Source organism: Etheostoma spectabile, chromosome 18, assembly GCF_008692095.1.
Source record: "Etheostoma spectabile isolate EspeVRDwgs_2016 chromosome 18, UIUC_Espe_1.0, whole genome shotgun sequence".
In the NCBI taxonomy this organism is placed as follows: domain Eukaryota; kingdom Metazoa; phylum Chordata; class Actinopteri; order Perciformes; family Percidae; genus Etheostoma; species Etheostoma spectabile.
This window is the reverse complement of record NC_045750.1, coordinates 6,257,486-6,399,377: the sequence shown is the minus strand read 5'-3', so window position 1 is coordinate 6,399,377 and position 141,892 is coordinate 6,257,486. Positions and strand designations below refer to the sequence as shown.

Here is a 141,892-nt window from a genome sequence, read left to right as displayed (position 1 = left end):
CCTACACTGTGGTATTGCTACTTTTCCTCAGTAAAAGTAAAAAGAACTGAGAACTTCTTCCCCCATTGTTAATGGGAAAACTAATTTTAATAGTCCAGTAAAATCAATTAAGTGCATGATCTGTAGACAAAACAAGTAAGGTAAAAGTTTACTTTGTTATTGTTGAAAGGAGGGATTGGCAAAAAGCGGAGGACATGGAAGAAGTCCAAAATGTCAGTCTTATGGGTCACCACAAGCCAGGAACAAGAGGACAAAAGGCTGTGGGAACGAGTGCTCAAAGTAAATATACGGGGGAGCGGATGAGGGAATTTGGAGCAGGTGTGCAGCTGAGTGACTCCTGCAGGACAGAAGAGGAACGACAGCTTCTAAAATGACAGGATAAAAAAAAAAAAAACTTGTCAAGAGACACTGCAAAAGGGCAAAGGGTCGGCCCAATCAGGCACATTAAAAGTGTTGGCGGTGACACTGGGAGAGGCAGAGTGGTCTGGCAGAACAAATTAGGGCAGAGTTCCCCTGCAGGGAGCAGGGCCAGCCCTGTCACTGACATTTAATTTCACATTTATGTGGGGAAATGACGAGATGCCCTGCCAAACACCCACAGCTCCCATTATTCATGTCTTCAATATGTGTTGTGTTGTGACCCCAAAGTCAGCCGGCCCATTCCTCATTTCTAGTATTTTTCTGCTGTAAAAGGAGGATATTATTCTTCCTTTTAACATTTGCGTTTCCCAAGATGCACTGGAGCAAGTCAGAAATGAGTTAATAGATTCATCCTAAAGTTGTAGACTCCAAAAAAGGTTAGAAGAATGAGTTATTGCCCAGATGGTCCAGCTGCCCCCTGTTGTACTTATCACCTGTTTCAAAGCATGCTGGGAAAACAGGCTGAATAAAGTGCACTCTTGTACTGCTACTATGAATGCTACTAATATTACTGCTTTTATTCTCACTTGTATTGCTGTTCCGTTTTTCTCACTACTTTTACCATTTATAATCATAACAGCTGCTGCAATGATATTATTATTCCTATTCGGACATCTGATAGTAGATAAATGATGAAAAACTTCAGTATTAGTCTCTAAAATCTCACAGTGGTACCAGCCAGAGGTCACTGTCTGGTCTACCATAATGGCCGCTCTCCAATGGAAAACCTTTGATCCAGGATGCCAGAAATAGTGTATTAGTGAGGACTTTCCCTCAACAAGCGAGAAAGAACGGTTTCGGACGGTGGTGCAGGGCGTCGGCTTGACTATGGTGGAAATATAGTCCTCTTTCTTTGACCTTGTTTGATTGCTTATTTTATTTAATTGATATTTATTTTGAGCAATTTTCCTTTTGAATGCTTGCTAATATCATGTACTATTTTTTTGCTGTGGAAATGAAATGTTATTTTAACTTTGTGTTTGGTGGTTTTATCGATGACAGTAATACTAGTAGCCCCAGCACTATCATTGATGTGTGCATGGGTGTGAGTGTGTGTGTGTGTGTGTGTGTGTGTGTGTGTGTGTGTGTGTGGTGTGTGTAGGAAATATGTTGTCAACCTCTCCGTAGTCCATCCTCCACCTACAGCAAATGAGAGGGCTCGTAGGATAGGGAACCATTTAAAAAAAATTACCCGTGGTGCCAAGTGGTCTGCACGCAGTTTTTGTGTGTGTGTGTGTGTGTGTGGTGTGTGTGTGTGTGTGTGTGTGTGTGTGTGTGTGTGTGTGTGTGTGTGTGTGTGTGTGGTGTGTGTGTGTGTCTGTTTGTGTGTGTGTGTTTAGGGAAGAGTTAGTGAGGTCTGAGGTGGTCTCAGTTAGCCATGTTGTTTAATCTGCTAGGTTTCCAGTCACAATAACCTTTACCACCCTTGTAGCGTCACACACACACACACACACACCACACACACACACACATGAAAACATGGAAATAACGTCCACCACCCCCGTGGTGGTCACCCTAACATCTGCTGCTGGTTGAAAAATGCTAGAAGAGGACCACACACACACACCTACACACACCATGCCATCGACGTGTGTTGACAGGCAAGTGTAGTAAACCATGTCGCTGTTTCTCATTGTGTTAACACATAAAATGGTTAACACACAAATGGTACACTTTGTCTGTGTGTGTGTGTGTGTGTGTGTGGTGTGTGTGTTCTTGCATACAGACATGCTTCACCGTGTGTGCAAACCACTCACCCACGAGGGGTCCAAAAGGTCAACCCTCGTTGGTTCCACAGGACAACATGTTGTGTCTGTGTGCAGCTGGTGAAGATTTCACCAGTTTTCCAAACGTCGTCGTCAACGCCAAGATGGATTAAAGCTCTGTTGCCAGGCAACAATAACAATTACTGTAATTTCTTGTAATCAGCCCTGCAAATATGAGTTTTCCAATTTTTCCATGTCCATGTTTGTTTACGGAGGGGGGGGGGCGCAGTGTTTCAGACAGAGGGTGAATACACATATATTAAGACAATTTGAGAAGCATTATGTGTTTTTAAACATTAAAGCATGTAAACATGTTCTAGTATAAACCCAAAATACAAGTATACACCTGAAAATTAGCACAATATGGCATGGAATGTATGGAATATTATCGGTACTATCTCCTCCAGCACCTTGGTATTGAGTTAAGGGAGCATCTAATAGATTACTCAAACTGTTAAAAGAAAATTAAACCATCCACCATGTTTCTATTAAAACAGCATAGACCATCCACTTCAAAATGACAGTTTTGGGCGCCCGGGTAGCTCAGTTGGTAGCGCGTGTCCCACATAAAGAGGTCTATTCCTAGACGCAGAGGTGGGTTTGAATCCAACCTGTAGCAGGTTTCCTGCATGTCTTTCCCCTCTCTTTCCCCTTTCATGCTGTCCTGGTGATTAAAGGCAGAAATGCCCCCCCAAAAAATAGTTATTTAAAATGTGTTAAAAAAAATGTGTTGCTGTTTCATTGACTGCGGTAGCTATACCGGTTCAGTGGCATCCGCCACACTTAGTCCCAATTACCTGCAGCTTCTACCTACCAGGGGATGTTGTGCCTGTGAGATCATTTTTAATTTTTAGCATGTGTGCTCCTGCTGTGCAAGCTTGTTCGTGCATAAGTTTTGCATGACATTTTTATGATTTTGTGGTTATGTACAGTAAAATGTAAAAGTGCTGGACATAAAAGATCACTGACCCCCCATTTACTCCACTCATTGTCATATTAAATCCAATGCATTGACAGGGAAGTTTGGGGTCCCCTACTGGAGCTGCTGCCCCCGCGACCCGATACCGGATAAGCGGATGAAGATGGATGGATGACATTATGGAAGTATGGAAAGAAATGAGACCATGGGTGACATAAAAAACATTTCCCAAACGTTTCCTCTTGCAAACTGGATTTGGCTGCAGTACTTGAAAGTAGCTCAACATCTATTTTATTGGAAAAAGATATATTGTTTTATTTTTTTATCGGATGGATTGGTGTTCCAGAATAGGAAATCAACAGATCCACCTCAAACAAAGTTTGAATCTCAAAAAATATTGCCTCCTTCTGCTTCCATTTCCATTGTGTACCTCTGATATGACAGGTGTGACACTTGAGCACTCATTCACTACATCTTCTCGACAGCGTAATAAAGCCTCTGTGGGTCAGCCAGGGGCCAAAAAATGTTTTATTTAATCCTCTCGGAGCATCAGTTTGAGGAGAGGAAGTGTCAGCAGTTCTACTCGTGACTTTTCAGCAGGCTCCAGGGTAACCGTGCGCTCTCTCGATGATTCACAGATTCAAATATCTGAACGGTTTCCAAATGTTAACAAGAGCCAGGTCTGCTGAGGTCTGGAAGGGGGGAGGAATGTTGGGACAGCGAGAAGAAGCTGCTTGAATATAAAGAGGGAAGATGGGATTTGTGATGCAATGTAAAAATAATTACCAGCAGGAAATGCTCAGTTTGGGACACCATTGGTCTTTCTGTACAGTGTTTTTTCTTCTTCTGGACATGAATACTTTGAGCTCTTAAAAACTTAGAAGATTTAGGCATAAATACTCAATACTTTAAATCTTGTTTTTCATTTTTCTGTTTACATGATTGAACGACTGAAGAATGTGTTGTGTAGGTGGGTTAGTGGTTGCGTGTGCGTACATGTTTACATGTGTTTCAGGCAGCGACATTATAAACATCCCATAATTATCTCTGATTGCCCCAGGGACCCCTGACTCCCACAAACCCACAGTCGTACAACTGCTATCAGAACATTTAAGGCCCGGTCACATTAACAGATCCGCCCTAATCTGCTCTCCATGGAAATAAATATCTGTGTTGAAGTGATTTGTCAACATAAAACAAATCCTATTAGTCACATTTCATTGTTTAAATGTTCCCCTACTACATTTTAACTGTGCAGCACATATACACCAACACATAGTAAGCATATCTGGTTCCAACATACATTATTAACATATATAAGCAAATATATATATATACATATATATATATATATATATATATATATATATATATATATATATATATATGTATACACACAGACACACACACACGCACACAAATTGAAGAAACCTCAGAAAAACAATGGGAATATATGCATATATAAATTTAAAGAAATGTATATAATAAATTCACAAATAAATCTAAGCAATTGAAATTGCCTGTAGTCTTATTTTGTATTTTATTTTTATATATTTTCTGTATTTTTGGTATTTTTTTTGTATTTACTTCCACAATTATTTCTTGATATATAAGAGATTTATTGTTTTTTTTTGGGATTCCTATGATCCTATGACTCCATACAAACAGGCAATGAACTTCAAACTCTTATGTATGGTTTTACATTTTTTACCTCTGGTTCTTTCCTCCAAAACCGTCCGTAATGAATCACAAGTCAAACTGCTGGTCAGGAACTAAAACTCTCAGATGGATTCTTTGCAAAGACGGGATATGTCGTAAATCTGTCACCAAGAGTCATTACATCTGTTAAGCATATTTGACAAAGGGGTAACAAAGTCATGTTGACGTGCTTACGTGATGACGAGTGATAACGTGTGTCTGCGTGCTATTGAGAGCATGTGCGAAAAATAACCGGTCAGTTCACGGACCAGAAAGACGATGGCGGTTTGTCATTTTTCTTTCCCCTCCATATAGATGCTAGGAGTGCTAACTAACCACTTTGGTGACTGTTTTATCGTGAGACTGCTGCAAGAATGTCTAGCGCTACAGGTTATGGGCCCAGTCATGCAGGCCAAAGGTGTTCAGACTCTTATTCGACGGAGATGAGAAAAATTACGAACTCTGGGAAACGAGGGTTTCCCCGCGCACATGGAGTTGCGTGGCCTCAGAGAGGTTATCCTCGAGGACCCGCAGATAGATGAGGAAGACGAAGTGGCTCTTGCGGAAGACGAGGCAAGAACGGAGAGGCATATGCAGAGTTAGTGCAATGTCTGGACAACAAGAGTTTGTCATTAAATAATGAGAGATCCCAAACGCAATGGAAGAAGAGCACTGGAGATTCTCCGGGAGCACTAGGGGGGGAAAAAAGACAAACCCCGTTTTTGTGAGTTGTATTGTGAACTTCCTCTCCATAAGGCTAGCAATGAAACGGTAACTGACTATATTATTCGAGCGAGACTAATTCACGTCATTGAGAAGAGCAGATGAACGTATTAGTGATGGACTTCAAATAGCCATGGTAGTAAAGGGGCTACCAGTTTATACAAGCGTTCGTCGTGCATGTCACCCAGACAAATGACATTGTAACATTCAGCGAGTTTAAAACAAAACTGCGAATTTATGAAAGTACTGAAAAATATGGGCGGAGTGACGTGAATGAGAAGAAGCCATGTGATGAAAACTAGCGGGGCAACGAGGTCGGTGGAAGAGGAAGAGTAAAGAAAATGGACCTGGCTGAGGTCGAATGTTCACGGCGGTAAAAAGGGACACATGGCCAGGACATGCCCCTGATGAATCCAGGCGAGAAAAGAGGAGCGGAAATGGGCCGCTTACAACGTGGAAGAGGGCGCGGTCAGGACGAGGCCGTGACCAGGTGAAGAAAGCCGACGGAGAGACGGGGGCAGACCCTACTTTTTCTTTTTCTTCAGATGAGTGATGTTCCACAAAGAGGGAATAAGAAGGGTCTCATGGTCGACGGGCGGCGCTACAACACACATGATCAATGACGCCACAAAGTTAAAAAACAGTCGACGACATTTTAAAAAACCCCGAGGACCACGTCATGAGTGGCAGAGGGAACAAAAGGTGAGGGGATGGCAAAAAGGGGGAGACGCCGAACTCGGCATGTTGGACAGTGAGGGGCGACGAGTGAAAACGAGGCTCAAGCAAGCACTCTACATCCCATCGTTCCACAAAACATCTTTTCAGTGAAAGCAGCAACCCCAACGGAGTAGAGGTCCACTTCAAGGACGGTGATAACTGGCTGTTCCACAAAGATGGTCCCAAATTTCAAAATGGATGGTATGGTAGGCTGATTACCTTAGCACAGTAGAAAATGAAATGTTGATGAAGTGTATGTTGTCATGACATTCAAACCTGGCATAGGATATTTGGTCATTGAAATTTTGATGATGTTGCAAAATTAGAAAAGGTTGTTAAAGGAATGTCGTAAAAGGGAAACAGACAGGTCCAACAACAATGTGAAATATGCACCAAGGGAAAATTCACACAAACAGAAACAGACAGGCAGATGCTAAAGCTACAGCTGTACTAGAGCTAGTACACACAGACCTATGCGGCCCTATAGAGCCAGCAGATAAAGTGGATACAGGTAGCAATGCATTTACTGATGATTACAGGGGATGATTTTTCATACTTTATCAAAGTAAAGAGTGGACACAAAAAAAGCTACGAAAAATTATAGCAGACGTAGCCCCATATGGAAAGATAAAGTGCATACGGTTGATAAGGCACAGAGTATACGGGCAGGAGTTCCAGTCTTTACCAGGAGTAACGGGATAAGGCACGAGACAAGTGCACCCTACTACCTCATCAAAACGGAACTGGCCGAGAGAGGTTGGAGAACTCTATTCGGATGTCACGATGCATGCTATTGGAGAGTAACCTCTCAAAGCAATTATGGACATATGCGGGTACAGACAGCACCCAAATCCGCAACGGGTGCTACAGTAAGCGACTAGAGCAGCCCACCTTACCGTGTTTTCACAGGTAAAACCCCAAATCTTTCTCACTGAAGAATTGGCTCTGAATGTAAGTGTTTAAACAGGATAAGAAGAAGCTGGACTCAGGTGTGAAAAGGGGATCTTTGTCGGCTATGATAAATTAGTCCGGCATATAACGTTTTACTACCCTGAGACAGGAAAGTCCTTAAAACATAGGCGGGGAAAATTTCATCACCAAAGGAAACCCACAGATAGCCAGACTCAAACAGATTGTAACGTGAGGGATGAGCTTGAGAATTTGAACATACCCACAAAGATAGTCACCCGGATCAGGGACAGCCTAAACAGGGGAAAGGTGAGTGTTGGGAGACTGCTGAGGCAGGTCTGACCCAGACAGACAGTACTCAAAGAGAACATGGAGAAAGGAGGTACCCTACGAGACAAAAAAAGGTCCAGAATACTTAAAAGACTACCGTGTAGGGTGAGTACAATAATGTTGAAGTGAAAATGTAGATTATTTTTACAAAGTGGCTTATGGTGTACCCCAAAAAATTTAGAGAGGCTATGGGCTCTAAGAAGTCAAAAATGTGGATTGACGCAATGAAAGAGGAGTGAACTCTTTGACAGGAATGAGGGCTATCCCCTCTGACACCCTGCCCAAAAGGCAACAAGCAGTTGGGGGGTCGATGGGTAATGCAGTGAAAAGAGAGCCAGAAGGATCTGGGGACTTGTAAAGCAAGATATGTCGCAAAAAGGGTATGTTCAAGTAGAAGGGATTTATTATAAAGAGACTTTTCACCCAAAAGCAACATGACCTCTGCCGAGCATTGATGAGGTAGCTGTACAGGAGGACCTTACCCCACATCAAATGGATGTGAAGACTGCTTACCTCCATGCTCAAGGACTGTGAGGTATAATGGAACAACCAGAAAGGGTTTTTAGATCAAGTCAAAGACAGGAGAAATTAGTGTGCAACTCAATAAGTCATTGTATGGTTTAAAACAGTCTGGGCGTAACTGGAACCTGTTACTGCATGGACCACCTTACAAAGAATGGGTTTTTTACAAAAAAATGCTGATCATTGTGTCTACAGCAGAGAATCTGACCATGAGAAAGTGATTTTGTTGGTATGGGTAGATGACTTGGGTCATAGCTGCGAGTAACAACAACTTACTCGTGATGTAAAAGACATGCGAAGAGAAGGTTTAAGATGAAAGATTGGGTCCACTTAAACATTCCTGGGCATTTACTTGAACAGCATGAAGGAGAGATCAAAAGACCCAAAAGAGACACATAGAAAGGAATTAGCAAAATTTGGAATGTCTGAATGCAAACCGAGAGCCACCCATTTGAGCAAAAGTTAAATTTGACAGTGAGGGTGAAGTCATTCTCAACAGGATACAGAGAGATGGTGGTAGCTTGATCTACATTATGAAGTACCAGACCTGACCTGAGCTGGGTTTTTAGTAAACTATCACAACACCTAGCAGAACCAAAACAACAGCATTGGGCTGCAGCAAAAACCTACTGAGGTACTTAAAGGGTACTGAGATCAAGAGTTACATACCAGAAATGTGAGGAAAAGCCTACAACTTTAGGGATACAGTGATGCTGATTGGGGGCATCGATATAAGTGAGAGGAGAGTACAATGGATACTGTTTCCAGCTTAACTGAAGATGGTCCAGTTATATCATGGAAGAGTAGGAAACAGCCTCGGTTGCTATCCCCTGTGAAGCTGAGTATAATGGCCTAGCACCACTATCAGAGAGTAGGGACCTTATACAGCTGCTTAAAGGAATAGATAGTAGTAACCAACCATGTCCAGTCAAGATATACGAAGACAACCAGGGGCGATAGCTTTTATCCAAGAACCCAGTATGCAGACAGAGAAGCAAACACCCTAGTATAAAGTATCACTTGTACGGTGCACATACAGAAGGGAAGATATCTATAGAATATTGCCCCACTGAAGACATGGTAGCTGATGTCTTACCAAGCCAGTGAAAAAGTGTAAGTTTGAGAAGTTCAAGGGATATTGTTGGAGAGTAATGTCAACTGTCAAATTGAAGTTTTTAAGTTTGTAGACCACTTCCAGATGTTGAAGTTTTATTATGGAGTAACCATATATGTGTAGTTTGTTTGGTTTACCACTATTGAAAGTGTAAACATGTCTTTGAGTGGGAGTGTTAAGCATATTGACAAAGGGGTAACAAAGTCATGTTTACGTGCTTACGTGATGACGAGTGATAACGTGTGTCTGCGTGCTATTGAGAGCATGTGCGAAAAATAAACCGGTCAGTTCACGGACCAGAAAGACGATGGCGGTTTGTCATTTTTCTCCCGTCCATATAGATGCTAGGAGTGCTAACTAACCACTTTGGTGACTGTTTTATCGTGAGACTGCTGCAAGAATGTCTAGCGCTACAACATCACATTGTTATGAGTGATGTTATTAATCACAAATCGATTTGTTTTCCCGCCTTTTTTGGTCCCCTACATCTGCAAATGAAACCCAGAAAACCAACTTATTTCATGCACATCATCTTTGCTGATGTTTATGTTCAATGTGTGTAGTGAGGGCAGAAACACAGGTTGGAAGAACCCAGATGTGTGGCAGGGTATGGAGCCTAGTTACATAACACAGGGAAGAGGTTATTTCATTTTGTAATGGCCAACATCCCTCCTCTGACAGAGCCGCTGTGATGAATGAACGAGGCACTGCTTCACTTGAAATAAAACAGAGAGAAGGGGAGAGCGGAGTGAAGTGATTTGAGCAGCTGCACTTCTGTTATTCTAAAAACATGGAGGGAAATGAGCAGAGGACTTTAAACTGCAGCGCCTCCCAAAAACCCTGGATGAGGGTTAACCGAGGGTCTGACTGTGTGTCTGTACAGGGTCATGTGTTGGGGTGCAGTTTGTAAAGAAACACACCATGTTTCAATCATTATGAACCTTAAAAAAATAGAAAACAAAACCAAAAATGTTGTGGGCCTCAAAGGGATAGTTTGGATCTATTGAAGTGTGGTTGTACGCGTTATTACCCATTGTAGATGGGGGTCAGCACGCCCTAGTTTGAAGAAGAAGGCGGGAGTACTGTAGCCCTGCTCAATTTTCATTTTTCTCCAGTACTACGCTTGGGTTTTTGGCATATTCGCGGCTAATCTCCGGTCAAATTTTTACCGGCCCAAACAGAGGGGGTGGCTGAGAACGAGGATGTTGAGGTTGTGCTCTAGTTTGTGTTGTAGTTTCCTGCCAAATAGCCAGAAGATAAAGGCCGAACAAGAACAATCTTTGCTAAGTTTTGTTGGCGGCCATGATGTTGTGGCCCTCCTCCCCACGGGGTGAGGGAAAAGTTGGATTTTCCAGCTCGCTCCATTAGTGGTGAAGGAGTTGGTTAGGGTGGTTGGTTAGAGTTGGTTAACGCTAGCGATGCTAAGCCGACGTCACGACCAAACGTTAGCGATTGGTTGTGGCCGTTCCAGAGTGGCTCTGGACAGATCCAATAGTTTTAAACTTCAACAGAAGACCCTGCTTCAAAGAAGTAAACAGCAGCTAAACATTTTTTAGCCAACTAAAAAAGAGGCCCACCTAAAACAATCAATTTCGGTGTGTATCAAGTGTATCAATAGCAAGTGTAGGCTATATTTAGAATATTTTTAACAGCTTTAACTTTCAAGTAAACAGCTCTTTAGGACGGGGAACTGAAGCTGTTTATCTATTGCATTCACCAGACAGCAACTCCCACGTTCTGTGAGGTAAAATTACTGTTTTTGTCAAAGGAGTCTGGTGGCTTTGAATAGAGCATAAGTGGATATGAGCCTTAGTTCCCCATCGGACAGGACTGCCCTGCTGCATCAGCTGGGTAAAGAGATCTCTTGTGTTTGCCATAACAGCCTTGTTGAACTGACTATCTGTGGTGACGCAAAGATAATTGACCAGCAGGGACATTTTTATTACTGAAATGTGGAGTGAGTTAGGTGACATACAATTGTGTTTTTTCTACAATCCCAGATGTGTGGTTAAACTATTGTTAAAAAGTGCTTTTGACCGTTCATCAATGAAACTGTTAGAAGTATTTTGTGACTGAGACGTTGAAGCTTTTAGGAGAATTGCAAAGTTGAAGAGAAATATGTTTTTATTTCAACAACCAAATTATTGTTTTTTAATGTTGAGAAACTGTTGCGTCTCATCCTCTCGGTTACCACAGCTGTCTGCCATATGGGCGCTGACTCGTACACACTGTTTTCCGAAACAGGAAAAAGCAATGAGAGAAAAACCCACCATCACGTTTCTGCTATATTGCAATGACAATAACCAGGACCTGGCGCTTTTAGCTTTTACATTCAAATTGATTGTTTGGCAAAGCCGGAGAACAAAGATGGCAAATGTAGTTCATTGACAAAACATCTCAGATTGGAAAAGAAGAGTTCAGATGACCAATTTCCACCTTAATGACTAAATCAACGTTTTTATTTAGATAGATGTTGTATTGTGTAATGTTATGATTTATGCTTCCTAGGCGATAATCATTACGATTTCTCGCAAGGCTTCATCTGGGACGCAGCATTTTATTGGAATCAGCCTCAATAAAATAAGCATTTAAAAACTGAACCAGTTCACACAACAGTTCCTGGACCCAATATGGGACACGTTGGATCAACGTTCCAAAAATAAAAATGAAGGAACACAAATCAGCCAGTGTTCTCCAGCTGGTGACTGCAGTCTAATCTTCCTCATTGGGCTGCAGCTTCACTCCAAACACATGGTTATAATAATACAAGACCTCATTTTTCCCCTGCTGCCATGCAAAGCAAACAAACATGTAATACTTTAATTTAGTCTCTGTATGAAATGTTGAGTTACTTATTGAAATAACTTCAGAGTGTCTGGAGGAAGCTGTTTTGCAGCCAAGTCATTTTTCCTCTAGTGAAGGAAGACAGCCTCGGTGAGTGCATTACGAGCTGGGCCGATTCTCAAGGTAAACAGGTGCGTGATGTGAAAATTGCAAGTCTGTATTTTCACGCCTTTTATGTATGAGGTTATTTTGTGAATTCATGGTTTTTTTTCATCATATTATATTGACATTATCTTTCCACTCGGATGCATACATATACAGTGTATTCCACATGTACAGAGGAGTCAGTAAAACAGCCGTTATTATGGAACCCACGCAACTTCTAGACAAGGCCCGCCCTTCAATAGCATTCAGACACTACTATTGGCCAGGCATCCATGCTTCCGTAAAGTAACGTAACCCGATTTGTTCAAGTCCTACCCCCTGACCAATCAGCTATCCTAACCTTAACCACTCAAGGTCAATGCCTAACCCCGACCAATTGAGCTGCTTTATAGGGCGGGACTTGCCTAGAAGTTACGTGCGATCCATAATAAAGCCTAAAACAGACATTTAGCCAGTGAAATGTCAACAAAAGTACCTTTATAAAGGTATCCAAAAATAGCATGAGAAAATGCTTCTTAGCTTTCTTTCAAAGACTTAGCTCAGGAAAAATGATACCACTCTCATGTCTTCAACTTAAGCATCGAACTCGGAGGGAATTAGCCTAGCTTAGCATTAGATAAGACTGGAAGTTAATTAAGACTGGAAGCAGGGCAAACAAAGCTGTCTCTCTCTGACGTAACTGAAATACTGTCTCAAGCTGTGTCCCAAGGGGTTGAAAAGGCCTGTCCGGGCGCTTTTTTAAGTCAATATCTGGAAACTACAATGAGGGACTAGTGACGCCAGTGTGCAGCCAACCTGTAGATTACAGCAACCCAGAGTAAGTTCATGGACTTTTGAAAAGGTTTTCCCCCCTTCTCTACGTAATTTATTTTATTTGCCCAAACTAAATGATAAATTACCCTATTGTGTCTCTTGGACTTGAGCTGGAACTTGACCCTGAGCCCCACCATTCACAAGTTGTGCATTTCAATCATAGGCCCAAAGACATGATTTATTTTCAGTCACTTGCTGAGTCACTACAAAAATTGAAGCAGGTGTGATCCCCACTTACCCCCCCCCCCCCCCACACACACACACACACAGAATAATGGTTACCTGAGCCAGAGTGAAAGGCCAAGTGTGTTTTTACAGCTGTCTACGTAATGAGCTCTTTGGGGGCCTGTCAAGTCAACGGTTAGCTAACGTCTCAAATTGTGTGTTTATGTGCATATATGTAAGTGGGTGTGTGCTGGTCCAGGTTAGGTAATGTCTCTCTGTGCCACCATCCACACCTGACAGATTTAATGTCATCATGACTAAAATTACACAATGTGACCTGGGAATCAAAAGTGACAGAAAGCTGAGAGAAGGCCAGCAATTTAAAAAGGAAATATCAAGATAAATCAATAAAGCCTATTCTGCATGGAGAGCTGTACATTTTCATCAAAACTAAAAGATAAGAGGAGAAAATCTAAAAAAAGGTATTGATCTGCATGACTAAGTTAACGTATTTTAACGAGTGTCCGAACGTTGCAGAAGTAAAGGGTTTAGTTGCCAGTGCTGTTGTTCCTAATTAAAAAAACGTAAGCCGAGCAGTCGATGACTGTTAAAATAAACACGCCCACAAAAGGAATAAGAAAGGTCAAGATGTATCAATTGAGACGCTGTGAAAAGGAAAAGTGTTACACACGTTTGCGTTTGGCATGGAACAACACATCAATTTGGAAAACTGCGAAGTGTTCCTTTAATAAGAGTTTTAAGAGTGACAACACTGTGTTAAAGCTCAGCATGGAAGTTCAATTTAAAGTAAAAAAAAGTTCATTTATTATTTTTTTTCTGGAGCTTTTCATTTGCACAACAGTGGAATGAATTTGCTCAGAGATAGCTCAGATGTCATCATGAGGCCAAAGTTTGAAAGTTGATAGTAAATGGGCTGTATTTATATAGCGCTTTTGTAGTCTTAACAACTACTTAAAGCGCTTTTACATAGTACAGGAACCATTCACCATTCACACACATTCATACACTGTGGCCGAGGCTGCCGTACAAGGTGCCACCTGCTCATCAGATACACACTCACACACATTTACACTCCAATGGCGCAGCATCGCGGGGAAACTTGGGGTTCAGTGACTGGCCCAAGGACACTTCAACACGGGACTGCAGGGCCAGGGATTGAACCACAAACCTTCCAATTGGCAGGCTACCGCTCTACCACTGAGCAACAACGCAAAGTATGTACATTGCTGGAATATAGCCTGACATCCGTGGCGTCTCTCACACGCCGGATGCCCCTCCCCATTCTGCTATCACCACTATCTAGTAATATTCATCCTCTGTGGCCCATGAATGTCTAAACCAAATTTCCTGACTATCCATCAAATAGTTCCGATACTTTATTTGGACCACAGTGGTGAACCGAAAGACTGAACAAAGAGCCACATAAGCTGATAATAGTGGTCCAGTTCAAAATTCAGTATCCATTGATTCCCATTTCTATTATTCAGACCGTATGGGTAAATGGGGCAATAAAACCATTCAGGCATTTTTGTGACAAACACCATCTAAACATGAATGAAATTTATGTGAAATGAAATGCTCACTCATCGTCTCATGTCAGCCATGTGCAGGCATGGCTTCACATCACTAAGTCAGCAGAAAGCGCTGGTCCTGTGTGGTGCAAACCATTACTCCGACATCACAGCTACTCAATCCACTTCACAGCCAATCAGCATCGAAGTGTTCATGTGGAAAAAAGGGAGAGAGGTGTTACATCCCGGTCATTAATGGCACCGAAAAATAAATCATGATGTTAGAGCTTTCAGCCTGTTGCTAAGCCTCTGGGGTGGGAAAATTACACATACATGAAGCAGTGAAGTATGTTCCACCTGGGAAAGTCAGAGCTGGTAGAGGTTCCAGAAAGCACATCTGGCCTTTGGGTTGATGCTGGCTCGGCCTGGTGTTTTTCACCACAGCATTATCACACCATGCCCACACTCCTCACTCATTTTTACTTCACTACCTTTCACTCTCTTTCTCTCTGTCCATGTTGGAGAATTTAATGTTTCAACTTCATTTGCTGCTGTAGTTTCAAAAGTAATCATGCTACCTTCAGGTTAATTAAGCCCTTTTTAAAACCCACGATAAATACACATTGCTGCTTTTCTGAGTCACCCAAAAGATGACACTTTTTTTTTTTAGAACATTAGAGATGCTGAGCCACTATAGTAAGTAGAGAAACAATAATTAAGCTCCTTTCAAAAATCCACCTCCAGTGACCACTGGCAATTTTAAGTTTCTCAAATATACCTTTTAAGTAAGCATGTGGTGTACACAGCAAACCAAAATTAGCAAGCGATTCCTGCCAATTTAAACAGGCCTTGGTTCCCAGCCCCCTTTTCCCATATTATTCAAGTGAACCTCAGTTTGATGACTGCTAACAATCTGAAAGCTGAATCACTGCATGTTGCTGTAACCAATATGATCTGCATGGTGCTGAGGCTGGAAAAGGCACTGAAAAGATAGGAATGGAATATTAAGACAAGGTGTAGCATAAAATCAGGATTACCACCTCAATATTGGGATTTGGAAAATGTGTTTTTTTGTGTTTGTAGTTCCTTTACTCCTCTATGACAGCATGCTGAATATAGTTGTGACAAAATTGATGAACCAAGAAAATAATTGGTAAATGCCGTTAGTAATCAGTAATTCAAGTTTGTCAGAGTTAAGGGGAAAAAAGGGCCGTAAAATACATGGTTAGTTAAAACTGTTAACTTCACACACTAAAACATACACGTAAAAACATGTACTAAAACCATGCAATAAAAAACAGATACAAACACAGATACCAACACAAAAGTACACTACCCAATATTTCTGCTGTATGCCACAATAATAATAAGTTCATCCAGTAAACACTGAGCAACAATTGCACTCAGTTGGAGTCTTGTTTCCACATCTTAAATACACATTTAAAGCTTTAGTTTTGAGCAACAACAAAGATGGCAGAACATCCAAAGTCATTATGTTGGGTTCTGCTGTGGAAACACTTTATTCATAAGATAAAGTGTTGAAATTACACACTGAAGTAGCATGGGCAGATGTAGATCTCGTGACATGAAAGGTTGTTCACACTAACAAAATTCCATTTCTATTAATTTTACATTAATATTTAGCTAGAGAGGTAACCTACATGCACAGTGTGGGTAGAAGAATCATATTTGAAGAAAATATTTGATATGTTGTCAATCACTAGTCATTGGTCTTTGGGGCTTTAGTGACTATAAAATCCTTTCCTTTTTTCACGTTTTCTATAAAGTCCTACTCTTTGTCTCTTTGCTTTCTCTCTTGTGGCTGCATGTGGTGACATCTGTTATACTGTGCCCTGTCCAACAGTTTAGCAACGGTCCTGGTGATTTATGGCTCCACATGTGGGAATATTTTTCCTGCAGGAGGTCTCCCTCACCACAAGCAGAGAAACGGTCTGACGTGCAAATAAAGCATTCAAATATTCAGACCTTTAGGCTACAAGTTTCACCCTGGATTTTATATCAGCCGTATTTTCCTGCTTCATTGATCTGAAAGAGAAGCAATTTTAGGCCTTTGCTTAAGTTTTCTAAGGTAAAAAAAGCCAAGGATTCAGTTCCATGCTCATATGCAGTGGAAGGGACCGCAGGAATACGGGATTAGGGTGGCTTATTGAAGGAAGTTTTTGTTGGAGATCAGGTTCCTAACATCCCACATGGCCTGTCATGTTCCAGCACCGAGAATGAAAAGGAAATGTGAAAATATTAGTCAGCAGGAGATCGGGGCAGCCTGCTGCAGGGAGGTTATCAGCTGTTTTTCAACATCAACACGCCCACATACGACTGATTGAAAATGAAAATATTCCGAAAAGTATTTTTGAGAGGATAAATGCCTTGCGTAAGCATTCAAAATGTACTAAATTTGACTATGACTTCAGACTGTTAATTGTAGAGCACATTTTTGTCGAGGCGGCCTACCTACGTTAATGTACAGCAACAGTGTAAATCTAGACAATCGAACATTGTGGAAGTCAGTGGAAACAAACCTTAAAAATCTATTGGGAGGGGTTTGACATGTGTTTTAAATTAATGGCTACTCATTTTCCCCTTACAGGGCAACAATAGCATTCTGCTCTGGAAGTACAGTAGGACACTTACAAAAACGAGTGTTAAAAAAGCTTTATTGAAGTTTGATGCAAGCCAGTCGCATCTCATTACAACACACAGGTTTACAAAAATAGTACGTTCCCCTTTTTATAAGATGTTTTTGATGTAATATAAATGATTATGTATGTATCATAAAACCTAAAACCTCCTACTGTATAAGTCATTATTCTGCTATCAGAAGTGTTAATAGTCTGGTGTTTGATAGTTTAAAACTTCAAACAAAACATTGTTATTCATTTATGTGGTAAATGAGTTTCATAACCTTCCTAGCCTACTAAAAGGAATAGCTCAAAATTTTGTGAAATATGCTTATTTAGTTTCTTTCTATGAGTTAGATAAGAAGATTAATACCACATTTTTAAGGTAGAGTGGTATCCATCTTCTCAAGGAACTGAAAGGGCCCGAGTGTCTTTCCTAAAATTATTTCACAATTGCTTCAACGGGAATCAACAAGAGAGTTACTTTCTTCACTGTTACAGCAACAATAGAAGCAAACGTTACAAACAATGTAAACCAAATTTCATCAGAGCACAAATTCAGAGGCCATTCATTTAAACCCTTATCATAAACGGACAGCTTTGTCCAGAAGATGAAAGAAATGTCTTCAGAGTACCTGCTCTGAAATGCCTGCAAAGGTTTTCACACTTTAAGAATCAATAAAGTGCCAGCCATTAGAAAAGGATGTGGAAACGTGTACATAATGTAAAAACAAAGATATATTTTCTGTGCCCATATAGTAGTGCATGGGAATGTAAACCTTTAAGTAGTCTGGATGTGAAAACTCCAATACTTTAGTCCAAATATGTGGTTCACAGCCCTCCTAGTTATTATGCCCCAAGAGAATTTGGTGGCTTGACAACAACCTCAAATATTTTCATCGCTTCCAGTACAATCAACTAACACATGTGTTATTTTATTTCTTTTAATCTCATCATCTAAGTTTCAGTTCTGGTAAACACTCATACTATGTCATCACATATGGACGAAGCTTGTTGTCTTTTGGTATTCTTTGGCTTTTATTTACAAGGAAACACTCATCAAAAGTAGTAATGAGACACGTGTTGTGGCCGTTTTCTCCACCATGTTCATGTCCGTCCACAGTCCATTTCTGGCCTTCTTCGTTCTCACTTTTCAACAACAGTTCAATTCTGTTTTCTATTTTCTCAACCTTCCTCTTGGTTCCTTTCATGTGACCGTGTCATAATATAAGGGCAATGCCTCCTTCAAAGCGCCATCTTGAATTTGATTTGTCGCACTTGTTCATAAGTTCTCAATTGTCTTGCATAATCCCACAGAAATAGATGATTGCGTCTCCAGTCACAATGGATGATTTCCTTCATCTATCTGTCAATAATTCTTTGTTGTACCGGACAAATCACCTCTGAGTCCACGTCTTTGTCCATCTTTCTACTGTCTCTTAAGCAGCAGGAGTCACGGTCCACTGCTGGGTTCGGACATGGGGGTAAGGCAAACCTGGAGGTCCAGGGGTTCCAGGTGGTCCAGCTGGCCCTACTGGCCCTGGTTTCCCCCTTGCTCCTGGAAGCCCAACGATGCCTGGTAATCCTGCCTGACCCTGGATCCCTGGAGCACCTGTGGCTCCTGGGGGGCCTTCCACACCTGAGGGGCCAAGGTCACCTTTCTGGCCTTTCTCACCAGCTGGTCCTGGCGGGCCAAGAGACCCTTTAGCTCCTTTGATTCCTACTGCCCCTCTATTGCCACTGGGGCCTGATTCACCTGGTGCTCCTTTGGGCCCAGGAGAACCCTTCTCTCCGGCCGTCCCACGGACTCCTATAGGGCCTTGGTCCCCTTTACTCCCAGTCAGTCCCATGGGTCCTTTTGAGCCAGTCTCACCACGGTTCCCTTTGGGCCCTGGTACTCCAGGAGCACCTATTAAGGAGGATGGTGAGGTTAAATTAAAAAATAAAGTGCACATTGCATATATGGCAACGTCTACAACGTCTACTGTACCTTTTAGTATAGTGAAGTTCTTTATGAGCTGGATATGGTGAACATCCACAAGTTTCATCTCCTCCATCACCATGGACAGGTTCCTGACGTCCATGTCCAGTCGGACATTTAACAGCATGTTTTGCTGTCTCAGTGTGTCAGACAAGTGGAGGAGTAGCAACACCGTGTTGTTCAAGTTCTGCACATATGAGGAGGAGGATGTGAGGATAAAGATAAGAAGCAAAATGGGAAAATCCGTAGGAACACAAAGAACCGGCAGAATAGATGAATGACAAAGGGAAGGAGAAATCTGCTAAAACTAAGTAAAAATTTAATCGGCAGACTGGGCTAAGTGTCCAAAATTACAAATCATCTCAGCTAACATTTAAGCTAAGTGATATGTTATCGCTGTCAATAATACCAAGAAAAGGTGCATGAGCATTTTTAACAAACAAATAGCTATAACTACCTTTTGATTATTTTGTTCTGAAGTATCAGAGCTCCAGCTGCACATTTAAGGAGCACACACACATTAGAGGTTTATCCATGGTAAGGTCCCCTGGCTCCTACAGAGGTGGTTTAAAAACCCAAATACTTCTCAAGTATGGTAATATATGGTTTACTATAAAATATTTAAGTATATAATCTCTCACTGTGCAGGACTAAAGCTCTCACCTGCATTCTTGGTGTGTATTTGTCAATGGGCACATCAGCAAGAAGAAAGAAATATTTTGTGTTTACTACCTGTAGATCTTCAGCGTGTCTGCCCATGCGACTCTGGCAGGACGAGCTCTCGATGTTGATGTACTTGTACATGCTCTGGACGTGGCTCACGGTGGCGTTGATGCTGGAGGAGATTGTGTCGATCTCCATCGAGATGGAGTTTAGACGACCATCCGATGCAGAGAAACGCTCACCTGTCCGGTTCTCATAGTACCTAGAGACGGACGGTTGAGGATGGTAACACTGTCTGTTTTTACTTTTCCTGAATGATAATACTCCGTCTTTCTATGCCTCCATGTCAAGTGTGTGGTGTGTGTGTGTGTGTGTGTGTCTTTATTAACACATTATATATTCATCATGTTGTGGGGACATCTGTTCACAATGTCACACGTGGGGACTCCCATCCGAGACAACAATTCTGGTCCCCACAAGGTTAATCATTACTTAAGAGTTGACTTTAGGGTTAAAATCATAATTTGACTTAAGATAAGGTGATTGTAATGGTAGGGATCAGGCATGAAAGGTCATGGTTCACCAACAAAATGTCCTCTTGAGTGTAGTATTAGTAGTACGTGTGTTACCTGGAATGGTAGTGAAGGTCATGCATGTTCTCCTCGTGTTCATCCATGAAAGACGTCACATTGTCAAGCTGCATCTGCAGGTTCATCACCTGGAGGAAATACAGACATATGTTAAATATTTTTGTACTTGCGAGGACCCTCACTGACAGACCATGAATTCTCATATAAAGGTCGGTCATTAACAGTGTTCGGGGTACAGCGTTACAAAGATTATATTTGTCTGTAACGCAGTAATGTATCACATTACTGTCACTGTTAGTGAAGCACCTTGGGCGGTCAGGTTAGGGGTTTGGTGCCTTGCTCAAGGGCACTTCAGCAGTGCCCAATAAGTGAACTGGCACCTCTCCAGTTACCAGTCCACAGTTTGTTCTTGGTCCGTACAGAGACTTGAACCAGCAACCCTCCGGTTTCCAAGCCAAGTCGTACGGATTGAGCTACCACTGCCTCAAAATTATGGTGCATCTCGGGTGATGTTATGGAGTAATCCAAAAGTAATGTAACTAGTAGTGCAACTAATTACTTTCAGCAGTAAGTAATTTAGTAAAGTAAGGCATTACTTTAACTAGTAAGCAACTAGTAATGTGTTATCCAATAATGTTTTTTGAGTAACTACCCCAACACTGGTCATTAATAACGGCCAAGTAACAAAATCTTTGAGGGGAGTAAACTTACCTGAAGCCTACAACAACGACACACTACAACAGTCATGTCATACTAACCACTGTGCTGCTCTGAGTTTATATTTTTATTAGAAATACCACTTTCATAAACCTTTCAATTGGTCACCATTTATACGCGATTTCTTCGTTGTTGTTTTTTTTTTCACATTAAAAGCCTACCAATTATAGCTGTTCCGGTTCCTAAAGTAACGCACACACGCGTACGTGCACGCACACGCACGCACACACGCGCACGCACACACACACACACACACAACAACACACACACACACACACACAACATATACACACACACACACACACACACCACACACACACACACACACACCTGTTGGGTGAGGTCGTAGTACACCTCAGTGGACATGGCGATTCTCTGGTGATCTGCTACAATGTTGTTTTGGAGGAAACGCATGGTTTGCGTGGTGCTGCTGGTGTTGGATTTGATAGTGCTCAGAACTCGGCTGTAGTCCTGCCAGTCAGTGGTCAACTTCTGGAGGACCAGAGTCTCCTCTTCTGCTTTCCTCTGCAGGGCATCGATCCACATTGTACTGGAGAACAGAGGAGAACAAAGAATACATTATTTAGTTTTTTACTTACTATGGAAGCAGCCAAAACTAAATGATGAGTAGATATTTAAATAAACCACTACTAAATGCATCAACCTTAATGAAGGAAAGACACATTTTCCTAGTTAATAAATTATGTTCGCGTTGCAAGACATATCACCCCATTAGTATGTATAGTAGTATATCAAAACATCTCCAAAAGTAATGGATGATAAAATCCATTGATTGTACAGTAGGTTTAAGCATTGGAATTATGTGACCCAGCCGCGCTTTTTTGTAATCCAGTTGTTATTCTTAATGTACTTGGCCTTCATAAATAAGGATTTGCTCCTCATAAAATTGGCTCTGGCTTCTTGCCTGCTGTCAGTCTCTGATTTTAAGTTTTCACTTGGCTAGTTCACTAAAAGGTCATCACAACACGTGAACATGTAGCTACACGACGTGATAATAATCTACTGTACCATTGGGTTCATAAAATCATATGAATACTAGTAGTAGTAGTGTTGTAGAAACAAACAAGCAGAATAATTGATGTGTCACTTATCGATATCTCTCTCTTCTCTACATCTCTTCATTCACCTGAGTGCCACCGTCGTGTTGACTTGCTGCGCTGTGGCTTTGATATCGTACTGATCCTCTGCCAGCGTCTTCATTTTCTCTTCAGTTTCCTCGATTACGTCCTTCCAGCCTTCCACCCGATCCAGGTATCTTTCCAGCGACTGGTTGAGAAGTTTGATCGACATGAGGTGGTTTTGCATGTCGCGTGTCAGCCGGTTGCTGGTGGTCTTTAGTGTGGTCTGGGTCTGGGTGGCCTGGTCGAGGATCTGGAGGGGGACAGGGATCAAAGAGGCAGACTTAGTGGTCAAAAATTTATGTAAACATAGGCTGTACCTAGGTTTAAAAAGCAAAAAATTTGAGGATTTGGTTTTCTTTGTTTTATAACTTAAAGTGCTCCTAAAGTGCTCCAATCTATTGTAGTCCAGCCTTTACATCCGTGACAAATGTGCATCACTTTGTAACACACGCTATAATGCTCACTCTGTAGCTAAAACAGAGAGCTCAACACACAGGGTGAAACGAGGAGCTGCAGCAATGGGCAGTACAACAAAAATATGGTGTTTTTTTGAAAATTAAACCACGTAAACCTATTCTGATATAACCTTTAAATACAATTATGAACTGAAAATGAGCATAATATGGGCACTTTAACAAATTAAATGTCTTTGGGTTTTAAGCTTTTGGTTGAACACAACAAGCAACTGTCACCATAAAGTACCTGCTCCTGTCCCAGTATCATTTTCTGGATGTCTTCAAACTCCCTCTTCAGCCTGCTGATCTCCTCGCTGTACAGAGTCACATCCAGACAGCCGGAACAGTTAGAGGTGGAGCTCAGACCTGAGAGATAGTCAGAGAGTCAGAGAAAGAAATGGAGAGTAGATGAGAGACAGTGAGACAGATGAATGAAAGTTCTAGATGTAAAGTGTGTATATAATATACAAGCTTCTGGTAACCATATGTGTGAGAGAGAAAAAGATCCCCTCCCCTGACATCACACTGAATCCTCTGTAGTATTTCACACTTCATGAATGACCTTATGCCGGGTCTATGTAGTTGAAAAAACAATCAGATCACAAGGTCTATTCAGTGGCTTTTCAGGTTCATATGATTTTCCTCAGCAGATGGGTAGTTACTAAATATCACTAAATGTAATTTTAACTTTAACAAACAGCTACTAAATGAACATTGTTGTGAGATCTGTGGTGGAATTTTTAGAAACACCATGTTGTGGTATGATGAGACTAAGGGAAAGCTTAGACAACATCAGGTCATTTATAGGTCACAGGTCAGGGGACGGGAATTTTCAGCCAGTCTCTAATAACCAAACCTGTACATGTCTAATTATGTTTGTGTCTCTATAGACTCAAGGAGTGTAGACAGCTGCATGATAAGGGATTGTTTTCTCTCCTTTGGAAGTTGGTGGGCCAGCCACACTTTACCATACTTCCCAGAGAGAGAGAGAAACAGGCTGAACTAAGCTTTAGCTTCTGCGTTTGGGCGCCTGCAATATCTATGTTGACCTTAAAGGTTCAGCTAAAAGCAATGCCTCCAGTAGGAGTTTAAATCCACCTTCAGGAAGACAGCTACTTCCGAGAGTTGGGACAGCACTGCATGTTAAAGCATCGAGGTTAAACTGTACTGCCTGCTTAAACGTCTCCTCGGTTCAGTGGTCACTAAATCCTCCTGTGTAAGTCATCAAAGTCTCCCAAAATTCTTCCTGTGTGTGAACTGAGTTGTCCTGCTCCTTAGCAAGATTGTTTACTGTATGTGAAATCTCAATTTCTAAGCCAACATGAACAAAAAGGTCTTAAGGTGCTCGGAAAAAAACTGATGAAGAGGGCTAGTTCTGTACTGGTCTGCCCTCTGGATATTATAGAAGAGGGGAGGGGGGGTGTTAGACAAGCTGGCATCAATCATAGGCAACACCTCTCACCGCCGGCACGAGACTGCGCGCTCCCCGAGCAGCTCCTTCAGCAGCAGACTGCTGCACCCTAAGTGCAAGAGGGAGCGCTACCACAGGGCCTTCATACCAGCAGCAGTCAGACTCTTTAATACAACATTATAATGTAGCACTGCTAGCTGTTTCTGCAACATGAGCCATCATTTCAATATTCTGGACTATGCATTTTAATTTTTTCATTACTCTGTGTCACCTCCCACTGTGCAATATGCCATTTCTATTCATCCGCACCTTATCTCATCTGTATATATATTTTACTAGTCTGTATATGATAAAGGTGTTTATAGTCCTACATATTACTACTACTATTACTCTTATTCTATTTTTTCTATTTCTTTTAATAATATTTGTATATTTTTCCTACGTCTATTGAATGTGTATTTATCTATTTTGATGTGCATTTTTAAAAATTTTGATCTGGTGTAACAAGGGAATTCAATAAAGTCTATTTTATCTTAAAATGGAAACTTAAATATCTATGTTTCAATGACAATTGAAAGAGTAATGTACATTATAGTAGTAGTAGTAGTAGTAGTAGTAGTAGTAGTAAAAAGATCCAGATTAGCTACTAAAAGGAACCTGAGGTGTGAGGGTTTTGTCGAGGTCATGAATAAACCTCTCAAGAATGGACAATTTCATATATCTGCAAAAATAATAAATTTTTATACTGCCAAAAAACAGTAATTTTAGGCCCTTTTAGTGCTGTAAATCAATAGGTTTTGGAAACTTCTGAACTACTTTTTCAACGAGTCTTTCCTTTGCTCTTATTTACCCATAACGTAGGTCTATGAGGTCTCCCTGACTCAATATAAAAAATGACCATTTGTATAAGTAGCTACTTCACCTTCTATTCTTTGCTGAACCCGGGTTATCGTGTTGTGGTAGACCGACTCCTCCTCAGACAGGGTGTCAACCTTCCTGAACACTGGAGACACAGCAACGTTGATTAAGTTAAGACGTTAAAAAAAGGTTTAAGGGTTACAAAATGTCATACTATCATTCCTGAGTTCAGGAATTGCATTTCAGTGAAGAAACATGATCTTGTGAAAGTGCCATGCACATAACCATGGAGGGTGGTTCTGAACGCTGTGGAGTGGATACAGAAATGATTAACATGGGCAGTACATTGGTGTTAACAGGACATAGGAAGTATTTTAGGGAGTAAAAAAAGGAAGTTGTAATTTAAGCCCTGACAACAAAACACGTGACATTTTCATTAGCTAACAAATGTAACCAAAACACTGGTGAATGATGGTTTAGCCAGCTGACCACGTCATGCTCCCCCAACATATTTCCCATGAGAGCAACAATTTAGGGAGTGTGAGGTTCTGTGTGTGCAGTGTACATTAGAGAGAGTGCAAGTTTGTATAAAGTGTATTTTTTTCTTCCACACATCCTAAGCCCTGACCCAGGGGATTAATGCAGGTCTGTTTCATAGTGTTTGCATTCATAAATGGTTCCACATGCATGCACATACCACCTGCTCTACTGTATTAGCTGCTGTGACAGTGATGCTGAACGGCGCTGGGCTTTTGGTAAAGTCTGTGCAACAATGCTCAAGCAGTATTCCTATGGCTTGTGTGTAAATCAGATTTCTACACATGCATTACTAGCAGTATTTGTTTTTTTTAATGCTTTGGATCTCATGACTTGGCAAAATGCATTTTTACTCCAAAAGGACCAAAAAGTGTGTTTGTTTGTTACCTAACAGATATTTGCTGAAGCATGTGTGTGTGTGTTTTTTTTTTTTATAAAACAGATGTTCAGCAGAGAACATAAAATCAAAGGTTATTTGTCTTTGTTTTTCCTTGTGCTCATGCACAGTTGGGAGTTGTAGCCAAGCGAAATATCTTTTCTGTTTATACTTAAGTTTCCAGGGCTTTGGTGTTGTACAGCTGCGCTGGAAGTTGACACAAAAATAATGTGAGTTCTGTTTCTGTTTGTAAAGCAGCGGTTCTGTATAGGTGGTGTGCATGTATTATGTGTGTTAGCATTAGTATTGTGAAAATGTTGATTCAATTGTTGTTGCTGATGCTCAACATACTATATAAAAATGTTGACATTTACAAATTGATAATTATGTTTCCCCAAGATATATAGATCTTGTCCACAGGATGCGGAAATTCTCCATTGAAATTCAGGATGACACTCCATCTTTGTGCAGACATTTCACTTGGCAGCGAAACATGTCATATCATTATGATGTTCAACGTTTACCTGTTAGCATCGAACAGCTGGGATTACTTAAACTCTTCTACCCTCATTATGGATGTACTCAATATCAAGCCTACAAATCATCCATGGGATCAATCAGGGTTTGCTCATGGGGAGATGGAGCCGTGCGTCCCGCCTCCTGTACACCATGGATGTCTGAGGCTCCGCAACCACAGACTCGCAGACACTATTGCATTTTCCCGTGCCGATCTTTTTGTTGCACAGTAAGATATTTCATCCATAGGAAATACAGAGGATGAATGAAAATATTTCCTAAATAGATTTTTCATTCATTTCCATGTTTAACAGAGGTTAAGTAGCTAACAAATTGAATTATTAGTGTGTGAAAGATGTGTAACATTATCCACATAAATGATCAAACTTTTATGGCATATCAGCGGATATAATTATGTTTTTTCATAGACAACGTCACAGACATATGCCAGTGAGTAAAGTGGAAATGTTATTTTGTAATGTTTGGTGATTTTCTGCACTTTTCAGTTAGAATTTGCCACGTTACAGAGCCAGAAAAGATTTTGCGGACGGCCTGCACATTCTCACGTCAAGTTAATTTTTTATACATCACAAAGTGTCTGTGAAAACCAGCGTAAGCAAGCTTTTCATCTGTACGCAACATTTATACATGAGGGCCCTGTTCTTTTTTATTTTTTATTTAAGTTGTGGGATCTTACATCACTCTCACCAAGCCTCACTCTCTCCCTACTCTTGAGATCCCTGAACGGTAGTAAAAGATAAAGATTTACGGCTTTCAAACCCAATAAAATGTGATGTTAATGTGAAAAGCGTCTGTTGGTGCTGAGCAGCTGTCAGGTAAAACATGGCACACGGGGGCCCAGAGCCACATTCATTTGATCTATGGGAGTTACCTTAAATGGGCTGTGTTTTAATAAGACCCACACATTCATAAAAAAGTATGATCTTCTCCCATGAATAGCCTACCTCTCAAGGAAAAGTGTCAGCATTAATTGGTGGAATAATCTAATTGAACACACGGCTGTTGACTGCATCCAACCTCAGTGTATCTGTTGGGGAGTCAGGGAGACAATATCCAGGGCATTTTTGGCTTAGAGAGATTTACTTCACAGGATTCATTGATTTTAACCTTATTGTTAAAGGTCCACTGGCATGAAAATATTACTTCATGAGTTTTTTTTACATTAATATGTGTTCCCCCAGTCTTCCCATGGTCCCCCAGTGGCTAGAAATGTTGATAGGTGTGAACCGAGCCCTGGGTATCCTGCTCTGCCTTTGAGAAAATGAAAGCTCAGATTGGCTGATCTGGAATCTTGCTCCTTATGACAACATAAAGGGCAAAGTTACCTTTTCTTTTTCTGCTTTGCCTGCCCAGAGAATTTGGCCCACCCATGAGACAGATACATCATGGCTTTCCAACGAGCAAAGTGGCCACAACCACAGTCTCCACCTTGCACCCCCCTTCTCTCCTCCTCAAAAGCTACAGACTCAGAAATGGCACATACTGAGGAAAGCTCATTGTGGGACTGGCTCTAGTGGCTGTAATTCCACACCAAGGCAGAATTTTGGGTATTAGGAGACCACTAAGGTCTCTATAAAAGAGACTTCAGAAACAGTATTAGGAGACCATTAAGGTCTCTATAGAAGCGTCCAAAGAGCACCATGTCATGGGACCTTTAAAAGTTAAAAAAAAATTAAACCTCACCAAGGGAAGCTAGTACTGCTACAGTAATGATGAGTAATGCAACAAATCCATAAAGGACTTTGACGGCCAGCTGGAGAGAGTGGCTCTGCTGGCACCTCATACAGCCGCCTCTGCTACGACCTGGAAAAACAAGAATTAATATACACAAAAATTTAAACCATCAGAATCTGATAAATATGTGCGACTATATTCAACTTTGTTAATATTTGAGTAATAATAATTTTTTGCTGACGATACAATATAAATGTATTACAACGTAATAATACATGTGCTTAAGTATCAGAGATAAAAGTATTTTGATTTACAGCTCAAAACTAAAAGTTATTTACTTTTTATTATTTTACTATAATAGAATACTGACAAAATGCATTTGTCCCTTAAAACCTTATTAATCTATTATTAAAATGGTTGGTCATTGTTATATTAGGATGTATATATCTGATCATTATTACCGATGGCTGAAGTGGAGCTAATTTTAACAGCTCTAGAAGTAATAATCTCTAACGATGCAACATATTTTATTGAATCTTAGAAGTTGTAACTATAGCTATTGAGTCAATAAATGTAGTTGAGTCATTATTTCCTTCTAAAATGTATTGGAGTGTTGTCATCGCAGTCACACTCAGGCATTTACACAAATAATGCACACACATGGCTTATGTGTACACAGTATGTCATTGGTGGGAAAAACATAACACAGATTACATATTTACATTTGTTTATGTGTGTGTGTGTGTGTGTGTGGTGTATATCCTTTACCTCTAAATGAAGGCATTTCCTCCTCTCCAGTGAAATCCTCCTCTGAAAAACAAGGAAAAAAATTCATGCATAATTTCAAAACACAATGTTCTACTACTGACCAAATATTCATGCAGGACTATGAAAGCTTTAGTATTTTTAGTAAATACCTAAAAGGGAGTTGCATTACTTTCTCAGCAGCACAATTCTTGTTAAGAATTCAAAAAATGTCCCAAAATTATTATTTTAACATATAATGGAAAAGGCATGCCTCATTTACATCAACCTCATTTACTTTTCTCTGAAACTTATCAGGATAAATTTGCCAGATCAAATAAGGGAGGCAAACACTAACAAAAGATTTGGAAAATTCAAAAATGAAACTTCCCAATTGACTGTACCACATGTATCATGTGGCTGATGATTACGCATGACGAACTGGTTGACATTTATGTTTCTTAGATAATGGAACTGTGATCATTACCTTTGAAAAGCTGGTTCTCGTACCCACCATAGTTATCTGCCAAATAAGAAAGAAACATACAAAAAATAAAGTCATTTAACTGACTGAAACCTATTCAGCTGGAGCCACTAACTAAAGTTGTATTACTCCCGTCATTAATCACACAAACCTCACAATCCCCCACGGCCTCCCCCTTAAGTCTCTGCATTTTACTGAGCATATTCAGCATGAAGTTGCAATCTCAGCACACTAAAAAAGGAAGGTTTTTGTTCTGCTCAAATGTTTTCTCTGCTCACTCAGGAGGAATCAGCCCCACAGTGGTGGAAAATATGAGAAGAGTTGTTGGTTTTGTGTGCCAATTCTGGTGGGAGTATTGTGTGTCTGAGGAGGTTGTCATCACACACTCTTTGCTCGAAAGGACTGAAATAAGAAGCATGATGTCCACAGGATGTAACCAGAGCGCCTAATAAACCACACAACGCCTAGAAAGATACATTCAACATCATTTTTTCATAACTGTATGTAACAGTAATAAACTTTATGCAACATGTTTCCAATGGTACCCAACCCCACACTTTAAAAACTTTTAAGCAAATGCACCTGCACCCATCTGTGTGCCCATGGGCGTGCTGGTCCTACAGGGAGGTGTGTTCAGGTGAATTCTTGGCGTATTGCGATCTTGAGGCAGCAGAAAATGGTTGCGACATTGACCACCAAAAACCTGGTCTAAAGTCAATAATACAGCATTTTATTGTTATTAAATTTTTATTGCATTTTTTATTGTTACAGATCAGTTTCTTCTCCTGAAAATCTCTTCTTCCTGCTTAGCAAATCCGCCATCCTAACAGCAATGCGCCAAGGTGCAAACGCACTTAGTGTTTAAAAGGAATGGAAGATGACATACTAATTGGTTTATTGCATGTTATGCCAAAAATACACTTATGATTAATTAAGACACTAATAACAACCCTTTTGACCCATGCACCTGGCACACAGACTCTTTTTTACACCGTTAAACTAGGAAAAGTGGATTTGTACACGCCCTAAACACACCTGCGCCAGCCGCTTCACGTCGTGTGCTTAGATTGTTAAAGTAGGGCCCTTTACCTTCGGGATGAATAAAGTATCTATCTATCTTTATGTTAAGGATGCAAAAACACTTGGAGCTGCAAGGGAGACTGTTCCTGAAGGAAAAGAGCTGGGTAACACATTCATATATACTCATAGACAGGAAAAAGAGGTTTGGCAAGTTGCTGACAAGCTGAAGAGAGACAGTTGGACACACTGCAATGGTGCTGTGTTGACACTGCCAAAGGAGCTGGCCTTAAAGCAAACAGTGTTAGAATGCGGAAACATCGCTGTCTAACGTCAATGATAGTTGCACATGTTACTGCTGACATGTTTCTGAAAATGAACAAAGCTAAATTACTTTGCAATGGCATTTCTGATCGTTAAAATGTGGAAAATGTGTTGACTGAGTCTAGACAGATAAGATGTAATCTAAAAGGAATATTCCACCAAAATCATCAAATGCTCACCAACTGAAAGCTTTAAGATGGCTCTGAAAGGTTTCAAGATTTCTCCTTGTTGTATATTAATGAGCTTCACGTTGGCTCAGGTACAGAACTGACGCCATGCTTGGTATTAGCTGCTCATTCACCAGCTCACTGATAACATCCAATAATGTTTACACTGTTAATTCAGCAGCCTTTATAATATCCTACTTATTTTGGTGAAATTATGGCAAAATATTGGAACAGTAAGCATATGATGGTTTGAAAGGAACTGGGTTGCTGGGTTGGAATCCATTGTAGTTGTTCTGAATCCAAGCTGAATACCCCAGAGGCAGTGCTCAAAACACAGATTTTTGAAGAAGAGACAGCATCAGAAGGTGCCATACTCAACGTAAGGGATACAGGGCCCTATCTTTCCCCTGGCGCAGCGCGGCGCAAAGCTTGACGTAAAGCTTGACGCAAAGCCCGACGCAAAGCCCGACGCAAGTGTCTTTGTTATTTTAAGACTGACGCAGTTTTTAATTTCCTGTCCAGCCCCCACGTTGTTTAAATAGCAAATGCCCCTGCGCCCATCTTTGCGCCCATGGGCGTGCTGGTCCTACAGGGAGGTGTGCTCAGGCGAATTCTTGGTGTATTGCTCTCTTGTGGCAGCAGAAAATGATCGCGATTAGTTTATTGCATGTTACGCCCAAAACACACTTGTGAATTAATGAAGACACTAAGTACAACCCTTTTGAACCATGTGCCTGGCGAATGGACCCTTCTTTCCGCCGTCAAATTTGCAAAAGTAGATTCGGACACGCCCTACACGCTTTACACCGTGCGCATTGATCGTTAAAATAGGGCCCACAAAGTGCTAATGAGGAGATGCATAAAGTGTGACCTTTACTTCCCTTTAGGGTGTTTTTATGTAAGCAAAAAGTTAGTGTAACTGTAAGAGTGGATTTACTTGTTTACAGTTCCTTTTCAGTTGTAAAAAGATATTTTATTTTTCAATTTTATTTAATTTCTAAGGTGTTTTCTGTGGACTAATATCTGTAGTTATCCACACAATCAGTTCTAAATGAAAAGAAGTTTGGCCTCTCATTGGTAGAGAACAAGAGAAAAAATGGATGGGAAGTGAATAAAACCAGAAACAGTTGCACACAATGTCCGATGATCTAGAGTGTCAAAGACATCATTTGTCATAAACTGAGATTTTTCAAAACATTTTATTCATCATGTAGTCCACACTTCTACACGGCTGTTTTAGTGCAAAGGTTTTACCTTAAGCTGCATTTTGGTAATCAAAGTTTACCTTCATGCACTGTCTGTTAGAAGCAAATTACAGTCTGCACGCACTGTAGCATTATGAGGTAGGTGGTGACACAAACAGAGATGTTATTTGAGAAATACGCATCAACCAAAGAAAAGGAAATAACAAAACCTATTATGTAATCTTCTTTTTTAGTAAAGTTTAGATAAGTATACAAACACCACAAGGACGTGAATGTTTATGTCATTCAGAGGTGGAACAGCTGAAGGGTCTTAGTCACTAAACACTGACGCTGACATTATGATGGAGGGAGGAGAGAGCAAAGGAAAACAGGAGGAGAGGTGAAGGCAGCCATCTTCAAGAATTGCATGTCCACGCAGAATTTTTAAAGTGAAAAATTCAGAAAACTCAGTCTCTGCTTTGGTGTTGCCAAAACATCTCATGATGTCTCACACGGACAAGGGGAGGGCTTTGACTTTACACTTTTGGTACACAGCAGCTGTTTCGGCAGATACAAAAGTTGATAAACCCACTATACACTACCTGCTCAACAACAAACAGCAGACATTTAGCAGCTAAAGAAACAGGTTTTTGGTAAGTGAACACCAACACGGAGCATGAATATTGGACTTTCATTGGCCAGCTTGCCAGAAGCATGACAAAATGAATGCTAATGTTTATCCATGTCTCCTGGATGTGTAAATATGTTGGTATCAACTTTATAGGAGGATTGTAAATGTGTTTACAGCTTGTTCTGCTCAACCCAAGTGGCCAAAAAAAGTTAACTTCTTTAAATTATGAAGCACATATATCATTATTCTGGGTTCCAGTGGAGAGTTTTCATATCCCATTTGGTATAAATCCTGTTTCAGAGACTTTCCCACCCTGATTTAAATACAATTCTGGGGGGAAACTGAATTCCTGTCATTTTTGGACTTCTGTGGCATAAAAATGGTTGGATTCAAAGGTTTGAATCCGAGGTTTGAATGACTCGCTATTGCAAACTGAAATTCCAAAATATTCCCATCAGTATCCACCCTCAAATATCTGCCTGCTCCTCGTTTATGTTTCTCTTCCTTCACCTCCCTATTTCTCCCTTTCTCTCTCCTCATGTTTCCCCTGCTCTCTGTGGGCTAAACCCTCATGTCTGTCTCGTTAGTGAGGAAGTGGACCTGTCCAACACTCACCGAGCAGGAATGATCTGCTCTGAGAGCAGCAGAACAACAACCCTTACCAGGTCACACCTACACAGTCAGGCAATGGCAGCACGGAACTAATAAAAACTGTTTGGTTCCGTCTTAATCAGTGGACGTGCTCTTTCTTTGGCAAATTGACTCCTCAATTTGATTATGTTTCAAAGTTTTAAGTGAGTTGTACTTCATCAACAACTTCATTGGTCAGGAATTTAGTGCAACAAAGCACAAACACGGAGCATCTGCCCTTCATGACGTGTTTAACAGATAACACACTTTACTTTCCTGAGTGGGATCAGATCCTTCAAAACCACCATCAACAAGGTCCAACGGGTTTGGATTGGTGTGTTCTTTTTTGCTAAACAATCTGCATGAAGGGACAGTTTTTTTCTTTTAATCTTAATCTTTTAATTACTAGATAAGTTTACCTCTTTGGGGCTCTAAAAAGTATTGAAATATAAATGAATTCCAAATGAATTAAGTATGTCAATGCCCTCTGGAAAGATATAGATAGATAGTGTTTTCTGATCTGATGCACTTCTTTTGTCAGAATTTTATTTGTTTGTGCTGGTGATTTGAGAAAACTATGGTTAAGGTTGGGTAAGGTTTGGGTTAAAAAATGTTTTACTTTATTAATGTTAGGGGACCTTTGTAGTGGTAGTAGTAGTAGGAACTACTGTCATGCACTACTTACAAACAACAACAGCAATTCAGAATATCTTTTGGGACCAAATTCTGCAATATAAAGAAGCTTGAAAAGAATGTAATAGACAATAAAACCTATTCTAACATTTGACCAGTAGAATGCACGTCTGTGACAATGGAAAAGCTTTGAGAAATAGATTCTACAATACAAACCTGTAATGCAACTTACATTATAAAATGAAATGTTTGGATTATTTGCAGCAGTTTTCTGCAGAAAACACCAAACTAGACATGTTTTGGCTGTGTATCCAGACGGTGAGGCAGACTGAGGATGGAAATGTTTGCAGCTTGAATACACTGCAGCAAGTGTGCACTGTGACAAGAAGTAAATATTCAGTACGGATGTGTGGAGTGGCTTGAAAAATGTGGTTTCAAGAGTTCTTTTCTCCAAAAGGATGTAGTACTGAACTGTGGATATTTCAATAACAGTACACATTTCCCAATTCTAACAAGAATACTAATAATATCACAAAGCTATTAAATGCTGTTTTGACATCTGGTCCCTTGGTTTTGTAATTAACCTTAAAAGCAGCTCACCTCTCTGCACTGGTCGAGATTCCTGAACTGAAAATAACACTGCTGCTGGCTACAGAAGTACTACAATAACATTATATGTAGTATATGGTGAAATAAGAACTACATTCCAAAAACCTGGATGTGGACACCCTAACATTACACCCATATGTGATCGTTCTCCTTTACCAAACTGTTGGAAATAATCTTCACACTGTTCTGATAGCGCCTAGCTTTTTAAAGTTAATAGAGACACTTTTTGATCTAACTGGGATGGAACTGGAATGTATGTGCTGTTAAGAGAGTTTGACCAAACCTCAGAAAAAAAAGAAATAGGAATACATAATCTCAAAAAAAAAAATCCTCTCAAAATGCTTTCAAAGCAACATTATATTCCTAACCATTCAGGTAGGAGCTTGTTGTTGTTTCAGGCAGTATACTGTACTGCATATTGCTGGTATAGATGGTGTACAGTGGACCAGCCACCACAGCTATGAAAATATCAAGGCGAGCAGCATAATACAGCACATGCAGGATGTGAGACGGACATGTTACAGGTAATTACAAAGCTTTTCTAATCAGTTCCATATGGATACATGTACAGGTGAATGTGGGTATTACTTACAGAATTATCCACAGGGTTAGGAGCATGCAAAGGCAAGGCTAGAAACTTCATAAAGTACAACAACAAAAAAAGGTCAAGTATCAGGATGTTGTTCTTCAAATATATGGAGTCACTCAGCCCTTTTCCCTCAATTGTCTTTCGTCGTAGGACCTTTGTGTTTGTGAGCGCAGCGCCAGGCCTGTAGTTGAGTCAGCTAACCATCAGCGCCACTTCATGTCTGTGGTTCTTCTGTGGTGGTTCTCTCAGGGGGGTTTTGGACTTTCCAAACCGCTTCCCCAGCCTATCCCTCCCTTTATTCCCCTTCTGGACTTTACTTTTGCTAGGGGATTGTGCAAAATGTTATCCTTGGTAAGTAGCATGGCCTGAATGCCCTTTACTTCACCACATCACTCCCAAGATGTGATTTAAAGTGCAAAATAGAGATGCTCAAACAAACATGTCATGCATGTTCCGGTCATTAATTAATTTAAGTTCTTTTTCTGTTTTTAAAGATAATTTTTGGGCATTTTTAGGCCTTTATTTTCACAGGACAGAGGTTGACATGGAAGGGGAGAGAGAGGGGGAATGACATGCAGCAGGTCGAAATCAAACCCGCTGGCCACCGCGTCAAGGAAGTTAACCTCTAAATATGTGCACCTGCTCTACCAACTGAGCTAACCCACCCACTCATGTAAGTTCTTTTCACCAGAAAATTCCTCTCAAGAACCTCAACAAAGTCCCAGCTTTCAATGAAACCAGGAGTCACAAGATGGGCCCTGCTCCAGATCAGAATGGAGGTCTGGACCACAACTCACAAAGCCAAATGAGTCCTTTTCCAAAACCTCTGTTGACATCCAAGCCATTAAGGTGCCCTCTGAATGGAATGTGTGGTCTCTTCACAAAACTATAAACGTCTGGTATGTGTTGCTGCAGATTGAAAAGCTAAAGTTCTGGACGAGCTATTGCAAGAAATTGTTCTTTTTCTCTGGTTCGGCAGTGAAACGGGAGATTTTCAGAGTCACGATCCCATAAACGCATCATGTTTTCTCAGGCCCAAAACCATTTTGGACCGCCAGTCTGAGGCACAGAGACAAGCCTCGTTAGGTTTCCAGGGCTTCGAGGCCAAAGGGCGTGTACAAAATTCTCTAATGATTTATTTGCAGGCTCTAAATATTTTGTACTTGCCTGGTCAGACTAATCAATAGCGAAGTAATCCCAACTAACTGCGTGAAGCTAGTCATTGAACACTTCCTATGATCGATTATAAAACGCAAACTCAGTACATTACAATCTCAGCTCAAAGTCTCGTTATGATTCATTAAATTTTCATGAAGCAACCTGATCCAGTTAATCACTACTTTGAAACTAGCTACTACCAGGAAGAACTTTGAAAGGACTTTACACCCAGTTGGATTTATGAGTAACTTCCAATGCGTGTGGGCATTGTTGTGTTGAAACAGGAGCACAAAGTTAAAAGCAGAGGCTTTTCTGAAAACCAAAAGTACATAGAAGTATATGTGGAAAGGAGTTTCCACTTACCTTTTGCCTTATCAGCATAAATGTTACATGTACTACATGTAAAACTAGTAAAAATAAAAAGCTGCTATCAATGACCAAGCTAATATCACCACTACCTTCGTAATTAAGTATTAAATTGCTGCCCACTCAACATTGTTATATGTATGTTGCTGGAGTTGGTGTAACAAGGAAAAAGTCCAACAAGTCAACATGACATTCTCATTTTTCTCCTTCCAATTTGATTGTAAGTTTATAACGCTGCCACAGCAAAAGTGGAATTGAAAACAAGGAAATCCATGTCTTTATGTACTGTACCTCCCTTTCTCTTCTCACTCTTTCCTTTTCCTTTGCCAGACGTACACCTGCCTCACCTCCTCTCACTCTCCCCCCTCCTTTCCAGCCCTGTTAGGAATGTATGAGGCAGCATGTTTAGTTCTGGTTGGGCAGGGCTGGACCCGCTCTCAGCAAGACTGGAAACCACATCAAGAGACCTCCTGTACTGTTCGGCTGAGGAGAGTACTGTATATGTTCTTAATTTGCCATAGCCTCGGCTCGTAGTTCAAGGCAGCTTCTCTCCTCAAGACAGGAGCCACAACTGAAGAGAAACAATGTGTCAATTTGAATTTTAGTTTGATTTGATTTTGATAATAAGCCTTCCGTGATTTCCTGTAAATTGTCGTGTGAAGTAAATAAAATCGTACACACCCTTCAAAGTCTGAAAAACTGTACTAAAACCCCAAGAACCCACATCATACAAACAAATTTAAAATAAATTAAATAATTAAAAACATATTGAGCAACTGAATTATTAAATGCAGTATTAACCTGCACCTAAATACATGTTTTTGAAACTTTTTATCACACAGAAATAAAAACCCTTACAACTAAATTATTTTGTAAAAGCTAAGTAAAAGAAGAAACTATGTCAGAAATAAGTCCTTAATTTCCAACAGAGGAAGTAATTTCAACCATCAAGTGTTGTTAGCAGACTTTATAGGCTGTAGCTAGCCAGTTAAGTAAGCTAGTTTATAGAGTTGGTCAAACAAATCTACATCCACAACGTTCCATTACCAGTCAATTGCTCCGGTGCTGCAGGAAATTCCACCGGATGCATGTTTTTTTTGCCAATGTCTGTTTCTTTATGCTTTCTTAGTGTTGGAATTTTAAAGTGTGGGCGATTTATCAGGGCTATGGTTAACTGCTCCTCAGATCTCTGCAGGGTAAATTGTGACAGCTAGCTGGACTATCTGTCCGGGTTTTGTCTCGCACGACTAAAACAACTTTTGAATTACACCTTCCACCTAAACAAGTTCCTTCCCGAGGCTATTTTGCAGAGGCTCTGTGCGGAGCTTAGCACCGCCCATGACAATTGTGACTAGTTTAGAGAAATGCCAATCAACCAGAGCACGTTTTTCTCCCATCAAGGAATGCTGTGTTGACTAGCCAGACCATCCTCTGCAGCGTGTGGAAGAAGGTCTGGCCAAGCGAGACTAGTCAAACACAGTTCACAGCTGGCTTTTAAATTTTCCTAGCTGACTTGCATATTTACCACTGGATGGTCTAAGAATCAGAATCAATCACAGTATCACAGAAGTGACCCTATGCTGAAGAAAGAAACAGCATTGTTCTTGTAATGCTGTGTAGAGGGAATTTGTTTTAGTATAAGGAAAAATGTAAGATCAGATTGTCAATTCGTTCTCACATTTAATGTTACAAGAGAGATTGGCTCTCAGGATGATGACTAAATGATCATGAGTCACGCTGTCTCGGGTAACTATGGCTGGGGTTGCTGGTGTAGTTACAGTAACTATGTGATTGGATAATTGTGGTATGGGTTTAGTGTAGGGTCAATGGCACTCAACTGGAACACCATAACAAAAAGATCCAAGGAACGAGACACCTAGTTTAAAAAGGAAAAATATTAATTAGATTCAGTTAAATACTAAATACAGGAGTGGATCCATGCCAGTGACTGTTGGTAATGAACATGGCAACACTTCTCGACTTCTTTTCAAGCTGCAACACCACATCTGGGATTCATTCCTGCTCCCTCTCTGTTTTCCCGTCTTTCCCACTGTATCCCCCCATCTTGGCCAACCTTTCACTTTTCATACTGTACGTCTGGGAACCACTCAAAGCCGGTGGCAGCTCTCCTTTCATGCCATGTTGTGAAAAAGCTCAAATTCAGATGTTATGCTTTCACTCACGCTCTTTAAAAGGGGGATATTAAGTCAATCTGCGGCACATTGGCAGAGCTAGTGAACAATATGTTTTATGAAACAGGACTGTGGTGTGTGTGTGTACATAGAGATTTAAAGCTGACTGATCAAAGTCTCACATCCAAGAACAACAAACCGACACTTTCTCAGGATCCATACTGCAAAGATTTACAGCAGATGAGAAGCATATGTGGTTGCTGCTGCTCTGCGCAGGTGCCTGCCTGCATGCCACAATTACAGATGCTGTTCCAGTCTACATTTTCTTTGTATTTTTGGCAAATGCACCCAGGCATTGGTAAGAAATGTTTTTTTGCACGACTAGAGAGTAGGAAAATGGGATTAGTAGGTGCTCAGAATAAACACAATACATCAGTAACAAGTAATGTGTAAAAATACTCCACCTTTCATGATTCCTTGCTCAAGAGTCCTTTACAAACAACTTGTGGTCTAGTTTGCTGATGCTGAACTTGATAGTGGTGATACTGTAGTCCTCTGTACTTTTCTTTCACAAAGCAATGGTCCAGGAACAACAACAAAAGGTAGTCTGCAATGTTGCCAGCAAACTCATTCCTGAAGCATTTTCTAGTTTTCCAAAAAAGGCCCAAAATTCCAAAAATGTCTTACTTTCACATATTTGAAAATTGGTGAACAACAAGCAAAGACTCCAGGATAAAGCCACATTAAATATTATTCCATATGGGCAAAAAATGCCTACGAAACATAAAAAACAATCTGATGTCTAGATTATTTTAAATATTCTTGCTCGTCTATCACTGCTATAATCAAAGCTCCAAAGTTTTAAACGTGTGTTTGCCTGCAGATTTCTGGCATCATACCTCTCCCATCCAGAGCCCAAGGAAACTAAACCTCCTCAGACAGAAACCATGTGCAACTTTAGAGAGGGAGGGAGAAAACAGAGCAAGAGGGGATGGAGAGAAAGAAGAAGGTTGGTAAGAAAGTGAGAGAGAGATGGGAGGGGAACAAAGAAACTGGAAAATGAGGGAGGGACTGGAAAAGGGACAGGTGAAAAAAAAGAAAAGGGAAGGAGAGGGAGGGATTTGTGTAAAGTCAGTTTTGTGGCCGAGGCTAATTGCTAACAAATGTTTGAACATTGTGGAGTGAGCACCTTGAATATCTGTGGCCTTGGCCTGCGAGATAGGAAAATAGTTTCTGTGAGCACACAAGCACGCACACACACCTGCAGTCTTCTCAGCTTGTTCCCATTAACCTCGACTACCACTGTATAAGACTTAACAGCAGGTGTAATATTCCCATTATCACACACATCCAGCTGATGAGGTCTGGCATTAGTTTCACACTATGACACTTGAATATAAAGTGTATATACTGTATGTATTCATACTAATCCACAAAATGTATATATCTCTGCTGCTGTGTTTTTTCAGACTTATGGCCGATTCACATTGTACACGGAATGCGCTGCGCTTTCTACATTTACGTCATACATGCGCCAATATTTTAATGCGTCCGGTGTTTACATCAGACTTGTAGTACATGTGACATTGTGTAGATACACAGCAATTCCAGTAGTGATTTGGTGGCGAAGATGTTTCTGTCTTAGAACCAAAAGAAAGCTTTTGCACTTGACCTGGTTGAGGGAAATACAGAGGAGGGCAGCAGCAAGAAGGGTGTGGGTGCATGAGACCCTTAGGTCCAGAGAGCAGTTGGGGTAATTCCGGCTAGTGAAGGAGCTCTGCTTTCACTGGGATCGGTTCCAGGGGTAATTTTGGCTCAACAAGGGAGCAATTTGACAGTCTGCTGACGAGAGTTGGACCTACGATTTCCCGGATGGGTTTTCATTTCTAAATAAAATGATGCATTTCAACACTATGTGTCATTGCATGTTTACATACATAAGTAAGAGGTCTTCAGTTCTTGCAGTTGGGTATAATAAAGCTAAGCTATGAGCCTAAATTCATTCATTCATCATTATTCATTCATACTCTGGAAAACACTTTGTTTAATGCATGTGTGCAATTAATTCTTCCAAAACTAGAGCGTCCACACTTGGAAATGGTTATTTATTCAGTGGAGCTGTATAATCAACTTGGTATTTGGTTTTCGCAGCTCACAACAGTACAGTTCTTCTCAGTTGCTTTGGCGCATTTCTCAGATCAGAGATAACAATAATGTGTAACACAGGGAATAGTGCTCCCTGTCATGTGCATTGTTCATTACACTATACTTGTGAACTGTTTAATATAGACAACAACACAAAGCAGTTTTACTATCTTGGTATCAACAATGGCGTAAGGACTTGTTATTCTTTGGGTCATTGGTATAAATATTTGCTTTGGACACAAACAAAATATTTCAAGCATGATACGCGCTTTTTGAGGTCAGTCACAATGCGGTGCAGTTTACACCAATTGTTTTTAAGAAATGCACTCAATATTGTGAAAATGCAAATTATGATTTGACAAATGCACCAAACTAACTGAGAAAAAATTTAACATAGTTATGAATGTATTTCAGTGGAGCATGTCAATTCTACATGGCTAAAACAAACCTAAATTATTGAAATTAAAAGAGAATTCCGGTCGATTCCAACACGTAGCTCTGTTTGTAAATTTGGAGTGCTGTCAGTAGAGAGAAAAATCGATGCTGCCTACATCGTGTTATCCCCCTGCTAGCGTTATAACCTAACAGGCTTAAACAGGGCAAGTTTAAACTGTTTTTAGCCTCTAAACATGTTCAAAATTTCATTAAAAGTGCCTACCTATGTGATTCCTACCGAGGGAACACAGTGAATCTGACTGCTGGAGATATGAAGGAAATTCATGAAAGTTGTACTAATTCAGCTCTGTTTAGTTACTTTGTTGATACTGTTTTGGGACTTGGGCGGCTGTGGCTCAGTGGTAGTGCGGTCGCCTGCAAGACAATGAACCCCGAGTTGCCCCCGATGCTGCGTATCGGAGTGTGAATGTGTGTGAGTGTTTATCTGATGCGCAGGTGGCACCTTGTACGGCAGCCTCGGCCACAGTGTATGAATGTGTGTGAATGGTGAATGTTTCCTGTATGATGTAAAAAGTGCTTTGAGTAGTCGTTAAGACTAGAAAAGCGCTATATAAATACAGCACATTTACATTTACTGTCTACAAACTACAACACAGACAAACACAAATGTCACAGCGCACTGGGGCAGCTCTTGCGCGTGCCGCGGTCAAAGTTGAAACATGTTGAACTTCAACCGCGGCACGCGCAAGAGCAGCTAAGCAGCATAATGCCACTTGCTCAGCGCAGCGGCAGGCCAGTTCTTGCGCGTGCAAGCCATTGACAATTATGGGTTTCATAGCACAGAGCTGTCTCTTGCGTGCACAATGTGAATAGGCCCTTTAGCAGTGGTGGAAGAAGTACTCAATTTAGAATACTTAAGTAAAAGTAGCAAAACCACTGTGTAGAAAGACTCTACAAGTAAAAGTAAAAATATATTAGCATCAAATTGTACTTAAAGTACCAAAAGTAAAAGGAGTCATTATGCAGAATGGCCCATTTTAAATAACATATATAATTGACTTGTCATCATCAATAGATTAATGTCCGTATCACTTTAATGTTGCAACTGGTAAAGGTGGAGCTAATGCTACTTTATATACTGCCACTACCAGCCCTAACAGCTCTTCATCAGGCGAATAGCCGACATGACAAAGGACAAGGTACACAGTCAACAAATGGTAAACCAATCAAGAAAAACTATTTACACAAACACATTCCAGCCCCAATGGAACATTCCTTTCAAGGAATGTACTTTTTATTCTCTTACCACGACAGTTCAGTGCTGCCAATTGTTTTGCATTACATCGCCATCTTAACCGTAAACCGAGGGAATAATGCCCCTTTGATGACTTTGATGACTACTACATCCCTGAATGGCTTTGAAGCCCCATCCCGTCTTTCCCTTTATACGTTATTTGGACTTTGGATACCTACAGTTTGTAAAAATTAGGATCCCATGAGGTCATTCAATGATCAAAATCAATCAGCCGGACTTTGATTACAATGCCACCATCCTTTGATCAGAACGTGAAGTTTCGTGTGTGTGTGTGTGTGTGTGTGTGTGTGCGCACATGCATGCGTGCATGCGTGTGTGCGTGTGTGCGTGCGTATCATGTGCCAAGCTCCAGGGTTAAATTGGCCAACTAGTGGATTGAAACCATGTAGCTCTGCAGCTAATCCTCAACCAGTGGCATGGATTTCAACAATCAACACACACACGCAAAGAGAAAAAGAGAGCTCTGAGTGAGCTGCTCTACTGGCTTCTAACACAAAACATAATTATCACCAGGCCTAATTGGTCCCATTGGTGATACTTAACGACCTGTGGCTGACAGGCCGCAGATGAACTTCAAACATTTGGATGATTCTGGTATCAATTTAGGGGAAATCATGTGGATGCATGAGTATAAGTGTGTTGGAATGTGCATGACACACACACACACACACACACACACACACACACACACACACACCACACACACACAGATAAATTGGAGCAAAACACAGGTTTGCAAAGGGTCACGTAACAGATAATTAGCTTAGTCACACTGGATCCGTGCCTGGTAAACTGCCAACACTGATCAACACAAACCTGGAGGCCAGCTAATTTGAGCTCCCCATGTGCACTGTTGGCCTGTGTGATGTTAAAATCTAGCTTACAGAAATTGCTGATAAATAACTACAGAAACAAAGGAAGTAGTAGCCGATGGTTTGTTACCTTCTTATCACATCAGTGGTAGTGCTGCAGCCAGAGCTGTAAACTTGCAGAGACTTAAGACTTTGACTCTAATATACTGTGGGTTTTTGGCACCTTTTGTGTGAAGTTTGAGGAATTAAATGTTGGTTGGGTCTGAAAACAAGTTTAAAAATAATAGAAATGTGGAGGTGTGGTGTTAGAAATAAGTCTTTAGTTCGACCCAGTTAAATACCAGAAGAGTAAAAGACAGAGTAAAGACAATATTAAGTCACTTAATGTGTCTGTTAAAAAGCTATAGCTAGTTATTTTCATATAGTTCTGCATGTATGGGATGACGAGCATCTTTCAGGAATGTCCACACTGTAAGTGTGTGTGTGAGTTGAGGGTGGCAGTAAATCAGGGTGAAAGGATAAACATTTCAAGATGGTCCAAGAATCCCATCTTCTGCACTGCTGTCTAACAGCAATTTGCTCTTATGTGACAACATCTATCTTGGTTTGTTGAAGCTCCACTCAGAGTGTGTTGTAAAGCAAATAAGTGTCTAGAAATAAAGACAGCAAGGGAGAAAAAAAAGAGGAAAAAGCCTCCTCACTACATGATCACTGTAATTTAAATACTGTCACATCTCCATGCCATGTTTTAAAAGGATAGAAACTCTGTTTGATAAACTGAATCAACTAAAGCTGCTGTTGTGCCAACAGCCGAGCCGCTGGTAAATGAGGGATCGTGCTGTGTCACGGCTGGTTAGAATTTCACACATAGGGGCCATATTGGACAAAATATAGAGGGCTTTTTACAGTGTCTCACTCACATTTATAAGTCTAGTATTTTCTCAATCCTCATTATCTCTACACATTAGTTCTAGTCACCATTGTTGATTTATTTGGATCCAGTGAGATGCTTTTAACAGCCTCAAACTGACATTGTGGTGCATGAACAACACTGAAATGTTAACAGCAGTAAAATATTTACATTATTTTTGGACTTAATAATCTCCAGAAAATGTTTACAAGTACTGGGTAACAAAATAAATATCAGTAAACAATTAAAAATACACAGTAAAATTCGGTAGCCAATACAGTGGTGGGATCTCTATGGAGGAGATTTTACTGTGTAAGAATGGAGCTCCTGCCACCTAGTGTCACATTTGGCTTTTGCACTGAGGAACAAGACAGCCAGATCGATCCCTCCAAAAACATGCTCTAAAAGACTCAGAAGATAACAATTAACCTTAGTTTTTAATAAAGGTCCCATATCATGCTCATTTTCAGGTTCATACTTGTATTTGGGTTTTCTACTATAATGCTTGCTTTATTGTAAAAAAAAAAAAAAGAGCAAAAAAAAACAGTTTTTCTCATACTGTCTGTCTGAATATACCTGTATTCGCCCTGTCTGAAACGCAACGTTTTAGCGCCTGTCTCTTAGAGTAAACTTTGTGAGGCAACAATGACTATACAACCTGGTCTCACGCCAGTTTGTGAAATGGTCACGTTATTTTCATTTATTAATTTGTGTGAGTGTGTGAGTGTGTGAGTGTGTGTGTGTGTGTGTGTGTGTGTGGTGTGTGTGTGTGTGTGTGTGTGTGTGTGTGTCTCTGTCTGTCCGTCTTTATGACACAGTCCTCGTTTGTAAGTTACACAGGAAAAGCACAGGTGTGATTAATTAATAACATCAAAGATGGTTGCACTGCATTTGTGTTAGTAGAACCTTTGTTGATGATATTAATTATACCTGTGCTTTTGCTGATACAACATTCCAGCTGTGAAAAAACCTTGATTTACCTGCTATCACTAACTAATTAAAATTATAAACAATGAAAGTTAAGTTATTAAATGTTAGGTCACGGTCCAGCTGTTGGTCTCTCTGCTCTGCAGCTCCAGCGCTGCTGCCAATACATTACAAAACTTCTGGAAAAGTCCTCAGGCTCACCACGGTCAAGTCAGGCAGAGTTGCACTATACGACAGGAAAACCAAAAATAAAAGCCCCTATATATAAATTATATATGTAATATCATGTAGCATCAGTGATACATCTACGGCCAAGACATAACAGTAACGTTACCTGTAATATAATGTATTAGGACAATGCACATTAATCAACATTTCTGTAAATGCGCCAGTGTTAGCCGTTTGGCTAAATTTCAATTGTAGTCCTACCTAGCATGCACGTCTTTATGGTGGGAAGAAACCGGAGCCACCGAACCCACGCAAACACGGGGAGGCTCCCACAGAAAGGCCCGGAAAGACCTGGATTCAAATCCAGAACCATTCTTGCTGTGAGGCAGAAGGCTAACCACTTAGCCATGCTGCCTTCTCTAAGCCTGTACATTAGCTTTTTAGATTGAAAAAATGGTGGGTTTAACAGCTACTTTGGACAGATGCAAAACGAGACTATTACACAGATTTCCAAACTGCTTACCACAGGTAAATGTTAGGTAATCCTCTCAGAAAAGTGCTTGAGATCCTGAGAATCTTTTCTTCTAAATAATAACACCCAAATCAAGTAAAAAAAAAAAAAAAACCCTTCCCCTGACAAGCTAGCAGTGAGTTAGCCATTTTGTTCCTGGAGAACCACTACACGTTAAATGTGATTATTTGTTACCAACGGTTTGGTTTATAACAATATCCAGTGCACTTCATGTTTAGTTGAAAGTTTTTCTATAAAGAGCAGACTTTAAAATGTGTGCAATAAAAGATAATCCCCATTTTCTTTAAAAGAACGTCTGCCTACTACGATCCGACAACAGTACTTGGCAAACAGCCAATCAAATTGCAGTGAGGCAACAGCCAATCAGCTTCATTAATGTCTTTGCGTTATTGTCACTAGTCTCAGGATACTTGACAATAATTTTAAAAATATTTTAAAGCTACACTCCCATTAAAAGTTACAATATACTTTTTTTTTTTTAAATAACAGCAGTAACTGTGATTGTTTTCTTTTCCGAAATGCATTAATTAAAAAAACAAAACTACATACATACACAGTACACATACACATACATATACATACACGCACACCTGGACTTAAATTCACACCTAGTCACTTTATCACTTTATCACTTCAATACTGGACTCAACACTGACACTTTAATAATAATTTATGGTCTTTTGTTGTTTATTTGACAAATGTTCTTACTGTTGTTATTATCATTATTATTGTTATTTTGTTGTCTTTATACTGTCTTTTTTTTAATCTTTTTTAATTTCTTTTTTCTTGCTAAAACTGCTGCTGGAATTTTCAATTTCCTTACGGGAGTCATCCCAAAAGGATCAATAAAGAGAAGTCTAAGTCTAAGTCTAATTTCAAAGTTACTCAGTAACCGTATTTTTTTGCTGCGAACACTAGCTATGATAAAATAAGATAAGATACTTTAAGATAACCTACTATCTATCTACTATCTACCTGTATGGCAATTGCTCTCCAAACCTTGGAAGAGACGTTCCTAATAGCAATTTATTTTGAAGGGTAAGACAGGAAGTTGTCTTTTGTTGCTGTGGCTTGACTGCGGCGGCGGGCAGCATGAACCACATGTCTGCACCGTCCCAGTTATCCGCAGGTATAAATACGAGCAGCAGACAGACTGGACCAGCTTCAGACGGTCTGGAGTCTCAGGAAACAAGCAAAGGTGAGTCACAGGAGCTTTCATTTTTTTTTAAGAGTCTGCAGCTTGGTGATGCAGAGGAAAATAGTCTCTTCAAAGGAAAGGTGTGATGATGTTATTTTGATAATTCAGAATAGAATAGAATGCAATGCATTTTCTAGGTTAATCTCATGAAATGTCGAGATTTTTAACATCGATTCGGCTATATGTTTTTATTCTATTTTTTTTTTTTTAAATCTGGTCCCTTCAGTTGTTTTCTTTATGCTGCCGACAGGGTGACTGCTGTTTGTTTCGCTTACTCATGGGTGTGACCTTCATCTTTGGATCAAAACAACTGGATTAGGGCAGATGACATCACATTGTGGCTGGTTCACTTTAATTCACTTTAGGCTATAGGCACACCCAGCACCAATATTAACTGTTATATAAACATGGCATTTGAATGTGAACTGTTGGCAATTGAGTGAAGGAATTTTAACAGGGTTTTAAAAGAACATTTTGGCAGTGAAACAGCATACACATGTACTATTCTAATCCAAATATAGGCTACTGTAGTATAGCCATTTGCAAATTTGACAGTTCTAAAAATGTGTTTGTACGTTTTCCAGTTTAAACTGACCCTACTTTCTCCATAAGCACATGACAAATAAGTCCTTTGGTGCAGAAATCCCCAAACACTTAAAATTAGGCCAAAACTAGGCCACACGTGCCATTGTCCCATTTTTTTTTGCCAATGGTGCTCAGATGATCTAGATTAGATTAATTTTTTTCTTCCTTATTCTAGCATTAGGAAAGTCAGAGCTTCTAAAAGAGAGAGAATGAGATAATATAAGATAAGATAGGATAAAACTGTACTGAATTAATATGCCACAGCACCACAAATATGAAGTGAGAGGTACAAAAACAGATAAACAACCATTTAAATGAAAGGAATGGAACTATAACAACAAATTGCATTTAACTAGCTATATAAAGTACAATACATATACAGTACTTCAGACCACATCAGTGAATTGCACAAATACTGAAAATGTTTGTACAACTCTGGCAGCCATGATGCATAAACAATAGCCTAATAAAAGTATGAATAATAACATGCATAATAATATATCAGAGTACAGTTGCAACAAATGATTTTTTTCCACTAGCAACCAATTAATTGTTTGATTTATAAAATGTCAGTTATTAAACCAGCGTTTCCCTGAGGCCAAGGGCACGGCCTGATGTTTTGTTCGACCAACTGTCCCAAACTTCAGAAAGAAAAGAATTATCGTGAAACAATCAAGAAAACAAAGTGTTGACATCTGGAACCAGAACAGAAGCTTGAGCCAGTGAAGTTTTGAGATTTTTGCTTAAAGATGATACATTTATTATCAAAATCCTTCCCAATAAATTTCAAGCAATTAATCCACAAAACATTTCAGCTTTGTCTTAAACTGTATATAATATGTACCGAGGAAATCCAGAGTTCTCGCGTGAGAGCACCATTTGAATTTGCTCAGCGAGTTCCTCTGGCATCGAGTAATGCTGCTCATTAACTATGCCCTTGTAGCCGAGCTGCACCAATCACATCGGTGTATCTGATGTAGGCGGGGCCAGAGGCGAGCTGGACAGATGACAAAATAATCTACCAGTTAGCTCCGCTGGTAGCTAAGCGTATGGGGCTCTGGATACGTCAACTCGTGTGTTGTTGTGATTGGTTGTAGTGTTATCCAATTACGTGCAATGAGATTTTGAAATGAACGCCGCCCCTTGGGATGAGCTACTTTCATTACTCAATGCCAGATCCTTAATCTTTGGATTTGGGTCTGGATAATCCAGGTTAATAATTGCATTATGTGTAATATACACACATATACAACGCTATGAAATGTATACTAAATAGAAATGGAAGATAATAATATAGCATAACATATAATATAGAAATACAATGTTAATAACAGTCAGAACAGTGACATGGTTTTAGATTTGGACAGCATCTGATGCAGATTTTTTACTGGATTTGACTTTAAGAAGCTGAAACTGAACTTTCTAGAAAGGGACTGCAGGCAACATCTGGATGGGAGGTTGATTTGCATTCTTCAGTTGTGTAACAGGATCCTCGCAGCTGCTGTACAGCAAATAATGTAGCTTTCTCTCTATTTGTTCAACTTTCTCTCTGTCAACCCTTTCTCTGACTGTTTGACTGGCTCTGTCTTTGTTTATGTCTGTTTTTGTTTTTTTTTACTGTATTGCTCATTCTTTTTTCCCTCTGCACCTCAAGTCTTACTCATTCTGTTTTTTTTTCCTCATAAAACGTTCTTACTGGTCAGAGTCCGCCCCCAGGTTTGCAAACCTTCCAGTAACAGCTATGATGTAATTACAGCCAGAGGCTTATTGTCACATGAATAACGATCTCCTTGTGCAAGCAGATGCAGTTTTCCGCACAGTACGTGTTAAACACAGGAGCACATGAGCTTTTAAAGAGGAGAAAGTGGGACGTTTATTTTTAGACCCCAGATGGGCATCTAGTCCTTTTTGTTTGTCAGATTAACAGGACAGAGATTACGACAGGTTATACCCGTCATTAAATTGAATTTATTTCCCTTATACTACTTATATCAGTTGCTACTAGATTTATCTGGAAGCTGAGAAAATCAATTGTACGAACCCACAATTTTAAGGGATTTCGAGGCATCAAAACGTTTCCAAAGATGCCGAATGTGTTAGGCTTAAATTATAATAATTTATCATTAAATGATGCATTGATGCAAAAAACATCCATACTATTTTGAGTATATTTGATGGTGCAGCTATACAAACTTGGAGTATTTATGTTGGAAACATCGTAGAGCTTCAATGTAAAGTTTGATGAGGACGAAACTGAATATAGTTATGTGTGATACTGTCAGACAGTGTGGAATAAGACGAAACAAAGTCGGGAACTTGTATGTTAATACATCAAGTAACAAATACATGTTAAAGTTACGCATCTTTTGTGTTGAATGGACATGTTGTGCGTACTGTACTTTACTTGTTTCCATAGGAACAGGAGACGATGGGTGAGCACAAACATCACTGAGCAGGGAATGACTGTGAAAAACAAATATATTATGTCTTCAGGACATTTTTTATATTTAAAATTTCATAAACATACAGATCGGACATTAAACCAATAACCTTTCATTATATGGGTCAACAGCCCTCTCAACTTGAACAATATAATGAGCTACGCCTAACTTAATGGTCAAACATATGTATGTGGATGTTTTCTAAGTTTACTGTTTTGGTTCAGTCTCAAAGCTCTAACAGAAGCTCGATAACATAAAGAAACAAATGTACTATCTAACTGCTCAACAATATTAAAAGAAGGCCGTATGGATTGGTGCAGGATGACATCGCCGTGCTGCGTTTTTAGAGGAAAAGGGACGCCGAGACGGAGACGTAGGCCCGTACTGCCTGGGAAAAGCTGCAGAAAGAGGAAAGAAGACCTGTCCATCTGTCTGATGACTTTCTCTCTCTGTCTATTTCTTGTGTGTGTGTGTGTGTGTGAACGGGAATAAAAAAAATAAATAAAAAAAATAGCTACAGTCGGGCTCTGTTGAATATATGGGCAGGTGACCAAGCACACGCCAGTAGAGCAAAAAGGGTAAACAGAGAAAGGGCCTGCTGTTCTCTTTATATAATGCACAGTTGGTCAAAGTCACAGGAAACACTGGTCTGAGGTCAGTTTGGTGATATGTCCTTGCTGATGGTTTTTTTAGTGAATGAAACAAGAGACGATGAAAATGATCATACAGCAGACATCACTTTGAATTATTCACAAGTGATGATCAGAGCTGTTAGTTTTATGTTTTGCTGTGTAAGGGTGGAAAACCGCTGGGCAATGCTGGTTATTTTCTACTGCGTAGGTCTCTGGTTTCTTTACAGCTTGTGTCGCCCTCTAGAGGAGATGGAGGGGCATAACAACATCACAACAGGAGTGTAAACTGAATCTGTTCCTTCACGTTGGATGTTTTTCAGTTGTTTTTTTTCCATCATTGCCTGCTGGCCCTGTGAGAGTCAGAGAGGATGTTGATGATGATGATGATGATGAAGAAGAAGGGGTCCAAGTTTCTGGCTGTGGTGGCTCTTCTTCTGGCCTCAGCCAACTGTATCAGTCTTCCATCAAAAGAAGATCTTAACCGTGAGTGTCTCCGCACCTGCATCAGAAAACTTAAGTTCAACCAAATTTACAATCAACCTTTTGTGGGGTTTGAGTATTTATCTTTTTTTTTATTATTTTTGTTTTATTTCTCAGTAAAAGGTGAAGGCTGTGGATTATCCAGAGTCTTTAAATAACAAGTAGCAGTTTTTTCTCAGGTAAAAATATCTAAAAGCCTGAATAACTACAAACTAAAGTTACAGTAGGCTACTTAATGACTAGATGTCATAAGTAAACAAATATTGAATAAAGAAAACAATATATTTGAAATTTTAGTGGACTGGTCCTTTCATAGGACATATGAAGACCTGAAAGGGGAAATTTCATGCAGCAAAAGTCCGCATTTCATTTTAAAGATAATTTTTGGGCATTTTTAGGCCTTTATTTCCATAGGACAGAGGAAGAAAGACATGCAGCGGGTCGGAATTGGACCCGCGGCCTCTGCATAAAGGAGTAATCCTCTGTATGTGCGCCTGCTCTACCAACTGAGCTAACCTGACCACAGCTTTTACCAAATGAAAGATGAATACCTTTAAGTGCACCAAACATTGTTATTCCTGTAATGTGTATAAAAATGTCTACAAGGGAAATCAGGGGATGTGGCCTATCAGAGGGTGTAGAAAGAAGTAAAAGGGCATTTTCTTACAAATAATATTACATATGAATCAAGTTAAACCAGGAAAAAAAACACTAAACAAAAATATCTTACCCACATATTTGTTCAATTTACTTACATTATCATTTTGGTCAAAGAGGACAGAAATGCAAGAGTCTGTTACAGGAATATCTGCAGTAAATGAATATTTAGTGATGTTATTTTTTATTTTTTTTGGCAGAGATCTCACTCCAGGGAGAAAAGTATCTGGATAAACAGATCGAAAACGCCGTTAATGGAGTGAAGGAGATGAAGAGCGTGATGCAGAAGTCTTCAGAGGAGCACCAGAAGTTTCTGGACGCCCTGGAGAAAACAAAGGAGCAGAAAGAGGTAGAAACGTATATCAGCACTGATGCCAGATAGCAATTGCCATACATAGATACAGTAAGTGTTAAAATAGGATAAACAGGAAAAGAAATAGGCTTATTTTGTCCTGATAGAGCTGATAGTAGAAGAATGAACATGCTTTTTTGACAAAGCAGAGTGAAACTAAAGTCAAAGCAAAGTGCTACATCCAGTCATATATACTGTACCTTTATAGATAGATAGATAGATAGATAGATAGATAGATAGATAGATAGATAGATAGATAGATAGATAGATATTGATCCCAAAATGGGAAATTCCGGTAAAGACTCTGGAAGAAATGTCATGTCTTTTATTTTTTGAGTACAGTACCCACTTTCTTGACAACATAGAACAAGACAGACAGAAGTTTATTTCACTCAAACAAATAAAAGCTAAACATACCTAATTATCTTACAGTCATTTTATTCTAACCTACAGAATCTCAAACTTACTGAAATTTATCTGTGGTGTCACTGTGGGAGTAAGTTGTCTTTCGGAGCTTTATTACAGTATTAGGTCGAACATTTGCAGATGGACCACTGAGCTCGCTCGGCTGAGAGATGCTGAAGTTCAGCTGGCACTTATACAACAAACATCCCTTATGCTCACCTATCGCAGGTGTTTTTTAATAAACACTTGCCTCTGTCTGCTGGGAATCAAGGCTGAATCCAAGGCTTTGCTTCCGATAACATTTGACGGGAAGCAACAGTTACACACTTTCCCACGGCAAACAAAAAAAGACAAGCTCCTTAGGCTGTATAACTATATCTGAGGTGAATAAGGGTTCAGACTGCCAATACACATCCCTAGAAAACTTAATGCAAGGATAATAACTGGAAATAACCACTAAGTCTTAAGAACCTCGCCAAAATAAAAGCTTGCCTCTTGAAGTATTTGTTTCTGTTTCTGGACAGGAAGCGTTGCGCGTGGCTAAGGAGAAGGAGGCCAAGCTGGAGCAGGAAGAGGGGGTTTGTAACGAGACCATGACGGCTCTGTGGGAGGAGTGTAAGCCCTGCCTGAAGACCACCTGCGTTAAATACTACTCCCGAACCTGCAGCAGTGGATCTGGACTGGTGGGACGCCAGGTCAGACCATCGCATGTGCACATATATATGTACTCATACTAGATTATATATACCAGGCTTTGATTATAATCCAGATATTAGCTGATCAATGCCATCTATTACAATGGATACAATGCCGTTTCAGATTCAGAAAACCTATTAATCCCCAAGGGGCAATTCATTTGTACAGTCTATCCCATCCATGTAATAAATAAGAACAAGAGTAACGACAACCATCAGCATCCACGTCAACATGCCAGTAAAAACAAGAGCATAAATCAGATTAACAGTTTGTGTTTAGTGGCCTAATGGCTGAAGGAATGAAGGAATTTGCAAACCAATTAGTTTTCCGTGCCGGAACATAATGATACCGGCCTAAAGGAATAACTAAAATGTAACTGATCACATTTGGCTTTGAGAATCAATCAATACAGCTGGGTATTTACAGGAACCCCTTAAACTAAAGAGACTCTAAGGCAAGTTTTCTTTGAGTAAGTAAGTGTGCACCGATATGTAAATTGTGATTATTATAAATTATTAGTATCTTTAGACACTACTATGTAAGGCAAAATGTAAGGATATTGCATGGAACAAATCCAAATACTACAAATCAAATGTGTAGCAGTATTAAAAACACAAAAACAATAAGCAGAGTCTGTCCTACTACAACACTCGTACTCATTCCGTCTCTCTCTTTTTTTCCATCTACTGACAAGTCAGCTAGAAAGTAGAAATATTTGAGATTCAAAATCAAAAGTTTTCCTTTCACCTGCAGCTGGAGGAGGTGCTCAACAGATCGTCTCCCTTTTCCATCTGGATCAACGGGGAGAAAATCGACGTCATGCAGCAGGAGGGGCAGCGGCAGAGCAAAGAGTTCAGGAACCTGGAGGAAAAGTACTCGGAGATGGCCGACGGTGTGGACAACATATTTACAGACAGCATGAAGGTAGGGTTGACCCGTTACCATAGAGGTAAACACTGGACACAGAAATACTTATTTGCTTGTGTGCGTATATTAGCGATAAACTAAACTAATTTTTAAGATTAGGGTACTACAGTACACTGAGAAAACAGGCATTACAATCTAATTTTTGGGGTTTATAAAATCAAAACATCCCATTGAGGGTCTCTTTTACACTAAATAGAGAAAACCTAACAAGAGTTAAAGAAATGCAAATTCAGACAGAATTAACAAGTCATAAAAAAACCATCTGATAACAAAAGCTTTAGAATCTCTGTAAAGACAACATAATCTACCTTCAGTGCGTTTTGCAGGTTATTAGAAATAGTGGTGGAAAGATTACTCAGATATTTACCCATCAAAATCTCACCCAGACCCCCCCCCGCCCCTTCCTCCTCCTGTTCCTGTACATTAAACATTGATTCTCTGCCGTGTTTACAGTGCCACTGGCACGTTTATGTTTATATTTCCATGTACTATGCCATCGGCACAAGTACATTTCGAAAATGTGCACGTTTATAATATAATTTGCAATAATTCTGAGTCTGTAAATAATGTTGATAATGTTAATGTGTTATTTTTCATCTACTGTGTATGTGATGTTGAAATGCCATGACCTCTATTTTGTCTCAGGTGGCTGATCACGTGCTCTACAACCCTCCAGTCTTCTTTTTTCCTAACTTCCTGGGGCCGTACCCTCGCCGGAGCCGAAGCGTTCACTCTCTCTTCCACAATCCGTTCCACGGCTTCCAGGATTTGTTCTCCCCCATGAGGGACATTAGCAGGAACATCTTCAGCTCTATGGGCTCCATGATGAACATCGACTCAGACGCACCACCCAATGAAGGTACATCTTCTGACATATTCCACTTAAATCACAATTACAACAGTACTTTGAAAGGTGTCGTGCGGTTTGCAGGTAGTTTATTTGTCTTTTGACTGTTTATCATATAAAAATGCACATTTCAGTCTAAAAAATCGTCTTTAAGTAAAGTTTTACATTTTCTTGTACATGAAGTAGACTTAAACAAAAAAAAAAGACTAGAGCTATTTAGATACAGAAAACTAAAAATCACCTGCAAACACTGCTGCTATAAAGATGAGGTCATGTTAGGGTAACGTCTGTTAATAGCATTTGCTGTATCATCTCTAAAATATGTCTTACATTTAGCGCTGTAGTAGGTGAGTTTTCAAATAAATATGACAGAGTTTAAAAGAGTCAGAAACTAGCCGTTTTCCAAAACTGTAGATAAATTGGTAAAATATTACTTCGTTTGACCATCTGCAAAAATCTGTCCCATTTATTCACCGGTATCCCATCTAAGCTTACAAACAGACTCCAACTCGTTCAGAACTCCTCCCAGTAGCAGATCCTCCAAACACATCACACCCCTCCATATCATTCTACACTGGCTCCCTGTGCACTGCCATATTGAATTTAAGCTCCTCCTCATCACCCACAAGGCACTCCATAATCTCACACCCAGCTACACTTCTGAGCACCTACCAGGATATGTCCCTTCTCGCTCCCCTCCGCTCTTCCTCGACTGGCCTCTTTGTCACCCCCCACATTCTGCCTCTCCACCATGGGTCTGGAATGCCCTCCCCTCCCACATTTGCCGGGCAGACAGTCAATTAATTAAAAACATTTTTTTAAAGACCTACCTTTTTAAGAAAGCTTTTAATCTCTAAATCTTCAGAGTACTGCTTAGGAACCCTGACATTTCTTAACACAAAATTCAGTCAGATTTTCAGTCTATTTTGTTAAATGGATATCTATGAAGCTAAAAGTATTCTATTTTCTTCATGTATGCCCTTTCAAACATGTAAGATGTCCTTGTGTATCCAGAAAGATGTCCGCCAAATAAAATGTACTATTATTATTTTTAAAGTCAGTGTTCCTGCAGAGTTTTTCAGAGAATTTAAAACTATACATGTAAAGTTAGAATGCACACTTTGTTGTGAATTAAAAAGAAAAATGAAAAAAAAGAAACATTTCCCAAACTGTGTGTTTGTGTGTGTGGTCACAGACGGCAGCGTGAACGAGGACGTGGTCATCACCAAACCGTTTGGCGACGGCAGGATGACCTGCAGAGAGATTCGCCGCAACTCAGCCGGCTGCCTCAAGTTCCGCGAAGAGTGTCAGAAATGCAAAGAGATCCAGCATATTGGTAAGATAACGCTCTGTTGAAAGGTTTTATTCTTTTTTTTTTTAAATGTTGTGACCAATATTATCAGTCCAAGATAGGTATGAAAATAGAGACGAGGATGATACAGACTGTGAAAGATGTGTAAGGCTGCAAGAAGAAACCAGTGACAAGTAATACTGAGGGGGAATCAAATATTAATAACATCCTTGTTAATTAAATGTACTATGTAAGATGTCATAAAACAACTAATCGTAACTGTTCAAAAGGTTAAGTGGGTGAAATTATTCCCAGCTGTGTGCATCCATGCAGGAAACCGGGGGTGGAGATCCAGAGATTTTTTTTTTTTTAATTCTATTTTTCATTAAAGCAACACTACTAGGATTCGTGATAATGTTGGAAACAGGAAGGGCTTGAATGAGTGTGATTTAATTATGTGATCTATTCCTTTGTGTTAAGGATATTATTGTTCCTCTGAGAGCAAAAACATATCTTCTACATTTGAGATATTGGGTCATTTGGGAAATATAATGAGGTTTATACTGATTTCACATTCAGAGGGATGCTTCATAAGGCTGGTATAAACACTGTAGCCTGAAATCTCTGTGTCCCCTCAACGAAAAAACTAACAATATCAATCAGGAGGGTATCAGTCTCTACCCCCCCCCCAAACTTGTAAAACCTCCAAAGGTTTTGTTTTTCCCTGACATATTAAAGTGATTTTTTCCAACCTCACTCGAGCTCCGTGATAATGTTGCCTTCACAGACTGCTCCGGGAAGAGACCTCTGGATGGGCCGCTGAAGCAGGAGCTGGAGGAGGCGCTGGCCATGGCCGAGCGCTTCACTCAACAGTACAACAGCCTCCTGAAGACGTTCGAGGAGACGATGTTGAACACCTCCTCCATCCTGGACCTGCTCAACAGAGAGTTCGGCTGGGTGTCGTCTCTGGCCAACACCACCAAGGACTACAACTTCCAGGTTCAGATGGTACGTAGACCTGGAGGAAGAGGGGGGGGGGGGTCATTATCGTTATCACTTGGGACATCTTTTTTACCTAATGTTAGTTTTGTAGTCATTGAGGGACTTTTTCTAAATCATGAATTTCGATGGAGGAAGACTAGGGCCATACATTAAAAAAAAATATTTGGATTTTTGAGGTTTTTTGGAAGTTTAAAAAATAATTCTGACTTTAAATAAATGTTTTTACATGCGGTCCTAATCATCTTCCATACATTTCTAACAAGCTGCTACAGAAAATGATTTTTTGTGTCCCAGTAAGCACATGTACGTCGCCACGATGTCCGGGCTGTGAAATCAAAATGCGGCGGGAATACTGAGATTTTGCCCATTGGACCTATGTCGCTGTATGGAAAGCCATTTGAACTATGTTTCCTGCAAACTAACTCAGGGGCCTAAGTGATTATTTCAGATGATTGCAAGTCTAAATGTCTATTTGCAAAATGCCTGTTTTCTTTGCAGCAATGCCTTTTAATTCATGACAATTTCCCCTTTAAGAGACAATAAAAACTTCCTTTTACCTTGGCGACCACCATCGCCAGTTGGATTCTATCAATTACTTTTTATGTACCATTTAAAGCATTAACTGAACTAAAGTGAAAAGATCCAAATGACCAAAATTGAAGCAGTAAAAGCCAGTTTATCAGCATATGCACAGTATACCAGTATAGGAAATGCAGATATGTTTTGGCTGTTAAGACGTGCAGTGTCCCTGTACTGCAGGTGAACAGCAGGGGGGATGAAGAGAAGCCCAGTGAGGGGGAGAAGAAGCAGCCTGGAGAAACAAACGTGTCTGTGCAGCTCTTCGATAATCCACCCATCAACTTTAGCGTGCCGGGCGACATCCCCTGGACCGACCCCAAGTTCTCTGAGGTGGTGGCCCAGAAGGCTTTGGACCACTACAAGGAAACCAGCGTGTGAGTGTCAAGCACATGTAAACACATTTAAAAAAGAAAAGGAAAAAAATAACAGTATTAGCATGCAAGTTTATTGTACGTCTGCACGTCTGTAATTTACCCCACACCCATGTTAATAATCAAATAAACTTTTTATCTTTTAGAAAAAGTTCAAACTATTTCTTGGAAGCTTTAGTGCGTAGCTTTTTTATAATAATCAACGTTTGTTACATTCAAGCCATTGCCAAACGAGTTGCTACAAAGCTAATTAAGACTATCAGCTCCACACAACTCTCTCTGGATTTCTCAGAAGATTGTGACAGAAACTGTAAAAAAGTGAAGATAATTACCCCTTCTGAAGAGTTCATCATGTTTTTTTAATCTTCTGTGTACCTCCTTGGCTACTAGCAACTGTGTAAAGGGGGTGGAGGGGGCTGTGCGTGGCTTGTATCATGTGGACGCGCCAAGAGTTTTAGTTGTCATTACTTAGATTTCCTCATGGGGGAAACAGAAACTGCGCACTATAACTTTAAGCATTTGTATGTTTTCTTGTTTTCTTTTCTTTCTTGGATTTAAATGACTTTAGATTGTGGGGAAGCACCAAATGGATCGTATGGAATGATAAATAACTTTCTTAGGGCAATGGGATATAAAAGAATCACTGACAATCTCTGATCTCATTCTCTTTGTTTTTCTAGTGTGGTTTGATAAGGTCCCATCCTGCGCCGTATGCTGACAAGTGAATGTTCTGCATTTGTCACATCCCACCCTGGGGAAACAAACCTGAAGCCAACACACTGATTCTGTTGTAAATCCTCCTAGTCCTGCTTTTGCATATGATACAGTTTAACCTCAGATATTTATATTACACTGCGTTACATTAGAGCTCTTTGTCCTGCTGTAAGAAGATATTCAGTAGATGTAGATAACAGGTCTTGTAACACATGTGAGTTGGGCTTTTGAAAAAATAAGAAGCCATAGGACTTCTGCTTGAGTTTCTGTTAAAAGCCAAAATGTAATTGGCTCTAAGAGTGTTTATTCTCTGCGTTCAGACTTTCTACCACATAAAACTGATATTTCCTCCACCACAGTTCAATGAAATAGACATTTAGTTTGTTGCAAAGATTTGTGGAAAAGTAAAAGTTTAGAGTGAGTATATGTAAGCTGTTTAAGTGACTTTAACAACCAGATGTTCCCTTCTGCAGATCTCTGATCATCTGTTATGAGTTGGTTAATTTGCAATTGTTAAACCCAATTTGGAGAGATTAAAGTTAAAAAATAAGAACTGATTATGTTAAGGTTTGCTTTGAGCACCTCTGTACACCAGTAACAATGAAGCAATGCATACAGATCTAATAAAACCTGCTCAAACCCCTTCAGTGTCTTTGTGTTACTGACAGCTTTCTGTATTTGGGATTATTGTGTTAGTTGACTTAAAAAGGTGCTCTAAGTGAGGTCACACGTTTTTTAGACTACAACATTTTTGTCACATACAAGCCATTAACAGACAAGGATTTTGGTGTGGGTTGTGTGGTGTGTGTGTGGGGGGGGGGGGGGGGGGGGGTGTGCTCAGAAAGGGATGAGGAGGACGGAGGGGCGAGCTTCTCAGTTTTGTTTGAAAAATACTTTTCAATGTCAACCAGAAGTAATGTCACCCAACATGGCTTAGAGCACCTTTCAGCATTTAAGAGACATTAACACCTTTTGTCATACAAAGCTTTTCTTATTTACATATATATATATACACCTATGCTACAAAATGGTGGCCAGGGACTGTATTTATGAAACTGCCAAAATGGAGATTTTAGACTATTAAAAAGGGATCTTGCAATCTCAACAATAAAAGATATTTATCAAAATTAGAAATACTTTAGTTTAGTATAAATACTAAAGTTTAAAAGAGTTCAGTTGTTGCTTTAAGTTGATGTATTAGAGTAGAAGTAGAAACAGCAGCTTCTGACACATTTTGGATTGACTTGTAAAGGATTCTAATCCCTTGGCTTTTTGCATTCTATTGTGCGTTTTGGATGTTTTATAAAATGTATTTCAGCGACTTTTCAGGCCACACACACAACTCTATAATGAAAAAGCAAAAACATGGTTTAAAAGGTCAAAAACTGAAACCTCTACACTGAAATAGTCTCACCTTTGTGTGATGGAGCTCCAAATTAAGTTTGCTTTGCTTATGCTTGAGATTTCTGTACAACCTGATGAATAATTAGCCTAGTTTTAGTCAAAGAGTTGCAGCATCTGCTTCCTGGCCACTTTCCTGGCCTCTTCATTGTTTTTTTACAGCAGACATTTTGACATGTCATATTAGGAAAGGCACAGGTAAGATTCATAAGATTGATGGCTCTGTGTGCCAGTAAGCATTTTCCAGTGAGCCTTAAGTGGAATACAGCTATCATTAACGTTATTGAAAAGTGTCCGCTGTGAAAAACGACACTGTCACTGTGGTACTAAATTCTTCCCTTATCTAAGATATTGCTGTACAAAAATAGAATTTGGTTTAGATTTTTTATTACACTAACAATTGTCTGGCTGTTCCGTCTATCTTTAAGTATTTCTATACATTTATTATCCTTGACTAAATAAGCAACACAGTTTATTAAGTTAGTAGAAAGCAAAAACATCAAAGTCAGAAACTCAGCTAATCTGCTTCATCAGGACGCTTGTAAGGAAATAACATACTACAACCAAATATTGTTCCAAATATGGCACTGAGTTCTGTTTATATGATATCTCATTGCTCATGAAAAGAAGTGTTTTAAAAAAACATGTTTTAAGGGCCTTGAAGAAACAAAGAAGTCAGTAAAGGAGAGCAGCGTTTAAAATATTGTGCCGTTTTTATTTTTGTGTAAAAATCACACAGCTGCTAGTTGACTCTGCAGAGATACAGTACATCCATGCAGTTACACATCTAGGATCCCACAGCCAAGAGATAAGGAATTAAATATAATATTCTTTCGCTGTTAGTCAGCAATTAATGCAAATTTACACAAGTCCAAAAGTGTGTATCATGTACAATATACAACACAGATCTTGGTTCAAATAGCATTCAAAATCCCACCAAAGACTTTGTGATTGCTTCTGCCTGCCTGGATTGCCTTTAGGGTTTGCGGATGAATGGGGAGCTATTGTGCTAGCGAGCATAAATCAATCCCACATGAAGGTTTTCAATGGTATTAGTTCTAGGTCTGGAGACAATATCACACACACACACACACACACACTGGAAACGCTAGCGGGGGGGAGGGGGGTAAGGCTTTAAGAGAACACACAGGAAGTTCCAGGGACAAAAACATTTATAAAAATAAAAAAATATCTAACCAAAGACGACGGGATATTTAAGGGTACTGGCACAACAACCTCTTAGTTTCCAAGGATGTACTGAAGAAATAAAAACTTAAGTGGTTCATTATTTCTTTTTTTCTTCTTAAAGCATCTTTTTTTTTTTTTTTTTTAAATACATGTGAAAGACAAAATATTCAAACGTTAAAAGAAAGCAGAAGGATGTAACAAAAAAATATAAAAAGAAAGAAGAAGGGTAGGGAGGGTAAGTTCAAAGTGCAGTAGGGTCATCCAGGTCTTCCATTCTGTTGACTGGTCTCTGTCTGTCGTCCTGTTGAGCTTCATCTACACCCAGCAAGGGTCACATCTTGCAGATTTAGGGTGGGGTGGGGTGTGTGTGTGTGTGTGACAAGCATACAGTAGCTGTTGTTCTGGAAGATTTAAGATACAAAAACCAGAGTATACTGTTCACACAGTTGCTACTGTCATAGTACAAACCAATGACCAAGTACAAACAGCTAAGTAGAGGTGGTGTGTGAGGATGTATCACCCGTACTTGCATAGTGCAGACTGTCCGATTGGAAAACAGCTGAATATCTTAAACTCATACCTTCACCATCAGTTTGGATTTGTGCATTTGTTTTTGCTGATCAGAAAGTCACAGCGAAACTTCTCGCTGATCAGCAGAACAATTCTTCATACAGTAATTGCTGCCTCCTGCAGGCGAGCAGCTGGTATTATCTTCAAACCCCTTCAAGTAAATGTCTGTTTTGGCTAAATGGTTTCCCGTCCAGGTGAAGGTAAAAGACGGGGAAATGAAAACAGCAACCAAGTATAACATGTTTAAAAAGAATGTTGACGCACAGCTCTGTTTGGAAATGAATCAACAGAAACGTGAAGAAAGGGAAAAGAGTTGTCATTTCTTATCTTTCTTTTCTTTTTAAACAAAGCCCGAGTCAAGGTGAAAGAGCAGGGTGATAGTTCAGTCATTTGGCATCAAGTTAAACCATTCAGTCACATCAAACCTCAAAGACATTCATTCACCCTATCATGCCATCAACACACATATGTAGACTTCAAGGGGCAGTAAGACAAGAGAGCGAGAGAGAGGTGTCACAGGATGAGTAAAAAAGAAGAAAAAAAAAAACCTTCACCATAATATTTTGGCCATTAAAGGCCTCACAAAAACAGACAGAAAATCCTTTCCAGAAGTAGCCCAGTATGTTTTATGGAGAGACTGACCACACCAAAACTCCAGCAAAAAAAAAAAAATCAAAAAGAAATCTATGTGACATTTCTTGCTTACTGGCAGATTTCTGGTAGAAGTTCATGTTTTCAAAGCCTCTAAAATGTATTGCAGCAAGTCTCTGTGACTTATTTTTTACCAGATTATTTAATAAATGGTGACATTTGGGAGGCAAATGTTCATGAGAGAGACGGCCTTTGATGATATTTAAAGCAGAAATGCTTTTAGAGTCCCGTTTTCCACAATTATTGCCCAGCTTGGACTAGGTATTATCAGCAGTAGAAAAGTAGGTACACCGATAAGTGAGAAGACCAAGGAATAGTTAAACTACTTTAGAAACACACGCTTTCCTTCATTTCCAGCAGTTTTAGCACTAAACTCTCCCCAAAATTGCAAATTGTTGTTTTTACTGCTCTGTTTTTGTACAGACTAAGCAAACGACAGACCACATATTAACATGTTCATTTTAGAGGTGATGGTAGGTGTAGTTTTGAACTTTGGACAGAGCCAGGATAGCGGTTTCCCCCTGCTACCAGTCTTTATGCTAAGCTAAGATAATCGTAGCCCCCATCTCTGTACTCACACATAATATTGATATGGATCTTCTCATCCAACTCTAAAAAAAGAAACCTGAAGAAGCGCATTTCCCCAAAAAGCACTAAATTGCTTCTTTTAATTTAGGAGTTTTGTGCGGCACAGCACCCCAAGACAGAAGAAACATATTGTTGCTAGCTTCAAGTCACTAAACAGAAACACAAATACACAAACGGTCACACACAACAAACACACTCCGCCTTCCTTCTTCAGTCATTCGGAGAGTAGTCAGACACCAGCAGTTTGTCTTCAGACGGCACTCGCAGGTGGAGCGTCTGGTCTGTCACTCCTAACCATTTCTCAGACTGCTGTTGTCCTCGCGCTCACCTCTCTTTAGAGAAATTTGAAAAGTGCCAGTTTGTAAAATCCCCCCCCCCCCCCCGATGCTCCTGTCGCCTCCTCCTCTTGGTAAGACTTTGCTCTCATGTCCTTCCGGTATATGATTAATACAAGTGTTAGTTGAGCGTAAGAGTATTAACGGAGCACCCTGCAGCAGGTCGGAGGCTCCAGGGAAAGCCGAGATGGTGGGAGGAGGAGGGAGGGGTGGAGGGAGAGTCACACCAAGGGCCACAGTTTTGCTTCAGATGGACTACAGCCGAGTTCTCCTCTTCACGTTGGTTAAAGATGAGAGAAAGGTCTGAGCTGCTCCAGCTGGACTTCCAGGGATATCCTCTCTTCAAGAAGGTCCTGGAAAAAAAGAACCCATGTGTGATCTTTTTTTTTTTTTTTTGTCTGTGGACACAGGAGTCGGAAAGAAAACACTGTAAACCTACGTACCTTCAGCTGTTGCTGCAATTCACTGTTAAGTCGTGCCAACACTGTGTTTGTCTCTTTGTTTCTTCTGATTGAAGCTTGGATCGCCTTTTTGTCCTTTCCTACTGACCTGGAAACACAAATACACACTTTTTACTCAAGCGTTATCAACAAATTTCTTTTTAATACTTAATAGGATCTTCCAAAGTCTTGCCAACCAACCAACCAACGTTGCCCCGGGGGAGGACGGTGAGTCGAGGACAGGTTGACGTTTAATTTTTGGACCGTGTGCTGTCCCGGCGTAGTCGTCTTGATTTAACCTTCGGCGCCAGGTTTTGGGGAGGGCCTAGGGCCCGAACAGAATTTTTGGGCCCCGATGGGAAGATAAAACGAGGAAAAGCAACAAAAACACTTTTCCCAAGGGGCATAAAAAAAACCCAATACATTATTAAATAAAAAAATTATAAAAAGTTACAAATCACAATTACAAATGTGCAGAAAAGAGGGAAAGTGGGGGTCTTTTGGTATTGTGTTCTTTGGAACTCGGGTGCACTGTTTTTTTATCGTGTGAAGGGCTCTTTGCAGGGTGGAAACGTTTTAAAAAATTACCAAATGCGACAAAGGTTTAGTGATTTGTTAACAAAGATTGTTTTTGAAGGGCGATACACTGCAAAGGGGTTTACAGCAGAGCCCCTGAGACAACTTCTTCGTTCATAATACTGACTTTAATCCCCCTCCCCCCAGGAACCATGCCCCAACCGCTGACCATGAAAAAGTTTTTTTAAAAACTTACTAAAAAATAGAAAGGGGTGAGATTTCCCAATTTCTGGAGGGGGGAATTTATCCAATTCTACCCAGTAAGGAGTAAACGCCCTGGGTGTCTGAAGGGGGATTTTGGGGTTTTATAGGCGTGAAAGTTCAGAAAATTTTCTTTTCAACAGTTCTTTTCCAAAAAAATGGTTAATTGAAAAATTTTGGGCCTTGGATTTTTTTTAAAGAGACAAGCATTGCGTTTTGTCAAATTTTTACAAAAGTAATATTTTCACAAAGTTTTAAAAAAAAAAAAATACTCAAGACAAGAAAACTGAAGCTTTGCAGTGAACATTTGGAAGTTTTTTCCCTATACAGTTATATTGACAGTCATTTTTTAGGTCTTTACTTACGAGTGATAGTGTGGACCTCCCTCGACTTTGGGTCACTCTTGATTTCTTTAAAAGGGCGGCTCCCCCGAGGATTTCCCCCCGTAAAACCGGACAGGCAACTTGACCCCGAAAGAACACCAGCGATGAAAACCTTTTGGGTACCGCGAATGGTGGCTCTGCGAGAGGAATTTTTGAGATCATTTTAAACTGATTTCAAAATTTTAAGGAACAACTTTCTTTGTGAAAAGGCCAATTTGATGCACAACCGATGTCCCTTTTCGACCCTGCAAAAAGGACATTAACAAGGTACCAAAACCCCCGGGGAGCATTTATTTTAAACAAAAATTTCAATCCCCCCAATTACTAAAAAAAGGGAAAGAAAAAATTTAACCCTTAAAACAAGGGGTGGAGTGCTATTTTTTGGTAGATTTTAAAAATTTAAAAATTTGCAAATTCTGAAATTTTTCACGGGCAACAGCTCAAGTTTCACGTCTCCTTTTTGTGAAAAATTAAAAAAGAATGGGTCGATTAAAAAAATAGCAATTTTGGTTTTTCCAGGATTTTCTTGGGTGCAGGGGTCTTTAAACCATTTGTAAAAGTCCAAAAAGTCGAGGCAACAACCACCGTTTCCCGGGTCATGGGGAGGGCGAACCCCTTTGGGAGGCTGGAAAGGGGTTCAGAGGGAGCAAAAGGCCCGAAAGGGCTGAAGTGGCCAAAATGGGTTTCTGGGGGAAACGTTGGGGGGGGGGGTGGTGGGGGGTGAGCCTTTCCCGGCTCCTGATGCACCCTCCCGCCCCGCCGATGCCCGGGTGTGGTTTCTACGTCTGGAGGGAGGGAGAAAAGGGCGGTGAAGGCCCTTAGTGTAGGTTGCAAATTGATGCAACATTTATGATTTTGAGCGAGGATGGGCGAGCGTTTAAAACCCCTGATTTCTGCGTTTTTCCTGTGGGGGGGGGGGTCGAGGGGGGACAGCGGGGGGGTAAGCTATCGTAGAGGACTGGGGTTGTCCTGCAGCAGACGCGGCAGCAAAGGTGCGGTTCATGTCGAGAGACGAGGAGCGAGAGTGAGAGGGGTGGGGGCGGGGGGGAGGTGGAGGGGGGGCCACCACCTTCAGAGCCTCCGGAGACGTTCCCGACTGAGACCTGAGCACAAGCATTCATGTTTTTGGGATTAGGGATAGGACACATATCTTTCTATTTACAGTGCGATTTGTCAGAGCAGATGTTAACACATATGATGTTACAGATTAACAGATATGCGAAGACACGTCCACAGCGCTTGTCCATAGTAGTGAAAGCCACTGACCGTTGTCTTGTGATTGGCTCCTGGTCTGAGGTGAAGGAGTCTGAACTGCTGTAACCATCACCTTGGCAGAAAAAACACAACAGCCCATAAACATTGGATCAACCTACTGACCTAAAATGCCAAAAATGTGCAGTTCACAACAGAAAGTATAGAAACAGGAGTATTTATACGTAGGTGGATCGAAACTCACAGTGAGACATAAACATTTTCAGCATCATTTCCATGACTTTAAAAAGGAGCAAATGATTTGGCTAGGCTTATGAAAAAACTCTTCATGTTTGTAAGGTTTCAGGTAATTTGAAGAAGTTTAAAATTGAAAAAAAAAAAAAAAGTCAGGAAGTATGGAGTGAGAAGGAAGTGAGATTACCAGAGCTCTGTAGCCCACTGTTCATTACTGCCTGAATCTACATTAGCTGCAACTAGTATACCTGAACCTCAGACTGAACGGCCTGCGGTTGAGTTGCATTGTGGGTAATGTAGGTGCCATGTTTGTAAGAATGTATGGAATGAAAAAAGTCCATATCTATGATTCTACTGCATCCTTTTTACATTTTTAATTTGAATTCTCTATGATGATTATGCACGTGTTTTAGAAATGCATTGGTGAAGCCACTCCTTTACTCACCTACAGTCTTGGCGGCTACAAACTTCATGGAGGCAGGTAATTGGGCTTCTTCAGACAGTTCGGGAGGTTTAGCCAATAGCGGACTGGTCGGGTGGTTGTGGTCTAAAGGTTTGAGAAATGACAGGGAGGGCGTAAGTGTGGAGTCACTTTTACCGGGTGACGGCAAAAACGGAAAATAGTTAACAGTCTTACTACTTTCATCCCAAAATATCCTTAGTAGCAGCTTAAGAAACATGTGACCCACAAAACGAGGAAAGCATTGTCGGAGGAACAGAGAAAGAGGAAACGGAAGATTGACCGAGCGAAGAGTCAGACATAAGTAAACATAGGAGGTCCCAAATATCTATCCTGAAGCTGAAGGGGGGGGGGGGCTCTTTAGAGAAACCAGCGAACAAAAAGAGAAAGAAATGGCCAAAACAGCATTGCGCCCCTTTAACTCACACTTTTAAGTTATTTCAAGCCCTTCACAATTCTATTCATAAAAAGTCAATAAGCAAATAAAAAAAGCTTGTGTTTAAAAAAGGCTTGCCAGGGGTTGTCTCACCGCTGCCAGTTCTCTTCAGCTCCATCTCCTGCATGTGGATCTTACTGGGTGTCATCCGGATGGGAACAGGGTGCACAATGGCCGTGTCCTGAAGGGCAGATTAAAGGGACAGGAGGTGAGACAGACAGATTCATGAAGGGAAAGAGACAAGGAGATGGAGGAGATCCATCTGTCAATTACCTTGGTTTAAAACATAACAGCATGTGTAACAAATGCAAACAATGTGAGGATTTGAATTAATATCTGCTTGGAATAGCATTGTGTATTGTATGAATGAATATATTATATATATTAGTATTCTAATTGAAATATTGCGATATGAACTCTTATATATAAATATAAGGTTGACTACACTTCAGGTATTTGACAGCTTTGGTTGATTTTTACTTTGCAGGTTAACATTTTTCATACAAAACATATGATTTTATAAATATATGTTATAGATTGAAGTACTCAACAGTTTAAATGATCTCCACTTCAAAAATAAAGTGCTGCTCACTTATGCATCAGTAATAATAATCCAATGATATCATATATAACATGATAACATTCACAGGAGCCATTTTTCTGCATTATGAAAACTTTTATTCTTGATACTTTAAGTACATTTAGCTTATAATATGTACCTTTGGACAAGTGACATTTTCAATGCAGGACTCATAAGAGAGTGTTTTTATAATATAGCAATATAGCAAGTTTTACTCAACTAAAATATCTGAATACATATTTCAGCCACACCATTTATGTAAAACGTTGACCTGTGATATTTCATTAAAAAACAGCTAATTTGTTGTCCATTCCACCAATGTAAGGGGGACATTTTACATCATTTTTTTAGGTTCGTTCTGCCCAGAATTTTAGAGCACTCAAAAGCAATCTGAAAAAGATACACACTCTTGCAATAAGGCATATTGTGAGGTCAATACAGCATGTTTTACCAGATTAATAGTGCAGAGCGATTCGTGAGCTATTTATTGCTGAAAGGAAAAGAAATTCTGCCAGAAGGGCAAAAAACATGGACACCTCAACAGTACATAACAAAGCACCACACAAATACTTACAATATTTGACCATAAATGGAAAAAGTATGTCCCAATCTGAAAATGCACTAGCAATTGGTGGATATAACTGTAGAAAAAAGGTGATGTCCAATAGAAAGCTGAGCCAGCCAAATCACAACACACACTGGCCACTGCTGATGCAGCAGACTGCACTTTGAAAGAACATCATGCACAGAGATAGAGAAAGAGAGAGACGACGTGTTTCCATTTAATTGCCAAGCGAATTAAAAGCAAACTTTTGAAGAAATGTGAATTATGTGCATTTCCATCAACTGGTTTGGAGTGAATTAACGAGGCTTCAGTGTAGTTTTATCAGCATTTGGCGCTATAAACTACACGCAAAGAAGAAGTAGAGGTTTTCCACCGAAAACAAAACAACTCGTCTTAGCCATCTAAATCACATACGGGAGAAAGATGGAGAGAGGTCTTTAGGAATTTAGTTAAATTGGGCAAATATGAATTGTTCTTGCATGTCAGCTAGTATTGGCCATGTTTTATGCTGTCTGGAGATGAAGACACGTAATGGGAATATCTGGAAAGATGCTGACAGCAGAAACCGCTGATCAGTCCGGTTAGTTACGTAAATGTTTGCTACGTCAGAACTTTTAGAAAAAGGCGCTTCCCATTTAGCGCATTAACCCATTTTTGAAAACCACCTCAAGCGAGCGTAAAAGCTTTTATTGAAATTTTGCTGTTTCCAAACAGCTTTTCTAATGAGATACTAGAATGCAAATAAAAACATTTGCATAGCATAACGCCTGGAGAGAGACAGAGAGATAGAGAAAGAGAGGAGGCACAGAGATCCAGAGAGGGTTAATGTCTGTCCATTAATGGTGAAACCATGCATACTAAGTGATTGACTTACAGGGTCAGCTGGTGCAATGTTAGAGTCAAATTGGGTCAGAGTTTGTGAGCTGGAGGAGCGCTCGCTAAACGTCTCCCACTGCTGCAGGAGACAGACAGACAGTGAGAAAAAACATGTCAGTCAGCCAGTGCAGTGACATCACACATTTACATCATCAGCCTGAGCCGCTACCGTCATCTGACATCATCAGCCATCACAAGAAGACGTGGCGATGTGATAACATCGGTAGGCATGGAAACAAAACAGACTTTCATACAGAACAGCAGGCTATCGCCACAGCCCAGGAAATGAGAGAAGAGGTGCTGAATTAGCAGTCATTATGTTTTGATAATGAAGAGGATGAAGTGGCAGTCAACTCATGACGGATGAATAAAGACAAAGCACTTAATTAAACCAGAGCAATTCATTATGATGACTCAAATGCAAACACAGCAAAAGCAAACAAGCATGGAGCTCACAGTGTGTGTGAAGATAGAACAAGTAATTGTGTGTGTTGTATGCATGTTGTAAACCTCATTGCTCTGGTTCATTTCTGGCCAGGCCTGGTTGAGGGAAGGCATGGAGGGAGACTTGCTGGGGGTGACCTCCACCGGGGAGCCCGAGTATCCAACATCAGCAGTCTGCTCAGGAACCTCTGAAAACCAACACAGGTTAGCCAGGTCCGTCAACAACAACAACAACAACCAAGGATACAAATATTAAGGGTCTAGATGGTAAGCAAAATGCAATAAATAGTATTTAAGTAAATGTATTTAGGCTTTTTTCCTCAGAAAGTTACATAAACCAACATTTGTGTTTTTGTATAGATCTTTAAAGTGAGACTATGTCAATTTTGAAATAAGAAATAGCACAGTTTTCCACTTATAAATCTAAATTTATAGATAAAAAAAAAAACACCCTTGATCAATTCAATTCATTCAGGAGTTTTGCACCAAAGCATAAATTGGTATTATATGTGTGTGTTTTATATATAAATAAAACATAATGGGACCACAGAGAATTCAAAGCATAAATTGGTGTTTTTGTAACATTTGTATTTTATATATGTGTGTGTGTGTGTGTGTGTGTGTGAGCAGTCTGGGGCCAGAGCGGCTGCTGTTCTCAGCAAAGGTTACGTTCAAATTTCTGTCAGCACACTGCAGCGCAGTAACCTTACAGGTTTTATGAAGCCTGAGGTTGGGAAATTAGGAGAGGGAGCAACACAGAGAGAGAAGGGGGGGGGGGGGCTGCATACCTCAGTCCTCCCCCGGGCAATAGCTTTTTGGCATAGGCTTCAGGCAGCCCTTCTCAGGGAGGGCGTAGCCTTCTTCCTGGCCACAACCCCGGGAAGCGGCGCAATCTCCGGGTCAGCGCTCCGTCTTTATCGAAGTCTGACAGCTCCCTTCAAAACACACATTACACATCAGTGATTACTCCTCACAAAAACACACGCTGGCAATGTACCCCCGCACGGAGCTTTTTCCAAAAGGGCTCAATGCCTTAACCGATTTATCTTCCCCATCATTCAAAGGTTTTTTTTTCTTGATAGCTAGATGGCCCTTCCCCCTAAACCCGAATACAAAATTTTTTATAAAAACAGAACCTTTTGGTGAGTTTGGATATTAAAAGAACAAATCCTGCTCAAAACAGGTTTGGACAACCAAAAAGGGTTTGCTTCTTGCATCGGCTTAGGGTAAAGGATCTGAAGTGTTTTGATTGCATAATACCGCCTGCCGGGAAAAATTGTTCCCCTTCAAAACACTCAGCTGGTAGTTGGGGTTCAATCTGATTGTTTTTTTTTAAATTTTAAATTTAAGCAATCAAAGTACAATTTTAATTAAACAAAAAAGTTTTTTCCCCCATTTTATCTCAACCCCAAATTAAGGCTGGGGGACGTTTTAGGGAACTATGTTTTTGGGCGGGTAATTATAAGGTGTTGTTGGAAAAACCAAGGCCCCTTATTAATCGTGGAAAACAGCTGCGCTCATTGGCTCCTGACACTGTGAGATTTACCCCTTTGGTATTAAAATGGGGTTGAAGCGAGGGATTTTTTTAAAAACCCTATACCTTAAAGGTAAATTTAGCTCGAACCCGCCCTGTCACTGGTCCTGATTTGGGTTTCCCGCCCTCCATTATAGCATTTTTGAAATAAGAATCAAAGTTTGGGTTTTTTAACTCAGTGACTCTTCTATTACATGTATCGGGTCTCTTGCAAAGTCCGCACGTCCAAAATAAGTTTCTCATAGCCCAGAACGGCCCCACAAAAAACCGGTGAGAGGTCCTTTTTGCTTTTTACGTTTCTGAGGCCACCTACTACTTAAGGGGGGTGGGAAAAAGGGTTCCCCGTTGGGAATCGCATCACTGTCATCCCCCCCTAACCCCTTTAGGGAAAAAATTTCAACTTTTATATGAGTCAAAAATACCCCATGTTCCGCTTACGTTACACTGAAAGGGGGCTTGCCGATTATCTTATAAAAATTTTGATTGATTCACTCCTCCCAATTTCATTTTTAAATAAATGCAAAAAAATTGTTTTTTTTTAAAGACTTTTTCTCATTTAATTTTACAAGCCAAATCATCCCAAAAATTTTCTTCCCCATTTTTAAACCCGGTTTAAAAAGGTTTTTGAAGCGCCCAAGCGTGCATGCTTTCCCTTTTCTTCAAGAAATCTCTAGTTTACTTGTGGGGATGCTTTTGGTCCAAAAAAAAATCCGGTTTGGGACTGACAATTTTTTTTAGTTTTTTCCGGTTTTATGTGTGCATTTAAACATTCGCTTTGTAAAAGAATCGTGGCAAGGATATTCAATTTTAAACTAAAAAAATTGTGCTTCATATTTTTCCCCGAATCGTGCAGGCCTAACTGCTAACTCTCAGAGACTGGCAAACACAGCAGAATAGTGATGACTCACCAAATATGTGATAACTCTAAAATCGGTAGTTTGGATTTGGTGAAGAACTCTTTTGCAGCGGAACCTGGAAAACAAAGAAACAGATGATTTATTTGTATATGTGTGTATATGTGTGTGTGTATATGTGTGTGTGTGTTTTCCTACCAGGTATGAAGCCGGTGAGGTCTGACTGGATGGTTTTGAACTGGTTAATATAATACTGTCTCTGCTCGTCTGTGATCTTCCACGGATCGTCGTAGCCGCTGGACTGTCGCTGGATCTCATTGGTCATTGCTGCTGAGGCCACAGTTCGTATTGTTGTGCTTTCCTACGGGAAACAACATGGGACATTTACAGTGACATTTAAGAAAACAGCGCTGGTTTAAAGTAATAAAATAAGACCTGGTTGTACTCAAGTTTAGTTATTTCAGTGGCTGTATACTGTATGAATCTTTCTGATCACAGTTTGGACTGGTCACACTTCAAACTATTTCAAATTCTTATAAAAGGTTACATAGCAAAAAGGTTTTTTACTTTAATTCTAGCAAAGATTTCACATTAATCTGGGAATTTGGCCTAGTGGGACAAACAGAAGCCCATCATCAGATCCCATCCATAAATACAAAATTGACAAATTAAATAAAATTATCTAAGAAACTTAATAAATCAGCACGACGCCGGTCTAAAATCAGACACAGAGGCCTTCCCAGTTGTTGGCTTTGTCTGAGCAATGTCACACAAGTTGCTTGCTTGAGTTTTAGTCGAGCAGCACAGGCAGTAAAATCTCCAGGTCTATGTTTGCAATGTGTGTTGGCGCCTTTTCATCTGTTAAAAGAGGTTGATTAGGTTAACAACCGTGATTAACACAGCACACGACACATTTCCTTAGTCATTCTCATACTCTATATTTATAACTTTATCGTGTTACCTCCTGTTTCAACAATATGTGAGCTTCTTCTTTTTGATTTTCTTTTTCAGCACAAGCCCCATTTCTGCTGCGTGATTAGCTGATGGCGTTGTTTGACAGCAACCTTTTTTGTTGCATGAACCGAGGTATGTAGTTTGAGTAAATCCCAAACATTTTCAGGGCCAGAAAGAAAGAGTAGGGGGGTTCATGTCAACTGAAGAATTTAAAGCTAAATTGCTGCACCAAAGAGTATGTCTGGCCCGGCATAGTACTGAGGGACAGTGTCACACTGCCCTACCTGGACTGACGAGGGATGCATCCCTGGGATCGTGCTGGATGGCGGGGTGTCGGCTGTGAAACTGACCCAGCTTTCCTGACTCAGAGGCGGGGGCGAGCGGGACGGCCACATTCCTTCACCGGGCACTGGACCTGGAGGGAGGAGGAGAGTGACATCCCACGCAAAACAAATAAATATACTGCAAGTGTTATAAGGAAAGGATAAGGACTCTAACGATCATCTAATCAATTTATTTTTGCAGCTCTAAAAAGGATTATTTTCATAAAATTCTTTTTTTTTGTAATGTCTCCTTGTGCTGATGAAAGCACATGATGACTGCAGTGACTGCTTTTGCTATCGTCATGTACTGTATGTGTAAGCTGCAAACACCAGGAAGTCACACAAAAACAACCAAGATGCTCCATTCAGCTGAAGACAAGAAAGGGGAGAGAGAGGGGGGAATGACATGCAGCAAAGGGCCGCAGTTTGGAGTTGAACCCGGGCCCGCTGCGTCGAGGAGAAATCCTCTGTATATGGACGGTCGCTCTATTGAGCTATTTGGCCCCCATTTCTTCTTATCTCCCCATTCATTAATTTCTAATTCATCATCACCAACTGCTATTCTGCAGCGGCAGGTCAGTGGATGTTACCTGCTTGTGGTTCTCGGAACTGCGTCCACACAGCTCCAGTTGGGACCACCACCGGCTGTCTGTCTGCGTTTCCTCCACTGGGCTGTCGCTTGTGTTTCCGCCACGAGGGAGGGGAGGTGGGGGGAGACTGGTGAGGGGAGACCACGGGGGACGTCGGTTCGGGCTGGTGACACACATATAAATACAATCAAACAAACAAAAATTTTAAAAAAGTCATTCAGTAAACATGTAAACGACTGCAGATTTACTGAGAATCAACATCTTCAGACATGCAATCCTTTACAATTTGACACACAGTGAAGAAACAGCTCAGTGTGCAGAAGTGTTATTATGCTTTCACGTGTTATGGGTATTAACTTTTCATCAGATCCCTTCTCCAAAACCGCAAAATGTTTATCTCAAACACGCCAATTCTAAGGCAATAAATACTGCTTCAAAGCTTTTATCTGCTCATCGCAGATATGGGACGTTCAAGCACCCCGCAAATGCACATTTCACAATAGATTCAAACAGATTAGACGTCTACATAACCGACACGCAACACACTGCTGAAACAGGCAGCGGCAGAAAACCTCAGAGTGTCATTTGAGCTAGAAGTACACATACATGCACAGGAAAAAACACAGGAAACACAACAGTATTCCAGTGGCATATCTCTATTAACTGCTGGGTTATGCTGCATGAGGAAATAATATGTGTGTATGATGTTCCCCAAAAGACAGAGAATAGAAGTCCATATTTAATGAAGTTATTGCAGGACTACTTGTTGTTAAACAGCAACCCAAAGCCTGACCCAAATACTTTCATTCATTGTCTATTCACATACATGTATTTGTATATTCTTGGATAGGTAATTAAAATGAAACATGCAAGACACATGATGATATAAAACATCAAAACGTATGACAAAATGACAGTATTTAAAGGAAGTGTCCGAATGAGGAAAGTAAAATGACTAACCTGTGGGTCTATGCTGGGTGCCAGGGGCTGGATGACCTCGTGGGCAGGAAGTGAAGTGGATGATGGGGGAGCTTTCTTGTTTTGGAAACCCCTGCCTGGTGGTCTGGGCATTACTGCGGCGGCAGAGGCTGGGTACAACCCCTGACTGTCTGCGTCCTGGTACAGCGCTGCGTGCCTCGCCTCCGCCTCATTCTTCCCCACCACGAACCTGGGCAGCGGCAGGTCTTTGACTGGTGAGACAGGAATCCGTTAACAGGATTTAGAGGATGGATTAGTTTCAAATTGATTTCCAGGTGCCATAATGCAATAAACTGAAATCACTCTCCATTGCACCAAAATTGTCAAATGCCATCAGTCTGGGATGCTTGCTTGTTTTTGGTTAGCCACTTTCCTTTGCCTGGCCTCATCTGTGCCACTGCATGAAGGAGTGAACCTCTATATATATGGCTGCGTACTCTACCAGGTGAGCTACCCAGGCGCCCAGCCTCATCTGCTTCTACTTCAGTTCATAACTTCCTACATTTCCCAGAATGCCTAGTGAAGGGACACAGACGCTGTGGTTTATAGGCGTTTGTGAAGCGAGTGACGGCTTTGTATGATTTTAAATGTCAGAACGAAATAGTAAAAACAGAATAAAGTCCTCACTATTGGTTTGTCATAGAACCTGTTTCAGGCAAGTGGGTTTTTTCCCGCATTTAACTTCCAACATGGCCGAACTGAAAACATCTTTTTTTATCTCCATCTTGTACATTGCTGCTAAAAAAAACAATGCTACAAGCTCTTTAAACAAAATTAACAATACCAAATAAAACAAGAATAAAATAAGCAAAGCAATAGTGAGTAAAACAAACAAAAATTGCGAGATGTAGAGAGCAAAAATTGTAGAGCTCAAGCATAAAGGACAATGACACAGAAAATAATGGTCGGATTTTTTTCATATCATAACAATGTCTTTGGAGACAGCCTTATCTTTAAGAGGGAAAGGTTTCTTAAGTCCAAACATCCCCAGATTTAATAAGCATTGCGTTGTACATCACATCCATTTTTGCTATGAGGAAGTAGCCTCCGTGCTTCCTTATATTTACATCAAATTACAAAATCATGTCAGCAACTTCATGTTGCAATATTTCAGGCCAAAAAAGGAACACAATCCCTTGTGTTTTTTGAGAAGAGTCACGCCCTTTGAGGGCTTAGACAACAGACTATATTTAGTAAATACAAAAGCAGAAACAGCTCTTATTGTCAAGTACCTGCTAACACAAACATTGGGCTACTGCCAACCACACAATGCAGAATGTATCAAATCATTTCTGATTACATTACATTTTTGTCTAATGAAACAAATATCCCCCTCCCACACATAGAGTGAATTGTCCTGCCTAAGGACAGGCAGGACACACACACACACACACACACACACACACACACACACACACACACACACACACACACACACTTCAATGTCCTGCCTAAGGACACTTTGACATGGTGAGAGAAGGAGGGGGTCAAACAATAACGGCCGACCCTCTCTACCAACTGAATAAGATGAACTGTGATTTATTTATTTTAGCTGGCATACAATGTGTTCCCTGCCTGCATGATTTAAGCAAACAGAATAAGAAGCGTTACGTTCTTTTTTATATCAAGGCCATCATTTGCACAAATAGGCAACAAAGACTGCATTCTTTGAGAGTTTAAAATAGGGCTGTGTTGTGTTTTTGCATCGACATTGCGATGTGCGCATGCGCGATAGTCACATCGCAGGACGTAGCGACCCATCCCCTTTAAGACAGGTAGCATGTGGCCAACGTGTGTATGTGACGTTAGAGTGACGTCCGACGGGGTTTGTGTTGGGAAGTGAGGCTCTCCGTGTGTAGAAAAGTACCGTAGGCAGCAGCTGCCACTGACACAGGGATGTGCATAGTTTTCGACGGGTAGTCAGTGAAGCTACAGCAGTCAGTGTTTTATGTTCGGTGCAAATACGAACTAAATCACCTGATTAATACATTAACATAATCACAACGTCTCCCGGCCATTCCCCCCCGCAGAAAGCTGCTACCAGCCAGGCTAAAGCTAATATAGTTAACCTAAATAAACCAGGGGTCGGTCCGTCCGTCCCAACTAACGTTACGGTTCTGAGCCGCGACACAGGAAATGTGACACTTATCTACTACAGAAGTCTGTGTCTGATCTAATGTCATTTACACTATTTTATTTGTTCTCAGATACACAGTGTGTTGCTAGTGCGCATGACCTACAGGTCTGATCAATTTATCAAACTAACGAGCAGGCCCCGCTAGTCAACCACAACCTGACATTTAGCGGAAGCAACATGCAGTCACTGTCATACATTTTAACCTGGATTGATTATTGTATGAATACAATGGTGTCATGCTAGTCAACCAGCGTATTTCTACCTAATATCCCTCTCCAAACCACTTCAGAATAGTAGTCACAGCGCTGAATTGCTTTGGTGTTTGTAAAGCATTAAAGTTTAACAAAGAATGGTTCACATTAGAAAAGATCCTTCTTCATTTTTTATCTTCTATGTAGACGCACTCCCCTACAAAATCACCGTGGTAGTCGCGAATGATTTATTATTTCCAAATAGAGCTATTTATGTCATCTTTTAAAAATTACTTCTTCTTTTTTTCATATCGCATTATATATCGCAGGTGGAAAAAATATAGCAGTGTCAGTTTTTTTCCAATATCGTGCAGGCCTAGTTTAAACTAAAAGACTTCTACACTGCCCCTTGCTTACTGCCCCATGATGCCCTAAAAGTCATTAAGCTATCATTTCTAAACAAAAAACAAGATTCTGAACTAGTTACGGAAAAAGCGTTTGTGTCCAGTGCTTCTTGTCTGTTTGTTTTACGTGATGGTACTGAGAGGGAATGTGTTCCTTCTCGTGTAGAGAGGAGGTTCGTCGATGGTTAAATTCAACAGTGTACTCTCACCTGAGTTGAGGCTTTCCACCCTCAGCGGCAGACCCGACTGGGCAATGGCAATGAGCTTCAGAGCGATGTAGAACTGGCTCCGCCCAAAGTGACCCAGCCGAGTGGCTCCACACAGCTCTGTGATCTAAACACACACACACACACACACACACACACACACACACACACACACACACACACACGGAACAACAGTTCACATTGTAACCTGAAACTCTGATATTAACCAATACTGAGAGAAGAAAAGACAATTCGTAGAGTTTTACAGGGAATGGTTAAACAAAACAAAAAAAACAATATACAATCAACATTTAGGGTTTACTTCAACAAGAGGCTAAACTGTTTTCTTATCAGTGGTCCCAGGCACTGTCAAACTGTAAACACTTCATATACTGTACTTAAGTTTTCCAAAGACTTACAGACTGAATGTGATGTACCGTAGTTTAATTGCTTTAATTTACACAAAAAAACTATCTTATTTCCTCAGCTCATTGGCAGATGTTTGGTGGGTCTCACCACTTATAAGCCTGATTAGCACATATTTTGCTGTAGTTGATGTCATGCTGAGCCGGCTTTGTCCAGAATGGTAGACTGGGCGGCACGACAGACAGTATATAGGGGTTTCAATGTTGCACAGAAAACACATAGGAGATTTTTGGTGAGAGCGTACAATACTGTTCATAGTGTGGTTGTATGAATAATGTGTGGAAACCAGGAACCTGTGGAAATTTAACAGCCAGGGAGTTAAACTTCATAACATTAACATGAGTCCTTCAATGCTGAGAGCCACAACATCGACAGCCCGCCACAGCAGACTGATCCCTTTCTTGCTGACAAAGGACTTATTCTGAGTATGTCTGGATACAAAGCACCAGTCGCTTTTCTCCGCCTGTTACAACACGACACTGTAGCTCTATGTGTCTCATTGGCTACCACAGTTTACATTTGGAAGGTGGAGGATTACAACAGTGCTGAAATCTTCCGCCCGCCGCACAGCTCCCCGTGTTGACCTTGATCAGGATTCTGACTCACAAACTGCCAATACCGGTCTGCTGAGAGACCTGGAGTCACAAAGAAATGGAGCTGCTGCAAGTGAACTGGCTGCTCATTACTCATAGTTAACATTGGGGATGGCATCGGGGTTGGTGTGACCATAAATAATCTGACAAGTGGCAAATTCATCAGTTTTTGTTTTTTTTACAAGGTCTGTGTGAAGGCTGGTTGAATGATTCCTCAGTCATGCATGTATCATACAATGTAGGTTAATGCAGCAAGGAGACAACTTGTATACATCACATTGACAAGTGGACACTGTGACATTCAAGTCTGCAGTTCCATCATGTCAGCTCAACCTAGTGGCGAGCAAAACAACAGATTACACTGAAGTGAGAAGACAGGAAGGAGTGGGCAGTATTCTGAAGCAAAAGGCTGATGAGGACATTATTTGCTACAATGTTATGTATATTGGGCACTTATATCATCTTAGACTTTGGATATGACCAAAGTGTTATCTTTTACTGGTTTTAAAGGGCTGCATTACAGTGATGCCATTTTGTGAATTCACCAGACTGCTCTAGCTGTTCTATCATTTGCCTCCCATTTGGTCATTATATCCACATTACTAATGATTATTTATCAAAAAATCTCATTGTGTAAATAGTTTGTGAAAGCACCAATAGTCAGCCCTACAAAGTCGTCCCAATATCAGAAACTTTAACTCAGGGAATGTACAAAAGTCCCTCTATATGATGTGCAATGGTCAGCGATAGAAGTCACGGATGTGTGTTAAGGGGAGACATTATAAGTGAATATGGGACATATATTTTAAAAGGTCCCATGGCATGAAAATGTCACTTTATGTGGTTTTTTGACATTAATATGAGTTCTCCCAGCCTGCCTGTGGTCTCTCAGTGGCTAGAAATGGCGATAGGTGTAAACCGAGCCCGGGGTCTCCTGCCCTGCCTTTGAGAAAATTAAATCTCAGATGGTCTGATCTGGAATCTTGCTCCTTATGCGGTCATAAAGGGCAAGGATACTTCCCCTTTCTCTGCTTTGCCCGCCCAGAGACTTTGGCCCACCCATAAGAGAGAGAGAGACATCATGGATTTCAAAACAAGCAAAGTGGCAGTTGGTCAAGACCACACCCCCAGCCTCCACCTTGCCTTTCTAAAATGTGTATGCTTAAATATGTAATATGAAAAATAAACCCCTAAATATGTATTTTGGATGTTTTCCGCCCACTAGTCTGAAAGAAGAAATGCTATGGAAGCAAAATAGCTCAAAAGCTTAACATTGAAAACTGATGTGTTTGCCTGTAACGCACTGTGGGTGTGGGGTGAAGAGTTTGTCTGTCAGCCTCGTCAACAAGGCCCACTGCAGTCGGGAAGAAGCTGTTCTTGTGGATGACAGCTGTCTAGGTCCTCTGACAGCCAGGCAACTTTGGTAAATCTCCCTAAGCAGCGCTACGCTTCGTGGCCAGCCTCAGTCTGATGGTAACACTTGAGAAACTAGCTTACCTGCAGGACAACTTCGCTGGGTAGCTGGGCCGCCCGGAAAAGGTCAAGAACTCTCCCATTGGAAGCCACTTTTTTGGTGTTGTCCGTGTCGCAATAGACGAATAAATCCGAGTAATATTTCTGCTCGACATCAGTCAGCGTTAGACTTTCCATCGTAGTACAAATCGACCCTGAAAACTGGACAACTTGGCTGTTGATTAGCCCTAAGCCAATGGCTGGGGCAGAATCCAAAAAATGGGCGAGACTTCAGGCGTTACTGCACCAGCTAGGTCAGCAGTAATAATGTTCTTGTTGTCGTCTAATCCCACTCTCTGGTAAGACCCTAATGCTAACTGTTGACAACGACGGCTGGACACCGCTCAAATGTGCAAATAAGGAATGTTTTCATACAGTTAACCACTTAACGTTAGTTAACTTGTTGGGCCAGCCAAGCCCAGTAGCCAACAGCTGGCTAGTAGCACAGCGAGCTAACAGCTACCTTGAATCAAAGTCAGTGTCACTGACGTTAAGCTAACTAGCAAGTCGCAAAGTGCGTCCACCTCCTTATAATGGACATCTACCGCGTTATGCTCACGTTATAGCACTTCTTGTCCCTTTATTCCGTTATGGGATGGTGTTTCTACGTGTCGTTGAAAATAAATTCCTCAGCGGGGCCGTTAGAAGTAAAGTTTCTTTTGGTTCCTTCCTCTAGTAATCTTAGCCGCCATTCCTGCCACCAGTGTCAAGCTACTCAGTTAAAGTGACACTTCCGGTAGGATTTTTCAAATTAAAAACCCGTTGACATGCACTTCAGAATAGAAATCTGCTTCATTGTTTACAAGGAATTTCGACTCCTGTTTTTGTGTTTTTTTTTTCTAAAATTAGTATTGCGGAAATAACACTGCTCTCGTTCAGCATCACAATCTATTGATATTACTATTGGTTTGTTCTTCTGCACCTTCATCGAGAGTTTTGTTATGTTTCTCAAATGAAAAACAACCTCAAAGACATAAAGATTTGCAGTTTCTTGTTATAAGTGTATAAACAGAGATTCGGACTGGGGGGAGGAAGGGGGCTGAGTACCCAGGGCCAGGGCCCTCATGTGAGGAGGGCCCAAAAAGATGCTAGAATGAATAGCTGTGGATGCGGTGAGGGGCCCATAGAAAATGCCTTTCTACAGGGCCCAGAATTTTGGCCTTCGCCCCTGTCATATGAACATAATGATTGGTGATGTAATTGGCTGTGATGCAAGGGACAACAGCTGAAATCTGGCATTGGGCACTAAATTGGTTAGGATCAGCCCTGAATATTAAGGTAAACTACCAAGAAGTCTATGAAATAGACGCATATATAAATTTATAAAAAAGCAACAATGACCAACCACATACAATGTCTATATGCAAGTCAAGTGTTTATATAAATTATTAACAAATACAAGTAGGGCATCAAAAAAAAAAAAAAAAGTATAGTGACAGGTTTACCCCCCTTACTCAACCCCAAGCCATAATAACATTTTCACAGGCAATCTCCCTCCAAGGCTCTGGTGTTACTATAAATGCACCAAAGGCTCCTAGCAACCATGCAAAGTGGTAAACTGCATCGTGGACCCAGGCCATAGGGGCCCTGAATGCCCCACACCCATCATTCAAGTAAGTGGTCAATTGATCAATTGGAAAATGTATTTGGCAATTCGTACCATTAAACCTGCGCTTTCTGTAAAAAAAATGTAATTGCGTTTAAAGTTACAATACGTTAAACCATGGAGCCGAATAGTATTCCAGGATCGAAAAACTGTTTACATTACACAGAAAACAGGAAGAAAATCTAGATTAGTAGTGGCCTTGCAGCTCCTTTTTGCTCACATGTCATGTCTTTATTTACAAAGAAAACAATTAATTTAATCTCGTTAAAAACTAAATATTGTGATGAGCCAACATTACATTTTAGTTCTTACATTTTTCTTGAGGTGAGTGTTTTAAAAAGCCTTATGTATTTATGAACACACAAAACAAACAAAACAAAAATCAATCTAATCAATTCATCACCAACATACCCCCAAAATATTCAACTTTAATTATATATAATCAATAAACACTAAGCGCTCCAATAAACATAAAGTTGCGATTTTGTTTTGAAAACAAACTCGACACATTTCCGGTCACGTCTCAGGTTTCGTACGGCTAGCTTGATGTCTCGCGGCGTCACTGGGCTACGGTCAGCGCGAGCTTGTTTGGCCTGCAGGGCAGGGACCCGGATGAGCAATTTCAAAATAAAATCTGCACTTACAATAATACTATTTTTATTACAGACGAGACACTGTACTGTAGTGACAATACAGCCAAAAGAAACGTGTTAAATGGGTCTGTCTGTTAAAACACAACCTGGCCCAGATTTCCTGTATGGTCAGTTTTGGAATATGCACTATATTACAAAACAGAAGTTGAGAAGGTGTTAAAACTAGCCTACAGTTTTTTGATTTGTTTATTGATCCCCTATGGGGAAATTACAATTTTTACACTCTGTGTCCACACTTGGTTAGTTTACACACAGTCCTGAACTACACACACACACACACAGGATCTGTACATGCACTAATGGAGAGATGTCAGAGTGAGTGGGCTGCCAGCAGAACCAGCGGTCATTAACGGGTGGGGGTGTATGGTGCCTTGCTCATCAGCACCTGGCAGCGCCCAGGAGGTGAAGTGGCATCTCTCCAGCCACCAATCCACACTCCGTACTTTTGGTCCATACAGGGACCCAAACCAGTGACCCTGCGGTTTCCAACCCAACTCCCTACAGACTGACGTATTGCCACACAGGAACCCTCTTCAAGACAATGCCTTGAACCACCTCAAGGTCTTCATCATGCCACTTGATACAGAAACTAATCAGGAATGTCATGCAGGAGTAGGTGAGGGGAGAGGAGGCAGGGAAAAACAGGAAGGGGAGATAAAAATCAGAGGAGAAGGGATGCAAAAGAAGTGATGGGGAGGAAGGGATATGGGGGGGGGGGGGGGGAATATGGCGGTAATAAGCCAAAGGATCAGAGACATGGAGCTGCTGTGGCCTGCGCATGGAAATGCCATTAGTTGACTTTTGGTCTTGTAAGCAGCTTCCATACTGTAATTACATGACCTTTTCTCAATTTGTCTGTTACAGAGGCCTACACGTTGGATGAGAATGTTCTGTGTGAAGGAAATGGCTCTACTGTACTGGTTAACTTTGTGAACACTGCTCTGATGGCCTGATAACAAAAAGTATTTCGTAATTGAACACAGGCCGCTCCGCCAGACACTCTATTAGGACTAGAAAATGAAACTTTTTTCTAGAGGCAGGCGTCCTCCTTCCTTGCCATATATGGAGCAGTGCCTGTGCCTGACAGTAACGCATTGTGTCACGATGAAGTCAGATGAGCTTTAATGGTGCCTTCGGGTGTTCAGGGAAAATGTAAGTACATTTTGACAACTCATAATTGCCACTTTAGTAGCAGGTCACTCATTGGACTGCTCTGAAGCTCTCAGCTACATGGTCCTGTGTGTTATAAATTATTTAAAACAAATCTTTGAATAGTCACCTGCAGCACCTTTGAACAAATACATTCAAATATGTGCGTAAATCGCAGCCTCACACCAGATACAACTAAAAATATCCGTACATACTGTGTGAGTTAGTTAACTCCAGAAGATGGCAGTAGTATAACATTAATGCTGCAAACTGCCGTTTAACCCTAGGAGGAGAAGAAGCGCACCACAAAGTTTCTGAAAGAAAAAAGAAAGAAGGCATTTGATTCAAATCATCCAAGAACAGTGTGATCTAATAAATATATTACAAAGGATCTGTGAGTGTTATCACTTTCTCAGTGTCTTAGACACATTTATATGATTAAGAAGATATGACTTGATTGACCATTATTTTTATTTGCCATTGTTATTTTTTTATTTTTGTGTATTGTACGTATACGATATTTTGATCCACACTCCATACCAGTTAAAGGCGGCAATGCAACAAATAGTTGTTTGCCCACCGCCAATAAACCTCATAGAAGAAGTGGGGATTTTCCGAGCATACAGTGAACGCATCAACTTTATCCACCGGGGCAGATTCATCAGGAAGTCGTCCATCGTTTTATTAGACTCAAGACGAATTAAAAGGTAAATATGTTCCCGTTAATGTTACATTTTAAAACTGTTTTTTTTGTTTACTTGTTATGACTTTGTTTGGCCATCGCATATTCATCCGGTAAGCAGTCTCAAACTCCTCCGTCCTCCCTCACCCGGTACATTCTTCTGCTGCACATTTTAATACTTTCTATTGTACCTGAATGTATGTAAGACATGTGTGCATTGTGAATATTAACCCGCACCGAAGAATAACTTAACATCACTAAAAATGAATGAATTACAGGAAGGATTTGTGTTTTATGATGGCTAGCCGGGAGTGCTAATCTAATCCACCTATTTCCGCATTGATAGTCCGCCCTTTGCATGTTGCTGCTTGTTCCGTCAATCTCAATGGTGAAGCACCAGTTTCTTTTTAAATTAAATTTATTGACTATGATAGTGTTTTTGTGTATATCTGATCAATGACAATTGAATTTGTATCGATTTTTATGGCCACATCAGCTGTTTTGTTGTAAGAAGATGATCCTAGCTCCAAAATCCGTTCAATAATCTGGCACATTTGGAATTGCCTTTCTGATAATCAATAATCATGGGGAAAAAAGACATGTTAGGATTTTTTTTCTGAATTAATACCGTCTTGTGGAAAATTCGGCAATGCAATTAATCACCAAGTCCACTTCATTTCAATTAAATCTTTTTTTTTTTTTTTTAAATACCTACATCACGTTACCATCGTTGGTCCAAGATGACCATATCAGTTAGGAAATACGATTTTTATTGAAATAAACTCTGATGGTGGATTAGGCATTTACCGAATTAAGGTATGGACCTTTTCTTAAAAAGATTGAACATTTAAGAAGACTTTTACTCTAGTAACAGTAACAGAACATGACTGACACAATTTTGAATGGAATTTGGCTTTGTGGTCTCTCCATGTAAAAGAGTGGCATGTCTCGAGGATAATTGCTCCTACATGGTGTATTTGATGCTTGTTTTTTTTTTCTTTTCTTTTTTTTCCTTCTAGCAACAATGAATGTCTCTCATGAAGTAAATTTGCTGGTGCAGGAGATCCAGCGCCTCGGCAGTAAAAGTGAGTCTGTGCTATGATTTTCTGATTGGAGGGTGGTGTGTTTCATCTTGAGGTGCTTTGGCATAGCTGGACGTAGAGCACTGTCTGACATGTGCTGAATAGCTGTGGAGCTCTGCGGCATCTGGCAAAAAAAGAAGTTCTGTGTATCTGCTCCGGAGGGCTGGGGATCGCCGCAGCTGGGATGGAGTCGGGAATCTAGTCATTCCGCAGTCAGTGGAAATACACACATTGACCTTAATGGAAACCTAATGACTCCGCCGCCGTTCCGGAGCGGATCCGCAGCCGTTCTGCAACCGGTGGAAATTGGGAGTTAGCTGATCGACAGTGAACTAAGCAGTAAAAATGTTGTTTGATATGTTTGAAATTAAATATCTTTTGTTACTGGACAATAAGTTAGAACAAAACTAGCAATGTAAAGAGATCATCATGGGCTCATGGAAATTGTTATGATCCTTTTCCAGAGTTTTCTAACATTCTCTAATCTAAACGATTAATAAATGGGTTTGCGTGCACTTTAGTGTCCCAAATTCCGCTATGGCCATGCCAAAACCCGCAGATTGGTTGGGGTTAGGCATTTGATCTCGAGTGGCTAAGGTTAGGATAGCCGATTGGTCAGGGGATAGGACCCGTACAAATGTGGTTACGTTACGGGGAATTTAGGACCCTAAACTGCAGTTATACCTTTTTTATTATTACTTTTGAGCTAATAATCCGTCCTATGTGGAAACAACTTTTATCAATCTGCTCTGCTCTCTTATTCCAGATGCTGATGGTCAAACCAGCGTGAAGTTTGGGGTCTTATTTAACGACGACCAGTGTGCCAACATCTTCGAGGCGTTGGTGGGCACCCTGAAGGCCGCCAAGAGGAGGAAGCTGGTCACCTTCCAGTCCGAGTTGCTTCTGCAAGGTGTCCACGATGACGTCGATATCGTCCTGCTCCAGGAGTGAGGCTCAAGTTGGAACCAGGTGGCCTTCTAGCGACTCAAATACTGAGCTTCTGCAGTGTACCAGCTTGTCACTGAGCTTCCGTTTTCAGTTATCCTCCGTCTTGTGCAAGGCTCAGTATTTGAATTCAAACATAATGACCAAACCAATAACATCAACCAGTACACTTACAGGCTCAGCTGGCATATCTGCATATGATTTAAATTGATTTCACTGTGCCAAACATTATCACAAAAAACTAATTTGAGAATATTTAAGGTTCTCAGGGGCTGATTTACGGCCACATTCATAGTTTCATATGACAAGGACAGATGGTGTTTCTCTCTTTCTCAGGCGCTGCTGTTTATCAACCACGGGTCTGAAACGTCATTTTGATATACGCTTTCAAGACTATGAGCGCACAAATCAGGAATGTAATTCATTGTGTAATGCATTCATTTTTTTTTATTTTTGATTCCTGGGAGAAATTACAGTATAAGTTCACTATCACAACCATCTCTTGATGGTAACAGTGTCAGGATAAAGTAGCACAGAACAAGACACCGGCTAGATTTAGCAACTTTGACAAGCTTCTTCACATTTTCAATTAGAGCCCTCTGATCCTGACAAGTCGTTTGTAATGGGTACTTGTTGTTAAAGCTGCACTAGTCTCCCTCATCAGTCTCAAGTGGCAATGGGAGTTAGGATCTCATTACTTTAAATCCATGTAATGGGTTTTGACGTTAAATCTAGTGCAGCTTGGGTAGTGTGTTTCCACCAACAGTGTCAACAAATGGCGGTTCCATTTATTTACATGAGCCATTTCTACTACCTCTTGTGGACTTTGTAAGAAGACGCTATTAGACCAGTGCTCTTGGGACTATGAGAACAATTCCATCGTAGAAATTACAGACAAGTGCATTTCAAGAAAGACCTTTTTCACCTTTTTGTACACGTTGCAATCTGCTAGAGTAGTTTTTATTCCATCTTTTTACATGTGGTGTGGTCAACAGTGAATTTTCTCTGCTAAACAAACTCCAAAACCTGCCTTTCGTAAGAACCAGTTGATGAGCAAGTGGCGAATGTATTTCTCGTGCAATTTTTATCAGTGTATAACAATTACAGGGTGATTGGTGCCAGATGCAAAAGATGAATTTGGGATGTTTCTCAGGACCAAATCAACTCAACCAAAATATGTTTAATTGTCCTGTAGCTTAAACTAGGTGTCTCACCTATGACACAAGTTGTGCATTTATAGTTTTATTCGTTTTTTTATTTTTTATTTACCCTGATTTATTCTGTACTGTAGGTCAAATGATACTTGCAGATCATGCGTGCCTGTTTTGGTTTTGCGAGGGTTTCTCACCATCAAAACTCGTCACTTGTTGTTTTATTGTGTCAAAGGTCATTTTAGTTTTTTCATTTTGCTGAAATATCATCGACAAGCACTTTCAGCTTTTTGTGTGGAGGTCCATAGTGGTCAAAATTAAAATGAATTAAAAGACAACATGAAGGGAATAATAATATGAACAAATGCAGACAATATGCAATAAAACTTGAAATAATCCAATTTACCTTTTAAAACTCTAATTAATGAACTCCACAAAACCATTTTAGGTAATTTCTTAATTAATTAAGCTATTTTTTTTTAATTTCAAAATGCCCTTTCCATACATGCCCTTTACATCAAAATTACATTTTTCCAATTGACCATTTTATTTCAAACTCTCACTGTTGATCATGAAGAATTTGTCATGGCAGATACAGCTACGTGATTGGCTGTTCACTCATTCATAACAAAGCATCAGCCAATCCCATACCTGGCTCTGCCCTGTTTGTCTTTTCACAAAAAACGTTGGGACAAAACATGGCTTTGATTTTTAAATAACAACTTTTGTAAAATAACCGGTAAAACAATCCTATTTTGATTGAGTTTAAACTGCACTGGGATGTTTAACAATCTAAGTTCAAATTGTCACATTTGGTCTTTATTCATATAGTTCATTCACATAATACATTTCACAGTGTCATATTTATTTTTGACCACTTTGGGTCTCCATAGATTTGATAAGTGGCTGTGGATGCAAGAAGAAATATTTGTCTTGGATAAACACCAGAAGGACCAAGAATCTACAAATGTTTGGCTGATTGTAACATCTCCTACGTGGCAGCGTTTGTGCTGCTCTGCATAATATCGAGCATTATTTTTATATATATATATATATATATATATATATATATATCTCACAAAAAGAGAGGCAAGCGATCGCTGGCTACCTCATCTGCAAGTGTTATAAGACCCTGTTCACATTCACTGCTGTTGTATTACCCTTCCTGAATCTTTTAGGCTCAGGTGCGGGCTGTTTTGCTTCTCTTTGACTTGAATTATGTGATTTCTTTTTTTTTTTTTTTCTGAACCGTATTGGAGATTGTGCTCTAAACAGCATTAGTGGCACATATCATGGATATCAAAACGTTGTCAAAATCAGGAAAACTGAATGAGTTTAATTGTATGCTAATTATGAATGAAGCTGAAATGAAGCCTAGAAAACAATATGTAATCACAATACAGGACAATAGGCTAAGTAGAGGTTGGAAAAGTTATGGGAATAATAAAGGAAAAAGCGAGAATGAGGATAAACCATGCCGCTTGCATCACGGCCGTCCAGGGTTATCCTGCTGCATGTTGCACTGGAGTGAGCTGAACATAAATGCAAATTACAGCACAAGTTAACACTTAGCAAGAGGAGAAAGTTATTATCAGATCGGTCCCAGTACCTCGAACCATTTCTGTGAACTATTGGGATGCCTGCGTGATGTGTTCATGTGCGTCATTACTGTCTTTTTGTATTGGCAATAACACATTCCTAAAATAACAAAGGTTTCTGTTACTGTGGAATACGCTGCGAGAAATAAAATCTTTACACTTGAATCCTTGAACCTGCGTTGCGGTGTGTTTTCTCTGACAAATCTAAATCTTGAAACACTTGATACACTGTATATATATATTTGTTTTAAATGTGCAACTGAGACTGGACACGCTAAATTGTTGCATGATTGGAATGTGATGATTTGTAGTGCGCGTGGAAAAGCTGTTTTTTTGTATGTCTTAATTTTTAATTTATTGTGATTGACATTTTTGGGCTAAAGTTTTACACTATATACTTCTGCTATGAAGGGAGCGGAGCTTTTGGTTGACAAAGTAGTTATAGTTCTCAGCTGCTTTGGAATCCATCCATTTTTAAGGGCCACTATGGTGGGTTTTGGTGCAAGAAGATAGTGGCATCAGCAGGTAAACAAGTTATATAAAATATGACAGCTTGTTGTGTTGGACTTAAGCCGAATTGTAGAGCACCTGCTGTTGTTTTTATAAATCGTCTTTAGTCATGTTTTAACCGTCTTTAAGAGCGCCTGATAAACAAGACACCATTAAATTGTAAGAGTTTTAAATGGAGTTTGGCTTTCCAATCTTCACAGAGAAAAGATAAGTTTTATATTTTCTAGTCATACCTTTCATTTACTCTCTTGTTGTAATAATCAGTTACATTGAATGACCATTGATTGTTATACAGGCACTTTGATTTAAATAACACCTATTTGAAAGTAATATTTTACTGTGAAGCTCCAGTTACCCCAATGAGATTATCTTTTACAAACATCAGGCTGATGAAATATGTGACTTCATAACAACTAAATAAGACAGTGATGTCTCCTCAAGGGTATGTGATACTTCTCATCAACTTCTTACGTCTCAAGGCTGAGTGTACTGCTGCATTCAGGTACTGTGGGAATCTCTTTTTAAGCTGCTATGCATTTGTTTTGATTTCATGACGTTTTATTAAGTACTTCTTTTATTTGTGTTAAAAACAACACCAGGCACTATTACATCTATATCACAATTCACAGCGAGTCTTTATTAATATTTTTGCATATCTTTTAATTTACTACATTTTAGATATATATGCACTACATTTATTCTAAAGCTTTAATTACCAGTTTGCAAACTCAGGTTATTAATGCAAAAATAAAATCAGCAAATAACTTATGATGAATAATATTAAACTACTTCGCCAGTAGTTAAAACTAGCCCCACCCTTAGCAGCTGCAACATACAATTTATACACATAGACAACATATCAGTTATAATAATCCATTGATAGAATATCTTTCTAAAATGGGCCATTCTGCATACTGATGACTTTTTTTTTTAATATTTTTGAAGAAAGGCAGTAAAATAAAAATTACATGTATACCAGATACAAACAGGAATTATATATATACCCTTGTGTCAATAAAGGCTCATTTTATTTTTTTCCTTCATTATTGCTTGTGATATATAAACAAAATAAAATTATTAAATGTTTGTGTTGTTTAGTGCTAGAGTTTTATCACAAGCACTTGAGGCTGTAAAATCCGAGCGTTCTCGTTTGTTTTGAACGCGTAATAAATCGACGGCAAACGTGGGGGGCGGGGTCCCGTGACGTCAGGGGGTGGAAGAAAACAGCAGAGCAGGAATCAAAACAAGAGACGGACACGCCTTCGTTCTTAAAGGTTATTGCAGCTTGTTTTTTTTTTAAACTGCTTCTGTCAGAGCTGCACTAAACCCTGCCTGTCTTCCACGAGGACACCAAAAACAACAACACAAAGAGAAAAAACTGCACACAAAAAAAAGCACCACTGCAGAAATGGAGTCCACAGAAATGTCAGACAGTGTTGACAGCAGCCAGCGTTGATAGAGGTCGAAAATAACACTGACATCCGAATCCTGTACAATGCCCAACCAGAAGAACAACAAGGGAAAGAAAAGCAAACGCACTAACAGTAGCGGAGATGAGCAGGAAAATGGAGCCTGTGCGGCCGCAACAGGAGGCGCGGCCGCTGCCGCGGCGGCTGCTGCACCCAGGCACGAGCGCTCAAGTGGTAAGAGAGGAAACCGACACAGATGTAGAAGTTTAGTGATGCTGTCCTCCAGGGTCTGTCTTGTCTGTGCGACTGTGACATACATGCACTGCGACGTTAAAACATATGCTCTACCCCCCTCTGCCTATTTCCACTCTGGAGAGAACACTATGCCAAACATCGATTCAAAAATGTATCAATTCAATGAGTTTTTGATTGTCGTCACATATAGGCTGTATTGGCCGATCACGACTAGAGGCCTTCTATTAATGGAGTGAATTTTTATGGTCGTTGCTTATGTGGACCAGCAAGTACTCAACTGCACTGAAAATCTTGATTGTGTAACTGGTTTAGCTGATTTTTAAGGGCCAACGTGGTTTGTTTTGGTGCAAGCAGATTGTGGGAAGAGAAGGCAAACAAGTTGAAATGTTGTTGAAACAGGTGTTGCTTTGTGTGTTGGATGTTAGCCGATTGGGAGAGCGCTTGCTGTACTTTCGTAATCAGTCTTTAGTCTTGTTTCAACATGTCTAAGTAGTACCCGATACGCTAGAAATCTTTAAATTGTCAGATTTATGAATGGAAGTTTTGCGCCTCGACCGCTTCTTGGAAATAAGGATTGCCACATATGAAAAGAGTACTCCTTGTTGTCAAATGCAGACTCTGTGAGTCTTAATTACATATTGCATTTGAATTCCATTACATCAAGGTTACGGATCGGTTGTTGTTACATTTGGTGGTTGGTTAGTACGCAGGCCTCAGCTGCCTTTTCTTTAAGCACACCTTGACCACACAGTATCTGGTTGTGGCCTTACTCAAGGGTAATACTAACACCTCACCGCTTGTCTGCGCACTCAAGTTCAACTTCATCCCATACAGACTTAAAATAGGTGGAAAAAGTTACCCTGCTTGGCTTCTTGCAAAATTTTGTTTGTAAAAACAGCATCTCAGGCCAGAACAGGTTATTGCACTTTAGATATTAGTAGTACAAAATAATCTGAGTCATTTTATTACATTGTTATATTATTGTCTATACTTGATTTATTACTCTAAAAAGGTAAACATGCACAAAAGTTCTGTATTTACTTTTTATAACAGTTAAGTGTATTTTCTGTCATTATAGTTAATGTCCAATCATCCATTAATTTTATGATTAATCATTAACTAATATTGGAAAGGAAAAATGCCAAACAAGAGGGTTCTTGCTTCTCAAATATGTAGATTTGCTGTGTTTCTTGTCCTTAATTACAGTAAATTATATTATATTTTGGTTTTGGACTGTTGGTTGGCTGAACAAATCAAGCAATTTGAGTACATTATATTGACAAATTATATTAATCAATAAAATAATCAGCAGACAAATCTGTAGCTGCAGCGCGGAATGTACGTATATATTTCCTTTTTAGGACAATAAAATCAGTAAAGTCAACTTAGAAAACATCTTTGTGGAGCTATTTTTTATTTCTGGGTTCCTGTGTCCAAGCAAGATTAATTTAAAGATTCCTTCAAGCTGAACTCAGTGCAGCACTTTATCAGTTTCACTGAAATGATGAACAGGACAAAAAATGCATTAGATAGTATATTTCTTCTCCACTGTGGTGACTTTTGAGGGAGAAAACAAAAGCGCTGACATTGTCTGTACCGGAAAAGAAAGGAGGAAACTACACCCCCCCCCCCCCCCCCCCACACACACACACACACACACACACAGTGTATTATCATGAGCTACTTCTTGTAGAGACTGTGTGCCCACATTTGATTCACCGCCAGACTTGACAGTTGGCAGAGCTTGAATAGAGGCGCTCACAGGCTTGAATGGCCTAGTTGAATTTAATAAAGCAATGGTGATGAGGCAGCAAAGACGTTGCCTCATCACCATCGCTTTATAACATCTCTCTTTTAACATTTTTACCTCATGCTGGGCTGTAAAAATGATTATGGTGGCGAGAGCGCTTTAACCGTACCGTAAAAAACAAAAACTTGTCAAACCTTTAATTTTTCTTTAGCTTCTCAAATGTAAGACCTTCACCTTGGCCTCTAAGCAACAGTGAGGGACATTTGTATGTATTTTCTTTATGATGATCTGAATAGAGCTATCAATGAATTGATTTTTCACGAAATAATTGGCAGATATTGAAAGAAATATTGAAAGAATTCAATATTGAAGGTAATCTTTAATCTTTAGTTTCAGCCCTAAATTGAGTACCGTTTTCCTATGGACTAAGAAAAGTAGAAATTTAAACTTGGTTGTTTTTTTTTATCCACAATTTTATATTTTTTTAAGTAAATATTCAGAAAAGGATTATACTTATTTTAAGATCAATGAGCCTTAAAGTCAGTAAAATTAGTAGGCTTTTTTAGCTTTTGTAGGAAATTGTAATGAGAACACAACAAATTAACCCCCTCCCTCTGTCTTTACGCATCTAGAGGCCCAGTGTGCGACCCCACTCGGCTGCAGCTTGGTCCGCCCCATCAACATGGAGAAGGACGACTACCAGCGGGTGCTCTGCAACAACGAGCTCTGCCCTTACGGCAACTGGATGCATCTGCAGTGTTTCTACGAGTGGGAGAGCTCCATCCTGGTCCAGTTTAACTGCATCGGCCGCGCGCGGTCCTGGAACGAGAAGCAGTGCCGGCAGAACATGTGGACCAAGAAGGGCTACGACCTGGCTTTCAGGTTCTGCTCCTGCCGCTGCGGCCAGGGCCATCTAAAGAAAGACACCGACTGGTATCAGGTGAAACGAGTGCAGGATGACCGCAAAAAGAAGCCATCTGAGAGGAGCACGGGCAGGAATGGGTCCAGTGGAGGGGCTGCAGGGCCTGGGGATGGGCTTTTTGAGGAACCCAAGAGAAGCAAGCCACCAGGAGCAGCAGGAGGAGGAGGTAAACTACCCCACAGAGCCTCTAGTCAGGAGTTACCTCGGAGACTATCAATGGACCGTCAGAACTCTACAGAGAGAGGAGCAGGAGGATTCCCTACAGGAGGACTCTTTTCTCTGGGGCCTCCTCAGAAGTCTCCATGTGACTCCCCGGGACAGTCTCCTCCAACTGGTTTCGCTTTCTCCCCCACTGCTGTCCTTGGAGCAGCAGCTGGAGGAGCAGGATTGCGAGGTTCCCGTCAGCTGGGAGAGTTCCTCAAATCAGCCGTCCACATGGATCCGCAGAGGAAACACCTGCTGGTCGGGGGAGCTTTCGGTCGAGGCGGCGGCTGCTCAATGGGAGCCTCCGGCGGTGGAGCTCACCTGGACCCCGGGTCTGTAATCCCCCTGCCGCTGTCCTTCGCCCTCCCGCTCCACCACCGGCTCACCTCCGGCAGTGTGGGTGACGGCGCCCACTCTCACCCAGTGCAGTTCTTGAGGAGGCTGGACCTCTCGGAGCTCCTCACCCATGTCCCTCGACATAAACTCAACACGTACCACGTCCGCATGGAGGGACGTGCCCAGGGCAGGCCGGGAAAAAGCTGCGCGGTACAGTAAAATTTCCCCGGACTAATATTTATTCTTGAACTCTGTTAAAAAATTAGTTTTTAAAGTTGTCAATGATTTTGAAAATATAAAACTAGCAGAACAAGTTTGACATACTTAATTTATTAAGTTGAATCAACAAATGTTCAGTCAACTGACAAAATGTACGGACAGACTGGCTTTTCTTTTACATTTTCTTTAAAAAGTTTTAAAAGTCAGTTTTGAAATTTGAACAATGGGCTTCTGCTGGGGGGTTTTTTGGTAAAGAGAACGATTAGCCCCCCGTGTTTTACTGTTTTATTATTCGAAAAGAAACAAACCTATTAACTTAACAGTAATAAATAAAACCCAAAAACCTCTTCCACATACACAACAATGAAGAGAGATTTTTAACTCAAACAATGCTTGCTGGTAAGTCTGCTAATATCATCATCAGGTGTCATTAGAAAGTTTTGAAACTTTATCTAATGAGTTGAGTGAACCCGCACAAGTGCATTCATTCATTCAACTCATCATTTCAAGCCAAAAGACGCAATTTGGTTAGGAAATAAACAAATGCTGATCATAATTTTCCACATCGCAAGTTCAAGTTTTAAATGGCTTGTTTTATCTAACCAACAGTTCAAAACAATTCATGATATTATGTTCTCAATTGGTCTTAACATAAAAACTAGAAAGTTTAAGTCAAATTAACTTAAGTTGATTATTTGATTCCAAAACATTGTAAGATGTTTAACAGTGCTCTTCATTTGAGTTGTTATGCTTGTTTAAAAAGATGTTTCTAATAAGAAAATTATTATTTTATTGCCTTTAAGTGGTTTAACTGTAGCTTATAGTTAATAATAATAGTTTTGCTCAGTCAAGTTAACTGTGAAATCGTGAATACACACCTCTGACCATGTAACATGAATTTGAACATTAGTGATTTGATAAATGAAACATGATTATTGTAGGGAAGCAGACAAACTTGTTCAACTTAGTTAAACGTGTTATTAACAGCGTTAACGCAAACCCATTTTAACGGCTTCAATTATTTTATCGCAAGATTAACGTTCTTTTTGGCCTAGCAAACTTTGCAGTTTTTTTCACATGCTGTTGCAACAACTAGTGATGTTAGAAAAACTACAACACCACACCGGATCTAGCTAGACCAGAAACAAAACAACAGGCACGCTGCACACACGCCGTTTGGGCTTGCGAGCCGGCCAAAGAGTAGTAACGTTACGTTTTGAGGGGATGGCAAGAGTAAGACGCCAAAATGTTCCATTGACAAGACCAAAGTGATCTGTGTGTTTTTGTCGTTGTGAACTGAGCTCTCATCGCAGCACGTCCAGTCTGAAATACACCTGATGGCCAAGCACACAGCTGATGCTAATTCTCCGCCCCCTCATCAAAGTATTTTTTTCACCCTTTTATTGATGGACAGTGTTACACTGTGTGAGAGATTATTTGCTCCAAGTGAGAATGTTCCGTGTGAAATTGAACACTACAGTAAGCTATATGCCAATGTTCTTTAAAAAAAAAAAACAACATTTGCACAAAACAAGCCGATCCACTTTTCCATGTTGATAAGAGCATTAAAATGAGAAAAAATAATGGGACAAAAAGAAATCAGGGGACATTTAGAATAGATAATGTGTGATCAGTTGCAAGTTAACTATGAAATTATTGCGAATAATTGCGATTAAATAGTTTAATCAAGTTAATTTGACAGCACTATTCGACACATAAGTTAAGTAAAACAAACAAACATCACAGACAAAAAAGTGATGGTTAGTTAAGTGTTTATGAATCTCAATTGTTGTTTAGCTGCTGTTTGAATAAGTTAATTGCTGAAATTGTTGCGTCTCCCATAGATCGTGTTCCGGCGCGAGTTGTTGTCACCGTCCCGCGTGCGGTGTTTCATTTTCCCGTTATTGCGTCCCACAGAGCAGCCCAGTATCATGATACACATAATAAATGCGAAAATCGTGACATGTACACAGATTAATACATCAAAATTGCGTGACCATTTCACGAACTGGCGTGAGACCAGGTTGGTAATAGGCAACAACAGCATTCATTGTAAACCATCATAAGACACTAAAACCATCCACTGAAAAACAGGTGGTTTTTTGGTTTTTGATTTGTCTCACTAGACATAAAAACTATAAATACAAAGATACATTTTTAGGCATAGGCAACATGTAGACTGTGAATTGACTTTATGTGAATTTTTGGCATTAGTGAGCTGTTATCCATCATGTTAGAGGCACACAAGTTTTTAGTCTAAGTTTTATAATGTCACTAGCATCAGCCTAGAAAACTACTCCCAGGTTAATTCCATAGATTTAGTACAACTTCACTTGTTTATAAAGTCAGCTCTGATATACCAAAGCATGTCATATAAATCTTGCCCATCAGTGTGAAAGGGGGGTGTAATAAGATAAGATAAGATAGATTTTATGTCCCGCGGGTACATTTTTCTTAGACAAACAAACAATACCTGCTGTCAACATAGTGCATACATGCATACACACATACATGAAGTACAGAGTGTTGCATCACTCTGCATGGACATGCTCATGTTGCATGCATTGCATGCACACTGCCCGTTGTGCAACACATCATAATACTCATCATAATATGTACAGTAAGGGTAGCATCATCAACATAAAATCCTGGTAAAAGAAAAGTAAAAATGTACACGTGTGTGTTTAAGATGAAAGCAGCATTTCAGGGGTTAGGCCGGCTTGCTAAAGTTGTTTTTGTCTATGTTGTACTGTAGGTTTATCCTGTCGGCCCTCAGTGCGAGCCAGAGAAACGTGGTCAACTGTGCGCTGTGCCACAGAGCGCTGCCTGTGTTTGAACAGTTTCCTTTGGTGGACGGGACCCTGTTTCTCAGCCCTTCACGCCACGACGAGATTGAGTATGATGTCCCATGCCACCTTCAAGGTCAGACTTTGTTTAAAGATCATGGCGTGGGACACAAATACTAAGTGTATGAAGTTGACATAGCTCAAAATAGCTCAAATAATTTCAAAACTGGGGGGGGGGTTGAGATCACCACTTTTGAACAAAATGGAGATTTTGAGCATCAAACTCTTCATTGCCAGCATTCCGGTAAACTTTTCTGCAACAATTTGTTCCTTTTCTGCATCAATGCATGGTGCAAATGTCCTTTATATGTAAAGAAAATTATAATAGGTTTTGGGGGGGTGTGGGGTGCACTGGCCAGTTTTGATTTTTGGGGGTTTGTACCTCCCTCATCCCCCCTGTATAATACACCCTATGGATGGATGTCTTTAAAATTAGGTGCGGACATTCGTACTGTTTTTAGAGTTAATCAGCAGATGTTAGCATGCTAACAGGCTAAAGAAAATGAACATGGTAAGCATTATACCTGCTAAACATTAGAGTACAGCCTCACAGGAAACAAAAAAATAAAAACAAGTACAATCTGTGAATTGTAGAAAACGTGTAAATACTATTCACACTTTGTTTAGTTTCGTAATGTAGGTACAGTGTTTAATCTGAAACCAACAGAAACCTATAATGAAGCAAGTGTTGAGTTATCAAGCTCTGGATCAGCAGGACATCAGGATTGCTTCTAATCAGGAAAAAACAAACACATTTAGCTTTTACATGAACTGCAACCATTAATGTGTTAATCGGCTCAAGTATTTATTCACATTCTATTTAAAAAGTCCAAGTTTTCCTTGCTATAAAGACAGGGTATGACTAGTTAATCCATCAATAAGCCTGATCCAAACTGTGTATACAGACATACACATACAGAAAGCACTTTCACGCTTACAGTTAGTCCAAAATTCTGCAGCGCGTCTTTTAACTGGAACCAAAAAGCGCGCTCATATAAGTCCAATTCTCGCCTCATTGCACTGGCTTCCTGTACGTTTTAGGATTGATTTTAAGATTTTATTGTTTGTTTTTAAAGCTGTGAATGGACTGGCCCCAACATATATCTCAGACCTCATCCAGATTTATAGGCCGGCGCGATCACTGAGGTCAGAGAGCCAGCTCCAGCTTGTGGTCCCAAAGACGAGACTTAAAACTCGGGGGGACAGGGCCTTTTCTGTGGCTGGACCTAGACTCTGGAACGCTCTGCCCCCCCATGTCCGAACAGCCCCAACAGTTGAGTGTTTTAAGTCTCGTCTTAAGACACATTTTTATTCTTTGGCTTTTAACTCCATGTGAGTTGTGTGGTCCTCTGATGGCTCTTACTGTTTTATTGTATTTTAGTATTTAGTATTTTTATCTATTTTTTTTTAACTTTTTAAACCAGATGCTCTTATTTAGTTTTTACCATATTTTACATTAATTGTTTTGTATGTTTGAGTTTTCTGTGCAGCACTTTGGTAACTTTGTGTTTGTAAAATGTGCTATACAAATAAAGTGGATTGGATTGGATTGGATACAAGGTTTTCTGAAGGCTTCTGCACAGACCAACATGAATGTGAATTAGCACGATGGCCGCATGAAGCCTCTTTGATATGCTGGCCCACAAGCTTTGATATGTATGGTGCTTGATACGCATCAGCATGAAAGGATTATTTATTCTGTTTTGCACGCTTTTGTGTGGCGGGCAGAATATAAATTTTGGTGAGAGAGAAACAGTTGAAAAGGGAGGTTTGATTCAAATCAGTTTTATCAGTTTGTTTATCCAACAGTATTTAACCGCTTTTTTGTCTTAAGAAGGTAAAGCTGGTGTACAGGGACTTATTTTACAACACAAGTTTACAGAAAACACTAACAAGAGAATGCATTAGTGTTTATAGTGTGATTTGGAAGGTAAACTGCATTGTTTTTGCTCCATAGCTTCAGTTTAATAAGGTTTAAAGGTCTACTTGGATAGCATAGATTTAAAAATAACAAGTCTTATAATAAAAATGATTTGTGACTTTTTGTCCAAGATTTTTTATGGGGCAATCATACAGAAGTTGTACAGTGCCGGGAAAGTTTCAGTTTGGTTCATGCCAGGCTGTCCTTTTAGGAAATTAAATGACTTTTATGTGTGGACATGCTTGCTTATTATCCAGTAGCTCAATCCCCCAGGCTGCTCTGGTCTGACAGCATAATAATGAGCCAAGGATGCAATCAGAAGTTTATTTTATTGATTTTCCCTGGCTGATAAACAAACAAACTCACTGACTTGTTATTTAGTGAATATATTACCTAACTATATTTCTTTATTTCCAACAGGCAGGTTAATGCACCTCTACGCCATATGTGTGGACTGTCTAGAAGGCGTCCACAAGATTGTCTGCATCAAGTGCAAGTCACGCTGGGACGGGAGCTGGCACCAACTGGGTACCATGTACACCTACGATATACTGGCTGCTTCACCGTGCTGCCAGGTGGGAACACATTTACCATGACACATATATATTATTTAAAATCAGCAGTGAAATTAAACAACTTCCATGCTTAAATCTTAATTCTGAATCAGAAAGCAGTTTATTGCCACAGTTGTGGAACTACATGGAATTGGCCTTGGTGTTTGGGCGTATACATACAAACAAATATATTAGACATTACTAAGCATAAACAATAAATGCCAAAACAAAGACAAATAGTGGTTATACAACGTCCTGTGAACTGACCTGTGTCCTTGCTGTGTGTCTGCAGGCTCGTCTCAACTGTAAGCACTGCGGGAAGCCAGTGGTGGACGTTCGAGTCGGGATGCAGTATTTCTCTGAGTACAGCAACGTCCAGCAGTGCCCTCACTGCGGCAACCTGGACTATCACTTTGTTAAACCTTTCTCCTCCTACAAAGTACTCGAGGCTTATTGACAAATGCTGTTCATGCAGGCTAGCTAAGCCGCTATGGTTCTCAATTGTTTTCTAACACAATCTAGGAAAGATTTATTTTTTGTGCCATAAGGTCATTTTTTTCCCTCTGTTTTGGTTTCTTTTTAAGTATAGGAAAAAGTATGATTCTAGTTAATATATATATATATATATATATATAATATATATATATAATATAATATATATATATATATATATATATATATATATATATATATATATAATATATATAATATATATATATATATATATATATATATATATATATATATATATATATATATATATATATATATATATACCAAGACAGTATATCTCTGCTGTTAGAGAAAGTTGTAGACAAAGTGTGGAACTGAAACATCAGTCAAGCAAACACATTATCTGTGACAAGTGAATGTATCTGTATGCCAAAATTAGCTTTTATTTTAATTTTCTACCAAAAACATAAAGATGAGTCTCGAATAAAGCAGAGAAAGATATGAGTTGGTGTCGGTTTGATTGATTGGCTTATATTACTGAAGTGCTCACCCAGATTGGCAACTTTTAATGCTTGATCATCATTATCATCATCATCATCATCCTTTAGCTGGTCTTAAATGGTCACAAGTAGGTGGACAAAAAAAATCCATCTCCTGTGCAACCTGTTCATAGTTTACCGCTAGGGTCATAGGTATATGTATTTGGGTAAAAAACAAAAAATATCCAATAGACATTTGGGGTTAAAAAATTTGATCACATTGCCACATGTAGGGACACTTCATCTAATTACAAACATCTGGTCCACACAGGTTACATCTATCAACAAGGTTTCATTTTCGGGATTGGTCCGTTGCCGCTGGAAATCCCACCTGAAGTCCCTCGTTCCGTCCAGAAATCCACCTTCCACCTTTTTAGTGTTTCTAAACTCCGGTGTATTTACGAGGGCTATGATTAACTGCTCCTCGGATCTCTGCAGGGTAAATCCAGACAGCTAGCTAGACTATCTGTCCTGAGTTTTCTGTAGCACGACTAAAACAACTTTTGAGTGTAAACGTTCCACCAAAACAAGTTATTTCCCAAAGCTGTTTTGCAACGGCATCATGGCTCCGTCGGGTCCATGACAATTGTGATTGGTTTAAAGAAATGCAAGTAAACCAGATCACATTTTTCTCCCATCTCAGAACGCTGTGTGGACTAGCCAGACCCTCCCCCGCAGCTCTGTTAATTTTCTCACATGCTGTGTGACATGTAAAAAGTCTGTTAAGGCCCAGTGGACCTTAATTTTGGATCATGATGTCATTGACTTTATTCTAAATGATGTACCATTTATATGGTCTCTTTCCTCCACTAGAGGTCCACATTTGGAGAATATGCAAAGGAGCGTTGAAACAACAAGCTGACCAGTAACAAGATTCTTGGCTGTGATATGTTTTAGTACAGATGTAGTAGAAGTGAATACATTCATTAAAAACGTCACTCTGCACATGCACACAATACACCACGAGTGGAGTCTGATGAGGTATTTTACACCAAAATGTGAGATTTTAGCAACAGACTTAAATTAGTTTTCATGAGAATGTTTTATTTCCATCGGATCACGGCTGTATAGACCCTTCGGTTGTGTCCGAGTTGCTAACAGGAGGGATGGATGTTTTGCTCTCGGTGGCATTCGAACTTGAGTCATCAGACTGCGAAGCTGCAGCCATGTTCTTCCCTTTTTGAGACAGTTCCTTTGCTGAAGGTGGTCGGAGGATGCACATGGCTGCTTGACCGTCCCGTATGACTTTTGGCTTAGAAACAAATCCCACCATCACCTCCATTTGTTGCACTATCTGCTCCAGAGTTGTGTCCTGTGGAAATTTAAATTATAATAAAAAATTGTTTTAGGACATTTTTAGGACATTCATGCCTACGGTGTGACCCTGAAAAGATATCTGTACAAGTACCCCTCATCCTCTTTGCCATTAAGGTAAAAGTCAACAGTGCCGTTTTGAAAGTTTTGAGAAAAGTCTGATAAGCATGTTGAGTCTAAGATTTGTTTTTAGAATTTGGTTGTTTTTGGTTATAGAATAGTGAATACCAGCGTCCCAGTAGTCTCTCTTTATTTGTAAATTTCTGGCAGACATATACATTAAATCTGTGATTTTGGGAACCTGTTTCCGGTAGAGTGGACTTAGACAACAGAAAGTGTCATGTTGTTTGTCATGTGAATAGTTCTACTAACAGACATACAAAATTATTATTTTTAAAACCACACCACCATGTTCAAAGAAGGTCATTTAGATTTTTTTTGGTCAACCCTGTTTATAAATGCGATAAATATCCACATCTGCTGCATAACCAGATGTATTTTGTTGCAATTCACACCATTATGAGTTGAATAACAATTGAACATGTTGTTTATTGACAGCATTTCATTTCCGGAATTGTTAAGGTGCCGCCTGAAATCGGAAATGTCCTCCATGTCCTGTTGCACGACTAAAACAATCTACCTAACGTACACCAAAACAAGTTCCGTAGCGCATAGCACCGCCCAAAACGATTGTGATTGGTTTAAAGAAATGCCAATAAACCAGAGCACGCTTTTCTCCCATCCCGGAATTCTGTGTGGACGCAGCGCTGTGGAGGAAGGTCTGTCAATGTGAAACTAGTGAGTGTTGTTTTAAGATTAATTTTTGGCCATTTTAGTCATTTATTTATATAGGACAGCTGAAGACATGAAAGGGGAGAAAGAAAGAAATGACATGCAGCAAAGGGCCACAGAGCGTACATCAACAAATGTTGTAGCCTAAAAAATGTGTGACATCGCTTAGAGCATCTTTGTTAAAGACAACAACAAAAATGATTTATTCTCACCAGGTTGACTGCAGGTCCGCCGCGTCCTGATCGCAAAGTAATTCTAACATGGTTCTTCTTCTCCAGCCAGCTCTCCACTTGTTTCATCTTGGTTGAGAGATCATGAGCTGCGATGCCGGATGAAAAGGTGAGCTCCTTCACCTGCACGGGGGCTGTGGAGAGAATACATGTGTTACATTGTGTTACATTTTTACATTATTATCATGTGATATTATGTCATTTAGCTGAAGCTTTTATCCAAAGCAACTTACAATTGCTCTATATATATATATACACACTGTATGTCAGAGGTTGCATGCTACTGGAGCAACTAGGGGTTAATTGTCTTGCTCAGGGACACATTGGTTGATGTCCTCAATAGGAATCGAACCCAGGTCTCCCACAGAAAAGGCATGTGTCATATCCACTGTGTCATCACCAGCCATTTTATTTCAAATAGTGTGTATGGCATTTTTTTACTGAAAGATCTGTTGAATGCTTGTGTTACTGAGATTATCAGGTTGCACAGAGTTAGATCCTTGCTTAAACAACATTTAAACTAGATTAGATCCCCATTAAAAATGATTTAAGCAATACCTCCAATAGCTAGAAGAATAGGAGAATATGTACGCTCAATAGAACAGAGGTGGTGTACACAAGTGTAGCCTCGGTTATCAAGATTTAATTAAATGTATATTTCCATTCAGATCTGGTTTGTTAGACAAAGAGTATGGTCTGCAACTTGTTTGATTAATTTGGATCCCCATTAGCGTCAGCATGAGCTAGAAGCTAGTCTTACTGTGGTCCTGCAGTCTTTTTTTTGTGACAATACAATTTACATCGTCACATTAAACACAATACACACACATAATCACGACATCGCATTACACAACATTTCTCAAAATATTTAAAATTACAAAAACAAAGAAAGAAATAAGAAATTACACTACTTTGAATGAATCTATTTTTAAAAGAAAAAGTGATAACAAAAAAAGCCCATGTAACCGACTCCTAAGAATTAGTGTTAGATATTAAAGTTACTTTAATATAGGTAATAGCCTTTCATTTTTTTTGTTTTTTTAATGTTATGTTTTGTTGTTTTATATTGTTTGGGATTAAGTTCCATCCACCCATTGCTCTGTATGTGACTGAATGTTGAACTGAATCAAGGTAAACAGTTCCTAATCTGTGTGCTCTACATTTATTAACAACTTTAAAACCTTTTTGGTTTGGGGCCCTTTGAAATGAAAGAAAGTCAACCTTTGACCCTAAAGTTTACTTCTATAAACTGTGAGCATTTCAGCAAAAAATAGATTTTAACCATCTCAGATTGTTGAATTTGAATATCTTTTACAGCCCTGAAAAAGTGAAACATCCTGGCATTTGACAAGCAAAAAGCAAAGATAAGAGAAATATCTTTCTTTCTTCCATACTTTTAAACCATCTTGTGACCCTGATCCTGGGGACCAATGGGTAAAACTAAAAAGGTTTGATTGGGTCCCTGCCAGGACATCACATACCTGCTTTTGCTTTCTGCTTCTCCCGTAGTTTCAACTGCTCTTCATGGATCTGTTTGCCGCTCATCAGCCGGTAGACGGGAGGATCTTTGCGTTCACTGAGCAGCACCAATTTCAGACCCTGCTCGTCCATAATTCGGATCACATCTGCGCGGTGCATGGTGCCCAGGTTCTCGCCTGTCTCACTTATCACCTGGATCTCACGCTGTGGGATCTTACGGCCAACTGCGCTGATTGTGGCATGTCCTCGGGGATCTTGCTTTTTTTTGTTTCGAGCGGCAGTCTGTTCTGTGTCGTCTCCAGCAGTGGAGAATGGAGACCATCTCCAGGAGGAAGCAATGACGTTGGATCTTTCACTGCATATGGTGAATCTTGATGCTAGTGTCCTGTAGCCACAGCTGCTACCATTACACACATATCTCACTGTATGGCTCAGCATCCACCTCACACAACCTGCAGACATATCCTACACATTTAAAAAAAAAAAAAAAAAAAGAGATAGGGGACTATGAGCTGCCTAATGTGATTATCTGAGACAGTATACATCCAGAAAGGCCACCAGTCTGTATATGACTGTTCTTAAAAATTTATTTCCTTAAATGTCCCATGGCATGAAAATTTCCCTTTATGATATTTTTAACATTAATATGAGTTCCCCCAGCCTGCCTATGGTCCCCCAGTGGCTAGAAATGGTGATTAGGTGTAAATCGAGCCCTGGGTATCCTGCTCTGCCTTTGAGAAAATGAAAGCTCAGATGCTTCAAACGAGCAAAGTCTTCCTCAAAAGCTACAGACTCAGAAATGGCGCATATTAAGGAAAGCTCATTGTGGGACTGGCTCTAGTAGCTGTAATTCTGCACCACGTCCGGATTTTGGGAAAGAGACTTCAGATACAGTATTAGGGGACCACTAAGGTCTATATAAAAGAGACTTCAGATACAGTATTAGGGGACCACTAAGGTCTATATAAAAGAGACATCAGACACAGTATTAGGGGACCACTAAGGTCTATATAAAAGAGACTTCAGATACAGTATTAGGGGACCACTAAGGTCTATATAAAAGAGACTTCAGATACAGTATTAGGGGACCACTAAGGTCTATATAAAAGAGACTTCAGATACAGTATTAGGGGACCACTAAGGTCTATATAAAAGAGACTTCAGATACAGTATTAGGGGACCACTAAGGTCTATATAAAAGCATCCAAGAGCACCATGTCATGTCTGTAGGTAATGTTAATAATGTCTTGCAAGCCCATGTGGGTTGGGCACCTTTGGGTATATGACACTAATATTAAGTCATATAGTCTATCATCTGACTCTACAGGCTAGGCAGACCTGATGTTGCATAAATAACTTAATGTATGTTTATTTTCATCTCTGCATTATTAGTAGCATCTCGTTTGAAAATTACAAACACAATCCATCGACAGCCAGACAGCGGTGAACCGGGCCAGACTCCTTCAAAACATCTGCCAATTAATGTTTTTCATCTGTCACCACACACCACACACTCCGTCAGGGTCTACTGTGTCCCTGGCAGGAAACTGCCAAGCGTCTGCAGGTAAAACACTCTGACGGCAGTGCCCAATGCAATTGATTTAATTCAAGGTTCAGTAAAGTTATGCCGAACTGACCAGCAAAACTCAATAATTCCCAACATGCCTAGCGGTGAATGCATTGCGTTGGACTGGGTGTGGAATTAACCTGTACACATTAAACTGTAAGATTTTGAATGGGAGTCTGGAGTTGACCGAGAGAGACGGTTTCAGCTAGCGTTAGCTAGCTTGGCTGAGTTTTGGTGTAGACCTCACGTTGTGAAAACAATGTTATTTGACTTAATAAACTATTGGCCACTTTAAACAAGTTGTCCTATATTATTACCTTATACTCCAATTACACACAAAGGAAGTTCCTGGCTTTAAAACATGAATGCAGGGACAAATGGTCAAATCAGAGATACACGCTAATCTCGCCGGTAAATAAGTTCCCTAAATGTATCTTGTATTGTTGTGCTGTTTACTCACTGTTCACCAATATTCCTCAGGGTGACTGTTGCATAAACAGTTAAAGAAAGGACTGTTGTGCTTTCTTCCGCCATGTACTTCTTCGTTTAATTGAGTCAGAACAGATGCAGCAAAACCACGACGCTGCCCTCTTCTGGGCAAACAAGGACACGTCGTTTCTCTATTAAAGGGTCCGTTCACCCAAATTACCAAAGGGCATACCATGTAGTTAAGGTCTAGTTTGTTAACCTAAATATCTGTCTATTAGATTTCTGTCTCCATTCTAATGCAGTGGAGGTGAAAGTAATTTAAGTGGCTTAATTAGTAGCTGTAGCGTTTATTGTCATCTCAGTTAAACTTACAAGGAATTTGCCCTGGTGGTTGGTGCACAGGCCAACATAACAAACAAACTAACAAAAACATAATGAACATTAATATGAAATTAACAATAAATACAGAAACAAATATATACATAGATGTTTAACATAAGATAAAAGAAGCTGAATGGACTGATTGTAGAATGTGCTAAATATATCCTAGGATGTGCAATGGGCAGGTGCCATGGTATGTGCAATGGGCAGGTGCCATGGTATGTGCAATGGGCAGGTGCCATGCCAAATACCCAAACCATGGTCTTTTCACCCTACTTCCATCCAGCAGGCAATACAGGGGCCTGCGCTCCCGCTCCAACAGGCTCAGGTACAACTTCTTTCCAGAGAAGACTATGCTGAACAACACTTCACCTCCTGTCTAGCACTCTTTACTTTTTACTGCATTGCTTACCTGTTTACATTTACTCCTGCACTGTTTCATCAATGCCCTTGCACTGCTAACATATGTACTGTTTAGTATATGTACATACTCTATATTCCTTTTCTGTCACTTTTTAGACATGTACAGTAATCTGGAAAACCTGTATATATCTAAATACACACTGTTGTACATAATTAATCTCTATCATTTACATAATACTGTACTCAACCTGTACTTTGGTATGTAATGCTTCTTTTGCCCTTCTGGGTGGATGTCAACTGCATTTCATTGGCTCAGTACCTGTACTCTGCTAAATGACAACAAAGTTGAATCTAATCTAATTTCATCTAATCATAGTCCGGGATGGGAGCGGTATCGTGGCTTCTCCTCTAACTAACTACTAACTGACTACTCCTCTAAGTTTTATAATGCAAAATGTTGAATCTTTCCTTAAGTTATGAAGCGTGATTGGGACTAAGTTGGATGCTTTCTTTTATTTACTTATCAATATTGGGAAATGTTTTTGTTTTATTGTTTTTTCCCTATGAAATTCATACATTAGCAGTTTAATTTGTTAAATGAAAGGCATATGTAGACGGCTACCGAAAAGCATGTAACACATAAGCCATGCAACAACAACAAAAGATTCAGTATTAGAATTTCCATCTGAAAAAACTTTTATTTCTTGTATCTCTCTTACAGATAGATGCTATAAATACCCCAACACATTTGCCAGTTCCAGGTCTGTTGGAAATATTAGAAACATGGGAATTAATGTGGGATATATAAGGTCAAACTTCTTAATGATCTGAAAAATGATTTGGTATTCTTGAGGAGGTTTTGTCAAAGGTTATTTGGTACTGGTACTAAGCAGAAAATGTTGTTGTTCACACAAGAAGTACAACACAACAACCACCATTTATTCCTTTGAATTTGGTTACATACTGTACATCATCCCTGGACATTCGTCCAAGCACATTGTTGTTATGGTTTTTTTGCATAGGCTCAAAGTCATTTTCAGGAACTGTGAATTTGCAAAACAAAATTCATGCAGCGGCAAGCTATGCAAAGTCAGTTCAAAAACACATTCATCTGGCTAAAAGTTCTGTTCCTTTTGTTTAGTGCTGCAGTTTGCTGCTTGTCTCAGACAAAGGTAAGAAGTAAATACTTTTGGCTGATAGTCTGCTATAGAAAAGTACTTTGGTATAACAGTTGTTATTCATCTACTGTGCAGTGAATGGGTCACACATCCTGAACGAGACTTAATGTCATCAAAATGAACATGGGCTGGATTACTTGGGTTTCGTTTGTGGGTCTTCTGTGGATGTATCCAGTTTGTAAGTAGACACAATCTCCAACTACCAAAGTCTAGTGGCCTACATATACACACATGGCATGTGATATATTGTTCTCTTAAGAAATGACATTTTTGAGCATTGAAACAAGAGTACTGACATTCAGTTTGTTTAACTTGTGATCTGATTTGATTAAGGTAATTCAGGCAAGCAGAACCCTTTGGAACTTAAAAAACGTCTGTCGACCAAGGACCCCCATTTTGTTATTGTGGATAACTTCGCTGGCTTCATCACTGCAAAAAACCGTTCAAATCTGAGTGAGTCCAAACTATATTGAACATTTATTTTCATTTTTACACAGTAGTTTTTGATTGTTGCTTGGGAACAAAACATCATGCTCAGTCTGGGAGGAAGGGTGCACCTTTACAGCTATGTAATAGTGTTTGCATGACAGTAATATATTTTTGACAACCTTTTCAATAAAACCAGGTCAAAATTCCGATTTAATTTTGTTGACATATTAGAGTCAAAAAGAGAGTTTGACAGAGGGAGATTTAGATATCTCTTTTTGTCACTCCATAAAGCAGGTTTAGGTATTACATGTTGTATGAATTAGGCTATGAATGATATTTGACAAACTCCTTTGTAAACACCTCCAGAGTATAGATAGAAAACTGCAAAGCCTTTAAAGACGTGTCGATACGGGGTGTCCTCTAGCTCACCCAGTAAGAGCGTTTGCCCCATGTTGGCGGATTCCTGCAGCGGCCCGGGTTTGAATCTTACTTGTGGCCCTTTGCTGCTTCCCCCCCCATCTCTCTCCCACTTTCATGTCTATCCACTGTCACTATAATAAAGGGAAACGCCTAAAAAAATAATCTTAAAAACAAAGATGTGTAGAGATACATTTTTCTAGACACTACAGGTGATACTATCAAATAAATATTTAACTAAGAAATATCACCATGAAACCTCCCCAGGGGATTACTTACATCAAGGTAATACTACTTGTATTACCGGATTTCTAATGAGGCTTTATCTAATACAAGCTTGGTGAATTCAGGAAAAGTCTACAAACACAAATAGACAAAGTGTAGTAAAATAAAAACCTAAATGTGTATTTTTTTCTTTTTCTTTTTACATTGACATTTTATGGATGCAAAATTGCCGACAAATCTACCCGTGCATTAAAAACCTGTGTCTTGCCTTAACTTATTACTAGGTCCCTAAATGCATACAAGTTTCCCCTTTCTTACCTGTCCTTCTTTACCTGTACAAGTATATGTAGCTGATAAGTATTTAATTGTTACCCTGAATTGACAAAATATTCAGACTGTAATTTTTTGGGCATTATTTAAGTATTAGCAAACAATTGTTTTGTCTCGTCACTCTATGAGGACAGGCATTATGACTCCTGTTGTAAATAAATGTGACTTTAGACATGCTTTGATGACAGTTCGTACAAACTAAGTTCTTTCAAGCATATGCCAGCCTTTAGCTGTGCACTAGACTGGTGGCCTGTGCTGGGTGTGTGTGTCTCTCTCTCTGAGTGCATACTGGGAAAGGCTCCAACCCCCCATGAGCCCTCATTCCTTGTGCATCCATTGAACTAAGATTGGAGATTCCGATAAATTTTAGTTGCAAATAATTCTTCTTTTGGGTTTTACTGCTGTAAAATGTTGTGTGAAAGTATGCAAGAAATTATTGGAAGAATATTATGAAATTACTAAGTGACATAAACTTCTTTACCTCCAAGCTGCAGGACTTATAGTGTTTCTGCAGAAAAATCAAACTCAACAACAGTCCAACAGTGAGTATATTATATAAGAGCAGTATATAAATATTGTATACTTGTCACACAATACTAAATTGTTTTTAGACCTTAACACCAGTATTTAAACAAATAAAAAAATCTAACTGTGTTCCTGTTTTTAATTTACAGAAACCTGGGGGGAGGTGTGGCCTCAAATGCTCGGCGATTTTGTGGGCATCTCAGAATGGCATATCCGTAAGAATCTGGTTCTGTATGTCCTGAAAGGGAGGTGCAATGGAAGTTTATCAAACATCACAGGTGAATTACACTGTATTTTATGTTTTTTTTCACTGTCAATTTTCTGTGTGTGTGTGTGTGGTGTGTGTGTGTGTGTGTGTGTGTGTGTGTGTGTGTGTGTGTGTGTGTAAAGCAGTTCTGCTTCAAAGGTACAAAGATTCAAGTTGACCATTTGGATTTGTCAATATAGGTTTCTGTCCAACGTATGTCTGCAATAAGACTCTCAATGGTAAACAAACTTCCTTTACAATTAAGTTCTCATTTTGTGATTAAAAACAGAGCTAATAAAAGTATAATTACATCTGCACTTAACATAAGAAATGGAAAATGAATTGGCAATGATGACATCAAGTCTCTTTAGATTATTATATATGTGTTAGACAGTGAAACATGTTCATTTTTTTGTTTATAATCGCTCATATAGTCAGCTACCCTTACTTTATCAATTCAATAAACCCAAATGGCTAATTTCAATAACATTGTTAAATTATTGTAGATTTTTACTTTCTGAATATAGCATAGTTTTGTTCCTCTTGGCTTAGATTTCTTCTATACTGTGGATGGGATCTATAATTCTGACAATGTTTCCATTAACAGAATCTTGCCAGATAAGACGTTTGGATACAAGGACTGTATGCCAAAATGCTAAATTTGATGAAAACGTTTGCAAGAATAAAGGTGAGTTCCCTTCGGATAAATAAAGAATGAAGTTTAAACGTTTCTTTTGCAGCTCTCCAGACTATAATTTCTTATGTCTTTTATGCGCAATGCAATGCACAAAATGCTTTAGACGATGGCTTTAAGTGGCACAAAGTGTTACATAACCCTACATATTTTACCTTACAATTCTAGTTAATGCTTCAGATCCCCGGGTCAGATACCGGTACTTCATCAACATAACAGCAACAGCCACCAACTGTCTCAACTGTGACAATCCAGTGCAAGAGCCCGATACGAAAATTAAGATGAATGTAACAATTCAAACTGAAGATGGAGGAAACTTCAACGCTGCCGAAGCTGCGTAAGTCATGCTTCATGAATTTATTTTTCGTTTTCTTGCCGAGAAGGAGAGCGAAAGATTAATAGGTGTAGAGCTTGTTCACAGAGACTGAAGATTGGAAACAGCAAATATAAATGCAAAAAATGGCAATTTGCATGGAGACCTAACAGTATCCTGGCAAGTCATAATCATACAAGATACAATGTGTTAATTAGTGAACTAACTTTATTTTTAAACTTTGGACAGTAGCAAGAAGCCTTTCCCCCCATTTTTCCAGTTTTAAAGCTAAGCTAAGCTAAGCTAATCTCCTCCCTGCTCAAGCTCTCCATAATGGTTTGAACTTTTCCTTTGAACAGTTAAGAATTCAAACATGGAACATGTATTAGACATTTAAAGATGCTTTTCAAAAATGTATTATTATTTTGAGCATAAAACATTGTATGTGAAGTCTTCTATTGTAAATACAGCCTTTTGAATATTCTGTCAACAGTGGAATCATGAACAAAATGGCCGACCTGGCCAAAGCCATGAACGAGTCTTCAGCTGCATTGACTGTGGCAGAAGGAGTTACGGGTATCTTAGTGAAAACAGAGGAGGCAGAGCCCGCGGACATACGGGAAGTCTCCATTGCTTACAGCTCTCCAAATGACAACATGAATGTGGGTGAATTACTTTTTATTTGTGCTGTGTAGTAACATTCTCAATACAGACTTCACAAAAACAGTATTTTTTGGATGTGATGATTATCTCAGCCACCTGCTAACTTGAGATTGATGGAGTATTGGTCTTCAAGGATATGTTATCCAGCCATGCTGGCTCTCATTTAGAAATTATTTGTTTTTATTCAACTTTTTCTCTTATTTGTTTTCTGTCCAAGAGTGAGGTGAAAGGCTCGCCAATCTAGCCTTGACAGAAAGACTGCAGAAGAAGGCAGGGGGAATTACTCCTGTTTCCGGCAAAACATATTCAAAAACTCTAAAGCTTACTAATTAATGTTGTGTCATGCTGTTAAATCTGTTTAAATGTAACAAGACTGAGGCTGCAGCCATGCTAGCAGCTCTGTGAGGCTGTTAGCACAGCAATACTTTGAGCTAAATGCTAATGTTAGTGACTTTGCTAAAATGCAAATGTTTAATAGATAAAATGTATACCATGTTACTATCTTTCTGTAGTGTAGCGTGTTAACATGCTAAGTTTTGCTAATTTGCATTAAACAAGAAAAACCGCTAAGGCTGATGAGAAGATAGATACCACATGAAAAGACCAAAACCAACAATGTGTTAGTGCGTCCCTCAGTACTTTCCAACTTACCTAATACTGTATGTTTGGAAGGATGTAAATCTTTAAAAGTAGGTCAGAAAGTTTTTTTCCTGATTTAAAAAAGGCTAAATAGTTTCCTAAATACAAAATACTAAGTAATTTCCTGGTTTATAATTAAACCCTCTAAAAGCGAATATATTCATAATTTCTTTAAAACAGCACTGTACATGATTTTGTCAACAAACCTGTTGTGCTCTTCTCTGCAGATTATTGGAGACAAAGATACTCTGGCTACATTTTCAAGATCTGTCACAGTGTCAAAAGAAGCGCTTACAAAATGTAGTTTGGAAAATGGCACAGCATTTTCAGCTGTTCTCCGATTCCTCAATCTCACTTCGGTAAGAAAAATATCTCATTTTGACCTTCAATGATTCAGTAGAGGCTGGCTCATGTTACTTTTTTTATGTGTTCTATTTTTTCAGGATGAGAAGAACAGCACTGTTTTAGGTAATGAGGTTATTGCAGTTGAAATGGGAACCACTATCACCAATCTCACAGACAAAATGAAGATCAATTTTTTGAACATGAAATACGTAAGTAAAAAAAAAAAAACTTTGTTGAGTTTGTTTGTTATCCAAGAGCAGATTTTTTAAAATTTATATGTTGTTTTGTTTACAGAAAGGAATTCCTTCTTGTCATTCATGGAATGGTGAAGGTATTTTTCCCCACTTGTTAATTTACTTGTTGATATAAGAAATCCCTCAAAGCTTTACAACTTTCTCTTTATGATTTATTTGTCATTGGCTTACATGCAAATTAATGTAAGTGTAACAAAGGTTGTTCCTCTGAAGACTAGAATATACCTTTTTCACAGGCAGGTGTAAATAGTTAAATGAATGATGACTGAACTTGAAAGATAAACAGCAATAGGCATCGTTATTAGGACACCTAAATGCGTTTTGAAGGGGCACAAGGCTGCAAACATTTTTTTCAAGCTTTGCTGGTGAACAAAGCCTAATCTGGTGCTTCAATTTGTTTGCAAAAATACAATCTTTGCTAATCTGTATTGTCGCCCAAAAATTAAAAACCAGCAGCTGATTGGACAAACGCGTCACATCGGTCTGGCTTCTCTGGAATTTCAAACTCAACCATAATGGCGGCTCGTTTGGAATATAATCTCGTCTTTTACGAAAATAGTGTTTCTGAAAACATTTAAATTGAGAAATAGGCCATGCAGTTGCTGAATCTGTCTTCGTTTCAGATCGACAAAGGTCAGTTTAAAAGATTTTCGTCCGATTTTGAGAGGCGTTCTTCTGGCGCATCCCACTCGTAATTTCCGGGTTAGCACTCCACCGATTAGATTGGTCATTGAGTCCGACGGCCCGCCCCCCGATTCAAGATGTCAAGTCGGCCAAAATGAAGGCTGAAGGCTCCTCCGGCTGACAACGGCACAGAACACACTGAACAGACTCCAGTCACTGACCTCGCCAGGCTGTCCGACGGCCGACTATCGGGTTGGTGTGTCAGCACCTCAAACCTGACTGACTGGAGCTTTGATGTTTCAGTCGTGTTGTCGTTCCTCACTCAAATGCACTCCAGTTTCAGCTCTGCACGACTGCCATGCTATTTTTCTGTCTTCTAGGGAGTCGACCAAACTGGACGGATGACGGATGTCAGACAAAATTTGATGAACGTAACATTTTTTGCGAGTGTTCGCATTTGACATTTTTTGCTATCTTAATGGTGAGTTTCACATCTTTTGTAATATATTTGTAATATTCATAACAAACTAAGCTTCATCCTTTCAACTGACATTCCCAAGGGAATACAAATATGTAGACATTCCTCTGTATAACGGTAAGTCTTGATTGCTTCTTCATTTTGTATTTACTCCCTTCGTTGTGAAATTCATCATAAACCATCCTCATTACCAATGCCTATCCCTGTGATAAAATATTCAATTTTTTTATTTTGCAGACTCCTCTTAATGAAACCATATCTAGTTCTGACCTGAACAACCTCACCATCATCACCCAAGTTGGCTGTGGCTTGTCCATATTCTTCCTCAGCATAGTCCTCTTCATGCACTTCCTGCTGAGGTAATCATAACATGTCTCCAAAATTTCTTCAGATTAAATAGTGTTTTTTCCCCCGAGAAACATCCAGGAAATAATCAGGAAAGTATGCACACATAGAATAAAGTGTTAGCTTTATTTCAAAATAAAGGTCTACATGCTGTTAAAAAATCTTCGCATGTTTAGTAGAATTACAATATCATTTTTCAATTAAGTAATTGTTGGTCGGCCAAAAATAAGTCCACTTTAAAAATAGTTTTAAAAAAAACCATGTAACGTCTATAGACATACATTTTGGTTTTCAGATTATGTCATGAGTCATTTTGTACCCACCACGTTTTTTGTAAACCTCAAGCTCAATTTAGTTAAAAACAAACAACTCACAATTCTTGAGAGACAGATGCCAACAAATCCACAAAAATGTCTATCCTGCAGGGCAGGCACAGACACAGCCATTCTGCTGCTGCGCTGGCTACAAACTTCTTTACTTTCCTATCTCCTCTCTCTGAGTCTGATGTCACGTCAAGTCACATTGTCAACATGGATACATGAAGCAGAACATAGTGGGTCATATTTTCATTGATTTTTGAAAACTTAAAGGTGCCCTGCCACCTGTATTTCATTGCTTTGTGGTCAAATCTGAAGTTCTACCATGGTGTCTTTCATGGAAGAAATGCTTTGGTCATTTTGTTTCAAGCCATTCTAGCGTGGTATAGAAACCCTGCAAGAAGACATAGCTTGATTTGTGCCAGTTCTCTTAATAATCAACGAACTAAGCTGCTTGACTTCGATTGGCTAACAGCTAGCCAATGAGAGACTGGCTATCAGCATCCTTTACCCAGCTCATGAATAGTAATGAGCTCAGGCAACATGACATCAGACTGACCAGCTTTTGTTATTGGCCTGATATCTTCTCTTATTTCTTTCAGAGGCTAGAGCTGACAGAGGATGTAGCCGTTCATTTTCGTATTCACGACATAACACAAACACATATGGAACTAACATATTTCAAAAAATGCAAGTAAAAACGTTTTTTTGTGGCAGGGCACCTTTAAGGCTTTCCTCTTCATAAAACGTGTCGGATATCATCACATTTTTGTATTACATTTTTATTAATTTACATTAGTAAGCTACAGGACAGCATCAAAACACGACTTGCCAAAGAGAAGACTTCTGAAAATGCTCTTCTGAATGCGTCTCTTGTTGTTGTCATGGAGAGATATGAGTCCTCAGGTGATTTGACTGCTACTACAACAAAGATGGAACAGAAGTTTGATAACTCACTCTGTAGCTAAAACAGAGAGCTCATCACACAGGGGGAAAAGAGGAGCTGCAGCAATGTGCAGTACAACAAAAATATGGTGTATTTTGAAAATGAAATGATGTACACCTATTCTGGTATAACATTTACAATTATGAACCTGAAAATTAGCATAATATGAGCACTTTAATACTAATTTTGTATCTCTATTGCAAAGTATTTTTAGTAAACAAAAAAACATCTCTGGTCAATGGTTGTTTTTTGTTTTGCTGCCGTTAATGTAGTGAAAGTTTATGTAAATAAGCCTTCCTTTCCAAAACACTGTGGTAAGTTATTTTAAAAATCCACAGTAGGGAAATGAGACTGTTGAATAGTTGCTGCATTGTTAGAGTAATATGGAAACAACTGTCATGATCCCAATGAATGCCTTATGAAAATAAAAGAAGATCCCATCTGTCTCTTTCCATACGGAGTATGATTACAGAGATAACTTAAGACCACTGCTACACGTACCTTTGCTTTTAAACACTGTTTAGAGGCCAATAAAGTAGTGATAATCTTATGTATATAATATACTGTACATGCATTATGCATACAATTGCAAATAATTATACTTATATGACTGAGTTTGCATTCTATACGAATAATGCATATAACACTGCATCGAAGGATGAATTTGACGTGTTATTACATTATCAATAGACTTCTGTGATCACAAGTCTGACTAACATTATCAACTCCTTTTCCATTAATACTATATCAATAATGAGACAATGATAAATTGCAATGATTAAAGAGGTGGAGGAAGTAATTAGTGTCTTTACTTTAGCTTCACCTGTAAACCAATCACAAGTAAAAGTGCTATATAATGGATAAATAAAATAGTAGTAGTGGAGTGTAAGTACAATACCTAAAGTAAGTTCATGAAAATGTAAATAATCAAGTACCTCGAATTTGTTTTGTCTGACAGTCCAAAAATTTTATTGAATTGAATTTACAATTATATAAAGCAAAAGAAGAAGCAGAACATTACCATGTTTGAGAAGTTGTAACCAGTGAATGTTGCAAGATATGAGTCCAAAAATGTACTAATTATCAAATCTATATTGTCATTTCAACTAAATGCCTGATTCTTTGTTCAAAATATATAAAATATGATAATTTGTCTATTTACAATCATAAAAGTATGGGAACCCAAAAGAAATACTATAACATAGCATGACTTCTCTGTTCATTTTGTCTCCTAACAGGAAGACCAAGGCCAGCAATACCACAACGATTCTCATCCACCTGGTTTCAGCCATGTCTCTGCTCAACTTCGCTTTCCTAATCAACAGCTATGTGGCAAATCTGAAGAGCTCTGTGATTTGTAAGATCATGGCGGCTCTCATGCATTACTTCATGTTGGCCACTTTCACTTGGTTTGCTGTGCAAGCCTTCCACCTCTGCTTGCAGCTATATGCCGGGGGCCAGATTGTAATCCGTCACTACATACTCAAAGTCTCCATTGTCAGTTGGGGTGAGTAAAGTACACGTCATTACTTTCTGCGGTGTGATCTGAATGTGGACATGACGTTTGAAAGTCTGTGGTTTGTTGGTCAATTTTCATTTTCCATTCACAGTACTACCAAGTGTAGTTGGAATTGTACTGCTCATATTAGGAAAATATGGTGAACAACTCATTCACACTAATGACAGTGATCAAACCGTGGCCATGTGAGTCTGTGTATTACATATTTAATATATTGAATAATACAGTAGAGACACATTTCTTGTCCTTTACTGACATGTCTTTCTGTTCCAAGGTGCTGGATAACAGACAATTTGGTGCACTACGTTGTTAACATAGGCTACTATGTTTCGGTCTTCATCTTCACCTTCACTACCTTCATCCTCATACTTTCCCGGCTCTTCTTTCTCAAGAAAGCGAACACCAACCAAAAGAGCACAAATGGCAAAAGTATTGTAATCATCCTGGGACTCTGTTGCATGCTGGGTATCACTTGGGGGTTTGCCTTCTTCGCCTACGGTGCCCTCCGGATCCCCTCGTACTACATTTTCACAGTCCTCAATTCTTTCCAAGGTTTCCACAACTTTGATATTTTTTCACTGTATTAATCTGTATCTTTTTGAATAGTTTAATCCCACTTTTTACTAACTGCTCATGTAAGTACATTTTTACTCAAAGGATAAGTAATATCTTCATACAGATTATCTCCTCTGTATGGGAAATATTGTATGTATATATTTACACTTAGTGGCCACTTTGAGGTACACCTGGACAATCCAATACAACTGTTCTGCAGTTAAGTTTACTTTTATGATACTTATAATGTTCACGGATTGTTTTGACACGAGAGGTGATATTTCATTATATTTTTTAGCATTGAGGTCATAGTTAGTGGTGGTATTGTACTGGACTACATTGTACTGAGAGTAGTTTGTAATATTCTGCTTCCCTCATGTATAGGAATAGGGAGGGCTAAAAAATAGAAACACCTCTCAATATGATGTCGTCAATTACAACACCATCACAAACTACAACCTCAACATATAATTTACACATTCTTGACAAAAAAGTGATCATAATCTTTGTCAAGGTAGAATTTATGGCAGAGCTTTTGCATTTAATTGCACTAGATTGTACAGGTGTACCTAATAAATTGGACACTGAGTGTATATGTGCATTTGTATGTGAAAGGGCTCACTCATAATGACAAACAGTTGTTTTTTTTCCCCCAAATCCGCCCTAATTTATGGTCTGCAACTTTACTGTTTTGGCTGACTCTTACAGCTCTCATTGGCATCATTTCTGGCTGCAGCTGGCAGATGTTTAACAAAATGCTCTCATGAATTCACTGTTTGCTACCTGCCCAGCACCAAATGGCAGATGAACAAAAAAGAGACTAGCTTGTAAAAAATAATGTAGTGCCCAACAGCTTTAGGGGAACGAATGTGAACATTGGACTTAATACACCATGTAGCCAGAGACACAACTCCAAATGAATGATAATGTTGCTCTGTATCTCCTTACAAGTTTGCCATATCAACTTTATAGAGGTGTTTACAGCTTATATTACTGGCACCAAGAGGAAATGCAACAAAAACACATTTGTTGGCTACAGCAGTTACTTTGTTTCAGTGGTTATTACAACAGTATTGTATTATTCCACCACTAACTGCATTTAAACCTGAGAAGCAAATTAAAGCATATTCAATGGAAGTAAAAGGATGGATAACTGTAAGAAATAAAACCCAACTACATGAGCAATGAGTGTAAAGTAGCGATAAACTAATAATGCATTACATTTTCTAGGTTAAAATTGTCCCAATGAGTGACCATTTCTCTTTGCCCGGCAGGTTTCTTCCTGTTCATCTACTACTATAACACCAGCTCAGGAGACATAACCGGTGGTGCGAGCAATCATAAAAACTCAAACAGCGTCAACACTATTAAAACCAGCCTGGACAGCTTTGAGAACCCCTACACTAGTCCGCCCAAAGGACTAAAGAGCAATGAAAAGGTCAGCTTGAAGTAACTTGAGACTACAAGCAAGTACTAAGAATAAACTGGAACGTGTACTAATGCATGCCTTTGTAAAATGAATCTTTCCCGACATATTTGATAGTCATTAGAATGTATAGGGAAATTGCTTCAATACTCCATATTACTCCTCTTTTATTTTGTACTTGTGTATTTAATCTTAGGATCAGAATTTGGCTTGAACAATTTCCTTCAGTAAGGATCATAAAAGGGTGTCATACAGTTTCTAATTAATGACTTTTAGAACTTTTTTGTAATGCAAAAATGTATTGTATTTCTTTTTGACAGATTATTTTTAATGGTATGCTTTTAAAATGATTAAGTGCTTGTTCAGGGCTCTCTGATCTTCCACATATATACAAAATATCTATAGTTGCGGATAGACTCGCACCTGTTCCACCCATTTGAACTGGCAGTGTTTAAAAGCATATTTGTACTCTTTAAAATATGAAAAGATTACTGAGGATATAAGAATCATTTATTCAGTCACACAAACATTAAAACATACAAATTGTTATTACTATTACAACAAAAGAGCTTCTGCTTCCTTGAGAGCTTGCTCCATTTCAGCAGCCTTCAGGGAAAAGTTCTCCCGTTCCTGCATCATATGTTGCCGTGCTTTAGTGAGTTCTGTCATTGTTGCTTGGATTTCCTACAAGTGTGTAAAATGAGGAACATTTAAAAACACACTCCAACCCTCCCTTAAATTTACTACAAGAAATAGCAAAGTTACATTGGCCAAATACGAAGGAGTGTGACTCACCTCTAGCCGAGCACGTTGCTGTGATGCAGTGTCTCCAAACACTTTTAGTTCATTCAGCAGGTCTGTGGAGACACTCTGAAATGGAGACAATTAAAATGTGTGTTTAATAGGGGAGAACCAGGACAAATGTAACCGTTTTTAATTAAACGTAATTCACAAAAGATATTGTAAAACACTAAAAGCTAATATTTTGTCACTAGCAGCCTACAATACATCTGTATTCAATATTTGGCAACATATGGTACATATAAGTGTTTTTCCAGATAGATTGCTGCGGGTCTATACGTCGTGGTGAATGTCAGTTAACAACTCATTGCCGTCATTGTGAAGCACGCATCTTGCAGTTATGGAAATACCATGCACAATGCCATTTATATAGCTAGAATAATACACGTTTCTATAGTACAAAATGTTATTTCACTCTAGAGCCCAGGTGATAAAGGATTTTCTAAGGCTGATATCGATACAAATATTTGGTTATTTAAAAATCTAATATTCCACTATATCGGCCGATATATGTATATTTTAAAAAATGTATCCAGAAATGGTAAAAAAACATGAACGGATTTCCCAAACATTAGTTGTTTGCAGTTATTTATGAGTCCTTACTAAAATAATATGATAATACAGTGAATAAAATGTATAAAAATACAAACTTAAGATATGAAACCTAAAATCATTTGAACAAAAACAACAACAAAAATCAAAGAGTTGCCAACAGGGACATTGTAAAGAGCCTTCAGGTGGACAAACTATACAACGCCAACACTCATAACATGATTGAAGGGTGTTTCGTCCGTTCTAATTTTGTATTCATTTATTGGCCATTATAAGTACAGATACTGATACCCCCTGATATATCAGTCAGGCTCTATTTCACTCTGTTCTTATGTGAGTTAGGCCACCGCACATCCAAATGTGTGCCCTTCATGACCCACAGGCCGTCAGTCTCCATAGGTTAACATGGCAACACTTGACCCCCTACCTGATAGCCCCAAATATATTTACATCTTTCTAAAACCACTTTTCCATGTCTCACCTGTATAAAATATAGTATATATATTTTTTGTCACTTTTTTTTTTTTTATTGTGTGGTTATGTGGTATAGTATAACAAGTGCACGTGTTAGTTATTTGTGTGAGTTTGATAAAGCATATGATAAATAAAACATGACTGTAAACAGAAATAAAGTATACGCACCATAACTTCTTTTCTTTGATCTTCATGGTTTCGTGAAGCTTCTCCAACCCTTTCTCCTAAAACTAAAAATGAATGTGATGTTTTCCATCAAGCAACAAGTGAACTTTAGCCAAGAAAAAATACATTATGAAAATGGTAATACATATTCACCTGGGTCTATATTGGCTGAGACGAGGAGTACGTGACAGTCCTTCAGGTTTTTCTGTACCTCTGTATTCTCTTTTACAAGGTCACTGTACTGCAGCTCCAACTCAGCTACTCTTTGCTGCAACACAACAAGGAAAGAAATGATGTACAATTGCAGTGGACAACAAAGACAAGTGAACTTCTCCCAGCAGGAGGAGTATAAACAAAAATACTTTGTTATGTTACAATCCTACACATTTTTATCAAAATCCATCCCTGCACCTGTATCTCTGTGAGGTTTTTCTGAAGATCCTCATTGGTAGCCATCAGATGCTGATTTTGCTCCTTGACCTCTGCCTGTCGCCCATACCTGGTGGAGATCCTACAGACAGGTGCGACATAAAGTTGTGAAAAAAGGCTAAAGCCCACAATATGTTCAGGACATGCAATGCAATGTATGTCTTACCCTTTGTGAACCTTTAGAGCAACAACATTTCTGGAAGACAAAAGTGAAAAATGCAATTCAATAACATCAACTGTAGAGCAAACAGAGTATAGAGTTGATTAGAAATGTCTTACTTTGGCACGTTTTCAGTTTGAGGTTTAAGGATACCATCTAATTTTTGGGCATTTGTTGATGCAGATACAGTTGCTGTGTCTCTAGATTCAGGTTTGTGAACGGGTTTTTTTGTTCCTGCAGGTAACTGCACACCTGGGAAACACAGAATATTGTCAATCATACATCAGGTTTGTTTGACTAGCTATATAAAATGAAGATAAACAATAATATCATCACCACTAAAGCGCCAAAACACAGCTTACATGCTCACCTCTTGGAATTTTTGAAGACATTGCTGACAAGCTGTTGTGCGATTAATAAAGAGGCCAGAAAGGCAGAACAATTCCCAAAGGCACCTGTATGAAGAAAAAGAAGAAAAGCTACAACTACAACTTCAAACATGTTCTGTTTATTGGTATTCTAAAGATTCAAGAGCGTAATCATGGATTACCGAACCCTATATGTGACATTGCGAGAACATAAAAATGGACGTATTTTGAATTGAGTTTGGTGCTTCTTTTCAAATACAACATTCGGCGCAAAACTTATACATACCAAGCTGATCTTAGGTGCTAGTTAGTCGTTAATACAAATGTGTGAAATGGTTCAATAACATAACATGAACTGCCTACCTTTCGGGACAAGTTAATGCAACGAAATTTGTCAATAGTCGGTTGACCAGCAATTTAAAAACGTCCCGCCCTCTATGATCAATTCCGGTTTGAATACGCTATTTCCTGTATGAAGAGAACTACTTTTCGCTTCTGGTCGTCAGGTGTTTTGTATTTCTTGATTAAGTCGAGCTAAGCGTTGTATGTATTCTTTTTTGTGTTTGCATATGTTGAGTTAACTTTACCAAAATCTCTAAACCGTCTCTGGCTTTACTGCACTAACGATAGCTAGCTAACAGAAGTCGCGGACTCGAGAAAGTAGAATAGTGGAATGCGCATGCGTGGAGGCGGCTAAATTCAAACCTAAAGACGTTAGCATTACACGTCTGATCGAGGGAGGCTCGTTGACGTTATCTAGAGCTTGTAGGTTCTCACATCGACCGAGCTAAAAATAAGCGACATGAAAAGTATTTTAAGTTAACGTAAAGTAAGACGAACACAATCGTATCCGACGAGGAATTAAACTCATTACAACTACAAGGTATGCGCTGTATGCTTTTTTGTTGTTCAGTTTTTTCCCATGTTCATATTGTCTGTGGCAGACAGACGTTAGCGTTAGCTTGCTAACTATGGTGAAATAAGTGACGTTAACGTCAGTTTGTTTTCTGTAATGAATTAAAGATAAATAGGAAGTCATTAAATATTTAGAAAGAAAGTTGTTTTGTTGACAAAAATGAAATGCATTTCCACCTAACGTAAATTATGTCATATTTGGTTTAACAAATTGACCTATTTTTTTGAATGAAGTTCGGTGCAATTTTCCAAATACAATAAGCGGTGCAAGTGGCGTTAACATATCAAACGTCTAACGTTAGCTAGTTGACGTTAGCTGTTAAAGGGGGAATCCATCGTTTCATTGTGTGTCGATCCTAACACATAATTGAATCATATATGGTAGTAAGGGTGCAAGAAATGTCGACTCAATATCGTTATTGCAATATATCTACAGATACTACACACACACACACACACACATACATACATACATACATACATACATACATACATACATACATACAACATACATACATACATACATACATACATATACACACAGTTTGTGATGAAAAAAAATTGTGTCGGAGAATTGTGATTCATATTTTCCCCCAAATTGTGCCGGCCCTAATATATGGCAGAATCTGTGAGTTGCTGTATCAAGCTCTGTTTTCCTTTGTTCACAGTTGAAAATGGAGCCTCTGGATCCTGCCAAGAATGAGTGAGTGACAATAATGTTATATGTTGTGAGAAAGCACAGCGTTGTGCCTGAACTTCAAAGCAGACTGCAGATTACTTAAAGGCCATCCATAGACCTGACATTAACATTAATTTGGGGATTTTGATGGTTGATAGGTAGACTTACATTGTTTATAATAATAATAAATATCCTATATGCACATTCACCGGAGCTGATTACTGGTTTTCATCCTCTGTGTTACAGTGAAGGCAGTGGATTCACCAGGCGGCGCATTTCTTCGGTCAGTGCTAAAAATAATTTATATTTTAAAATAAAAACTGTAAACAAATCAGTGACTTGATCCATAAAGTCTGCAATTTTCTTTATTTTTAGATTTTAAAAGCTCCACAGAGATCATCAATGAAATTCTCTGACCCAGTGCAACAGGAAAACGTGGTAACTAGACTGCTTAAACATTGTATATGTAAAATTGGTCATTTTTAATGTAATTCAATTTAAGCTCCAACCATACTATAATTTTTTAAGTATCAATTCTCACCCTAAGGATACAATTCAGTGGTAACAATTTTTCTTATGGTTTGAATTTTTAATTTATTTTCACTTAGGTGGAGTGTGCTAAACCAGTGGAAAAGAGGAATTCAAGAAGAGTCAGTTTTGCCCCTGCCAACAATGTTCTCCTGTTCTCAAAGTGAGACACTAGAAAACAAGTCATGCTTAATTTTCCTCAAGGGCACTGGCCTTTTAAACCTAATTGGTATTTTATCTTTTCCAGGGATGGAAAAAATGCCTCTCCTGCCAAAAATCCTTTACAAGAGTTAATAATGACAAGTAAGTATGTATGACCATGTGATAAACAAAGATACACTATATATATATGAAAACCTTGTAATATTTGTCCTCTGTTATTTCACAGCAGCGGCAGCCACAAACAATCGGTAAGGTGACTTGATCTTTGAGCTACATATTTAGCTGTTGACCTCACTAGCATGGACAAAACCGTTGATTTTAAATGCTTATCTTTGACTTGTATTCTTACCAAACCAGTCAAAATGTTCTGTATTAACAACAGCAATGTCGTGTGTTTCCTTTCATAAGGGTCCAGGTGGCCCTCACTGAAGATGGGATTCAACCAATTACAGGTAGGATACTTTTTTTTTTTTTAATTCAGACAACTATTAACACATGCTCACACTATCTGTTACAGTGTAAGATGACTTACTAAATTCAATTCTTGAAATTCAGGAATGGAAACTCTATTGAATGCTCCTCTACATGCTTCTCAACAAGGGCATAAGGTGAGCTTGAAGTCACTTTGGTTAAAATGCTTTCTTATGACTGTATGTAATATATTATTAGAATGCTTCATTATAATGTTCATGAGAGATGATGTAAAACTTGATAGTTGTGTACTGTTCACCAGGTCAACTTTGATACTGTGGGTGGCTTAGGGGAGAAAACCGTGATGTTTTCTACAAATGATGAATTCATGGACATGACCCACAGTCACACGATAAACATTGCCGGTGATGCAGAATTACTTGGAGATATTTCCCTCCAGAACTATGACCCTTTACCCTCTAGAAGAGAGAAAACGGCAATGTTCAGTGTGAATAATGGATCCATGGCGAGAAATGTATCCTCATCGGTGCCTTCTTTGGACACTGAATTTGAAAACTTCCTTGACAGTCACTCTAAACAAAGTAGCCCCAGCCCTAGCCTGGTCGTCACAAGAACAAAGCATGCTCCTGTTGCACCCTCTGAAGAAGCAAACCGCTCTCTGGCACAGATTAAAACCCAAAGGGCTGATGTGGATAAAGAAAACCAAGCTCCAACTTCAGTTTCAGCTGTGATGGAGAAGTCACTTAATCCATCCAAGAAGATTGGTGAATTATCTTACAGAAGTGCACTCTGTCCAGAAGATGATATAAGCATGGATATGACAGAACCTGAGGCAGACTGCATGCTGGGATTCACTGATGATGATGATGATCCTTTCCAGTGTCTTTTTCCCACACAAGAAATGTACTCCCGCTTTGACAACAGAGTGTTACAGACAGCAGAGAAGACCAAACAGCAGAAAAGCAGTAAAACGCTGGCATCCTTTAACCCTAAAGGTATTGAATTTTGCATCAACTAATAACTGATTATTGATTTAGTCAGTAGTACTAGTAATGTCTTGTGTTTTTTGGGGATGCAGATATTATTTACAACTTATGATTGAATACAGTTCAAGTCGCATCTTACATTTCAATTTCCAAATATAGATATGACATCTTTGAAGAATCCGGCTGTACATGCTTCCCATCGAAGACACAAGGTGAGTTTTATAAATAGTTGACTTTTCTGTTACAGTGAATTTCCTATCTTGCCAAAGTTTTAAGTCTGAAAATAATCCTTCTGTGTCATACCGACATTAACTGAAACTAACTAGTTTAGTTTTCATAATGTTATTTTAATGCTCTTTAATGTATTTTCTTTTTCAGGCCAACTGTGATACAGAAAATGATTGCAAAGAGAAAACAATAATGTTCTCTGCAGGTGATGAGTTTATGAATATGACTCAGAGTCATACGGTCAACATTGCCAGTAGTTTATTACCACCTCCGAACCAAAACTTGGATATTGTTCACACTCTTGGAAAAATGGACAATGCTTCATCTCTGGAGGAGAGAAAGCATGAGGCGGGTGGTGCGCCTGGCTTGTCAGCTAATGCTATGGATCTAGGATTTGAAGACTTCCTTTCAAGTCTCTCTAAACCAGGCGCCTCCAGTGGTAATCCTGCGATTGCCAGAGCGATACCTTCTGCTGCAGCATCCTCTAAGGAAACTGTTGACATCAACAGCTCCCTGTTCCAGCTTCGAAGTAATGTTTGTAAAGTAAGTCAGTCCCTCATTACATCCAGGAGCGTTGAAAAATCATTTAATGGAAGTACAATCAGTCCTGAAAATGATGTGAGCACGTATATGACTAAAGTTCAGACGGACCGCATAATAGGGCCCACCGCCTCAGATGATCCTTTCCGGTGTCATTTTCCCACACAAGAAATGTACTCCCGCTGTGAAGGTCTGAAGAAACAAGAGATGACTTCAGGACAGAAGAACAGCGAAGCACTGGGGTCATCTAACTGTGCGGGTAAGGGCACTACAAACCTTCCTCTCTTTTTTTCCCCCCCTCAAATGTAGTCTATAAAACTTGTTGAAACTTGAAATGAGATCATTAACCAAAACATTTGAACAAAAATATAAATCTTTTGGTTATGTCAATGATGTACGTACTTTAAAACATATTTTATAACATGTTAAGGACTAAGAACAACTTCTAAATTAATTTAGTTCATTATATGTAAAATGGTGTAATCTGGGAATGATTGATTTAGCTAATTTCCCTTTTTATTGAATCCCCTTCACATAATAGGTATGGAGACCGCATTGAAGCCATCTTTGAAGACAAAGGTGGAAAGAAATCCGGTAAACTCAAAGACTAAGTTTTTAGAGTTGCATTTGGTCTTTAATGTGTTGTCATATACTGATTTACCTTAAATAAAAACATTTTACCAAGTTATGCAGAATCACAGTGATTGCATTTATTTATTTTAGAAATGGTAGAATACTATATTTTCATTTAATAATAGTGAATTAGGAATGCTAATTTAAAATTCATATCAAGATCAATGTGTGTTATAATAGCTGTACAATTGACAGTGTTTTTTGTCTTCCACAGGTTAAATTTGATACCGAAGATGACTGCAGAGAGAAACCTGAGAGGTTTTCTGCATGTATGGATGGAAATGTGGACTGCTTACCTGCTTGTGGAGAGAGAACCATGAGATTCAACACAACTGATGCAGCTATGGATGTGACACAAAGTCACACTGTTAACATTGCCACTGGTTTCGAGCTGCAATCGTTTCAAAATGTGGACCGTTTGGCTATATCTGGAGAGAAAACCTTTAAGTTTACTGCAAATAATACCTCTATGGATAAGTCCCAGTGCCTCACTGTAAATATTGCAGGATTAGGTCTTCCTGTAAGAAACAAGAAGATGAGACATGTGGTCTGCCTAGAAACAGGTCTTCATCAGCACGCAGTGTGGATCCAAGCTTTAATAAGAGCCTCTCAGAACCAAGTGGGCCCGGTGTTAATCCTGTGGTCAAAAGGATGACCCCTACAGCTGCACAATACAGCTTTGGAGACTCATCAAACAGAGGGACAATCTGTCCAGAAGATGATGTAAGCATGGACATGACTGAAGCTCAAACAGGCCACATTTTAGAACTCACAGATACAGATGATACTCCTCACTGTCTTTTCCCCACACAAGACATTTACCCCCAAAGTGATAGTTTAAAGAAAGCAGAGATGACTTCACAACAGCAGAACAATAAAACACTGGAAACATTCCCTAAAGGTATGGAAACACCAATCCCTTGAAATGTTTTGACAGCTAAGGCAACAGAACAGAAATTGTAAGGATCAAAATAAGAAAAACCCATTGAGTGCTTTGATTCAGTTTAATAATTCTTAAATATTGGAATTGGGGTCGTCTTGAGTTTTTATTTGAATTGCTTCTTACTTATTTTCCATCTTCACATTCAGGTATGGATACCTCATTGGTGCAACGAAATCAGGTGAGCTTAAAGCTTTGCTCAATTGGATCTTTTGCGCATTTGTGTTCTGAACAAATCACCATACAGCCTACTTGTCCTGAATATTGCATCTTTAGACTTCAGTCCACTTATGTAGGCTAGGGTGAAAGCTCTCTGTAGAGCTTCCACAGAAACATAAATTTATTCCCATCTCCCAAAATAAACACATTTGTTAGGGTGTAAAGAACAACAGTGATCTCACTAGTTTTACTTTGCTTTAGAAAGGGGTAGAGGACCAATTATGGATGGTGGCACTGAAACGGCAAAAAGTTTTGATTTTAAAATAATGTTAATGTCCTAATAAAAGTTACGGTTTGTCTCCTCAGGGCAAATTTAAATGGAAAAATGTGAGAGAAAAACATGGGGTTTACTGCCCGACGATTTCCTGTATGGATTGCACAAGTCCACTGAAAATTTGCAGTGATTTGCACTGCCCTCTACAAAAACTGGAATTGTTACCTTTCTTGTGAGAGGACCAAGATGCTGTAAATGATGCAACTATGGATGGGGACAGAGTCACATGTAAACAAATTGCCACTGATTTTTAAAAAAAGCTGCAACAGCAAAGTGGTCTTACCTGCCGTGAGAGAAAACCATGATTTAACCAAATGATGCAACTAGATGTGACAAGAAGCACACTGTAAACATCGCCACCATTTAAACGCGTCACAGCAAAAGTGGACCCTTACTGCGGGAGAGAGAACCATGAGATCAAACAAGAACAATGATTCACAAGAATCAACTGTGAAACATAAAATGATTAAAACTGCAGAAAACCCCGCAAAATGGGATCTACTGCTTGTGGAGAGAAAACCATAGATTCAAAACACAACTGAGCAGCTTTGAAGGGCAAGAATCACACGAAAATCCCATTTAAAAAAACCGATCACAGCAAAATGGGATCCTTACCTGCCGGGAGAGAAAAACAAAGAGATTCAACAAATGATCAGCAATGGATGTACAGAAGTCCAACTGAACCCTTGCAGATTTTAAAAAAGCAAGTCACAGCCAAAAGGACTCCTACTGCTGGGAAAAAGAAAAAAAAACCATGAGATTCAACACAACTGATGCAGCAATGGATGTCACAAGAAGTCACACTGTGAACATGCCACGATTTAAAACTGCAGTCACAGCAAATGTGGACTCCTTACCTGCTTGTGGAGAGAAAACCATGAGATTCACCAACTGATGCAGCTTTGGAAGTGACAAGAAGTCACACTGTAAACATCGCCACCCATTTAAAACCGCAGTCACAGCAAAATGTGGACTCCTTACCTGCTTGTGGAGAGAAAACCATGAGATTCAACACAACTGATGCAGCTATGGATGTGACAAGAAGTCACACTGTAAACATCGCCACCCATTTAAAACCGCAGTCACAGCAAAATGTGGACTCCTTACCTGCTCGTGGAGAGAAAACCATGAGATTCAACACAACTGATGCAGCAATGGATGTGACAAGAAGTCACACTGTAAACATTGCCACTGATTTAAAACTGCTGTCACAGCAAAATGTGGACTCCTTACCTGCTTGTGGTGAGAAAACCATGAGATTCAACACAACTGATGCAGCTATGGATGTGACAAGAAGTCACACTGTAAACATTGCCACTGATTTAAAACTGCTGTCACAGCAAAATGTGGACTCCTTACCTGCTTGTGGTGAGAAAACCATGAGATTCAACACAACTGATGCAGCTATGGATGTGACAAGAAGTCACACTGTAAACATCGCCACCCATTTAAAACCGCAGTCACAGCAAAATGTGGACTCCTTACCTGCTCGTGGAGAGAGAACCATGAGATTCAACACAACTGATGCCGCTATGGATGTGACAAGAAGTCACACTGTGAACATTGCCACCGATTTAAAACCGCAGTCACAGCAAGATGAGGTAATTTTACCTGCTGACGAGAAGACAACGAGGTTCACTGACAATGATGCAGCTATGGATGTGACCCAATGTCTCGCTGGAAATATTGACAGCAATTCAGTATCAGAATCACTTCTTTACCATGATTCTAATATTTTATTCACCCATAAAGACGCTGATTTTCCTTTATCTGCACAGAAGACGGATCATCCGCGCCACCAATCTTTGTCCGCACACACTTTGGATCCAGGGTTTAAAAACTCCCTATGTAAGATGAGTGACCCCTGGGCCAGAGCAGTGGCTCCTGCTGCACTGTCCCCTCAAGAAACTGAAGACACAGATAACTTACTGGACCAATTTAAAACACAGAAGCCTGTTGTGGATACTGAAAAGGTAGCCTTAGGTTTTGTTTCAGCTGTCTTGGAGAGGCCAGCAAATAAAACCATGACAGAAAGTCCAGAGGACGATATGAGCGTGAGCATGAACATGACTGAAGCTCAAACTGGCGGCATTTTAGGACAAACGTATACAGGTGAGCTGCCTCAATGCCTTTCTTCCTCACAGGACATGTACCCCAATCCTGACCTTTTGAAGAAAACCGAGGCAACTCCTCAACAGAGAAATGAAGCACTGGGATCATCCAACCCAGGAGGAGTGGAAATCCCAAACCTTCCTGATTCTCCTGACTCAAATGAAACTGGCACCAGTAAGGAACCCAAATCAAAAAATCTATCTTGTACTTTATCACAGAAGATGGTGAGTTCACCCTGTGCTGTTGACCATGATATTGATACCGCACCTTCACAAAAGTCCAGACGGATGAGTCTAGCCGATCTTAAGTCAAAAGTAAGGCGTTTGAGTCACATGGTGAGTACAGCTCCTGATACTATCGCTATGGACAGCCGCACAGCACCCTTGCCTCACCTAGAACGGGACATGGACAAAACCTCAAACGACAAAACCAAATCCCTACCTGTAACAGAGCCTCAACTTGAGATGGGTTTGGTAAACACAGAAGAAAATACACAAGCTCAATGTCTTATGCAAGGAGAACAACCCTCTGCTACTACAACTCCTTTCAACTTGAAGACCAAACAACTTATGTCAAGACTGTCAATGGGAATTTTTAAGGCAAAACTCCCCCAAAAAAGCAAACCGGATAATTCAAAGAAGGGGAATTCTGTGGACAAAGGCCAAAGCACAGTTCCAGTCAATGTTTCTCATCAACTGAGCAACTTTGACCATGATATGAGCGATATTTATAATGAAGAGCTTGGTAGCTATGAAGGTATGTCTGAAACTTTGGACATAACGAGTCCTCAGAAAGCCACTGAAAAAGTGAAGGCTTCCCAAGAGTTCAACATGGATGAGCTTTTAGAGGAAGATGTATATGAAAAGGACTTGATTAGTGCCGCCAGTGGAAAAAAGAGACCTTTGCCAGCAGATAATGTGGAGGATGAGAAGAGACTGAAGGTATCCACCGTGGCGACCTCTGATGTTGAAATGGTAGGTCAAGTATTTTATGTTCTCAAATAATGAGAGGGTCGTTATTTACCTTAACTTTTCTTTATATTCCTTTATCTCCTTAAAAGTATATCCATCACATTATAGTGAGAAACCTCCCTTTTTCCTGATAAATGTATTGATTTTTATTTATTATTCACTGATTAATTTCCTGTTGATGCAAGCTCAATACTTCCTCCATGTTTACCTGTGGTCTTGATAATTTTAGGATTGTGTACAGTTCCTCAGCACTGATTCCATTAATACATAGTCATGTTATTCTCACCAATATGTTGCTCTTCTTCTCTAAAAGTTATTTGGTTTGTATTTACTAACTATTACCAGTTGTGTCTAGTTAATAATAATAATAATAATAATAATTAATAATAATAATAATAATAATAATAATTAATAATTAATAATAAAAAATAAAAAAAACGTCAGGAATTGTTGATCTTCATTGATGGTAATTCATTCGCACTTAGAAACAGAGTAGATACAATTATGGTTTCAAAATTTCTTTCCATAGGAATTAACAGGAATAAAATGGAAATATAGGGGTTATTTGCTATGGCTGCAAACAAATCTGTTACATATCATAAGCAGACCATCAGTAGTTCACTTCTTCACTTGAATACCAACCTTTTATTTGAGAAGTTTTAGTATATTACATTACACTTTCTTGTCTATTGTTTTCTATTTTCCCTCTTTGTCGTATTTGTTGCCAGGGATTTCCGTCTCACGTTGTGGAGTGTGACAGCAACGTTACTACAGTTCCAAGCATGACTACACAGACCACAGATTACTCCAACAGCAGTCACACAGCCAGCATCAGATGTGAAGCTACATTTGAATCAAGTAAGTTATGAACTCACTTGGTGCACAGGGTTTTCGCGGGGGTTTATAAATTCTAAAATTGCAAAATAAAAATGTTAGGCCTTTTAAAAGTCTTAAATTTGCTAAATGTTTTGTGTTCTATGTCTTAAATCATTTTAAACTTGTCTTCGTTTTCCTACATCCATGCAACGCTACCTCAGATGCTCTTTTTTTTATTTTTTATTCCTATTGTTGTAGTTGTACTTTCTTTTGCTCGTCCAAATATAATTTTGATATATTACAACTACAAATGAGACCAACATGCAATTTGTATTGCAGCCAATCAGCTTTTGTGTTATTGGCGCAAGTCTTTGGATTGTACCATAGACATAAAACTGTACTGTTCTTTAGCTTCGGGGAAGTGCAAGTTTAGCGATTGGTTTGAAAAAACTTTTTTTCGAATTAAGGGCTCAGTTGAGGTTTTGATAAAAGGTCTTGAATTTAATTTGCAATGGTCTTAAATTTGACTTGGTATAAACATCCTTGTTTAGTGGTTCCTTCCTGACATAATTCTGAAAATCAATTGTTTTTATTTTTCCAGCTTACAAACAAAGCCTGTTTGAATCCCAGCTAGAAGACTACGCCAATGATGTTCAGAGGGTATATTAACATATTTAATAAAAAAAATACATCTTTGAAATATTCATTTATTTTTTATGCGGGTGATTTATGCCTTCAATGTTTTGATTACAGAAACTCAGTGATGGCACCATTACATTGTTAGAGTTCTTTCAACTCTTCAACATAGACTTTGTCATCCATAATCCTCGGCAAAGCATCCTTCCTGGCAGAGTAAGTTAATTTTCATTGATATTAAAAAGAATGTATGAAAAACAATGACTAAATGTAATTACTTGCCTTTTTTTCTTTTCTTTTTTTGCAGCTTTTGTCAGACACAGATCGCACATCGATGGATTTATTGAAAGACCGGCACATCAACCTTCCTAAACAGATGGTGTATGAGACAGATGTCCTCAACCTTACAGAGATGGTGGAGGGGTGTGTACAGTCAAGATTTCATAACACATTTACAGGGTTTGACGTTAAGGTATTTTTTGCCCAACGTAAATTTTTACTGGCCCTTACACAAATGTTTTTGAAAGAAAAGCGTTAAACATTAATAAAAAGACAGTGGAAAAGTCAAACTTTGTTATAAGTCAAAAATTTTACGTTAGCTATCCTCTCTTTTCTCGCTTTGGCCTACCTGGATGCGTCACTCATGTCACTTGTTATGAACATTAAATTAGCCGTAGTGAGAAACAAGGCATTGTGTCTAAGATAACTTTATGTACAGAGTAATGTTAGTACAACATTATGGAGTTAATGTTACGTAGCGAGTAAAGTTAGTATAATGGGGAGTGACAGGCTGCGGCTGGAAATCGCGAGGACGGGAAATAGTTTTAACATGACTTTAAAATTGACATCCACCGATGTTAACATTAGTTGGCTCGTTCTTGTTTTCTAGCTGCGTCGCGAGGTATAGTAACTTTAGCTAGCGTTAGCTGGGGGCTTCATGGAGAAAGCTAAAGTTAATGTCAGCTGCCCTACAGCTGTCAGTTAGCTTCCACTTCATACATTACCTTCTAACAGCTGTATTCTCAGTAAAGTGACAATCTGCAACACGCAGGTTGCTTATAAACAATTAAAATAGTAGTGACAGCACCGTTTCGCTTGGTTATTAATGTAGTTAGCATTGTTGGATACTTACATAGTTTATGACAAATGGTTTCAGCTGTGCTTTCTAACATGTCATTGTGCTATCCTAGCTCTGTTAGCCTTTACCACAGGCGCTTCACTACACTTGTTAGATAGTGTTTCATTACTCAGTTATGTTTGTTTATTTGTTTTGAAACAAAGTTGCGCACAGGTCCTCTCAATGCGAAGCAGTCCCTCTAGTGGACAGAACGTGTAACAACCACAAGCTGTAGTGACATCGACAAAGAATAAGCCTAAGTATTGTAGTACATATTATTTAACAGGCTGCAATTGTGCATTAATTATTTGAAATATTAAAAAAATATCAAATGGAATTTTAATTTTATTATAGATGAAGATTGTCAGCTTTAGTAGTTTGCCGGCTGTAGCTGAATGTCACTTGGTGGTCTTCGCTGAGAGGTGCGAGGACAGATGTGTCATTTTAGGTCAGGCATGGCCACTTTAATTCAGAGTAAAGAAAACTTCCAGCAGGAAGTAGTTAAAAGCAGCATATGTTGTTTGGCAGTGTGCCAAAAATTAAAGAATAAATTTTAACGTGGCATAGGTAGATACTGTTATTAGAAGTTAAAAATGGGTGCTAACCAACAACTGAAGTTCTAAAGCAGGTCTGTTTTGTTCTCTCCCCAGGTTGAAGGAGCCAATGCGGGACCTAGACAAACCACTGAAGATTGTTAATAGACCTTTGTGGGAAGAAGTGAGACATTTTTCAGACAAAGAGGTATTAAAAGGATAACTCAATGTACTTTTTTCAAATTGCAATTTTTTGATTTTTGTGACATGTTAAGAATGATTGTCATTTTGTTGAAAGGAAAAAATGTTTTTTAATTTAGTGGATGCCTTTTGCTGATTCTGTAGATGTAGCATAATGATCTGCCCCTCACTGTGTCTGTTTAAATTCACAGGTCAAATCCTTTGGTGCCAAACTAAAAGAGAGACATAACCGGTTCAGAAAGTTGAGCAAAGTTCAGTCGCATGAAATGAAGGAGGTGTTGTACTCCAATCTATTGCAGGCTAATCTGGTAAGATCCTTCACACAGCTATACTGAATGAAAACATCAGGGATCTTTTGAGGGCATGTAAGAGTAAAGGTTCTAAACACTTACACAGTTTTTTTTTTTTTTTTTTAAAGTTAATCTGGTTGATTAATCTGGCTGGGGGTGGCAGTAACTCATTCAGTAGGGAGTTGGGTTGGGAACCAGAGGGTCGCTGGTTCAATCCCCATACTGTTAGCTGGAGAGATGCCAGTTAACCTCCTGGGCACTGCCAAGGTGCTCTTGAGCAAGGCACCAAACCCCCAACTAAAATTTAAAAATCTAAATTTTAGTCATTTAAAGTCTTAATGGTCATATTATGCTTTTTGTCTTTATTGTGTTATAAATTCTTATTTGTCTTCGTTATAGGTTTACAAAGTGCAAAAGCCCAAAGTCCACCCCCAAAGGGACTTACCATCTCCAACAGAAAACACTTTTCACAAACTGCTCCAAACAGCTCTACTGTAGTCCAGTCTTTACTTCCGTGACGAACGTGCGTGCGTCCTTTTGTAACACACGTATTAATGGTCGCCTAGCTGCTAGCGTGGCCCGCCCTCATGCTCTGCTTCTGACTGGCTGGTAGTGCTGACCTAGATACTGCGCATGTCTGACTCCCAACAACAAAACAGAAGTGTGATGCCTTACTCTGTAGCTAAAACAGAAAGCTCAACACACAGGGTGAAAAGAGGAGCTGCAGCAATGTGCAGTACAACAAAAATATGGTGTATTTTGAAAATTAAACCATGTAAACCTATTCTGCTAAAACCTCTAAATACATTTATGAACCTAAACATGAGCATAATATGAGCACTTTAAATTCGCAAAGGTACTGTGTTCTAGGTTTTAGATCATTTTTAAACTGGTCTTAAATTTTCCTACAACCACGTAACGCTACCTCTAATGCTCACAAAACTGTTTTATTCTGCAATGTTATCTAATTATGCCATATATATACAATCCTTATTACTCCGTGTTGCTTTTATTCAATTTTAATAATTTTATATACTTTGAAAGTACTGTTGGGATGTTGCGTTGTAAATTTATGTTGTGCTATAGGTCTTATTTTTCAATCATAAAGGTTTTTAAAAGTCTTACATGTGACTCAAAGAAACCCCGTTATTGGTAGGTGAAGATTTGTAACCAAACAAACTCCCGTCTAAGCTCTCGGCTTATCTTTACTGTTACTACAATTGCCACTGTGTATCATGTTGTTACATTATACCCACTGCTATACATTTATTGGTCATATTTTTTTATAAATATGATAGTTGGGTGTAATTGTAGTTGCTATGCATATCTATCTCTCTCCCACCCCTGGCCGTCCACCTGTTCAAGGTTTCTTCCACTGTCGCACCAAATGCATGCTCTGGGGGGAGATGTTGGCTCTCTGTAAATGATATAGTGTGGTCCAGACATACTCTCTGTAAATTGCCTGTGTGGAGAAGCTTTAAAGACATATTTCATCTTTTCAGAAGGAGCAACAGAAGGCGAGAGGAATGATTGAGGAAGCAGATGGGATGATAAAAAGTTTGGACGACTGTATTCGTGAATTAGAAACAGGTATGACTACTGTGGGGAAAAATGGCTTGTGGTTTTCCAGTTGCTACCTTGTCTTTATAAATGGGCTAATGATTCAGACCTGTGATAAATCAGGCTGTGTTGGTGTGTTGATAAGGGACAAGCAGACTAGAAGGTGAAACCGCTGTAAACACCTCTGTCTGTCCATTAGAACTTATTGCAGTTGAAGAAAAAGGCTTTGAAGACCAACCAAGTCTGAAATCACGTCAGGAAGGTAACTTGTGATGCCACTTCTTTCATTTATTTGTTCAATCATTTATATTTCCTTGACTTTAATACGTTATTGGCATTTTGTTGTTTTTACAGAAATGCAAAAAGTCACCGAGGCTTTGGAGGATAATAACCGGTGAGTTGAGAATAATGTGTTTTTCATGTTTAGACACTTTTAATTTTAGAAAGGTTTACTACTCTTTTCTTTGATTTTGCCACAGACAAACATCTGAACTGGAGATGCAGAAGCAGCGGACGTCCGATAAACTGAACAGGCTGAAAGTGGAGACGAGCAACCTTGAGACCCACCTCACCGCGCTGCATATGTCAGTTTCTGATTTTAATGGGTTTCCAGATCTTAAGTCTTACACGTTGGTCCTCATTCAAAAAAAAAAGCTGCTTAAGCCGAACCTTAAAGTGTTTTCTCCGTTACTCTCCTCAACTGTCACTAAATGAGGGCCAGTAGTACATTTTTGTCAGTCTTGACAAAATTACATTGCTCTGTTTTTAGCTTCTTTTTTACACAAACATAATAGTGTAAAAACCTATTTTTGCACATTTCGTACCTCAGGATAAATGAATGGAAGTTTGGGGAGAAGAAAGACAACTGCAGTGTCTACACTTTCCTCTATGAGACCTTGATTCTACAGTTGGTGTATGAAAAATCCAATGGTAAGTGGTCTTCAACAGACACCCAAGAGTGAGTAAGCAGTGAATTGTTCTTTAGCAGTCGACATGCTCCAAAGCCTTCGGCGTGGTGGTCTCTAAGGCTGAAAATGTGAAGCATGTTGCACTTTCGGACTTGTGTGTTTTTTATTTTACAATGAATAAATTCACCTGTTTTGTTTTTGAAGGAAATGATGCTGATATTCAGTGTGAGAGGAAAATATCGTACATCACATTGAGTCTTCAACTTGATGGTGAGTGTAAAAAAATAAATAAATAAATCCACAAGGTAGTATGCCATCCATGAGTAATCATTTTGTCAGAATCTGTGTGATGCATATTGTGTGTTCAGATAATCATGAGCTCAAATCTCAGGTGTCAGATGAATATTAACTACTACTGTACATTTTTGTTTCCGACTAGATGAAAAGACGGAGGGTAATGCCCGCCTTGTTCACAGACTGCTCTCTCAGTACATCGAGGGACACACTGACTGGGTGGAGAAATATCCAACGAGCAGACATGTTCCAAAGGTAGGTGTCAGTGGAGATGTGTTGAGAGAGGGGCAATTGTGCAGCTTCATGTTGTACTTGTGTACTTGTTTAAGTTTTTTATGTCAGTAGACCCATAGTGTTCTGTCTCAAATGTATGTTCTCGGATTGTGGCATTTTAGCTACACTGAAACTCTCAACTGTCTGTCCTGTTGATGTAGCTGCTCCATGACGTGAGCCTGGTGGTGAGTCGCTGTCGTCAGCTGGGAGAGGAGTTGCGTCGGCTGAAAACGTGGGGAAGTGTGAGGCTCAATATTCTCAACATGAGCTGTGTGGACACTCAGTAAGAACTCCTCCCCAAAAAGAATAGCCTGTGCTTGCAGTTTTATAGCCCTTACTTAATTTGTATGGAAACTGTATAGTTCATTAAAACCACATGTGAACTCTTTCATTGGTTTTAAACAATATTCCAGTTTTGTTTTCAAACTAGAAAAAAAGTCACGTTATCAAAAACTTAGTCACATTATGTAATACTATCCTTTCTTTACTTCTTCTTCTAGAGTGCACATTGTCTTCAGCAGTCTCAAGACACTTTCCGAGTTTGAGGTGATCTTCTCTGTGAGTTTGATCGACCAGCCCTATGTCCTCCAGTTGAAGAGCTTTAACAACATGATCGGGAACACAACGTAAGCTTCACTTAAAAATACATTTAGTAGAAATCAGTGAGTGGTGCTTTCTTGGGTTTTGGGTAGAGGGAAATGCAATTTTAAAAGCACCTAAAATAAAATATCCATATATATATTTGCATGTATTTGCAGGATCCAACAGATTGAGGAGATTGCGTCGTCGTTCAGTCCATCCAAGAACCTCCTGACAAAGATCGTCAAAAAGATAAATGAGAATCTACTCTATTGAGACAAACATTTTTTATTCCAGTCAGTTGTAATAAAAACAATTTTGTACATTATGAAAGAAAATCTTTAACACATAACTGGCTTTTAAGTAAATAAATAATGTGTACAGGTTGCAAGACTGTTATTGTTTTTTTGCATTTTGTTATAAATACTTGGTGAAATTAAATTATCGGTGTTCAACGGAACAGCATGCCTGTTTAAGTTGCTAGAATACAGTTTTACAGAATTGGTTTTAATTAAGTCCATGAATTCCTGAGCCCGGAGTATTTCTTTTTGTGTTAGCTTAGCTTTATTTCCAGTTTATTAATATTGAACATGTCAAGTTCAGGGGGCAGCCATAGCTTATTCACACAAAAGTGGTGAACAGTTGCCTCCATGTTTACTAACGTACATCAGCACGCCGCCCGTGACATCTTTACTACGTGTGGGTCACCACATATGTGAGACGGGACGTACTCATTCACAGATTCCTGCCTTTTATTAGTAAGAGCAATCGCAGTCTTTCACTTCTCTCATGTGCAGAAACTGCAGCTTCCAGATGGTGAACATGGTTAAAGTACTTTGTTTTGCTTACTGTGTACATAGTATAGTCACATTTTGTAGCATTGAATGTAAGTAAATATTTTGCTGTTTGGTTCATAATGCTAATCCACCAGTTCCTATGATTTCTTTACAATTTAGGAAAATAAAATGAATGTACATACATTTAAAAAAGAAAAAGTAATTTGAAACTTTTTTGTGTGCCATTGTTTGCTTGTATTAAATGTGTTGCCAGGATGCATTTTTCTCTGATTAATGCACGCATGTACTGTAGTCTCTTAATCTGCTTATTTACATGTTGCAACATATAGGTTGAAGCGTTTTAGTAATTTTAATAATAAAGATCAATGTGCAGAATGTGTTGAGACTAGTGGGTTTTAAGAGTGGAATTACCTCCATTGGTTGTTTGGCAATATCTATCAGACTTTTGTCTTTTTAACTTTTC

At 39.5% G+C, this 141,892-nt stretch overlaps 9 protein-coding genes across 18 annotated transcripts; 5 read left to right on the top strand and 4 right to left on the bottom strand.

Annotated features, from left to right (window-relative positions):
* Positions 1-17,235: 17,235 nt before the first annotated feature.
* scara3 (scavenger receptor class A, member 3) lies at positions 17,236-39,818 on the bottom strand. The gene is made up of 12 exons (XM_032542595.1): positions 39,290-39,818; positions 29,389-29,424; positions 28,926-28,967; positions 28,167-28,286; positions 25,098-25,178; positions 23,012-23,130; positions 22,315-22,559; positions 21,498-21,717; positions 20,490-20,578; positions 19,930-20,122; positions 19,207-19,384; positions 17,236-19,125 (listed from the first exon to the last, which is right to left on the bottom strand). The coding sequence occupies exons 1-12, from the start codon at positions 39,294-39,296 to the stop codon at positions 18,656-18,658; spliced, it is 1,800 nt and encodes a 599-aa protein (XP_032398486.1). The 5' UTR covers positions 39,297-39,818; the 3' UTR covers positions 17,236-18,655.
* A 7,270-nt stretch (positions 39,819-47,088) lies between these two features.
* clu (clusterin) lies at positions 47,089-59,849 on the top strand. Of its 2 annotated transcripts, XM_032542597.1 has the most exons (11): positions 47,206-47,221; positions 51,164-51,167; positions 51,207-51,369; positions 52,224-52,372; positions 53,305-53,475; positions 54,230-54,400; positions 55,049-55,262; positions 56,446-56,586; positions 57,329-57,549; positions 58,303-58,496; positions 59,174-59,849. In XM_032542597.1, exons 3-11 carry the CDS (start codon positions 51,255-51,257, stop codon positions 59,181-59,183), a joined length of 1,386 nt encoding a protein of 461 aa, XP_032398488.1. In that variant the 5' UTR covers positions 47,206-47,221; positions 51,164-51,167; positions 51,207-51,254; the 3' UTR covers positions 59,184-59,849. The 2 variants fall into 2 exon arrangements, with proteins under 2 accessions (XP_032398487.1, XP_032398488.1); XM_032542596.1 differs by lacking the exon at positions 51,164-51,167 and having other exon boundaries at positions 47,089-47,228.
* A 1,453-nt stretch (positions 59,850-61,302) lies between these two features.
* On the bottom strand, positions 61,303-81,786 carry reps1 (RALBP1 associated Eps domain containing 1). Its single transcript, XM_032543625.1, has 18 exons — positions 81,035-81,786; positions 78,522-78,645; positions 75,563-75,792; positions 74,603-74,765; positions 73,974-74,104; positions 72,934-73,096; positions 72,790-72,853; positions 71,192-71,282; positions 70,414-70,533; positions 69,902-69,982; positions 67,976-68,063; positions 67,432-67,533; positions 66,807-66,867; positions 66,425-66,643; positions 66,238-66,325; positions 64,598-64,705; positions 64,384-64,491; positions 61,303-64,293 (listed from the first exon to the last, which is right to left on the bottom strand). Exons 1-18 carry the CDS (start codon positions 81,185-81,187, stop codon positions 64,225-64,227), a joined length of 2,163 nt encoding a protein of 720 aa, XP_032399516.1. The 5' UTR covers positions 81,188-81,786; the 3' UTR covers positions 61,303-64,224.
* Positions 81,787-84,976: 3,190 nt separating this feature from the next.
* abracl (ABRA C-terminal like) lies at positions 84,977-89,049 on the top strand. 2 transcript variants are annotated; one of them, XM_032543742.1, is made up of 3 exons: positions 84,977-85,164; positions 86,159-86,224; positions 86,988-89,049. In XM_032543742.1, the coding sequence occupies exons 2-3, from the start codon at positions 86,164-86,166 to the stop codon at positions 87,170-87,172; spliced, it is 246 nt and encodes an 81-aa protein (XP_032399633.1). In that variant the 5' UTR covers positions 84,977-85,164; positions 86,159-86,163; the 3' UTR covers positions 87,173-89,049. The 2 variants fall into 2 exon arrangements, with proteins under 2 accessions (XP_032399633.1, XP_032399634.1); XM_032543743.1 differs by lacking the exon at positions 84,977-85,164 and adding an exon at positions 85,280-85,336.
* Positions 89,050-91,616: 2,567 nt separating this feature from the next.
* Positions 91,617-101,452, top strand: heca (hdc homolog, cell cycle regulator). Of its 2 annotated transcripts, none has more exons than XR_004336309.1 (5): positions 91,617-92,068; positions 94,472-95,510; positions 98,274-98,442; positions 100,708-100,862; positions 101,134-101,217. XR_004336309.1 is itself a non-coding variant. In XM_032543733.1 (5 exons), the coding sequence occupies exons 1-5, from the start codon at positions 91,921-91,923 to the stop codon at positions 101,296-101,298; spliced, it is 1,680 nt and encodes a 559-aa protein (XP_032399624.1). In that variant the 5' UTR covers positions 91,620-91,920; the 3' UTR covers positions 101,299-101,452. The 2 variants fall into 2 exon arrangements, 1 of the variants encoding a protein (XP_032399624.1); XM_032543733.1 differs by having other exon boundaries at positions 91,620-92,068; positions 94,472-95,516; positions 98,276-98,442; positions 101,134-101,452.
* Positions 101,453-101,711: 259 nt separating this feature from the next.
* mtif3 (mitochondrial translational initiation factor 3) lies at positions 101,712-107,835 on the bottom strand. 4 transcript variants are annotated; one of them, XM_032543736.1, is made up of 4 exons: positions 107,676-107,835; positions 105,651-106,113; positions 104,152-104,303; positions 101,712-103,145 (listed from the first exon to the last, which is right to left on the bottom strand). In XM_032543736.1, the coding sequence occupies exons 2-4, from the start codon at positions 106,108-106,110 to the stop codon at positions 102,891-102,893; spliced, it is 867 nt and encodes a 288-aa protein (XP_032399627.1). In that variant the 5' UTR covers positions 106,111-106,113; positions 107,676-107,835; the 3' UTR covers positions 101,712-102,890. The 4 variants fall into 4 exon arrangements, with proteins under 4 accessions (XP_032399627.1, XP_032399625.1, XP_032399629.1 ...); XM_032543734.1 differs by having other exon boundaries at positions 107,533-107,731; XM_032543738.1 differs by having other exon boundaries at positions 105,651-106,100; positions 107,533-107,726.
* Positions 107,836-109,520: 1,685 nt separating this feature from the next.
* Positions 109,521-122,283, top strand: LOC116706750 (adhesion G protein-coupled receptor G3). 2 transcript variants are annotated; one of them, XM_032543731.1, is made up of 18 exons: positions 109,521-109,560; positions 109,642-109,744; positions 109,900-110,019; positions 111,456-111,509; positions 111,642-111,770; positions 111,940-111,978; positions 112,347-112,427; positions 112,602-112,770; positions 113,240-113,408; positions 114,276-114,407; positions 114,492-114,602; positions 114,688-114,724; positions 115,652-115,752; positions 115,987-116,108; positions 118,596-118,864; positions 118,968-119,061; positions 119,151-119,428; positions 120,706-122,283. In XM_032543731.1, exons 2-18 carry the CDS (start codon positions 109,684-109,686, stop codon positions 120,882-120,884), a joined length of 2,145 nt encoding a protein of 714 aa, XP_032399622.1. In that variant the 5' UTR covers positions 109,521-109,560; positions 109,642-109,683; the 3' UTR covers positions 120,885-122,283. The 2 variants fall into 2 exon arrangements, with proteins under 2 accessions (XP_032399622.1, XP_032399623.1); XM_032543732.1 differs by having other exon boundaries at positions 109,528-109,560; positions 111,462-111,509.
* On the bottom strand, positions 121,353-124,414 carry knstrn (kinetochore localized astrin (SPAG5) binding protein). Of its 2 annotated transcripts, none has more exons than XM_032543740.1 (9): positions 124,394-124,414; positions 123,809-123,893; positions 123,558-123,690; positions 123,445-123,474; positions 123,261-123,360; positions 123,003-123,117; positions 122,853-122,914; positions 121,653-121,727; positions 121,353-121,541 (listed from the first exon to the last, which is right to left on the bottom strand). In XM_032543740.1, exons 2-9 carry the CDS (start codon positions 123,828-123,830, stop codon positions 121,413-121,415), a joined length of 666 nt encoding a protein of 221 aa, XP_032399631.1. In that variant the 5' UTR covers positions 123,831-123,893; positions 124,394-124,414; the 3' UTR covers positions 121,353-121,412. The 2 variants fall into 2 exon arrangements, with proteins under 2 accessions (XP_032399631.1, XP_032399630.1); XM_032543739.1 differs by lacking the exon at positions 124,394-124,414 and adding an exon at positions 124,170-124,188.
* knl1 (kinetochore scaffold 1) lies at positions 124,273-141,684 on the top strand. Of its 2 annotated transcripts, none has more exons than XM_032543730.1 (32): positions 124,273-124,312; positions 125,390-125,424; positions 125,647-125,683; positions 125,776-125,838; positions 126,009-126,091; positions 126,176-126,231; positions 126,317-126,338; positions 126,499-126,542; positions 126,646-126,698; positions 126,824-127,517; positions 127,668-127,720; positions 127,887-128,535; positions 128,818-128,870; positions 129,124-129,176; positions 129,240-129,385; positions 131,504-133,428; positions 134,154-134,283; positions 134,843-134,901; positions 134,995-135,093; positions 135,185-135,300; positions 136,645-136,735; positions 136,920-137,036; positions 138,521-138,608; positions 138,778-138,840; positions 138,933-138,972; positions 139,058-139,162; positions 139,408-139,508; positions 139,691-139,756; positions 139,926-140,035; positions 140,215-140,336; positions 140,554-140,679; positions 140,812-141,684. In XM_032543730.1, exons 2-32 carry the CDS (start codon positions 125,396-125,398, stop codon positions 140,906-140,908), a joined length of 5,490 nt encoding a protein of 1,829 aa, XP_032399621.1. In that variant the 5' UTR covers positions 124,273-124,312; positions 125,390-125,395; the 3' UTR covers positions 140,909-141,684. The 2 variants fall into 2 exon arrangements, with proteins under 2 accessions (XP_032399621.1, XP_032399620.1); XM_032543729.1 differs by lacking the exon at positions 124,273-124,312 and adding an exon at positions 124,454-124,689.
* Positions 141,685-141,892: the final 208 nt, after the last annotated feature.

Excerpts from the sequence above, each read along its gene's own strand:
- heca (XM_032543733.1), top strand. The coding sequence starts at position 91,921 with ATGCCCAACCAGAAGAACAACAAGGGAAAGAAAAGCAAACGCACTAAC. Across the intron at positions 95,517-98,275 it reads GGAAAAAGCTGCGCGGTACA|GTTTATCCTGTCGGCCCTCA; the intron begins GTAAAATTTCCC and ends GTTGTACTGTAG. Across the intron at positions 98,443-100,707 it reads TGTCCCATGCCACCTTCAAG|GCAGGTTAATGCACCTCTAC; the intron begins GTCAGACTTTGT and ends TATTTCCAACAG.
- clu (XM_032542596.1), top strand. The coding sequence starts at position 51,255 with ATGTTGATGATGATGATGATGATGAAGAAGAAGGGGTCCAAGTTTCTG. Across the intron at positions 54,401-55,048 it reads TATTTACAGACAGCATGAAG|GTGGCTGATCACGTGCTCTA; the intron begins GTAGGGTTGACC and ends ATTTTGTCTCAG. Across the intron at positions 57,550-58,302 it reads ACAACTTCCAGGTTCAGATG|GTGAACAGCAGGGGGGATGA; the intron begins GTACGTAGACCT and ends CCTGTACTGCAG.
- mtif3 (XM_032543736.1), bottom strand. The coding sequence starts at position 106,110 with ATGTCTGCAGGTTGTGTGAGGTGGATGCTGAGCCATACAGTGAGATAT. Across the intron at positions 104,304-105,650 it reads GAAGCAGAAAGCAAAAGCAG|CCCCCGTGCAGGTGAAGGAG; the intron begins GTATGTGATGTC and ends TTCTCTCCACAG. Across the intron at positions 103,146-104,151 it reads GCGGACCTGCAGTCAACCTG|GACACAACTCTGGAGCAGAT; the intron begins GTGAGAATAAAT and ends AAATTTCCACAG.
- LOC116706750 (XM_032543731.1), top strand. The coding sequence starts at position 109,684 with ATGAACATGGGCTGGATTACTTGGGTTTCGTTTGTGGGTCTTCTGTGG. Across the intron at positions 114,603-114,687 it reads ATTTTTTGAACATGAAATAC|AAAGGAATTCCTTCTTGTCA; the intron begins GTAAGTAAAAAA and ends TTTTGTTTACAG. Across the intron at positions 116,109-118,595 it reads TTCATGCACTTCCTGCTGAG|GAAGACCAAGGCCAGCAATA; the intron begins GTAATCATAACA and ends GTCTCCTAACAG.
- knstrn (XM_032543740.1), bottom strand. The coding sequence starts at position 123,830 with ATGTCTTCAAAAATTCCAAGAG. Across the intron at positions 122,915-123,002 it reads CTCAGCCAATATAGACCCAG|TTTTAGGAGAAAGGGTTGGA; the intron begins GTGAATATGTAT and ends ATTCATTTTTAG. Across the intron at positions 121,542-121,652 it reads AGCAACGTGCTCGGCTAGAG|GAAATCCAAGCAACAATGAC; the intron begins GTGAGTCACACT and ends ACACACTTGTAG.
- abracl (XM_032543742.1), top strand. The coding sequence starts at position 86,164 with ATGAATGTCTCTCATGAAGTAAATTTGCTGGTGCAGGAGATCCAGCGC. Across the intron at positions 86,225-86,987 it reads CCAGCGCCTCGGCAGTAAAA|ATGCTGATGGTCAAACCAGC; the intron begins GTGAGTCTGTGC and ends CTCTTATTCCAG.
- scara3 (XM_032542595.1), bottom strand. Across the intron at positions 28,968-29,388 it reads CGAGAACCAGCTTTTCAAAG|AGGAGGATTTCACTGGAGAG; the intron begins GTAATGATCACA and ends CTTGTTTTTCAG. Across the intron at positions 23,131-25,097 it reads GGTTCAGCAAAGAATAGAAG|GTCTGAGCTCCACCTCTAAC; the intron begins GTGAAGTAGCTA and ends ACTATCTCTCAG.
- knl1 (XM_032543730.1), top strand. The coding sequence starts at position 125,396 with ATGGAGCCTCTGGATCCTGCCAAGAATGA. Across the intron at positions 129,386-131,503 it reads AAATAATACCTCTATGGATA|TGACAAGAAGTCACACTGTA; the intron begins AGTCCCAGTGCC and ends CAGCAATGGATG. Across the intron at positions 137,037-138,520 it reads ATCTATTGCAGGCTAATCTG|AAGGAGCAACAGAAGGCGAG; the intron begins GTAAGATCCTTC and ends TCATCTTTTCAG.
- reps1 (XM_032543625.1), bottom strand. The coding sequence starts at position 81,187 with ATGGAAAGTCTAACGCTGACTGATGTCGAGCAGAAATATTACTCGGAT. Across the intron at positions 73,097-73,973 it reads TGCATCCCTCGTCAGTCCAG|GAAAGCACAACAATACGAAC; the intron begins GTAGGGCAGTGT and ends TGTTTCCCGTAG. Across the intron at positions 66,644-66,806 it reads GAGCCAATCACAAGACAACG|GTCTCAGTCGGGAACGTCTC; the intron begins GTCAGTGGCTTT and ends GCTTGTGCTCAG.